Raw genomic sequence first — 123,828 nt, forward strand, 5'->3', positions numbered from 1 at the left:
GTGTAAGTTTGTTTACCTGTATATTGTATTTAATAGAGAAAGAGACAGGGAGAAGTGTCACTAGTGAAGTGTATTGTCTGCTGTTGATTCGGCCAGTGGCTATGGCTGGCTATCTCTATATAAAAAGTTCTGAATATAACCCTACGATCCTGCTTAATTTTTCCTTAAGTGATAGTTGCCTTGAATAAGTAAAGGGCGATTGTTACAGTGTGGCTTCCCCCCAGTAGGCTACCTTCACATTCAGTAGATCCTGTGACACACGGTGTGGTTTCCCCCAGTAGGCTACCTTCACATTCAGTAGATCCTGTGACACACAGTGTGGTTTCCCCCCAGTAGGCTACCTTCACATTCAGTAGATCCTGTGACACACAGTGTGGTTTCCCCCAGTAGGCTACCTTCACATTCAGTAGATCCTGTGACACACAGTGTGGTTTCCCCCAGTAGGCTACCTTCACATTCAGTAGATCCTGTGACACACAGTGTGGTTTCCCCCCAGTAGGCTACCTTCACATTCAGTAGATCCTGTGACACACAGTGTGGTTTCCCCCAGTAGGCTACCTTCACATTCAGTAGATCCTGTGACACACAGTGTGGTTTCCCCCAGTAGGCTACCTTCACATTCAGTAGATCCTGTGACACACAGTGTGGTTTCCCCCAGTAGGCTACCTTCACATTCAGTAGATCCTGTGACACACAGTGTGGTTTCCCCCCAGTAGGCTACCTTCACATTCAGTAGATCCTGTGACACACAGTGTGGTTTCCCCCAGTAGGCTACCTTCACATTCAGTAGATCCTGTGACACACAGTGTGGTTTCCCCCCAGTAGGCTACCTTCACATTCAGTAGATCCTGTGACACACAGTGTGGTTTCCCCCAGTAGGCTACCTTCACATTCAGTAGATCCTATGACACACAGTGTGGTTTCCCCCCAGTAGGCTACCTTCACATTCAGTAGATCCTGTGACACACAGTGTGGTTTCCCCCAGTAGGCTACCTTCACATTCAGTAGATCCTGTGACACACAGTGTGGTTTCCCCCAGTAGGCTACCTTCACATTCAGTAGATCCTGTGACACACAGTGTGGTTTCCCCCAGTAGGCTACCTTCACATTCAGTAGATCCTGTGACACACAGTGTGGTTTCCCCCAGTAGGCTACCTTCACATTCAGTAGATCCTGTGACACACAGTGTGGTTTCCCCCAGTAGGCTACCTTCACATTCAGTAGATCCTGTGACACACAGTGTGGTTTCCCCCCAGTAGGCTACCTTCACATTCAGTAGATCCTGTGACACACAGTGTGGTTTCCCCCAGTAGGCTACCTTCACATTCAGTAGATCCTGTGACACACAGTGTGGTTTCCCCCCAGTAGGCTACCTTCACATTCAGTAGATCCTGTGACACACAGTGTGGTTTCCCCCCAGTAGGCTACCTTCACATTCAGTAGATCCTATGACACAGTGTGGCTTCCCCCCAGTAGGCTACCTTCACATTCAGTAGATCCTGTGACACACAGTGTGGTTTCCCCCAGTAGGCTACCTTCACATTCAGTAGATCCTGTGACACACAGTGTGGTTTCCCCCCAGTAGGCTACCTTCACATTCAGTAGATCCTGTGACACACAGTGTGGTTTCCCCCCAGTAGGCTACCTTCACATTCAGTAGATCCTGTGACACACAGTGTGGTTTCCCCCCAGTAGGCTACCTTCACATTCAGTAGATCCTATGACACACAGTGTGGTTTCCCCCCAGTAGGCTACCTTCACATTCAGTAGATCCTGTGACACACAGTGTGGCTCCCCCCCAGTAGGCCTCCTTCACATTCAGTAGATCCTGTGACACACAGTGTGGCTCCCCCCCAGTAGGCTACCTTCACATTCAGTAGATCCTATGACAGTGTGGCTCCCCCCCAGTAGGCTACCTTCACATTCAGTAGTAGATCCTATGACCCACAGTGTGGTTTCCCCCCAGTAGGCTACCTTCACATTCAGTAGATCCTGTGACACACAGTGTGGCTTCCCCCCAGTAGGCTACCTTCACATTCAGTAGATCCTATGACACACAGTGTGGCTTCCCCCCCCCCAGTAGGCTACCTTCACATTCAGTAGATCCTGTGATTTATTTGTGGCCAGATGTAATTTCCTGGGGTTTATTAGGACTGTAGTAAATAATCGCCATAATATTTTGTAAACAGCTAAAATCCCTAAAACGAAAGAAAGCAGCAAATGGAAAAAAAATTAACACTCATCTTTTACTTTCTTTAATAACAACCTAAAACATGAACCGTGGTAGAAAAAAAAAACTAAAGTTATCCTTTAACTCAAGTCTTTGTTTATTTAATAAAGTATTGAATCATATCGAATATTGAATATTTAACCCATTTTGACCTGAGATCAGATTCTAAAAAATGTTCTTCTACATCCTGACAGTTTTCTGAAAAAAGCTGTGTTTCTATGTCGTCGATTTTTTTCAAAAATAGCAGACCTACAAGCTCGTAGCGCGCCACTTCTAAAGGGTTCTATGAGCTTGTAGATCTGCTGTTTTCCAATAGCTAAAGCATGCTAACACCAAAAGGGGTTACATGTCTCTCCAGGTCTCTCTATGTCAGGGGTTCTATGGGGTTCTATGGGGTTCTATGGGGTTCTAAAGGGTTCTATGGGGTTCTAAAGGGTTCTGTGTCTCTCCAGGTCTCTCTATGTCAGGCCGAAACGGGTCCGCCGCCTGTGATGCAGACTGCCGGATCTCTGAGGACTGTAACGGCCCCGACGTGGAGCTGATGGAGCTGGGGCCCCTGCTGGAGGAGGAGGGGGCCACCGGGGGGCGCCAGAGGGGAGGCAAGGGCCTCCACTCAGAGGTAATGATACAGGGGGGAGGAGGGGGTTAGTAGGGCACCGCCATGCTGTCTGACCAGGACGATGAAGATGATTAGTTTTATAATAATGGTGTTATTTGTTCCGTAGGGCGCGGCCATGCTGTCTGACCAGGACGATGAAGATGACGTGGAGGAGGTTCTGACCTTACCTCTTCAGGCTCACCACGCTATGGAGAAGATGGAGGAGTTCGTTCACAAAGTGAGTTCTCTGTATGGAGGAGTTTGTTCACTAAGTGAGTTCTCTGTATGGAGGAGTTTGTTCACAAAGTGAGTTCTCTTTATGGAGGAGTTTGTTCACAAAGTGAGTTCTCTTTATGGAGGAGTTTGTTCACTAAGTGAGTTCTCTTTATGGAGGAGTTTGAACACAAAGTGAGTTCTCTTTATGGAGGAGTTTGTTCACAAAGTGAGTTCTCTGTATGGAGGAGTTTGTTCACAAAGTGAGTTCTCTTTATGGAGGAGTTTGTTCACAAAGTGAGTTCTCTTTATGGAGGAGTTTGAACACAAAGTGAGTTCTCTTTATGGAGGAGTTTGTTCACAAAGTGAGTTCTCTTTATGGAGGAGTTTGTTCACAAAGTGAGTTCTCTTTATGGAGGAGTTTGTTCACTAAGTGAGTTCTCTTTATGGAGGAGTTTGAACACAAAGTGTTCTCTTTATGGAGGAGTTTGTTCACAAAGTGAGTTCTCTTTATGGAGGAGTTTGTTCACAAAGTGTTCTCTTTATGGAGGAGTTTGTTCACTAAGTGAGTTCTCTTTATGGAGGAGTTTGTTCACAAAGTGTTCTCTTTATGGAGGAGTTTGTTCACAAAGTGTTCTCTTTATGGAGGAGTTTGTTCACTAAGTGAGTTCTCTTTATGGAGGAGTTTGTTCACTAAGTGAGTTCTCTTTATGGAGGAGTTTGTTCACAATGTGAGTTCTCTTTATGGAGGAGTTTGTTCACTAAGTGAGTTCTCTTTATGGAGGAGTTTGTTCACAAAGTGAGTTCTCTTTATGGAGGAGTTTGTTCACTAAGTGAGTTCTCTTTATGGAGGAGTTTGTTCACTAAGTGAGTTCTCTTTATGGAGGAGTTTGTTCACAAAGTGAGTTCTCTTTATGGAGGAGTTTGTTCACTAAGTGAGTTCTCTTTATGGAGGAGTTTGTTCACAAAGTGAGTTCTCTTTATGGAGGAGTTTGTTCACTAAGTGAGTTCTCTTTATGGAGGAGTTTGTTCACTAAGTGAGTTCTCTTTATGGAGGAGTTTGTTCACTAAGTGAGTTCTCTTTATGGAGGAGTTTGTTCACAAAGTGAGTTCTCTTTATGGAGGAGTTTGTTCACAAAGTGAGTTCTCTTTATGGAGGAGTTTGTTCACAAAGTGAGTTATCTGTATGGAGGAGTTTGTTCACAAAGTGAGTTCTCTTTATGGAGGAGTTTGTTCACAAAGTGAGTTCTCTTTATGGAGGAGTTTGTTCACTAAGTGAGTTCTCTTTATGGAGGAGTTTGTTCACAAAGTGAGTTCTCTTTATGGAGGAGTTTGTTCACAATGTGAGTTCTCTTTATGGAGGAGTTTGTTCACTAAGTGAGTTCTCTTTATGGAGGAGTTTGTTCACAAAGTGAGTTCTCTTTATGGAGGAGTTTGTTCACTAAGTGAGTTCTCTTTATGGAGGAGTTTGTTCACTAAGTGAGTTCTCTTTATGGAGGAGTTTGTTCACTAAGTGAGTTCTCTTTATGGAGGAGTTTGTTCACAAAGTGAGTTCTCTTTATGGAGGAGTTTGTTCACTAAGTGAGTTCTCTTTATGGAGGAGTTTGTTCACAAAGTGAGTTCTCTTTATGGAGGAGTTTGTTCACTAAGTGAGTTCTCTTTATGGAGGAGTTTGTTCACTAAGTGAGTTCTCTTTATGGAGGAGTTTGTTCACTAAGTGAGTTCTCTTTATGGAGGAGTTTGTTCACAAAGTGAGTTCTCTTTATGGAGGAGTTTGTTCACAAAGTGAGTTATCTTTATGGAGGAGTTTGTTCACAAAGTGAGTTATCTGTATGGAGGAGTTTGTTCACAAAGTGAGTTCTCTTTATGGAGGAGTTTGTTCACAAAGTGAGTTCTCTTTATGGAGGAGTTTGTTCACTAAGTGAGTTCTCTTTATGGAGGAGTTTGTTCACAAAGTGAGTTCTCTTTATGGAGGAGTTTGTTCACAATGTGAGTTCTCTTTATGGAGGAGTTTGTTCACTAAGTGAGTTCTCTTTATGGAGGAGTTTGTTCACAAAGTGAGTTCTCTTTATGGAGGAGTTTGTTCACTAAGTGAGTTCTCTTTATGGAGGAGTTTGTTCACTAAGTGAGTTCTCTTTATGGAGGAGTTTGTTCACTAAGTGAGTTCTCTTTATGGAGGAGTTTGAACACAAAGTGTTCTCTTTATGGAGGAGTTTGTTCACAAAGTGAGTTCTCTTTATGGAGGAGTTTGTTCACAAAGTGTTCTCTTTATGGAGGAGTTTGTTCACTAAGTGAGTTCTCTTTATGGAGGAGTTTGTTCACAAAGTGTTCTCTTTATGGAGGAGTTTGTTCACAAAGTGTTCTCTTTATGGAGGAGTTTGTTCACTAAGTGAGTTCTCTTTATGGAGGAGTTTGTTCACTAAGTGAGTTCTCTTTATGGAGGAGTTTGTTCACAATGTGAGTTCTCTTTATGGAGGAGTTTGTTCACTAAGTGAGTTCTCTTTATGGAGGAGTTTGTTCACAAAGTGAGTTCTCTTAATGGAGGAGTTTGTTCACTAAGTGAGTTCTCTTTATGGAGGAGTTTGTTCACTAAGTGAGTTCTCTTTATGGAGGAGTTTGTTCACAAAGTGAGTTCTCTTTATGGAGGAGTTTGTTCACTAAGTGAGTTCTCTTTATGGAGGAGTTTGTTCACAAAGTGAGTTCTCTTTATGGAGGAGTTTGTTCACTAAGTGAGTTCTCTTTATGGAGGAGTTTGTTCACTAAGTGAGTTCTCTTTATGGAGGAGTTTGTTCACTAAGTGAGTTCTCTTTATGGAGGAGTTTGTTCACAAAGTGAGTTCTCTTTATGGAGGAGTTTGTTCACAAAGTGAGTTCTCTTTATGGAGGAGTTTGTTCACAAAGTGAGTTATCTGTATGGAGGAGTTTGTTCACAAAGTGAGTTCTCTTTGGAGGAGTTTGTTCACAAAGTGAGTTCTCTTTATGGAGGAGTTTGTTCACTAAGTGAGTTCTCTTTATGGAGGAGTTTGTTCACAAAGTGAGTTCTCTTTATGGAGGAGTTTGTTCACAATGTGAGTTCTCTTTATGGAGGAGTTTGTTCACTAAGTGAGTTCTCTTTATGGAGGAGTTTGTTCACAAAGTGAGTTCTCTTTATGGAGGAGTTTGTTCACTAAGTGAGTTCTCTTTATGGAGGAGTTTGTTCACTAAGTGAGTTCTCTTTATGGAGGAGTTTGTTCACTAAGTGAGTTCTCTTTATGGAGGAGTTTGTTCACAAAGTGAGTTCTCTTTATGGAGGAGTTTGTTCACAAAGTGAGTTCTCTTTATGGAGGAGTTTGTTCACAAAGTGAGTTATCTTTATGGAGGAGTTTGTTCACTAAGTGAGTTCTCTTTATGGAGGAGTTTGTTCACAAAGTGTTCTCTTTATGGAGGAGTTTGTTCACTAAGTGAGTTCTCTTTATGGAGGAGTTTGTTCACAAAGTGAGTTCTCTTTATGGAGGAGTTTGTTCACTAAGTGAGTTCTCTTTATGGAGGAGTTTGTTCACAATGTGAGTTCTCTTTATGGAGGAGTTTGTTCACTAAGTGAGTTCTCTTTATGGAGGAGTTTGTTCACAAAGTGAGTTCTCTTTATGGAGGAGTTTGTTCACAAAGTGAGTTCTCTTTATGGAGGAGTTTGTTCACAAAGTGAGTTCTCTTTATGGAGGAGTTTGTTCACAAAGTGAGTTCTCTTTATGGAGGAGTTTGTTCACAAAGTGAGTTCTCTTTATGGAGGAGTTTGTTCACAAAGTGAGTTCTCTTTATGGAGGAGTTTGTTCACTAAGTGAGTTCTCTTTATGGAGGAGTTTGTTCACTAAGTGAGTTCTCTGTATGGAGGAGTTTGTTCACAAAGTGAGTTCTCTTTATGGAGGAGTTTGTTCACAAAGTGAGTTCTCTTTATGGAGGAGTTTGTTCACAATGTGAGTTCTCTTTATGGAGGAGTTTGTTCACTAAGTGAGTTCTCTTTATGGAGGAGTTTGTTCACAAAGTGAGTTCTCTTTATGGAGGAGTTTGTTCACTAAGTGAGTTCTCTTTATGGAGGAGTTTGTTCACTAAGTGAGTTCTCTTTATGGAGGAGTTTGTTCACTAAGTGAGTTCTCTTTATGGAGGAGTTTGTTCACAAAGTGAGTTCTCTTTATGGAGGAGTTTGTTCACAAAGTGAGTTCTCTTTATGGAGGAGTTTGTTCACAAAGTGAGTTATCTTTATGGAGGAGTTTGTTCACTAAGTGAGTTCTCTTTATGGAGGAGTTTGTTCACAAAGTGTTCTCTTTATGGAGGAGTTTGTTCACTAAGTGAGTTCTCTTTATGGAGGAGTTTGTTCACAAAGTGAGTTCTCTTTATGGAGGAGTTTGTTCACTAAGTGAGTTCTCTTTATGGAGGAGTTTGTTCACAATGTGAGTTCTCTTTATGGAGGAGTTTGTTCACTAAGTGAGTTCTCTTTATGGAGGAGTTTGTTCACAAAGTGAGTTCTCTTTATGGAGGAGTTTGTTCACAAAGTGAGTTCTCTTTATGGAGGAGTTTGTTCACAAAGTGAGTTCTCTTTATGGAGGAGTTTGTTCACAAAGTGAGTTCTCTTTATGGAGGAGTTTGTTCACAAAGTGAGTTCTCTTTATGGAGGAGTTTGTTCACAAAGTGAGTTCTCTTTATGGAGGAGTTTGTTCACTAAGTGAGTTCTCTTTATGGAGGAGTTTGTTCACTAAGTGAGTTCTCTGTATGGAGGAGTTTGTTCACAAAGTGAGTTCTCTTTATGGAGGAGTTTGTTCACTAAGTGAGTTCTCTTTATGGAGGAGTTTGTTCACAAAGTGAGTTCTCTTTATGGAGGAGTTTGTTCACAAAGTGAGTTCTCTTTATGGAGGAGTTTGTTCACAAAGTGAGTTCTCTTTATGGAGGAGTTTGTTCACAAAGTGAGTTCTCTTTATGGAGGAGTTTGTTCACTAAGTGAGTTCTCTTTATGGAGGAGTTTGTTCACAAAGTGAGTTCTCTTTATGGAGGAGTTTGAACACAAAGTGAGTTCTCTTTATGGAGGAGTTTGTTCACTAAGTGAGTTCTCTTTATGGAGGAGTTTGTTCACAAAGTGAGTTCTCTTTATGGAGGAGTTTGTTCACTAAGTGAGTTCTCTTTATGGAGGAGTTTGTTCACTAAGTGAGTTCTCTGTATGGAGGAGTTTGTTCACAAAGTGAGTTCTCTTTATGGAGGAGTTTGTTCACAAAGTGAGTTCTCTTTATGGAGAAGATGGAGGAGTTTGAACTCGTCTTGTCTAACCCAGATTCTACAAAATGTTCTGCTAAATCCTGATAGTTTTCAGAAAAACAAGTTGTCCTCAAACTATTTCACGTCAAGGACCCTCAGAATTATATGTATTTGGCCGCCGGCCCCCAATCTGAACATATGTTGTTCCAGGGACCCCCAATCTGAACATATGTTGTTCCAGGGACCCCCATCTGAACATATGTTGTTCCAGGGACCCCCCCCATCTGAACATATGTTGTTCCAGGGACCCCCATCTGAACATATGTTGTCCCAGGGACCCCCATCTGAACATATGTTGTTCCAGGGACCCCCCATCTGAACATATGTTGTTCCAGGGACCCCCATCTGAACATATGTTGTTCCAGGGACCCCCCATCTGAACATATGTTGTTCCAGGGTCCCCCATCTGAACATATGTTGTTCCAGGGACCCCCCCCCCCCCCCAGAAGCAAAGATTTGAGTTTAAAACCGTAAAAACCGTAAAAACTCTGTAATAATATATATTCAAAGATTTGCGCCACATTTTCACGATTTTTCAAAAATACCAGATCTACGAGCTTGTAGGTCTGCTATTTTTCAACAGCTAAAGCATGACATAATGCTTAAAACACCAAAAAAGATTCTCGAGGAGGTACTTTTGGATTTTAGACGATAATACTTTACTTCAGTGTCTGAAGTTACCGATTCAAAACAAAGCTTTGTTTTCGCTGCGTCGAGTTTCAATGCATTATTTATGATTCTATTCATTTATTTATAATGGATTCATCCTGTTGTCCAGTTCTGAGTTCAAAGTGAATTACATTAACTCCTTTAGGACGGGAATCCATCTTTAGTGTTTAACCACTTTCACCCTTATTTTAAACTTTAGGTATTGGAAAATAGCAGATCTACCAGTTCACAGCGCGGCACCGAGTGCCGCGCTGTGAACTGGTAGATCTGCTATTTTTGAAAGATCGTGAAAATGTGGCGCAAATCATTGAATATATTTTATTTTAGAGCGGAAGTTTTTAACTCAAGTCTTTGCTTCTAGGAGTCCCTGGAACAACTTATTTTCAGATGGGGATCAATTACATAATTTTTGGGCTATGAAATAGTTTGAGAACCACTGATTTTAACCCTGTGAGAACCACTGACATAGAAACATGGGGTTTTAACCCTGTGAGAACCACTGACATAGAAACATATGGTTTTAACTCTGTGAGAACCACTGAAATAGAAACATGGGGTTTTTCTGAAAACTGTGGTGATTTAGAAGACATTTGTAGAATCTGTTCTCGGGTCTCAATGGGTTAACCCTAGACTAGAGTTGTTTCAAAGAAACTACGATACCAGGAAACGTCAACCAAAAAACTAATCTACATATTTAACATTCTTATCATGTACTACCGTAGACCTGTATCATTTACTACCGTAGAGTAGACCTGTATCAGGCCTGGAATCAGAATCTGGGTTTGTCTCATTTAAACATACCGTAGACCTGTATCAGGCCTGGAATCAGAATCTGGGTTTGTCTCATTTAAACATGTAGTAGTCATGTTGTAGTCTTATGAAAACTGGAGTAGGATGTGCACAGCCATTAGAAAGCCTACTTTCCTTAGTGGACGCACTCTGAGCCCCTCCCAGTGCCCATACCCGAAGGCGGGGTTGGCGAAAGCGCCTTTCTGTGTGGAGTTAGCATGTTCTCCCCGTGTCCCCTAGGGTAGGTACCCTCACATGTTCTCCCCGTGTCCCCTAGTGTAGGTACCCTCACATGTTCTCCCCGTGTCCCCTAGGGTAGATACCCTCACATGTTCTCCCCGTGTCCCCTAGGGTAGGTACCCTCACATGTTCTCCCCGTGTCCCCTAGGGTAGGTACCCTCACAAAAACATGCAGTAATCCTGGTCTCTAAACTGCCTCCCCCTGGCCAGCCGGGGCGCCTGATGGAGGGGAAAGGAACTGGTTGGAATAACGTGTTCCTTCCACGCGCTACGTCCAACCAGGGAAACTCCCCCCTGTCAGGTTGTAAAGGAGCAACTTGGACACTCAGGCATGAAGGAAGCATGAGTTAAGTCCGTTGCTCTCCCCAGGTTGGCGGAGGGTGTGTAGAGCCCAGGATCACAGTAGATGATTGACACAGGGGTGAAAAATGGGTTACAAAATCGTGGGATAAAAAATATATTAAAAAATAAAAATAAATAACGTATTGAATGGATGTTGTTTTGTTTGGTTCAGGTGCGTTCCAGTCCCCGAATGTGTTTAATAATGTTGTTTTGTTGGTTCAGATGTGGGAAGGCCGCTGGAGGGTCATAATGATGTTGTTTGGTTTGGTCCAGGTGTGGGAAGGCCGCTGGAGGGTCATCCCGTTCCACGTGCTCCCAGACTGGCTGAAGGACAACGACTATCTGCTCCACGGACACCGCCCCCCCATGCCCTCCTTCAGGGCCTGCTTCGGGAGCATCTTCAGGATCCACACAGAGACGGGCAACATCTGGACACATCTGTTAGGTGAGGAACATCTGGACACATCTGTTAGGGTGAGAGAAACATCTGGACACATCTGTTAGGTGAGGAACATCTGGACACATCTGTTAGGTGAGGAACATCTGGACACATCTGTTAGGTGAGGAACATCTGGACACATCTGTTAGGGTGAGAGAAACATCTGGACACATCTGTTAGGTGAGGAACATCTGGACACATCTGTTAGGTGAGGAACATCTGGACACATCTGTTAGGGTGAGAGAAACATCTGGACACATCTGTTAGGTGAGGAACATCTGGACACATCTGTTAGGTGAGGAACATCTGGACACATCTGTTAGGGTGAGAGGAACATCTGGACACATCTGTTAGGTGAGGAACATCTGGACACATCTGTTAGGGTGAGAGGAACATCTGGACACATCTGTTAGGGTGAGAGGAACATCTGGACACATCTGTTAGGTGAGGAACATCTGGACACATCTGTTAGGGTGAGAGGAACATCTGGACACATCTGTTAGGGTGAGAGGAACATCTGGACACATCTGTTAGGTTAGAGGAACATCTGGACACATCTGTTAGGTGAGGAACATCTGGACACATCTGTTAGGTGAGGAACATCTGGACACATCTGTTAGGGTGAGAGGAACATCTGGACACATCTGTTAGGGTGAGAGGAACATCTGGACACATCTGTTAGGTGAGGAACATCTGGACACATCTGTTAGGGTGAGAGGAACATCTGGACACATCTGTTAGGGTGAGAGGAACATCTGGACACATCTGTTAGGTTAGAGGAACATCTGGACACATCTGTTAGGTGAGGAACATCTGGACACATCTGTTAGGTGAGGAACATCTGGACACATCTGTTAGGGTGAGAGGAACATCTGGACACATCTGTTAGGGTGAGAGGAACATCTGGACACATCTGTTAGGGTGAGAGGAACATCTGGACACATCTGTTAGGGTGAGAGGAACATCTGGACACATCTGTTAGGTGAGGAACATCTGGACACATCTGTTAGGGTGAGAGGAACATCTGGACACATCTGTTAGGTTAGAGGAACATCTGGACACATCTGTTAGGTTAGAGGAACATCTGGAACGGAAGCTCTGATCATGAGTAAAATATAAATGCTTCCGTCGTACAGTCTGGAGCAACGGAAGCTCTGATCATGAGTAAAATATAAATGCTTCCGTCGTACAGTCTGGAGCAACGGAAGCTCTGATCACGAGTGAAATATAAATGCTTCCGTCGTACAGTCTGGAGCAACGGAAGCTCTGATCATGAGTAAAATATGACCATGTGTTTCATGTGTTTCTGACCGTGTGTTTCATGTGTTTCTGACCGTGTGTTTCATGTGTTTCTGACCGTGTGTTTCATGTGTTTCTGACCGTGTGTTTCATGTGTTTCTGACCGTGTGTTTCATGTGTTTCTGACCGTGTGTTTCATGTGTTTCTGACCGTGTGTTTCATGTGTTTCTGACCGTGTGTTTCATGTGTTTCTGACCGTGTGTTTCATGTGTTTCTGACCGTGTGTTTCATGTGTTTCTGACCGTGTGTTTCATGTGTTTCTGACCGTGTGTTTCATGTGTTTCTGACCGTGTGTTTCATGTGTTTCTGACCGTGTGTTTCATGTGTTTCTGACCGTGTGTTTCATGTGTTTCCAGGCCTCATTCTGTTCATCTGTCTGGGCACTCTGACCATGCTGCGGCCCAACGTCTACTTCATGGCCCCGCTCCAGGAGAAGGTTGTGTTCGGGATGTTCTTCCTGGGAGCCGTCCTCTGCCTCAGCTTCTCCTGGCTGTTCCACACCGTCTACTGCCATTCTGAGAAGGTCTCACGCACCTTCTCCAAGTAAGACTCCATGTTTGACCCATTCTGAGAAGGTCTCACTTCCATTAAATACAGCAATAAGCAATCCCCAGTTGGATATAGAAATACCAGTGGGCTCTTGTTTCAGATATCTGGGAATAGATATATACTCATCCATTGACAAAATCGTGTCAAAAAATTACAAGAGTCTTAAGAAGGTGATAACAGATGAATTACATCGTTGGTCTCTATTATTAATTTCCTTCTCAGCTAGGCTCTCTGTGATAAAAACCCATATACTTCCCAAAATTAACTTTTTTGTAAGTATGATTCATTTACCACCTCCCCCAGGATTCTGGGAGAAGCTGCAGGGCTTGGTATTTAAATTTATATGGCATGAGCAAAATCCGCGGATCAGTAACTCCACACTTCAAAACAGTAGGAAGGCAGGAGGATTATCGGTTCCTAATTTCGAAAGGTATTATTTCTCTTTTATGCTCAGACCGCTGTTAAGATGGTTCCACAATGATGTCGATGTACCATGGGTGAACATGGAGAAACACGTTATATCTCCATATAATTTTAGAGATATTCTCTTTTCCGGTCTCTCACACACCTTTTGTCGCACTAAATTTGGTCCAATTATAGCCCACTCGATCTATGCCTGGAAACATATCGCCAAAATTGGACAGTGGGATACAAAATGGCATCTAGATACCCCTATTTTAGAGAATAATTCCCTACAGTTGGGTGAGAGACCAAATCATATTTCCGAATTGGCAAAGACAAGGTGTCCACAAATTATCGGATATATATAACGAATATGGTCTCAGATCTTTCCAAGAGCTCAAAAATTTTTATAATCTCCCTGGTACATCTTTCTTTTTTTATTTACAGTTGCGTACTGCGATGCACACTTATGGAGTCCCCTGGAACCAACCATTACCAGTTCATCCTTTAACGAATGTCTTGAATGGTATACATGTTAAAAGTGGCTTTGTTTCCGGGGTTATATAATAAATTACAAGAAAAATTAAATGTTACTACAGGTATTATCGCTGCATGGAACATAGATCTAAAAGACTACAATATCAGAATAAATTGGCAGAACGTATGGAATAATATTCCTCTAACATCTCGTAATTATAACAATCAACTAACCCATTAGAAATTGATTTTAAGATTGTATTCTACACCCAGGAAACTCTGCCAAATTAAAATACTACAAAGTCCTCTATGCTCACTATGCCCACTAAAACCCATCGGAATATACATACACATGATGAGGGAATGCCCAGGAGCATTAGCCTTTTGGGCAAAGGTGGCATTATTTCTGTCCCAATATAGTCGAGACAAACATACCGTGTTTACCACACATTCTGTTGCTAAATGACGACTCATCTCTAAGCCTAACACTTCACAAGAAGAAAGAGTGCTATTTGCCGGTTTAACAGCTGCAAAAAAGATGCTGGTATTGAGATGGAAACCGCCCCATAACCTTAGCATCCACCGTTGGAAAATATCCTACTATGACGTCTTGAGTTTGGAGCACAGGGAGCAAGGTCAGATTCCATCCAAGCCCTACTCACAGCGGCACAGAAGGTTAAATCAGGACTCCGTTAGGTCTACCCTACTCACAGCGGCACAGAAGGTTAAATCAGGACTCCGTTAGGTCTACCCTACTCACAGCGGCACAGAAGGTTAAATCAGGACTCCGTTAGGTCTACCCTACTCACAGCGGCACAGAAGGTTAAATCAGGACTCCGTTAGGTCTACCCTACTCACAGCGGCACAGAAGGTTAAATCAGGACTCCGTTAGGTCTACCCTACTCACAGCGGCACAGAAGGTTAAATCAGGACTCCGTTAGGTCTACCCTACTCACAGCGGCACAGAAGGTTAAATCAGGACTCCGTCAGGTCTACCCTACTCACAGCGGCACAGAAGGTTAAATCAGGACTCCGTTAGGTCTACCCTACTCACAGCGGCACAGAAGGTTAAATCAGGACTCCGTTAGGTCTACCCTACTCACAGCGGCACAGAAGGTTAAATCAGGACTCCTTTAGGTCTACCCTACTCACAGCGGCACAGAAGGTTAAATCAGGACTCCGTTAGGTCTACCCTACTCACAGCGGCACAGAAGGTTAAATCAGGACTCCGTTAGGTCTACCCTACTCACAGCGGCACAGAAGGTTAAATCAGGACTCCGTTAGGTCTACCCTACTCACAGCGGCACAAAAGGTTAAATCAGGACTCCGTTAGGTCTACCCTACTCACAGCGGCACAGAAGGTTAAATCAGGACTCCGTTAGGTCTACCCTACTCACAGCGGCACAAAAGGTTAAATCAGGACTCCGTTAGGTCTACCCTACTCACAGCGACACAAAAGGTTAAATCAGGACTCCGTTAGGTCTACCCTACTCACAGCGGCACAAAAGGTTAAATCAGGACTCCGTTAGGTCTACCCTACTCACAGCGGCACAGAAGGTTAAATCAGGACTCCGTTAGGTCTACCCTACTCACAGCGGCACAGAAGGTTAAATCAGGACTCCGTTAGGTCTACCCTACTCACAGCGGCACAGAAGGTTAAATCAGGACTCCGTTAGGTCTACCCTACTCACAGCGGCACAGAAGGTTAAATCAGGACTCCGTTAGGTCTACCCTACTCACAGCGGCACAGAAGGTTAAATCAGGACTCCGTTAGGTCTACCCTACTCACAGCGGCACAGAAGGTTAAATCAGGACTCCGTCAGGTCTACCCTACTCACAGCGGCACAGAAGGTTAAATCAGGACTCCGTTAGGTCTACCCTACTCACAGCGGCACAGAAGGTTAAATCAGGACTCCGTTAGGTCTACCCTACTCACAGCGGCACAGAAGGTTAAATCAGGACTCCGTTAGGTCTACCCTACTCACAGCGGCACAGAAGGTTAAATCAGGACTCCGTTAGGTCTACCCTACTCACAGCGGCACAGAAGGTTAAATCAGGACTCCGTTAGGTCTACCCTACTCACAGCGGCACAGAAGGTTAAATCAGGACTCCGTTAGGTCTACCCTACTCACAGCGGCACAGAAGGTTAAATCAGGACTCAGTCAGGTCTACCCTACTCACAGCGGCACAGAAGGTTAAATCAGGACTCCGTTAGGTCTACCCTACTCACAGCGGCACAGAAGGTTAAATCAGGACTCCGTTAGGTCTACCCTACTCACAGCGGCACAGAAGGTTAAATCAGGACTCCGTCAGGTCTACCCTACTCACAGCGGCACAGAAGGTTAAATCAGGACTCCGTTAGGTCTACCCTACTCACAGCGGCACAGAAGGTTAAATCAGGACTCCGTTAGGTCTACCCTACTCACAGCGGCACAGAAGGTTAAATCAGGACTCCGTTAGGTCTACCCTACTCACAGCGGCACAGAAGGTTAAATCAGGACTCCGTCAGGTCTACCCTACTCACAGCGGCACAGAAGGTTAAATCAGGACTCCGTTAGGTCTACCCTACTCACAGCGGCACAGAAGGTTAAATCAGGACTCCGTTAGGTCTACCCTACTCACAGCGGCACAGAAGCTTAAATCAGGACTCCGTTAGGTCTACCCTACTCACAGCGGCACAGAAGGTTAAATCAGGACTCCGTTAGGTCTACCCTACTCACAGCGGCACAGAAGGTTAAATCAGGACTCCGTCAGGTCTACCCTACTCACAGCGGCACAGAAGGTTAAATCAGGACTCCGTTAGGTCTACCCTACTCACAGCGGCACAGAAGGTTAAATCAGGACTCCGTTAGGTCTACCCTACTCACAGCGGCACAGAAGGTTAAATCAGGACTCCGTCAGGTCTACCCTACTCACAGCGGCACAGAAGGTTAAATCAGGACTCTGTTAGGTCTACCCTACTCACAGCGGCACAGAAGGTTAAATCAGGACTCCGTTAGGTCTACCCTACTCACAGCGGCACAGAAGGTTAAATCAGGACTCCGTCAGGTCTACCCTACTCACAGCGGCACAGAAGGTTAAATCAGGACTCCGTCAGGTCTACCCTACTCACAGCGGCACAGAAGGTTAAATCAGGACTCTGTTAGGTCTACCCTACTCACAGCGGCACAGAAGGTTAAATCAGGACTCTGTTAGGTCTACCCTACTCACAGCGGCACAGAAGGTTAAATCAGGACTCTGTTAGGTCTACCCTACTCACAGCGGCACAGAAGGTCAAATCAGGACTCCGTTAGGTCTACCCTACTCACAGCGGCACAGAAGGTTAAATCAGGACTCCGTTAGGTCTACCCTACTCACAGCGGCACAGAAGGTTAAATCAGGACTCTGTTAGGTCTACCCTACTCACAGCGGCACAGAAGGTTAAATCAGGACTCTGTTAGGTCTACCCTACTCACAGCGGCACAGAAGGTCAAATCAGGACTCCGTTAGGTCTACCCTACTCACAGCGGCACAGAAGGTTAAATCAGGACTCTGTTAGGTCTACCCTACTCACAGCGGCACAGAAGGTTAAATCAGGACTCCGTTAGGTCTACCCTACTCACAGCGGCACAGAAGGTTAAATCAGGACTCCGTTAGGTCTACCCTACTCACAGCGGCACAGAAGGTTAAATCAGGACTCCGTTAGGTCTACCCTACTCACAGCGGCACAGAAGGTTAAATCAGGACTCCGTCAGGTCTACCCTACTCACAGCGGCACAGAAGGTTAAATCAGGACTCCGTTAGGTCTACCCTACTCACAGCAGCACAGAAGGTCAAATCAGGACTCCGTTAGGTCTACCCTACTCACAGCGGCACAGAAGGTTAAATCAGGACTCCGTTAGGTCTACCCTACTCACAGCGGCACAGAAGGTCAAATCAGGACTCCGTCAGGTCTACCCTACTCACAGCGGCACAGAAGGTTAAATCAGGACTCCGTCAGGTCTACTCTACTCACAGCGGCACAGAAGGTTAAATCAGGACTCCGTTAGGTCTACCCTACTCACAGCGGCACAAAAGGTTAAATCAGGACTCCGTCAGGTCTACCCTACTCACAGCGGCACAGAAGGTTAAATCAGGACTCCGTTAGGTCTACCCTACTCACAGCGGCACAAAAGGTTAAATCAGGACTCCGTCAGGTCTACCCTACTCACAGCGGCACAGAAGGTTAAATCAGGACTCCGTTAGGTCTACCCTACTCACAGCGGCACAGAAGGTTAAATCAGGACTCCGTCAGGTCTACCCTACTCACAGCGGCACAGAAGGTTAAATCAGGACTCCGTTAGGTCTACCCTACTCACAGCGGCACAGAAGGTTAAATCAGGACTCCGTCAGGTCTACCCTACTCACAGCGGCACAGAAGGTTAAATCAGGACTCCGTTAGGTCTACCCTACTCACAGCGGCACAGAAGGTTAAATCAGGACTCCGTTAGGTCTACCCTACTCACAGCGGCACAGAAGGTTAAATCAGGACTCCGTTAGGTCTACCCTACTCACAGCGGCACAGAAGGTTAAATCAGGACTCCGTTAGGTCTACCCTACTCACAGCGGCACAAAAGGTTAAATCAGGACTCCGTTAGGTGGAAATACTTGTACTCCTGTAAACAAAGTCTGACCAATTCTTGTCGGTCTGTTAAAACATCATTGCCACGTTTTATTTTGGTTTCCATCATAATTGTCTTGTTAGAAAAAAAGAAACATGTATTATTTCATACGTATGCACCATTGTTGTTTCCCTCTCCTGTAATGTCTGTGCTAACCCGGGGTTCTTTTAAAAAAAAAAGATAAAAAAAATGTTGGTCACAAAAAAGAAGAAGGTCTCACGCACCTTCTCCAAGTAAGACTCCATGTTTGACCCATTCTGAGAAAGTCTCTCCTCTCCTCTCCTCTCCTCTCCTCTCCTCTCCTCTCCTCTCCTCTCCTCTCCTCTCCTCTCCTCTCCAGTCTAAATGCATTGCTCTCCTCTCCTCTCCTCTCCTCTCCAGTCTAAATGCATTGCTCTCCTCTCCTCTCCAGGCTGGACTACTCTGGCATCGCCCTCCTGATCATGGGCTCGTTCGTCCCGTGGCTGTACTACTCGTTCTACTGCTCCCCTCAGCCCCGCCTCATCTACCTCACCATCGTGTGTGTTCTGGGCATCGCCGCCATCATCGTGGCTCAGTGGGACCGCTTCTCTACGCCCAGACACAGGCCTACTAGAGCAGGTAACCACCTAGCTGCACCACAGGGCCTATAGCTGCCCTATAGCTGCACCACAGGGCCTATAGCATGAGTAAAATATAAATGCTTCCGTCGTACAGTCTGGACTCTGGAGCAACGGAAGCTCTGATCACAAGTAAAAAATACCGTCATACAGTCTGGAGCAACGGAAGCTCTGATCATGAGTAAAATATAAATGCTTCCGTCGTACAGTCTGGAGCAACGGAAGCTCTGATCATGAGTAAAATATAAATGCTTCCGTCGTACAGTCTGGAGCAACGGAAGCTCTGATCACGAGTAAAATATAAATGCTTCCGTCGTACAGTCTGGAGCAACGGAAGCTCTGATCATGAGTAAAATATAAATGCTTCCGTCGTACAGTCTGGAGCAACGGAAGATCTGATCATGAGTAAAATATAAATGCTTCCGTCGTACAGTCTGGAGCAACGGAAGCTCTGATCACGAGTAAAATATAAATGCTTCCGTCGTACAGTCTGGAGCAACGGAAGCTCTGATCACGAGTAAAATATAAATGCTTCCGTCGTACAGTCTGGAGCAACGGAAGCTCTGATCATGAGTAAAATATAAATGCTTCCGTCGTACAGTCTGGAGCAACGGAAGATCTGATCATGAGTAAAATATAAATGCTTCCGTCGTACAGTCTGGAGCAACGGAAGCTCTGATCATGAGTAAAATATAAATGCTTCCGTCGTACAGTCTGGAGCAACGGAAGCTCTGATCATGAGTAAAATATAAATGCTTCCGTCATACAGTCTGGAGCAACGGAAGCTCTGATCATGAGTAAAATATAAATGCTTCCGTCGTACAGTCTGGAGCAACGGAAGCTCTGATCATGAGTAAAATATAAATGCTTCCGTCGTACAGTCTGGAGCAACGGAAGCTCTGATCACGAGTAAAATATAAATGCTTCCGTCGTACAGTCTGGAGCAACGGAAGCTCTGATCACGAGTAAAATATAAAGCGGAAGTGGAGCCTCCTCCCCACTTCTCTTTCGTCTTTACAGTCATGCAAATGTATCCTAATATAAATCGAAATCATCTAAGCATATATAGCTTGTTGCTTAGCAGAAATAGAAATAAAAATGTGTGAACGGAAATGACAAACAGTTTACTTGGATTTGGGGAGCTGTAGTTCCAGACTCTATATAGAATTCGGAGTTTGTGGAATAGTTGTCTAGCTACGCGAGACTAGTGCGTCTTTTAGACGGCGACCATCTCCAGATAAAACGTCAAAGTCCCGTTGCGTTCTCATTTTTCATTGACCCTTTACACGAGAACGCACACTTTATGAAAAGGCTATAATGTCGCTAGGTGGCGGTAACGGGCTGCCAAATAGACCAGTCACCCACATACAAGAAGAAGAACCCCTTCACGCAACCCAGAGCATGCAGGCAGAGCGCGCCACAGGATGGTTATATACAGTATTTTATAATATAACATTAATATATTAAAAAGGCTACATAAACGCTGCTGCCGCCTATCACAAGGCTTTTTATTTACATCATGGTTTTACGTTCACCATCGCTGATGAGCAGCGCTTTGTAGGCGAGCAGGGAGACTTGCATTAATGTAATAAACATTATGCGCTGTGAGCCAACGACGTGAGCCATGATGTCATAAGTTTTGCGGATTCACCGTTTTGCCCGTTTACACGGAGAGAAGGGATAAAACGGCGTTCTCAAAGATCTCCACTCTGGGAGGTGGTTTCACTTTGTTGCGTTTTCACCTCCTGAGAACACCGTTCTCGTCTAAATGGCAGCAGCAAACCATACTTTATTTTGCCGTTTTCTATGAACACCGTTCTGGTGTAAAGACCAGGGGGGCAGTCAGACAGATTTTTTGTGAAACCACTAAGGAAATGAAAGTTCATATAATGGCCTGTTGTGGCGCTGTCTGTCATTGGGCTGAAAAAAACCCCATAGCCCCATAGAAGTCCATGTATTTGGGCCCAACTTCACCTAGACTGTATTACCTTAATAAACATGGTCATGAATACTTTCTTCTTCCAGTCACTAGTTTAAAGTCTCATTTCTAATGTCATAATATTCTTTTTGGAAAATAATGGTCCCATTAATTAAAAAAAATTACCATAAAGTCGTGTATGTTCTGAGGGGCGTGGCTACCGTTACAGTCTATGATAGGGATTCCCCTCCCACTCGAGTCAAAATAAAAACCAACGGAGAAGAAGGGGGGGAAGTCCCGCCTCGTTGTCTGGGCCAGCCAATGGGCCAGCTGGGCCAAAACGGATCTAGAAAGATGGCGACTTCCATTGCAAGGACTGACAGGCTTCATTTTACGCTCATGTTAGACCCGGGGAACGCTTTGTCCATATTTTTTACAGTCTATGGTAAAGACCACCTGAAGGTGCTGAGGTAGTTTTTGCCCTGTGTTGTTTTCCTCTAGGCGTGTTCATGGGCCTGGGTCTCAGCGGCATCGTACCCACAATGCACTTCACCATCGAGGAGGGCTTCGTGAAGGCCACCACGGTGGGCCAGATGGGCTGGTTCTACCTGATGGGGGCCATGTACATCACCGGGGCCGGCCTGTACGCCGCACGCATCCCGGAGAGGTTCTTCCCTGGGAAGTGTGACATCTGGGTCAGTTCATTATTTAACCACCATCACCCCCTACTATCCCCTAGCATGCCCCTACTATCCCCTAGCATCCCCTAGCATGCCCCTACTATCCCCTAGCATCCCCTAGCATGCCCCTACTATCCCCTAGCATCCCCTAGCATGCCCCTACTATCCCCTAGCATCCCCTAGCATGCCCCTACTATCCCCTAGCACCCCCCTACTATCCCCTAGCATCCCCAAGCATGCCCCTACTATCCCCTAGCATCCCCTACTATTCAGCGCTCTATAGCAACACTTTCAGATCGCTAGCCCCTCAGATAGCACTCTATGTAGACTTAGATAGTATTTTACAGACAGACTTATAGCTCGTTACGTAGACGGCACTAGAATTGCATTTTATGTAGTCATAGCACTTTATAGTACACATGTATATTGTATAATATATAATATAGTATGTATAGTTGACATAGATACTCCACTGTTACGTTCTTAGTTTATACATGATTCATGATAACTATACTTTTTATATATGTGATGTATTCCCATGCTTTTGTTCTTGCTTAATGTAAGTCGCTCTGGATCAAGAGCGTCTGATAAATGCCTAGATTGTAAATCGGTTAATTACAATTCAGTGAATATATTTAGTGTAGCGCAAAAACAGCAGGGGGGGGTGCTGACACGATCAAAGTATGATATTTATTACCTAGTGTTTATTTACTGTAACTTCTACAGGAGTTAGTCGAGTTAGCACAGTTAGTTAGTCGTTTGTTAAATTACTTAAAGGGACACTTCATCCTTTTTGCAAAAAAATATATGTTAATGACGTTTAGAAGCATTAGAACACTTTCCTGGGGGTCTTTATGTGTGTAATATGTGGTTTTAGATATTTTAGATTGTAGCAGTGAGCCTGTTGTCTCTGATGTCATGGACACTGGGCTCACTACCTTCCTGGACTACATGTTGTCTCACTAAGACAGCTCTCCCCCCTATCCACAAGGAGGAGCAGTGTACCAAAGAATGATGGGAATTGTAGTCCAGGAAGATAGTGAGACCAGTGTTGATGACATCAGAGACACTGGGCTCACTTCTACAATCTAAAATATCTAAAACCACTTATTACACACATAAAAACCCCCAGGAAAGTGTTCTAAAGCTTCTAAACGTCATTAACATATATTCTTTTGCAAAAAGGATGAAGTGTCCCTTTAATTCTCAAGGAAATGTTTGGAATAACTCATTATGCACATGGTGTTCCATGAAGGAGCCTTCACTTCCATCCATCAGTAATGGAGATAAAACTAAACAAAAACAGCATTATTTAGTTTCATTCTTAGATGCTATCTGTAGGAAAGCACAGCCTAGTCTAGTGTGACGTTCCGGAGGATGATTGATGTCAGAAAGAATTCCCAGAGCTCACCGTCTGTCAAAATGTAAAGACACTGCGTGTCAGTGAGTGTTTTATCCACACGTGACAAACCTGAAGAACCAGAATAATCACAGCATACTGAGTCCTCCCTGTGGAATGCAGGGTGAGGGTGAGTCTCTTACCACCGCGGCTCAGTGACGTCATGTTGTAGTTTTAGTAAAAACAGAGAGGTGTGTTTGGGTGAGCGGTGAGTCTCTTACCACCGCGGCTCCACAGTGACGTCATGTTGTAGTTTTAGTAAAAACTACTAGGTGTAGTAGTACACACTACTAGGTGTGTTTGGGGTAGGGCTGACCCAAAAAAACGTTCAATCGATACGCACGGGAATCGATTTTTTAATTTTGAATCGAATAGTCATTAAAAAAAAGCGGACGCTTTTGGTCCGCGATACGGCCCCATTTGGTCCGCGAGCCACGCTTGCGCCTCGCAGCACCTCGCAACGCCTCCTCTTCCCCCCGTGTTAACAACAAGGAAGTCAACTGAACAAGTGCAGCTGCAGTCCCAGGAAAAATAAATAAAAAGTGGTTGCATTTTAAAATACCCTATTTGAATAAAGGTTGTAGGCTACACGAGAGTGTAAATGACCGCTGGGAAAATCCCTGATTGAGAGTGTAGGCAAGCGCACCACAGCTCAGTGGACATTAAATATAGGCTACCATGTTTGATAAGTCATATAAAAACATTACTTACACGAAAATGAAAATATAAACTTCACAGATTATAGATCACTTGGAATTATAACAATCTGTTGAGTATTGCCTGAATAATGCCACTAGTGAACTTTTATCGATGCGCCATTGCGCTGAGAACCTTGTGGAGCCTGGCGGTGTAGCCTACATTATACTTGTGAGGACCTGCTTGGATTCACATGGTGAGTGCGCTCAGTGCGCGCACCGAAAATTCAAAGATCTGCAATCTCATGCGCTGCGTTGTGCATATTGGCTGAGTATAATGGCACGAATGAAACTAGGCCTATAGATTTATTTTGGCGATGCGGAGAATTGATTTTGCCGTTGCCAGCGATATCTTTTTTATTTCTTGTCTGAAGACTGACCTGTTCCATCACTGTGAACTCCCATGCAGCAGAGCAGCTCCTACAGACCCAGACCAAAACACCTTTTCTCTTTGGCATTTAATTGCACCTGATCGTATTATTGTAATTATGTAGCCTATACTATTTGCCTGTGTTTTTTCTTTTAATTATGCTTTTTTTTGTGCGCCGATGGTGATGCTCCACTTGTTTCAGCCTGTAGGCCTACAGCACTTTGGTCAGCTTTTATTGTTTTAAATGTGCTATATAAATAAAGTTTGATTTAGGCCTATATTGGAGCAGGTGCTGGCAAATAACTAATTACTGTAATGCCATGCAGTGAAGTTGCGCAAATGTCAACTCAATTAGCAGAGCGGAGCTGCTCTCATGCACTCTGCACTGCAGTCTGCAGATCTCTTCTTAAAGTTTACTTATTATGGTTTACTTTCAACCATAAACCATAATATGATTGACAAACCTTGGATTATAATTCTTCATCGACCAACAGCGCATGCAGCATGACTATCAGGTAATTTAACTATGTGGGATTTCTCCTTCGGCATCGCATGTCGATAAAAAATGGGATTTCACTTGTGGCATTATTCAGGCAATACTCAGATTGTTATAATTCCAAGTGATCTATAATCTGTGAAGTTTATATATTTTTTCCCATACGCACACTCACAGTCACATTAACTTTATGATCAATCAAAGCAAGAGTTCATTCATGTTACCGTTCGTTTACAATTGACAGAGGAGTTTGGATTATATATATTTTTATTTGATGGAGAGGTAAAGCCTGTTTCAGGCGCTGTTTAATTGTTAAATAAAAGACCAATCCAATATGTGCTCCTCTCCTCTTCTGCAGCTATATCGCTGTTTTATTTTAAGCCAAATTCATTGTGAATTGGTGGTAGTGTTGTAGTTCATTAACACTGTGCTCTCTGGGTATCGTAGTTCCACTCCCACCAGATCTTCCATGTCCTGGTGGTAGTGTTGTAGTTCATTAACACTGTGCTCTCTGGGTATTGTAGTTCCACTCCCACCAGATCTTCCATGTCCTGGTGGTAGCGTTGTAGTTCATTAACACTGTGCTCTCTGGGTATTGTAGTTCCACTCCCACCAGATCTTCCATGTCCTGGTGGTAGCGTTGTAGTTCATTAACACTGTGCTCTCTGGGTATTGTAGTTCCACTCCCACCAGATCTTCCATGTCCTGGTGGTAGCGGCGGCCTTCATCCACTTCTACGGCGTCTCTAACCTTCAGGAGTTCCGCTACGGCCTGGAGGGAGGATGCACAGACGACACTCTGCTCTGAAAAGACTGTGAACTCCAACTCCCATCATCCTCCTGTCCTGTCCGGGGTCAGGGGTCAGGCTCCTGTCCTGACCCCTGACCTGTTCCTCCTGTCCTGTCTGATGATCCCCCCCCCCCAAAAAAAAAAAAACCACCCTGTTAAAAAAAAATTAAAAAAAATAGGAAGATAGAAAGAAAAGAAAATGCTGCTGGAATTCAGTATGTTCACTTGTTGCTCGCTCTCTCTCCTTCGCTCCCTCTCTCTCCCCCCTCTCTCTCTCTCCCTCTCCCCCCTCTCTCTCTCTCCCTCTCCCTCTCTTCTGTACTTCCTGATTTGCTCACGTTTAGATTTCTGGTGGTCAAGATAACAGATCTGCAAGCTCACAATGCGTCGCAATGTGACGCATTGTGAGCTTGTACATCGGCTATTTTGTCTTGTGCTCCATTCTCGCGTTGGCTTTCTTTTTTTTATAGCGAATGAAGTGTGGAGGGAAATCTCAACAAGCACTGCGATGATATTATTATTATTAGGTTTTTTTTGTATCACTATGTGGGTCTTGTTCTGAAGAACCAGAACATTAGCAGGTTTAAAACGCTGTAGCGTTTAAAAGTATTCCAAAGTGGCGACCGCAACAGACCCCCCCCCCCCCCCCCACCTTCCCCCATTGTAAAGAATCGGGACTCAATTTCCCAGAACCCTTTGCACGCCCGGAGCGACGGACCCTTTCTAGCGATCAAAACGCGTCTCATGTCCCATTCGGTCGGCCCGGTGGATTAAACGATGAAAACGTAACGACTGGCCAATCGCAGGGAACGTGTTCTACAATGAATTAACTCGTCCCTTATTACCCCCCCATAGTCCTTTAACTAACGGGACTTCATTAGTGCCACAAAAACAGAATTATTATAATATTACTTGATTATTTTCCATTTCTTTGCGGGTTGGAGTCAGACCAGATGTTCTTGGAATGTAGAGTTGAGCCCGAGTTCAAAGGATCCCCGACTAATAAGACAGATATGCCTTAAAACCGCTATAATTCAAATAAAAAACACCAATTTATGAAAGAAATAAAAAACATTGAAGGTGTTTCTATTTTGTTGTTAGTAATAGAGGGGCGAGTATAATGTTTTTATCACCCAGGGGGTCGTTGTAAGGCTCGTGTCGCACAGCGCTGATTGCACGCTCCCCGAAAAGAATCGCACACGGGCGTCACGGCGTGTTTTAACACGGACGGACGGACGGACGGACGGACGCGACGCCCACCCCCCCACAAAGATTGTGTCATAACCGGATCAAAATGTCCCGTGAAGACCCCGTAGTACCCAGTGGTACGAACGACTCTACAACCATGAGAATATAACACACACACACACACAGCCCTCTGAGCTGGGAACCCCTTTTGGTGTTTTAAACATTATTATAGTTATAATTTAGCTATTGGAAAAATAGCAGATGCTACGAGCTCAAATTTGGAAGATATTTTTTCAGAACAAACGTTTTTAACTCAAGTCTTCGCTTCTGGGGGGGGGGGGGGGGGGTCCCTGGAACAACATATTTTCAGATGGGGGTCTCGGGGGCCGTTTACAGATCATTTTTGGGGTCCTTGACATGAAATATTGAGTGATATAGGCCTAGAAACATATAGGTATTTCAGAAAACTGTCAGGATTTAGAAGACTAAATGGGTTAAATGGAAACCAGCCGTGTGAGCGTGTTGTGTTATCATGGTTGTATAACCGTAACCACTGTACTTTATGCTGTTAAATGTCAAAGTATTCAGTCTATCAACCAACCAACCAATCAATCAATCAATCAATCAAAGCCGCTATGACGGACAGTCCACTGCGCACAGAGAGACCCTTAAGTTAGTTTAACTTAAGAGGACGTCGTACTCAAAAGGGTCTCCATTTTCACCACGCTGTTTTTTTCCCCAGACTTCCCACGTTAGTTCTAGTCTAGAAGAAAGGACAGTGGTTCTCTACCCTGTCCTAAAGGGCAGTGGTTCTCTACCCTGTCCTAAAGGGCAGTGGTTCTCTACCCTGTCCTAAAGGGCAGTGGTTCTCTACCCTGTCCGTGGCGAGGCCCATGCACCCATTTTGGGCAGGAACCCCTTTTGGTGTTGGCATCATGTCATGCTTTAGCTATTGAAAAATATTATTTTTTCAGAAAACTGTCGGGATGCAGAAGACGTTTTTAGAATCTGATCTCGGGGTCAGAATGAAAACTGTCAGGATGCAGAAGACGTTTTTAGAATCTGATCTCGGGTCAGAATGAAAACTGTCAGGATGCAGAAGACATTTTTAGAATCTGATCTCAGGTCAGACTGGGTTAAGAGCAGACTGGAGAGAGAGCATCGACCCTCCGCGAAATTCACAGACAAAGAAAATATGACAAAAGTCAGACGTGGGCGGTTTTGGGTTTTGGGGGAATTCCTTTACGTCCCAAAACCAATACCTGGGTGTTGAACGTCTGGGTGAATCTGGCCCTATGTAACCAGATGCACCGTCGTGGTCCCCTTGTTGATATGTTGCTGTAAAGTAAGGGTCCATTTGGTTAAGGAATGCAGAAGGAATCCCTGGCTGTGTTTCTATATCCTTAAATGCTGTTAGGATCTGTTGAAGGATCTTATCTTGATCTTTGTTGACATAAAGACACGGAAAATTTAAATCCTTTTGCAAGGAAAATATTGTTTTAATTAAATAAATAAAAACCCAAGATGGAATCTTTAGAAAAACTTAACAAAAGAAGGAAAAAAAACAAAAAAAAAAACAAGTTATGGTGATATTTTGTCGGATGTGTGATTTTTTTTGTTTGTGGCTGTTTGAGCCGAACTGAATCATGAGGGTTTGGGAACTTTTTTTTTTTTTTTTTTTATAAAAAACTGCGTTTATTCTGTGTTTAAATTTCTACCGTATATTTCTAGAAGCTTCCGTTCTCTCCTTCGGTAGCATCCATCTCCCAAATAAATCATTTATTATAAATTATACCCAGTAGTAGCATAACAAACACTTAAGACCTGCAAATACACTTTGTTTTTTTTATTTTAAACCTATAACGACTTAGTTGAAATCAAATGCATCGAGTCAAATACATTCAACGGGTTGAGACAAAACGATGCTTTAAAAACCCACTTCAACGAGACGATATATTTACTGTAAGTTTACCCGACTGTACGACGGATGGGAACGATGAATAATTATCTGTGACGACGACACAAAAAGGTCCAAATCTGGGGATAAAAAGGCTCGACACAAAACATGTTACTTTTATTTTTATTTCGCTTGACATTCTTTATTCATGCTGTATTTCAAATGCTATGAGAGGTGTAGAGAAAAACTGAAAAAGATCAACGCACTGTAGTTTATTATAAATATTAAAAGAATCTTGGGTTTTAAGTGGGTGTACAGAAAACAGAATCCATGTGTGATAAATGATAATCCTTTAGTGTTCCTGTGCCTTATAGGCCGACGGAAAACAAGTTTTTACATGAAAAGGAAAAAAAAAAAACGACTTATACTACAGTTAAGGTTAAGTTAAGTGAGCTTCTCTAGGATTTACAGATATGTTGATTTTTATTTTTCTCTCGTGTGTTTTTGTTTTTTCTAGGACGGTGGTTCCCAAACGTTGTCATGTCAGGGGCCCCCGGGCCCGGGCCCCCAGTCAGGGGCCCCCAGTCAGGGGCCCCCAGATTGACACTTAATTGGCCCCGCATTTGAAAAACTATATGCCAAGGGGGACGTCCGTAAGAGAGGATATATATATGCCAGGCTCTAGAAGAGATTCTCAGCCCGTTTTATTTTCACGGACCCCCAGTTTGACATGCATTAGTTCTACGGACCCCCAGTTTGACATGCATTAGTTCTACGGACCCCCAGTTTGACATGCATTAGTCTACGGACCCCCAGTTTGACATGCATTAGTTCTACGGACCCCCAGTTTGACATGCATTAGTTCTACGGACCCCCAGTTTGACATGCATTAGTCTACGGACCCCCAGTTTGACATGCATTAGTCTACGGACCCCCAGTTTGACATGCATTAGTTCTACGGACCCCCAGGTTGACATGCATTAGTTCTACGGACCCCCAGGTTGACATGCATTAGTCTACGGACCCCCAGTTTGACATGCATTAGTCTACGGACCCCCAGTTTGACATGCATTAGTCTACGGACCCCCAGTTTAATGGCATTTCTATCTCTGGGACCCCCAATTATATATAGTAAATTCACTGTCAATTTAACTCAGAGTTACAGACCCATAAGGGTCCATTTGGTTCCATTTGTACACTCTCAGAGTTACAGACCCATAAGGGTCCATTTGGTTCCATGTGTTACACTCTCAGAGTTACAGACCCATAAGGGTCCATTTGGTTCCATTTGTACACTCAGAGTTACAGACCCATAAGGGTCCATTTGGTTCCATGTGTTACACTCTCAGAGTTACAGACCCGTAAGGGTCCATTTGGTTCCATGTGTTACACTCAGAGTTACAGACCCATAAGGGTCCATTTGGTTCCATTTGTACACTCTCAGAGTTACAGACCCATAAGGGTCCATTTGGTTCCATTTGTACACTCTCAGAGTTACAGACCCATAAGGGTCCATTTGGTTCCAAACGTGTCATTTAGCTGGGGACAACTCTTTGGGAACTACTGGTCTAGTATTTCAAGATAAACGTTGATTTCTTTCCATTGTATTCTATAATGCAGATAAATGTGTCTTTCTTTCCATTGTATTCTCTTCACCCTGGAACTCCCTCAGGGACCCCCTGGAACGGGACCCCCTGAACTCCCTCAGGGACCCCTGGGGCACTCCCTCAGGGACCCCTGGGGGCCTCCCTCAGGGACCCCTGGGGGCCTCCCTCAGGGACCCCTGGGGGCCTCCCTCAGGGACCCCTGGGGGCCCCCCTCAGGGACCCCTGGGGGCCCCCCATTGTATTCTCTTCCAATCCAATCCTTCATGAATCTAAAGGAACTCCACTGATGGGTTGTATCAACTGCTGTTTAATAAGAAACCCTTTTTTAGCTCAACTTCTCTGAGGTTCTTCTTTATTACAAAGACTAAAACCACAACCATGTGTATTATTATTATCTTCTTCTCCTCCTCCTCTTGACTTTGTGTAATTATTGTCCTGTGTAGAAAAAGTGATAAATCATACATTTCACTGAAATGTAAAACATAATAAATATTTATTAATGGTTAACTTGGAAAACGAGTGTGCGACGTTCATTTCTTTCCCCCAAAAAAAACATGCTAGTCCTTTTTGCTTCCAGCGGTTCCTGTGTTGGCTGTTACTGTACTGTACTGTACTGTACACACGATTTTGTAACCCATTTTTCACCCCTGTATCAATCATCTAATGTGATCCTGGGCTCTACACACCCTTCACCAACCTAGTCCCCATATATGGGGGACAAGGGGAGACCAACCTAGTCCCCATATATGGGGGACAAGGGGAGACCAACCTAGTCCCCATATATGGGGGACAAGGGGAGAGCAACGGACTTGAACTGATGCTTCCTTCATGCCTGAGTGTCCAAGTTGCTCCTTTACACCTGACAGGGGGGAGTTTCCCTGGTTGGACGTAGCGCGTGGAAAGTACATGTTATTCCAACCAGTTCCTTTCCCCTCCACCAGGCGCCCCAAAAAACACCTTTTTATTGAAAACACACCTGAGTGTCAGTGCTTTGTGTTGCAGTTTTTCACGTTGTCTTGGGGAAATAAACAACCTTGAGATATCAGTTGGAGCGTTTGTTATTCTGCTGGATAGGAGCGGTTATAATCCCCATGGACACACTTCTCAAACACTGCTCCTGCTTTGACTTCTAGCAGATGTTGGTTCTCTTGCTTCTTAGTTTACTAGCAAATTTCGTTGCTTAGTTTGTATTTATTAGTCTTTAGTGGTTGCGTTACTAGACCTTCCTGTTCTCCCTTTGATCTTCTTCGGTAGCGGGTTCTGGATTTATGAGCGTTGTATGTTTGTCCTGTTTTTATTGTCTTATATTTATTGTTACTGGCAGAGCTGTGTCACTTATTGTGCCTCTTGTCTTGTCTTGTCCAGTTCACACTGTGTAAAAGAGACTTCTCTTGTCCAGTTCACACTGTGTTAAAGAGACTTCTCTTGTCCAGTTCACACTGTGTAAAAGAGACTTCTCTTGTCCAGTTCACACTGTGTAAAAGAGACTTCTCTTGGCCAGTTCACACTGTGTAAAAGAGACTTCTCTTGGCCAGTTCACACTGTGTAAAAGAGACTTCTCTTGTCCAGTTCACACTGTGTAAAAGAGACTTCTCTTGTCCAGTTCACACTGTGTAAAAGAGACTTCTCTTGGCCAGTTCACACTGTGTAAAAGAGACTTCTCTTGTCCAGTTCACACTGTGTTAAAGAGACTTCTCTTGTCCAGTTCACACTGTGTAAAAGAGACTTCTCTTGTCCAGTTCACACTGTGTAAAGAGACTTCTCTTGGCCAGTTCACACTGTGTAAATAATGATATGATATGATATAGTACTTTATTGTCAGTTCACACTGAAATTTGTCTTGCGACACAGCAGCCAAGTATGCAGAACATATACAAAACACAAAGAACAAGACAATTTACATACATAAAGACATGAGCAATATCCACCGCTTAGATTACCCTGTGGCTACTACATCTCCTGATTAAGCCTCAAGGTCGACTGGTGGACAATTAAGGACCTCTTTAGTCTGACCTTGTTGTATGCTGGTAACACCATATCTCCTTCCTGAAGGTAGCAACCTATATTCTCCATACAACACATGCTTAGTATTAGAGGTGATATTCCTTGCTAACCTTAGGATGCTGTTATCATATGTGGATGTATAAAGTTTCTGAAGTTGTTGTCCAACAATCTTTGAACAAATGTTCAGTTGTTGCAGCAGTTGTGACTTTAGGGCTGCAGACAAACATCCATACCAGGTGGTACTACAGTACTGATTAATAACAGTAGTATACAGTACAGTACTGAAGAACACTCATAATAACAGAAGTGAAAAACAAAAGAAGAATCCGTCTACTAGCGCCGAAGGATCTTAGACGGCGAAGGAAGTAGATTCTTTGCTTTGTTTTCTTACACACTGAATCAATCTGATCTTTCCATGACAAAAGATGGTATATTACTACTCCCAGGGACCCCCATAAGAGAAGAAGAGTTGTACGGCTCTAGCAGAGATTCTGAAACATTTTCATTTCAATCACCCCTCAGTTGGACATGCATTAGTCTGTCGCCCGGACCCCCCATTTGATGGCATTTATATCTGTGAGACCCCAATTTATATTGTAGCGTCTATGTTAATTTAACTCTCTGACTGAGTTACAGACCCATTTAGCTGGGGACCCCCTGGAACTCCCTCACGGACCCCTGAGGGTCCCCGGACCCCACTTTGGGAACCCCTGTAGTAGTTTACACTTGGCGAAATGCAAGAGCAGACTGCAGAGGCATCATGTTGCGCCCTCTACTGGAAGAAGATGAGGATGCATGCACCACACACCTCTCCTCTGAATGCGGGTTAAGAAGAAGACTTTTTTTATTAATTCAGTCAGATAAAAAATAAAACAGAACATGACGTCATTAACGCAGAACGCTGAGCTCTGCACTAAAATAACAACCTATGTGATGTGATGTCATCATATTTTCATTTCGTCTCAGTTTTAGCGTTTTGCCTTCACTTAAAAATCGGCAAAAGTCGGAATTTGGATCATTCTGGAGGAATTCATTGTTGTATTTGTATCATTTGTGCTTTGATTATAACATTTTTCTAGCTGTACCAATAATGTATATGACTTAAATATGATGTATTTATTATTATAGCATATATATCATTTAATTTTCCCCACTAGGCAGGAGGAACTAGGAACCTCATATCGGTCGCGTGTTGTTTCAAGTCGAGCTCATATAGTGTGTGCAACAACTCCTCTCTGAAGCTTCCAATTGTTTTTGTCCAGAAAATCCTTTAAATCGTTAAATCAAGGTAATTGAATGAGTCTGTTTCGTTCAAATGTATCTTAACATTGTTTCTTATGGTGGATTATATTATTTATACGTTTAAAGGAATTGACTTCTACTCGGAATGTTGAAAAAGGACCAAAAAGCTCCATATCTGAATTTCTGCTAAAGAAACTGTTACCATGTTTACAGAATAGAACGGAATAGACAGACTGACGTCGTAACAATAATACTATATATATATATATATATATATATATATATATATATATATATATATATATTAGGCTAAACATGAACTTAGGTGACATGTCAGTCGGTATAAATAATTGTTGCGAATCCATGTCGGTTTCAGGAGCGTTCTGACTGTCAGTGTCATCATCTGATGCAACGAGACTGAAGATACAGCATTACTTAAGGTAAACTCATCTTCAGGACGGGTCCATTGGGTTCTGGTGCTTTAGATCTGGTTGGACAGACCAGGACGGGTCCATTGGGTTCTGGTGCTTTAGATATGGTTGGACAGAACAGGACGGGTCCGGGGTCCATTGGGTTCTGGTGCTTTAGATCTGGTTGGACAGACCAGGACGGGTCCATTGGGTTCTGGTGCTTTAGATCTGGTTGGACAGACCAGGACGGGTCCATTGGGTTCTGGTGCTTTAGATCTGGTTGGACAGACCAGGACGGGTCCATTGGGTTCTGGTGCTTTAGATCTGGTTGGACAGACCAGGACGGGTCCATTGGGTTCTGGTGCTTTAGATCTGGTTGGACAGACCAGGACGGGTCCATTTGGTTCTGGTTGGTAACATTGTATTTACAAGGCTGTGTTATTCAGTGTTGTTTTTGGCAGCAAATTTGTATTTTTTGTTTTAGTCATTTTTTAGTCACCTTGAATGTGTTCGTGTTAGACTCATTCATTGCGAATGAGTCCAGAGAAACCTTCAGGGGTAGATTATGATAATCTTGAAATTAAGTTATTGAAACCTTAGCCGCAATTTGCAACTCTAGATTGTTTTATAATGTGATGAGTCTAGAGTTGTAATGCCCTCCATTGACTCCCCACTCATCCAGTTTGGTTTGTGATCTGCTCGTCTTAAACGACGTTAAACTCACCAACATTGCAGCTGTAGTCCAAGCCTTAATTATCCTCTTTCAATCTGCCGAGCTTGTTCAAAAATCCACCGTAGAGATGTTATGAGCTACTTTCTGTCAAGACATCCTCTGCAAGTGCTGGAGTTTGGAAGCACTCGTCCTACGTCACTGAACGGCCCTGCGTTCCACCCGTTTCGAATTTGCACATAATGCAGGAGGCAGCAGCGCGACCCGTTAATAAAAACGAGTGCTTCCAACAACTTAGAAACATAATCACTTGCAGAGGATGTCTTGACAGAAAGTAGCTCATAACATCATGTCTACAGTGGATTTTTATGCAAAACAAGCTCGGCAGATTGAAAGAGGATAATTCAAGCTTGGACTACAGCTGCAATGTTGGTGAGTTTAACGTCGTTTAAGACAAGCAGATCACAAACCAAACTGGATGAGTGGGGAGTCAATGGAGGGCATTGCAACTCTAGATTCACCCCATTATAAAACAATCTAGAGTTGCAAATTGCGGCTACTGAAACCTGTGCCTTTTTGATTGATTGATTGAAATATGCATTAACAGTTTGCAGAATTACAGTACATTTCAAGCACAAACTCAATACAAAGACTGTTAACTGTGAGTGGACGACCCAATTAAGCATTACACTTGTTTACAACAGGGTCCACCATGTTCAATTCATCAAAACATTTAGAGACGTACAAATAGACACTTCTATATAGTTAAAGAACAGAACAGGAATTCATCATACAATTGCTGATTTGATTGCTGTGCCTATATCTTACATAATGAATTTGAGTTTAAACAAAGGCAATTATGTCCTGAGGAATGGAAAATATATGATTCCAACAGTAAAGAACCTTTCTCAGGTAAAAATAGCAGACCAATAAGTCTATTACCAGCCTCGAGTAAAATTATGGAGATAATAGTGTACGAACAGTAAAATGAACAATGATTTAGTGTGGTTACGTGTAAGTAAAATGAACAATGATCTAGTGTGGTTACGTGTAAAAAGTAGGTTGGATTATTTATTACTGTGTTTTGTGAAAAACATCATCACAACTAAAACCCCAGCAATAATCTATAATAATTTATCATTGTTCTCAGATCATTATTTTACTCGACAGTCATCAGAGGGTCGTTTTATGCTGCCTTCATGTTAAACAAAGAACAGTCCAGTGCAGAGCAATCAATGGTGGCATGGAACTTTATTTTTATTTAACCAGTAAAATCACATCGAGACTGCGTCTCTTTTACAGGTGGGAACTGGCCAAGAGGCAGAAATAAAAATAATATAATATAATAATAATACTCGGTAGGTCAAAGAACGACTGACATAGAAACATAAGCTTTTTCAGAAAACTGTCAGGATGTAGAAGAACATTTTTAGAATCTGATCTCAGGTCAGAATGAAAACTGTCAGGATGTAGAAGACATTTTTAGAATCTGATCTCAGGTCAGAATGAAAACTGTCAGGATGTAGAAGACATTTTTAGAATCTGATCTCAGGTCAGAATGAAAACTGTCAGGATGTAGAAGACATTTTTAGAATCTGATCTCAGGTCAGAATGAAAACTGTCCATGATATGTTTAAGACCCCAGGAAGAATATAGCTGTTGTGACTCACAGTAAGCTAATGGGGATCAAATAAATATCAAATCGAATAGTTTTAGTCAACTAAATCTACAGTTGATTTAGTTGAACGATGTGTTTTGACAGGCCTTGATGCTGTCGTGTTGGTTGCATGCTGAAAATAGATCTACAAGCTCACAACGTGTCACAAAAATCACACCCGTGTGAAGTGAGGGCCGCTCTTATCATCGTAGTTAAACTATTGCTAATTGCTAAATGGCACCAAAACTAAAGCTATGTTATTCACTCCACGAGCTATTTCAGCTCAAATGAGTATCTCCACTCTCGATGGAACTCCCATTGAGTGGGTGGAACGATACAAATACCTTGGCTTTTCCTTAATTTCTAATTTCATATTGATTCTTTGTGCAAAAAGCTTAAATTCACTTTGGGTTTCTTCTATAGATTGAAGGCTTGTTTTGCTTGTTCAGCTCGTAAAGAACTGCTCATTGGTCTCTTTCTGTCCCAATTGGATTATGGTGACACCATTTATAGGTTTGCCTGCTCCTCATCCTTGACCAAATTGGATCCCCTGTACCATGACGCTGCATTAAGATTCATAACAAATGCACCTTTCAGAACACATCACTGCACGTTGTATGCTGCAGTCGGTTGGTTCTCATTGGCAGCTCGCAGGCTTCAGCATTGGCATATTTTCATTTATAAAGCCATTCTGGGTGACCTGCCGTCTTATATTACATCCAAATTCGACCTGGTCCAAAACGGCCTAAACCTCAGGTCAAATGCTTGGCTGCGGTGTGTTGTACCAGCATTCAAATCTGAGGGGGGCAGAAATGTCTGGCCTTCTTTGGCCCTTGGTCGTGGAATGATCTACAGTCCAGACTAAAACTTGCTTTGAAAGTTCCCTTGAGAACTTTCAAAAGGATCATCTTTGATGTACAATCCAACACTTGCACATGTCTGGATATGTACTAGCCCATGTTAATGCCTATATATCTATTATATCGGCTAAAATCGTGGAGATACTGTATATTTGTGTACATGGTGTATTTTGCCCTGCTACTAAAAAGAAAAAAGTAGGACAGGTTGTATTTCTGTACTTTAAGGTGTATTATGGATGTTGTACTTGCTGGTTCAAAATGTAACATTGTTGATGTGGTATTGAAGTGTAATTTTTATTTCTGCCTCTTGGCCTTCAGTTCCCACTTGTAAAAGAGACGCAGTCTCAATGTGATTTTACTGGTTAAATAAAGGTTAAAAAAAAAAAAAAAAGTTAGTTACTTTATTGACACAAATCATTGGGTCCAAACAATAATTGAAAGCTCATGAATAAAAACTTTTAAAAAATACATTAAAATATACAAGACACCAGGGGTTCCCAAAGTGGGGTCCGGGGACCCCCCAGTGGTCCTTGAGGGAGTTCCAGGGGGTCCCCAGCTAAATTATAGTTTGGAACCAAATGGACCCTTATGGGTCTGTAACTCTGAGAGTGTACAAATGGAGATTTAGTGTGAAAATTAAATGCGTTGAGAATCACTGAGCCGTAGAAATCTTCTCTTATGAGGGTCCCTGCATGGCATGTCTTTTCAAATGGGGGTCCCTGCGGGGCTAATTAGTATCAATTTGGGTATCATGTGTACCGTAGTGTACTGTACTTACAGCATATATAAAAAAATGAATTTTCCGGTGTTTGTTTTAGACACCATGGAGCAGAAAGAGAGCGACGCCGCAGAGCGATCCCAGCTGGTGTCTGAGGACGGGAAGAACATCAAGTCTGTTCTGTGTCAGCGCTGTGGCTCCAAGGTGCTCTGTCCAGGGATGGGATCCTTCACAGAGAAGGAGGTATGTTGTTCTGTCTGTCTGTCCAGGGATGGGATCCTTCACAGAGAAGGAGGTATGTTGTTCTGTCTGTCTGTCCAGGGATGGGATCCTTCACAGAGAAGGAGTTATGTTGTTCTGTCTGTCTGTCCAGGGATGGGATCCTTCACAGAGAAGGAGGTATGTTGTTCTGTCTGTCTGTCCAGGGATGGGATCCTTCACAGAGAAGGAGGTATGTTGTTCTGTCCAGGGATGGGATCCTTCACAGAGAAGGAGGTATGTTGTTCTGTCCAGGGATGGGATCCTTCACAGATAAGGAGGTATGTTGTTCTGTCCAGGGATGGGATCCTTCACAGAGAAGGAGGTATGTTGTTCTGTCCAGGGATGGGATCCTTCACAGAGAAGGAGGTATGTTGTTCTGTCCAGGGATGGGATCCTTCACAGAGAAGGAGGTATGTTGTTCTGTCCAGGGATGGGATCCTTCACAGAGAAGGAGGTATATTGTTCTGTCCAGGGATGGGATCCTTCACAGAGAAGGAGGTATGTTGTTCTGTCCAGGGATGGGATCCTTCACACAGAAGGAGCTATGTTGTTCTGTCCAGGGATGGGATCCTTCACAGAGAAGGAGGTATGTTGTTATGTCTGTCTGTCCAGGGATGGGATCCTTCACAGAGAAGGAGGTATGTTGTTCTGTCTGTCCAGGGATGGGATCCTTCACAGAGAAGGAGGTATGTTGTTCTGTCTGTCTGTCCAGGGATGGGATCCTTCACAGAGAAGGAGGTATGTTGTTATGTCCAGAGCATAGACTGTAAAAAATATGGACAAAGCGTTCTCCGGGTCTAACATGAACGTAAAATGAAGCCTGTCAGTCCTTGTATTGTAAGTCGCCATCTTTCTAGATCCGTTTGGGCCCAGCTGAGCCCATTGGCTGGCCCAGACAACGAGGCGGGACTTCCCCCCTTCTTCTCCGTTGGTTTTTATTTTGACTCGAGTGGGTGGGGAATCCCGATCATAGACTGTAACGGTAGCCACGCCCCTAAGAACATACACGACTTTATGGTCATTTTTTTAATAAATGGGACCATAATTTTCCAAAAAGAATATTATGACATTAGAAATGAAACTTTAAACTAGTGACTGGAAGCAGAAAGTATTCATGACCATGTTTATTAAGGTAATACAGTCTAGGTGAAGTTGGGCCCAAATACATGGACTTCTATGGGGCTATGGGTTTTTCTGGGTCCAATGACAGCGCCACAACAGGCCATTATATGAACTTTCAGGAAATCCCGTTTTCCTCAGTGGCTTCACAAAATATCTGTCTGACTGCCCCCCCTGGTCCAGAGCCATCTAATAGAAGAGTTGCGACATTGAGGGGGCAGAAACTGAGCACGCGAGCGCTGTTCATGCAGCCTGGATGGATGGAGAGGGACGAGCTGTGAATGAAGATCGTAAAAATGCGGCACAAATCTTTGAATATATTCTTTCAGAGCGAACGTTTTAATGCGTTAAGCCAAGTTTGTTCTTTTGTCTACACAAAACACGTTGAATTGAAGGCATTGCAACAGTTTTTTGCATCATAACAGTGGCCATTATACAGTCTATAGTCAATAGCCTGGCCCACTACTGTTTTTCTTTTGCCTAATATATTTTGCCTCCTTGGGAACCCGAAAACTTTCCAGTTTTTTGTGACAGTTCCTGGTAAAAAAGACATCCTTTCAAATAGAGCGGCGCAGTCCCTCCCCCTTTCAGAACAACGAACGGCCCAGGAAATGAAAACGCATTGCATTTCCCCATAGGCAGTTCTTATTTAATTTATTTAAAGACCTTTTAAGCGTCGTACGAAGCCAACTCTTGTCGTGACAAATCATGACAACACACACAATATTTCGGGCCAAACAAAGAATTAGAAAGTAGGAAAAAAAACGGCAGGTTACAACACTTTCTTTGTTGTTTATCTTCTTTGTAATTATTTGTTTGGTCCAAAATATTGTGTGTGTTGTCATGATTTGTCACGACAAGAGTTGGGGGGGAGGTGTAATCTATTCAGCTCTATATGGACTCCATAAGCCTATAAATAATGAGGGAAATATTCGCTATTTATGAAAGAAATCAAATATTTAAGGTGTTTTTATTTTAGTTGTAGAGGGCAAGTATAATGTTTTAAGGCATATTTGCCAGGGATCCTTTTAACATGAAAATGTTTCAAAACCACTACTTTATACAAAGTACATTAATCAAATTGAAAAAAAAAAAGACATGACAAGAATGAAGGGAAACAACCTAACGTCCTAATGGGATAAAAAAAATAGACAGAATCAAAAATAATAATAATAAATATTTTACATGCTCCACTAAGTAGTAAAATGCAGTTGCATCTGTTTTTGTGTGAGCTGAGAACCTGATGTATTTTTTGTTTTGTTTTTGACTTGAGGCAGAAATATTGCCATGATATTGTGTAGTGTTAGTGACAGTGGTACACTGCAGTGTATCACTAATAATGTACTCTGTAGTGTACCAGTAATAATGATATTGTGTAGTGTAATAATACAGTATTAATACAGTGTAGTGTAATAATAATTTACAATTTAGGCATTTAGCAGACGCTCTTAATCCAGAGCGACTTACATTAAGCAAGAACACAAAAGCATGGGAATACATCACATAAAAGCATTTATCATGAAACATGCATAAGCTAAGAAAAAAAACAGTGGAATATCTATATAATGAAACTATACATCTATTGTCACGCCCTTTGATGAACTTGAAGAACGAACGAGGCAGTTGTTCTGTGTATTTACTGACGGCTTTATTGTAGCAAGCATCGCTTCCAAAGCCCACGTCAAAACTGACATAAAACACAAATAAATCATGATCAGAATGAGCAAACATGAAACAAAGCACATAATGTAATATAAAGAAATTACTCATGTACAAACAAGTATTTACCTCACTGACTGCACGTAATTCAAAGAGCATGAAGTAGTGAGAGGAACCCATGAACAGGTCATCATAACTCATAACTCATAACTTTGTACGCTTCATGTTCAACGTGACAAACTCCGTCTGCTCAGCATGGACGGAAGATGCAATAACTTGTTGCGATCCTGAGCTTATTCCAAAGTATAATATGGTCATGTTACCGGAAATGACACAATCAAACTTCCGGAAAACACACATTTTACCCAAATCATCAAATAAGTAAAATATCAAACAAAGTAATGACAAAAACATCATTATGGCAGTCACATCTATACTACTATGCTATAAATCTGTACTATGACTACATACAATGCAATTATAGTGCCGTCTACGTAACATGCTATGAGTCTGTATCAAATGCTATCTAAGTCTACATAAATGCTATCTAAGGGGGTGGGGTAAGTGCTACGGGCCATGATGGAGTCTGAAAAGGTGGGTTTTCAGACTACGGTGGAAGATTGGGAGTGATGCTGCAGTTCTGACTGCAATGGGAAGTGCATTCCACAGTTTTGGAGCCAGAAGGGAGAAGAGTTTGGGACGTGTGGAAAAATAATAATAATAATCATTGTTATTAGTATAGTGTACCAATAATAACCAGTAAGACGCGCAAACGCGGGAAGCGAACGCAGCTCGTACATATTTGGGTTTTTTCAAGATTTATTTTTAAGTTATTATTTTAAGTTATGTTTTTAACTCAGCCATAACCATATAAGGAGTCCCCAAAGCAGCTATACGTCCAAATATGGAGTGTGTTGCATCAATCACAAACAAATCACTCAAAGGGGGGACACACGGACAGACACACACACACACACAGACAGACAGACATGATCTGCTAGGTCTCATTGCGAATGCAGTGAGCACTTACTATGAGACCTAGCAGATCATGTCTGTGTGTGTGTGTGTGTGTGTGTGTGTGTGTGTGTCTGTCTGTCTGTGTGTCTGTCTGTCCCGCTTTTGTGCCCATATATGGAGCTGAGTGATTACGTCACTATGACTCAGCCATAACCATATAAGGAGTCCCCAAAGCAGCTATACGTCCAAAACCCAAATATGTACGAGCTGCGTTCGCTTCCCGCGTTTTGCGCGTCTTACTGGTTATTAGTGTAGTGTTTTGTACCAATAACAATAATGTCCTGTGCTTCTCTCCTCTCCTCTCCTCAGCTGTTCCTGTAGTAATAATAATAATGTCCTGTGCTCCTCTCCTCTCCTCAGCTGTTCCTAATAATAATAATAATACTGTCCTGTGCTCCTCTCCTCTCCTCAGCTGTTCCTGTTAATAATAATAATAATGTCCTGTGCTTCTCTCCTCTCCTCTCCTCAGCTGTTCCTAATAATAATAATAATAATGTCCTGTGCTCCTCTCCTCTCCTCAGCTGTTCCTGTAGTAATAATAATAATAATAATGTCCTGTGCTCCTCTCCTCTCCTCAGCTGTTCCTGTAGTAATAATAATAATAATGTCCTGTGCTCCTCTCCTCTCCTCAGCTGTTCCTGTAGTAATAATAATAATAATAATGTCCTGTGCTCCTCTCCTCTCCTCAGCTGTTCCTGTAGTAATAATAATAATAATGTCCTGTGCTCCTCTCCTCTCCTCAGCTGTTCCTGTAGTAATAATAATAATAATAATGTCCTGTGCTCCTCTCCTCTCCTCAGCTGTTCCTGTAGTAATAATAATAATAATGTCCTGTGCTCCTCTCCTCTCCTCTCCTCAGCTGTTCCTGTTAATAATAATAATAATGTCCTGTGCTTCTCTCCTCTCCTCAGCTGTTCCTAATAATAATAATAATAATGTCCTGTGCTCCTCTCCTCTCCTCAGCTGTTCCTGTAGTAATAATAATAATAATAATGTCCTGTGCTCCTCTCCTCTCCTCAGCTGTTCCTGTAGTAATAATAATAATAATGTCCTGTGCTCCTCTCCTCTCCTCAGCTGTTCCTGTAGTAATAATAATAATAATAATGTCCTGTGCTCCTCTCCTCTCCTCAGCTGTTCCTGTAGTAATAATAATAATAATGTCCTGTGCTCCTCTCCTCTCCTCAGCTGTTCCTGTAGTAATAATAATAATAATGTCCTGTGCTCCTCTCCTCTCCTCAGCTGTTCCTAATAATAATAATAATAATAATGTCCTGTGCTCCTCTCCTCTCCTCAGCTGTTCCTAATAATAATAATAATAATGTCCTGTGCTCCTCTCCTCTCCTCAGCTGTTCCTGTAGTAATAATAATAACAATGTCCTGTGCTCCTCTCTCCTCTCCTCAGCTGTTCCTGTAGTAATAATAATAATAATGTCCTGTGCTCCTCTCCTCTCCTCAGCTGTTCCTGTTAATAATAATACTGTCCTGTGCTCCTCTCCTCTCCTCAGCTGTTCCTGTTAATAATAATAATAATACTGTCCTGTGCTCCTCTCCTCTCCTCAGCTGTTCCTGTAGTAATAATAATAATAATACTGTCCTGTGCTCCTCTCCTCTCCTCAGCTGTTCCTGTAGTAATAATAATAATAATAATGTCCTGTGCTCCTCTCCTCAGCTGTTCCTGTAGTAATAATAATAATAATAATGTCCTGTGCTCCTCTCCTCTCCTCAGCTGTTCCTGTAGTAATAATAATAATAATACTGTCCTGTGCTCCTCTCCTCTCCTCAGCTGTTCCTGTAGTAATAATAATAATAATGTCCTGTGCTCCTCTCCTCTCCTCAGCTGTTCCTGTAGTAATAATAATAATAATAATGTCCTGTGCTCCTCTCCTCTCCTCAGCTGTTCCTGTAGTAATAATAATAATAATAATGTCCTGTGCTCCTCTCCTCTCCTCAGCTGTTCCTGTAGTAATAATAATAATAATGTCCTGTGCTCCTCTCTCCTCTCCTCAGCTGTTCCTAATAATAATAATAATAATACTGTCCTGTGCTCCTCTCTCCTCTCCTCAGCTGTTCCTGTAGTAATAATAATAATAATAATGTCCTGTGCTCCTCTCCTCTCCTCAGCTGTTCCTGTAGTAATAATAATAATAATAATGTCCTGTGCTCCTCTCCTCTCCTCAGCTGTTCCTGTAGTAATAATAATAATGTCCTGTGCTCCTCTCCTCTCCTTAGCTGTTCCTGTAGTAATAATAATAATACTGTCCTGTGCTTCTCTCTCCTCTCCTCAGCTGTTCCTGTTAATAATAATAATAATAATAATACTGTCCTGTGCTTCTCTCTCCTCTCCTCAGCTGTTCCTGTAGTAATAATAATAACAATAATGTCCTGTGCTCCTCTCCTCTCCTCAGCTGTTCCTGCCGTCGATGCGTAAGAAGACGTCGCTGGCGTCCGACGCCTCGTCGTCGGACGGCCCAGAGGGCGACACGCTGAGCCGCCACTGGCTGGTGGACGACATGTACGTGTTCGAGAACGTGGGCTTCACCCACGACGTGCTGCGCGGCGCCACGCGCGTCAAGTACCTGATCTGTGCGGACTGTGAGATCGGGCCCATCGGCTGGCACTGCCCGGACGACAAGAAGAGCTTCTATGTGGCCGTGGAGCGCGTCAGACACGCTTAATGAACCCCCATTCTGACCCCAGATCAGATTCAGTCCTTATGGACACACACTGCTGGGTCTGATTATAACCCATTCTGACCTGAGATCAGATTCAGTCCACATGGACACACACACTGCTGGGTCTGATTATAACCCATTCTGACCTGAGATCAGATTCAGTCTACTAGACACACACTACTGGGTCTGATTATAACCCATTCTGACCTGAGATCAGATTCAGTCCACTGGACACACACTACTGGGTCTGATTATAACCCATTCTGACCTGAGATCAGATTCTTAAAAAAAAAAGTGTCACAGTCGTTCTTCGATTTTTCAAAAACAGCAGACCTACAAGCTCGTAGCGCGCCACTCGGTGGCGCGCTATGAGCTTGTAGATCTGCTGTTTTTCAATAGCTAAAGCACGACATGACGCTAACACCACAATGGGTTCCCGTTCAGAATGGGTTAACGTCCTTCGTTGATCACGTTAATTACCTGCTCTTTATTATGTGTTTATGAATGATGTTTTTTTTCTTTCTAGTTTTCTTGTCCTCTCCAGTTTAAAGTCGTCATGCCAATTAGCCCTTCGCCAAGCCCCGCCCACTCCACCCTGCGATGGCGAGCTGTCCTTAGCCCTTCGCCAAGCCCCGCCCACTCCACCCTGCGATGGCGAGCTGTCCTTCTGTCGCCCACAAATTAAAACACAATCTGTGCCCAAGACGTCCACAGACGTCCTAGGAACTATAATAACAGACGTCCTAGGAACTATAATATGACGGGATTTCTCCATATAAGTAATATAAACAATGTAAGGCATTTTGTCTGTTTTGAAGGTAGAGCAACATTTTGGCATAAAATCATCTTAACGCATCATGCGGACGGACACGCTGTCCCTCTCAAGTCTCTCTCACTTCTGCTCTCTGCTGACCAGAGTGCCCCGAGTCTGACCCAGCTGTAGAGAGAGAGAGGTCAACCCTCAGCTGGGTCTGACCCAGCTGTAGAGAGAGAGAGAGGTCAACCCTCAGCTGGGTCTGACCCAGCTGTAGAGAGAGAGAGAGGTCAACCCTCAGCTGGGTCTGACCCAGCTGTAGAGAGAGAGAGGTCAACCCTCAGCTGGGTCTGACCCAGCTGTAGAGAGAGAGAGAGAGGTCAACCCTCAGCTGGGTCTGACCCAGCTGTAGAGAGAGAGAGAGGTCAACCCTCAGCTGGGTCTGACCCAGCTGTAGAGAGAGAGAGGTCAACCCTCAGCTGGGTCTGACCCAGCTGTAGAGAGAGAGAGAGAGGTCAACCCTCAGCTGGGTCTGACCCAGCTGTAGAGAGAGAGAGAGAGGTCAACCCTCAGCTGGGTCTGACCCACCTCCACGGGGGAGAAGTGATGCCCAACCCAGTGGTCACTAAGGGCCGATTCATACTCCTATTTTACCGCTTTTTCGGCGCTGTAGTGCCGAAATTATTTCGGCTCGTCAGAAATTTTCAGTAGCACCGAAGAGACGACTTTAGCACGGTCCCCGCCCCTCCGAACCTCAAATGACGTCACATTGTAGGCTCTACAGAGCCAAATGACATCACATTGTAGGCTCTACAGAGCCGAACCGACTTTTATTCGGCTCTAAAATAGGAGTATGAATCGGCCCTTAGAGTAGCACCGCGCGGGTGAACAACATGTACCGTCTGTCTTAACATTACTATTACTAACCCGACACTAGTCTCGCCTTACCAGACTGTTGCCTCTCGCGATTTCCAAAGGCTTCATCGTATGCGGTCTGTCTGGAGCAACGGAAGAGAGCTGTCATGAGTAATGCTTCGTCGTATGCGGTCTGTCTGGAGCAACGGAATAGCAGCAGCCCCCCGGCCGATCCCGGGACGTTACCGTGCAGAGTTCAAACCCCAGCGTCTCCGCGGTAGTGGAGGGCAGGAACTTACCTGCTGAAAACAAAAACAAAAACATTATTTCTCAGATCTTGGCGGACTGCTATTGGAGGTCCATTTTTTCTGGACCACTACGACAACGTCTACCCCCCCCCCGTTGTCTTCTCATAGACGTTGACACGTGTCTTAACACGAGGCCAAATCAAAACCAAATGGACCCTTGGGTCCGATTCATGCTCCTATTTTACCGCTGTTTCGGCGCTGTAGAGCCGAAATGATTTCGGCTCGTCAGAAATTTTCAGTAGGACCGAAGAGGTCATATTGTAGGCTCTACAGAGCCAAATTACGTCACATTGTAGGCTCTACAGAGCCGAACCCACTTTTATTCGGCTCTAAAATAGGAGTATGAATCGGCCCTTACATTAAGGTTCCATTTGTAGTTGTACACTTTCTGAGTTATGGTGGTTCCTTGAATGAAATGAAAGCAGACCTCAGACATGAAGTCCTGTCCATAGACCCGCTCTGATAATAACCAACGCTTCCAGAAACTGTTCCAAATGTCTAAATGACGGAGAGACCCGCCCGGCAGCACTGCTGAAGGTTAACTTATCTGTGCGAGTTATAAGTATCTTTGTTGAATTACTCATGACAAAGTTGTAAAAGTCAACAGTATGTATGTCCATAAAACAAGCAAGCAGCGCGTGCAGACAAACACACTGGTTAGACTTGCATAGTGTCGACCCCTTACCCCTGTGTGGGATCACTGGTTAGACTGGCATAGTGTCGACCCCTTCCTTACCCCTGTGTGGGATCGGTGGTTAGACTGGCATAGTGTCAACCCCCTTACCCCTGTGTGGGATCTGTGGTTAGACTGGCATAGTGTCAACCCCCTTACCCCTGTGTGGGATCGGTGGTTAGACTGGCATAGTGTCAACCCCTTACCCCTGTGTGGGATCTGTGGTTAGACTGGCATAGTGTCAACCCCTTCCTTACCCCTGTGTCGGATCGGTGGTTAGACTGGCATAGTGTCGACCCCTTACCCCTGTGTGGGATCACTGGTTAGACTGGCATAGTGTCGACCCCTTACCCCTGTGTGGGATCGGTGGTTAGACTGGCATAGTGTTGACCCCTTACCCCTGTGTGGGATCACTGGTTAGACTGGCATAGTGTCGACCCCTTACCCCTGTGTGGGATCACTGGTTAGACTGGCATAGTGTCGACCCCTTCCTTACCCCTGTGTGGGATCACTGGTTAGACTGGCATAGTGTCGACCCCTTACCCCTGTGTGGGATCGGTGGTTAGACTGGCATAGTGTCGACCCCTTACCCCTGTGGTTAGACTGGCATAGTGTCGACCCCTTACCCCTGTGGTTAGACTGGCATAGTGTCGACCCCTTACCCCTGTGGTTAGACTGGCATAGTGTCGACCCCTTACCCCTGTGGTTAGACTGGCATAGTGTCGACCCCTTACCCCTGTGTGGGATCACTGGTTAGACTGGCATAGTGTTGACCCCTTACCCCTGTGTGGGATCACTGGTTAGACTGGCATAGTGTTGACCCCTTACCCCTGTGTGGGATCACTGGTTAGACTGGCATAGTGTTGACCCCTTACCCCTGTGGTTAGACTGGCATAGTGTTGACCCCTTACCCCTGTGGTTAGACTGGCATATTCACCGATACGACAAATAAGGGCCGATCCGATACCGACACAGTACTTGTAACTCGCACAAATAAATTGCATTAAGCATTTAGTGCTGCCGGGCGGGTCTTTGCACAACCGCTCCGTCATTTAGATATATGCATGTGATGTACGTAACCTATTCCTGTTCTTGGGTGTTGGATGTGGTTCCGGTTCTCCTCAGCCCTACTATAAGTGTTACGTTTTCTGTATAACATTCTTACTGTAATTCTTTGGATTTTGGGGGGAATCTCTTTAAATAAATAAATGCCTTGTTGGGAATACTGACTGTTCCGCAAATATGTCTGGAAGGAGATTTCCATTCCTACTGAATTCTTAAACATGCAATGTTTGTTTTCACGTTTCATCAGATTGACTTTTCCGACAAACCAGAGATTGTGTTGCATTACGTCAGTGGTTTTCAACCAGCGGTCCGGGGACCACCAGTGGTCCTTTGAGAGGGTTCCAGGTGGTCCGGGGACCACCAGTGGTCCTTGTTTGAGAGGGTTCCAGGTGGTCCGGGGACCACCAGTGGTCCGTGAGGTGGTTCCAGGTGGTCCCCAGCTATAGATGATGGAGAGTTGGTAACCAAAAGGACATTTATTAGATATTTATCAAGAGTTAAACATCTGCATTACTTAAGTTCCGGAGAACGGCTTGAAAAGTATTGACTCAAACATTTCCCTTGCACTGCATCCTCTAGGTCAGGAGGTGCCCGCTCTTTTTTGACATGAGAGACAGACAGACACCGAGAGTGTTAAAAGATGGAAATGTTTCACTTTTGTCCTCTTTTGTTACACTCTTACTGGCATTATATTTGATATAATTTTCAATGCCATACTCTGTATATGTCGAGCAGCTACTGGACTACACACACACACACACACACACACACACACACACACACACACACACACACACACACACACACACACACACACACACACACACACACACACACACACACACACACACACACACACACACACACACACACACACACACACACACACACACACACACACACACACACACACACACACACACACACACACACACACACACACACACACACACACACACACACACACACACACACACACACACACACACACACACACACACACACACACACACACACACACACACACACACACACACACACACACACACACACACACACACACACACACACACACACACACACACACACACACACACACACACACACACACACACACACACACACACACACACACACACACACACACACACACACACACACACACACACACTCACACTCACACTCACACTCACACTCACACTCACACTCACACTCACACTCACACTCACACTCACACTCACACTCACACTCACACTCACACTCACACTCACACTCACACACACACACACACACACACACAACACACATTATGTTATGTTGTGGGCATGTCAGAGACTGTTGTTACGGGGCCTGGCCACGAGGGGGCACACGTACACCAGACTAGGACTAGGCAGTCGCAGTCACCAGGAGGCAACCACCTCCTGGTAGGAAGTGTTAATAATATTATATACTAGTTGGCACGGTGTGTTAGCGTGTATATGAAGCATACTCTAGGCCCTAGAGTATATATATGCTTCATATACACGCTAACTAGAGTCTAGGCCAGGGTATGAAGCAAGTCTGTATTTCCCACTTGAGAAATAAACAACCAGCATATTGATAATTGATACTGCAACCCTGTTATTCAGTATTCAAGAAGATACTAATAACTACAGCATAGAAAGCTCTCCTCTCCTTTTGTTCCCTCGGGTCATTTACAGCTTGTTTGAAGTGACCTGTGCTGCTGCTGATATAGCCGAGATTTAGCTATAGTTCTTTGCATGTTCTAGTGTGTTTGTATTTAGTACAACTTGTTGGTGTTGGGGACTAGATCTTTTTTTGGAATATCGTAACTTTTGTTTTCTTTAGGTTAATGGTCTCTCTCTCTCTCTCTCTCTCTCTCTCTGTCTCTGTCTCTGTCTCTCTCTGTCTCTGTCTCTGTCTCTGTCTCTCTCTCTCTCTCTCTCTCGCTCTGTCTCTCAATTCAATTCAAAGAAGCTTTATTGGCATGAGAAAACGAAAACATATATCCTATTTATATCCAAATAAATATTGGATATAAATGGGAATTAAATGAACTTAATGAAGGTGTAAACAGAGCTGTGTTATATTAGCACTTTGGGTAATACTATCTTGTGAAACTCTCTCTCTCTCTCTCTCTCTCTGTGGCGCTGACAGCCAATCAGCGAGCCTCATTCGGGCCATTTAAACAGCGAGTCCCGGCCAGCCGCGCAGGGATACCATGGGAGTGCGCTCGTTTGTCGCCACGGGAGGACGGTTGGTACTCATGGCCCGGGCGGAGTTAGTACATTTCTCCATAGTTCTTCGGTCACATTCACCCCACAGTGCGGTGTCAGGCTGGAAGGGGAATCCAACGCACCCTGACATGATGACCACACTACTATAGAATCCAACCTCTCTGGTGGACACACACACACACGCACACACACACACACACACGCACACACACGCACACACACACACGCACGCACGCACACACACACACACACACACACACACACACACACTCATAATAATTAAAATAATATTGTGTGACATTGTAATTTGCACATTTAGAAGAACACACAGACATTTTTAAAATACGTGGTAATGAATTGATTGATTGATTGAATACTTTATTAACAGTTTGCACTTTGCAGGTCTATTAACACAAGAAAGCACTACATGGCTTGTTTCCATTAGGCTCCTTCATTCAATTCATCTGATCTGAGTGGCAAGTGTAGCAGAGTGGCTCAGAGCCTCTGAGGGAGACGTGAGTTACAACTGAAGTTATTAATCTGGAGAGTTTGAGTGTACGGTATGATACCATTTTATAGCCTTACTGTAGATGCATTTTATGACGCTCTCTTGATTGTGTGTGTGTGTGTGTGTGTGTGTGTGTGTGTGTGTGTGTGTGTGTGTGTGTGTGTGTGTGTGTGTGTGTGTGTGTGTGTGTGTGACAGGGCTTTCTAGTTGACAAGTTGCCTAGTTTATTAGTCGACTAGTAAACTAAATAAAAGTTGTACATTTAAAAACGGTGTACATTGGTGACTTTAACTATAATCTATCTGGGGTAAAAACATTTTTTTTTAAATACCAACAAGGTCGACTAGTAGTTGCTCAGTGTGTGTGTGTGTGTGTGTGTGTGTGTGTGTGTAACACCCGGGATTCGAACTTGGGTCTCCCGTGTGAAAGTCCAACATCTTTAACCACCACTAGACCAAAGGGATGTTTACAGTCTTCTTTGGGTATGAGCCGGCCGGGGATCGAACCCCGACCTCCCAGTTTCAGGGCGGACACTCTATAACCACAACAAGGCCACTGAACTGGTTGATGAAGAGTCCAGGGAAGTGTTAGAGACCTTTGACCTTAGCCTAGGCCCCTAGAGGAAGCCTGTATATGACCACAGTCATTAAATACCAGCCACTCCTACATACCGTATCAATAGCTATAGGTTATATTGTAGGTGCAGACTATTTTCTTTTTATATTTAGCAGCCTCGGACATTATACCCACAGACTGGTTTAGAGGGTTTCACCAATGTAGCGCCCCTACATTGGTGTCCCTGTATGTGCATAAATAAATAAAGATGTGTGTGATGAATGTATATGGCTGCTAGTTTGGCCAATATCAGTCTTGTCTTGTTCTCTGGACTTCCTTCTAAAACACAAGCTTTGATTGTTACTTTTCCCTTTTTGCTTCCTTTATGATGAATTCCTGTTCTGTTCTTTAACTATATAGCGTGTCTATTTGTACGTCTCTAAATGTTTTGATGAATTGAACATGGTGGACCCTGTTGTAAACAAGTGCAATGCTTAATCGGGTCGTCCACTCACAGTTATAACAGTCTTTGTATTGAGTTTGTGCTTGAAATGTATACTGTAATTCTGAAAACTGTTAATAAATATTTCGACCAATCAATCAAAAACCCGCAATCCGCAACCACCAATAATTTACAATAAACTTTACAGACAGAGAAGCCCAAAGTCGCTTATAATAAACAGACATGGCAACACTGGTATAGACACCCATGCATGTGTGGAGTTATCTAACAATAATAATAATCATTCAATCAAATCAAGCTGAATTATTTGCTCATCTGTGAAGCTGTGTACGTGTTTTCTTGACTATTAAAAATCAAATCAATATTTTGGGGGGTTTTACTGCCCCCACCCCACCACCCCCCGTTGAATATTATCTTTTATTTTATTTATTTTGTATTTCTTGCATTATAAAAGTGTCTTATAAGGATGTTATGACTGTCTTATACATTATGTTATGATGTAAACAGTCCTGCAGGTGCTCATGTTTACATGTGAAATGTACCCATTCTGCTTTATAACTGTTTATAATAAATACTTCAATCAATCAGCCTACTCTACTTGGTACGGATTCAAAGGAGCTTTTTATTGACATGAGAAAACAAACATTTACATTGCCAAAGCAAGTGTCACAATACAATAAGAGAAACAGTTGCAAATGTGTAAAGTTTATACAGTTGGAGAGGCTACAGGCCGCATCTAGTAAACATAGCTATGTCACATTCCATCGTTCTAAACATGTTATAACAGGGTATAAAGATTTTTTTTTTTTTAAACAAAATAGCAGCAAAGAATTCCAGCAATCTATAATCTGGCAACACGTTTGTCTGGGCGGTGGGGCTAGTTTCTCAGGCGGACGCACACACCCAGTGTATAGTCCAGCAGCAGGACCAGATCACTCCCTCAGTCCCTGCTCGCTCCCTCCGCCGCTCAGTGAGACTCGGAGAGAGAGAGAGAGAGTTCTTCTTATCAACACAACAAGAGACATTTTGGACCCTATTTTGGACCTTAAAAACGGACCTAAAGGGATTATAAACGACACATTTTTCTTCCGGAATATAACTTGCTACGAATACAATGCAACCATGAGCCTCCACGGCCACCTCCTCGGCCTCCCCGCCGTGCCGGAGTTCCTCGCCCCGCCGGAGTGCCCGGTGTTCGAGCCCAGCCGGGAGGAGTTCCAAGACCCGTTCTCCTACATCAACAAGATCCGGGCTATCGCCGAGAGGCACGGCATCTGCAAGATACGGCCTCCGCCCGTGAGTCTCTAGAAACTAAACATAAACCTTTTCAAAACGACCTCGAAAGGGTCGTGGAGTTCGTGTTTGGCGAGTTTAAATGGCAGTTTGTGGTGTTGTTTGTTGTTGTTTTGGGTGGAGAGAGAGAGAGAGAGAGAGAGACGAAGCTAATTGAAGCTAAAGCGGCTTTTCCAACATGGCGGCCGGTTTGGATTGCAGTTGAAAAAAGCTCGAGCTCACAGGAAGAAAAAAACAAAAAGCAGATCTACAAACTAACAACCCGTCGCTATCGCGACGGGTTGTTAGTTTGTAGATCTGCTTTTCCCCCTCTCTTTTCTTTCTCAAGTTTATTTGCATTACAACCTTTTCTTTTTTCTTCCTCTAAATAAAACCCGAACAAGAAAACTTAATTCATTCCGATTCTAAAAAGTGCTTTAATAAAACTATTTAAAAAAAAAATATATATATACACACTTTATTATATATGTTAAATATCGTTTGAATACAATAAAGAAATGTTTAAAATTTGAAAAATAAGAGGCAGTAAAAACACGAGAATGAATTTCCAAAGATGTGAGAGTTTATCGAAGCTGTTTCTGCTCTGCTGTCATTTTAACATTTCAACTGAGAGACAAAAGTTTATATTTTATATAATTCCAAACACAGTGATTGTCAGGCCTGTTTATTAAACTGTTATTATGCTCTCACCAAAAACAGACGCTAAAGTTTTGTCGTGTTTTTGCTAAAGAAGGTTCAATGTTTTGGTTCTCTTATTAAAACGTTGCATAAAAATAAATAAATGGTTGCTTCCTGGATGAATTGAGCCACGGAAGGAAATTAAACATAAATAAATGCCATATAATAATCTTTATGCCAAATATTTTAGCCCCTAATTCCTTCGCCTCGCGCAGTTAAATCCATTTAACATAATACCTTTCCAAGAAGTAGAAGTCGTGTATGTGTGTGTGTGTGTGTGTGTGTGTGTGTTTTTATAACGTTAACTTGTGGTGGGACCAGCTAGGCCCAATGTTTCTAAGGCCGTTCTTTGGGTGTCAGTTATAACGTTAATCTTAGCGTCGTGGCCATCTGTTTGTTTATGGTAGAGATGGACACAGCATAATATATTAACGTTCATTGTTGGTTTTTGGTTTCTATCTTTATTGCCAAACGTTGCGTCTTAATGTAAGACTCTAGGATTTGTATTTTCTTGCATCGACGGTGGAGGATTATTTTGACCAGAGAGAGGGGTGACGTTATGGGTTTTTAGGCCTACTAGTGCTCTCCTCTCCTCTCCTCTCCTGTCCTGTGTGTTAGACCAGTCCTCCTCTCCTCTCCTGTCCTGTGTGTTAGACCAGTCCTCCTCTCCTCTCCTCTCCTGTCCTGTGTGTTAGACCAGTCCTCCTCTCCTGTCCTCTCCTCTCCTGTCCTGTGTGTTAGACCAGTCCTCCTCTCCTCTCCTCTCCTCTCCTCTCCTCTCCTCTCCTCTCCTCTCCTCTCCTGTCCTGTGTGTTAGACCAGTCCTCCTCTCCTCTCCTGTCCTGTGTGTTAGACCAGTCCTCCTCTCCTGTCCTCTCCTCTCCTGTCCTGTGTGTTAGACCAGTCCTCCTCTCCTCTCCTCTCCTCTCCTCTCCTCTCCTCTCCTGTCCTGTGTGTTAGACCAGTCCTCCTCTCCTCTCCTGTCCTGTCCTGTCCTGTGTGTTACAGACCTCTCCTCTCCTCTCCTCTCCTGTCCTGTGTGTTAGACCAGTCCTCCTCTCCTCTGCTCTCCTGCGTGTTAGACCAGTCCTCCTCTCCTCTCCTCTCCTGCGTGTTAGACCAGTCCTCCTCTCCTCTCCTCTCCTTTCCTGTGTGTTAGACCAGTCCTCCTCTCCTCTCCTCTCCTCTCCTCTCCTCTCCTCTCCTCTCCTCTCCTCTCCTCTCCTCTCTCCTCTCCTGCGTGTTAGACCAGTCCTCCTCTCCTCTCCTGTCCTGTGTGTTAGACCAGTCCTCCTCTCCTCTCCTCTCCTCTCCTCTCCTCTCCTCTCCTCTCCTCTCCTCTCCTGTGTGTTTTTTGGGACCGATACCGATCACCGATGGTTTTTCTCATGATCGGCCGATACCTATAGGTCCGATACAGATACTGATGAAATGTTGCAGATTTCCAAAATGATTATATGTCTCAAACGCACGTCAAATCTGTCCCTGTGTGTGTGTGTGTGCAACATGACTACGGTATATAATTCTATATATCTGAAAACATGCCTGTATGACTGTATTAACCCATTCTGGGTCTTATGTTATACTTTAGCTGTTGAAAACATAGTGAAAATGCGGCACGAATCTTTGAATATATTCTTTCAGAGCGAACGTTTTTAACCCATATCTTTGCTTCTGAGGGGTTCTGAGGGGTTCCGGGAATAACATATTTTCAGATGGAGGGGTCGGTGGCCGATTACAATTACATATCATTTTTGGGGTGCTTGACATGAAATATTGAGCACAAACTGTCAGGATTTAGAAGACTTTTTTTTTTTTTTTTTTCTCTCGACGTCAGGCCTAAATGGGTTAAGTTTGAGTTGTTGTATTGTCGGGTCACCCCTCACTTCACACACTATTATTAACGCATTTAGGCCTGGCGTCGAAAAAAAAAAAAAATGTATTTTTAAAATGTCATGTTTCTATATCAATGGTTCTCAATATTTCATGTCAAGCACCCCAAACATTATATGTAATTGGCCTCCGACCCCCATCAGAAAATATGTATTTCCAGGGACCCCCCCCCCCCCAGAAGCAAAGATTTGAGTTAAAAAAAAGTTCGCTCTTAAAGAATATATATTCAAATATTTGCACTGCATTTTCCCGATTTTTCCAATAGCTAAAATATAACATTATAGACAATGTTTAAAACACCAAAAGGGGTTAATACATTTATAGCTGTTCCTATAGCGTATAGACTCATAGCTTCATTCTACTGTAATTATAGGTTCCTATTAGCGTATAATGGACTCATAGCTTCATTCTACTGTAATTATAGGTTCCTTCTGATTCTTTCTCGATGTCTGATTCTACGTATTTGATGTAATTACCATGTGTTGTTGTTCTGGATGAAGAGCGTCTGCTAAATTGTCTGTTAATATGATATTGAATCACTTTGATCAGTTCTGTAAGACGTTACTTTAGCAGCTGTGTGTGATTCATTATCAGCGTGTCATGATGACCAGTCAGTGTGAGTTTGTGAAAATGACCAGACAGACAGACAGACAGGCAGACAGACAGACAGACAGACAGACAGACAGACAGACAGACAGGCAGACAGACAGACAGACAGACAGACAGACAGACAGACAGACAGACAGACAGACAGACGGACAGACAGACAGACAGAACATGTAACCCAGTGTTGTTTAACCCATTCTGACCGGGCACCCATTTTGGTGTTAGCATCATGTTATGCTTTACCTATTGAAAAATAGCAGATCTACAAGCTCATATCGCGCCACCGAGTGGCGCGATACGAGCTTGTAGGTCTGCTATTTTTGAAAAATTCGAAGAACGACTGACATTTTTAGAATCTGATCTCAGGTCAGAATGGGTTCATCAGACCAGTGTGTGTCCAGTGGAAACCTCGTATGAATCTGATCTCAGGTCAGAATGGGTTAGTCATTTAGTCGTCGTCTCTTGAATAGTTTTAATGTAGTTTTAGTCACATTTTAGTGCCCTTCCTACACACACACACACACACGTACTATATTGGCCCGGGACAGATGTGGCATTCTTTATGGTCTACTCTAGGAAGGAAACATTGGGGCGCCCGCTGGAGGTCAGGCCACATTGGGGCGCCCGCTGGAGGTCAGGCCACATTGGGGCGCCCGCTGGAGGTCAGGCCACATTGGGGCGCCCGCTGGAGGTCAGGCCACATTGGGGCGCCCGCTGGAGGTCAGGCCACATTGGGGCGCCCGCTGGAGGTCAGGCCACATTGGGGCGCCCGCTGGAGGTCAGGCCACATTGGGGCGCCCGCTGGAGGTCAGGCCACATTGGGGCGCCCGCTGGAGGTCAGGCCACATTGGGGCGCCCGCTGGAGGTCAGGCCACATAGAGGCTCTGGACTGACAGCACGTTGCGTGTTCGAGTCCCGTTCATGATGACCGTTGCTGCGTCTCTCTGTCTCTCTCTCTCTCTCTGTCTCTCTGTCTCTGTCTCTGTCTCTCTCTCTCTCTCTCTCTCTCTCTCTCTCCTGTCTGTCTTCACTTCAAACTATCAATAAAGACACAAAAGCAACAAGAAAAATGGAAATATTTTATTTATCTGGAGCAAAAAACAGTGATTTGAAAATGGACTACAATACAAGTCTGGTTGGTTTACGAAACTGTTCCTATAACTGTCAGGGTCTTCTTAACCCATTCTGACCTGAGATCAGATTCTGAAATGTCCTGTTTGAAAATGACAGTTTTCGATTTTTCAAAAATAGCAGACCTACAAGCTCGTAGCGCTACGAGTTTATAGCTATCTAGCTATATATCTGGTGTTGTGTTTATAGCTATCTAGCTATATATCTGGTGTTGTGTTTATAGCCTCCTCACTCAAATGTGCACTTTGCAGTTTGGCAACTCGAAAGCAAACTCCACATGCCCCAACATTTTATTTTCCTGCCATAGTGTCAACCCCTTACCCCCTGTGTGGGATCGCTGGTTAGACTGGCATAGTGTCGACTCCTTACCCCTGTGTGGGATCGCTGGTTAGACTGGCATAGTGTCGACCCCTTACCCCTGTGTGGGATCGCTGGTTAGACTGGCATAGTGTCGACCCCCTTACCCCTGTGTGGGATCGCTGGTTAGACTGGCATAGTGTCGACCCCTTACCCCTGTGTGGGATCACTGGTTAGACTGGCATAGTGTCGACCCCTTACCCCTGTGTGGGATCACTGGTTAGACTGGCATAGTGTCGACCCCTTACCCCTGTGTGGGATCACTGGTTAGACTGGCATAGTGTCGACCCCTTACCCCTGTGTGGGATCACTGGTTAGACTGGCATAGTGTCGACCCCTTACCCCTGTGTGGGATCGCTGGTTAGACTGGCATAGTGTCGACCCCTTACCCCTGTGTGGGATCGCTGGTTAGACTGGCATAGTGTCGACCCCTTACCCCTGTGTGGGATCGCTGGTTAGACTGGCATAGTGTCGACCCCTTACCCCTGTGTGGGATCACTGGTTAGACTGGCATAGTGTCGACCCCTTACCCCTGTGTGGGATCGCTGGTTAGACTGGCATAGTGTCGACCCCTTACCCCTGTGTGGGATCGCTGGTTAGACTGGCATAGTGTCGACCCCTTACCCCTGTGTGGGATCGCTGGTTAGACTGGCATAGTGTCGACCCCTTACCCCTGTGTGGGATCGCTGGTTAGACTGGCATAGTGTCGACCCCTTACCCCTGTGTGGGATCACTGGTTAGACTGGCATAGTGTCGACCCCTTACCCCTGTGTGGGATCACTGGTTAGACTGGCATAGTGTCGACCCCTTACCCCTGTGTGGGATCGCTGGTTAGACTGGCAAACGCCTGTAGCATTTCAAATGAAATACTACCGTCCTATTCCGTTTCTATAACGCTCTATTTGTGCATTTGTCTTATATGTAATGCCCCTATTGGTGTTTAAAGCATTATGTTATACTTTAGCCATTGAAAAATAGCAGATCTACAAGGGTGCCGCGCTATGAGCATGTAGGTCTGCTATTTTTGAAAATGTGGCGCTTTATTTGTAGAATCGTTCTCAGGTCTAAATAATATTATGTATTGTTAGTATATTCTCTAGGACAGATTAACGATATGGTTTTGTTGTTTGGTTGTTTCTCCTCACAGGAATGGCAGCCACCGTTCGCCTGCGATGTGGACAGACTGCAGTTCACACCACGCATCCAGAGACTCAACGAACTGGAGGTATTTAGGATTTATTATTATTAATAATTATTAATTATTACACGTATACAAAGGCTCAATGAGTTGGACATTTTGGGGTCCTTGCCATGAAAAGGTTTTTTTTAAATGTAAACAAAAAAGCCCACCACTCATCTGCTGAAGGATTTAGCCATTCATAAAAAAACCAAATACACTAATATATTAGTTAGAATGAACGGTAATTAAGAATATTTTGGGGGGGGGGGGCAACCCCTGAATAGAGTTTAGAATCATCTTCCAGAAACACAAGTTAAATGTCATGATTTCTTTCAGCTGGTCGGCCCGAAAACATTACGGTTTCAGTATTAGTTTAAATAGTTATAATACACACAGTGAAATAGTATTTTATCGCGTTTTTACTATGAATCTAATTCAGTGTTCAAGTCTGAGATTGGATCGGTTATGGATGCAATGAACTCTACTGATGAGAATAGGACTCTTAGTTCACACTGTAACTAAACATTTAAGTCCCGTTTTGCTCCAGTCTATATAAACTTTACAAATTACCACTTTGTTTTTTAACCCATTAATATTATGTAATACTTAGCTATTGAGAAATAGCAGATGTACAAGCTCATAGCGCGGCACATGAGTTTGTAGATCTGCTATTTTTCGTGAAAATGTGGCGCAAATCTTTGCATATATTCTTTCAGAATAATTTTTATTGAAGGAAGAACAGACAAAAAAAAGAACTCAACTAACAAGACAATACGGGAAAGAAAAAGAAAAGAAAAGGACAAAAAGTGAAAGAAAAAAGGCTGCATTTTTCATATTACAACAAACATTCATTGAGATCCTATTTGCAACATCGCTAGGCTGAGAGAAGAGATTCCACTTTTCCCACTTTTTATGGAATTTATCCTCTTGTAGTCTCAGTATGAATGTTAGTTTTTCCATAGAATACAGTTCCTCAATAATGTCCATCCATTGATCTTTCGTTGGTGGGCAGAGCGAAAGTTTTTAAGTCATATCTGTGCTTCGGGGGGGGGGGGGGGGGAGGGTCCCTGGAACAACATATTTTCAGACGGGGGTCGGCGGCCAATTACATTCTGAGGCTCTTTGACATGAAATATTGATACAGAAACAGGTTTTTAGAATTTAGAAGACTGTGCTGCTGCACCTGTCAGTGCAGTGCTGTGGACCCCATCGTCCAAGGGTGTGTGTGTGTGTGTGTGGTGGTGGGGGGTGGTATCTTAGCAACACTGAATGATCTGTCCCATTGGTCGTGTGCTCGTATCATGAGCCAATGGCTGCAGCTCTGAGCTTCCCAGACCCAGGTTCACATATCAGCTACACATGCCGTAAAGTGATCTGACAGCCACAGGTCTTCTCTGTTCTGAGCGGTGAGCGCTCTTCTCTTCTCGTGAAGAAAGCAGGACAGAGTTGTCAAATAAATCCCGCCGTCATTCATACTGTATTTATTCTCCGACCCGACATTAAAATACGGAACAACGTGCGTCCCGTATCAGTTCATTACGGGGCTCGTGACAGGCTGCAGACACTTGAGAGTTGGGACGACTAGCCGATAGCGCCGCTGCTCCTTCAGTTTAGTTGTTTACAAAATAAAGTTTATTTTTTTTATTATTGGGATTTGATCATTGATGCAAATTCTAAACATATGGATGCAGCTGCAGAAGTGGTGTTGCTTGAAGGAATGCATAGTTGCGTTCTCCTCAACTGCTGCGCAGCAACAACAAAAATATAAAAATAATGAAAAGGAAAAAAGTCGTTCGACACGTCGATTTTCGGGGTGCAGGTCTTTTTTCCGACAGCATATTGATCCGAAACCTCAATCCTAACCTAACCCTAACCGCGAGCACGGGAGCAGCGCATGTCGGACCATCGCTTTTTCGCATCGCAGCGAATGTCCCCCCGCTGCGGAGCGGACCGTTGCCCCGTCGGCTAGAATGCTGTCGGAAAATAGTCCGCCTCCCGCCTCGATTCGTCGATTGGCCAAATATGAGTCGTTTGGCATCCCTAGGTTAAACGCATGTGGTCTCATTCTGTCTGTCCGTCACAACGTCTCTTCGGCCACATCCTCCTCGTCGTCACATTTAGTTGGTTTTCCAAAAAGAAAAGGTTCTTTGATGGAGTGTTTTTTTTTTAACAGCCAGGGCGGCCACATCAAACGCAGGACATGGCATTACATTTATAATTGGTCTTATCTAGGAAGTCGATGACATTAAATCAAATGTCGTCAATGCAAAGGTCACCGAGGCGAAGGTCAGCGCTAAGTCAGCCCTCGCTGACGACTGTCTTTGACTTTCCTTCTGAAGCGCGTCATTAGATTAACCCATTTCTGACCTGAGATCAGATTCTAAAAGTGTCTTCTAAATCCTGACGGTTTTCTGAAAAAGCCTTTGTTTCTATACGTCAGTCGTTCTTCGACTTTTCAAAAAATAGCAGACCTACAAGCTCGTAGCGCGCCACTCGGTGGCGCGCTACGAGCTTGTAGATCTGCTATTTTTCAATAGCTAGAGCATAACATGATGCTGACACCAAAAGGGTTTCCTGTCCCAAAATAGGTTAAATAACAACCTTTATTCTCCTCCTTGTGTTTTTAGGCTCAGACTAGAGTTAAATGGGTTAAATAACAACCTTTATTCTCCTCCTTGTGTTTTAGGCTCAGACTAGAGTTAAATGGGTTAAATAACAACCTTTATTCTCCTCCTTGTGTTTTTAGGCTCAGACTAGAGTTAAATGGGTTAAATAACAACCTTTATTCTCCTCCTTGTGTTTTTAGGCTCAGACTAGAGTTAAATGGGTTAAATAACAACCTTTATTCTCCTCCTTGTGTTTTTAGGCTCAGACTAGAGTTAAATGGGTTAAATAACAACCTTTATTCTCCTCCTTGTGTTTTTAGGCTCAGACTAGAGTTAAATGGGTTAAATAACAACCTTTATTCTCCTCCTTGTGTTTTTAGGCTCAGACTAGAGTTAAACTCAACTTTCTGGATCAAATCGCCAAGTTCTGGGAGCTTCAAGGATGCACTCTGAAGATCCCCCACGTGGAGAGAAAGATCCTGGACCTGTACCAGCTCAACAAGGTACGTTAGACTGATCCTGGACCTGTACTAGAGACAGATCCTGGACCTGTACCAGCTCAACAAGGTACGTTAGACTGATCCTGGATCTGTACTAGAGACAGATCCTGGACCTGTACTAGAGACTGATCCTGGACCTGTAGATGTTTTAATAGTTCAAATGGCCGGTCGAAAGGCAACGAAAATAGAGCCTCTATGACTAAAACTAAAATCAAAATTTCGACGCTGATTTGAAAACATGCACAACGCCAACGACACTACACACTACACACTACACACTACAATACTGGAATATATTTCTGTTTCTTTATCACTACAATACTGGAATATATTTCTGTTTCTTTATCACTACAATACTGGAATATATTTCTGTTTCTTTATCACTACAATACTGGAATATATTTCTGTTTCTTTATCACTACAATACTGGAATATATTTCTGTTTCTTTATCACTACAATACTGGAATATATTTCTGTTTCTTTATCACTACAATACTGGAATATATTTCTGTTTCTTTATCACTACAATACTGGAATATATTTCTGTTTCTTTATCACTACAATACTGGAATATATTTCTGTTTCTTTGACACTACAATACTGGAATATATTTCTGTTTCTTTATCACTACAATACTGGAATATATTTCTGTTTCTTTGACACTACAATACTGGAATATATTTCTGTTTCTTTTTCACTACAATACTGGAATATATTTCTGTTTCTTTATCACTACAATACTGGAATATATTTCTGTTTCTTTATCACTACAATACTGGAATATATTTCTGTTTCTTTATCACTACAATACTGGAATATATTTCTGTTTCTTTATCACTACAATACTGGAATATATTTCTGTTTCTTTGACACTACAATACTGGAATATATTTCTGTTTCTTTGACACTACAATACTGGAATATATTTCTGTTTCTTTGACACTACAATACTGGAATATATTTCTGTTTCTTTGACACTACAATACTGGAATATATTTCTGTTTCTTTTTCACTACAATACTGGAATATATTTCTGTTTCTTTATCACTACAATACTGGAATATATTTCTGTTTCTTTATCACTACAATACTGGAATATATTTCTGTTTCTTTATCACTACAATACTGGAATATATTTCTGTTTCTTTATCACTACAATACTGGAATATATTTCTGTTTCTTTATCACTACAATACTGGAATATATTTCTGTTTCTTTATCACTACAATACTGGAATATATTTCTGTTTCTTTATCACTACAATACTGGAATATATTTCTGTTTCTTTATCACTACAATACTGGAATATATTTCTGTTTCTTTGACACTACAATACTGGAATATATTTCTGTTTCTTTATCACTACAATACTGGAATATATTTCTGTTTCTTTGACACTACAATACTGGAATATATTTCTGTTTCTTTTTCACTACAATACTGGAATATATTTCTGTTTCTTTATCACTACAATACTGGAATATATTTCTGTTTCTTTATCACTACAATACTGGAATATATTTCTGTTTCTTTATCACTACAATACTGGAATATATTTCTGTTTCTTTATCACTACAATACTGGAATATATTTCTGTTTCTTTGACACTACAATACTGGAATATATTTCTGTTTCTTTGACACTACAATACTGGAATATATTTCTGTTTCTTTGACACTACAATACTGGAATATATTTCTGTTTCTTTGACACTACAATACTGGAATATATTTCTGTTTCTTTTTCACTACAATACTGGAATATATTTCTGTTTCTTTATCACTACAATACTGGAATATATTTCTGTTTCTTTATCACTACAATACTGGAATATATTTCTGTTTCTTTATCACTACAATACTGGAATATATTTCTGTTTCTTTTTCACTACAATACTGGAATATATTTCTGTTTCTTTGACACTACAATACTGGAATATATTTCTGTTTCTTTATCACTACAATACTGGAATATATTTCTGTTTCTTTATCACTACAATACTGGAATATATTTCTGTTTCTTTATCACTACAATACTGGAATATATTTCTGTTTCTTTGACACTACAATACTGGAATATATTTCTGTTTCTTTATCACTACAATACTGGAATATATTTCTGTTTCTTTGACACTACAATACTGGAATATATTTCTGTTTCTTTATCACTACAATACTGGAATATATTTCTGTTTCTTTGACACTACAATACTGGAATATATTTCTGTTTCTTTATCACTACAATACTGGAATATATTTCTGTTTCTTTGACACTACAATACTGGAATATATTTCTGTTTCTTTTTCACTACAATACTGGAATATATTTCTGTTTCTTTGACACTACAATACTGGAATATATTTCTGTTTCTTTGACACTACAATACTGGAATATATTTCTGTTTCTTTGACACTACAATACTGGAATATATTTCTGTTTCTTTGACACTACAATACTGGAATATATTTCTGTTTCTTTGACACTACAATACTGGAATATATTTCTGTTTCTTTGACACTACAATACTGGAATATATTTCTGTTTCTTTTTCAATTTGTTGGACATTTGACACAAAACCTATGTTTTTTTTCTCCAGAAAACGAAATGAGCTAAACATTGAAAACATACACAATGCTATACTCTATTACTGTATTCTACTGGAATGTATCCTAGTGATGCATGATATAACCCATTCTGACCTGAGATCAGATTCATACGAGGTTTCCACTGGACACACACTGGTCTGATTAACCCATTCTGACCCGAGATCAGATTCTAAAAATGTCAGTCGTTCTTAGTTTTTTTCAAAAATAGCAGACCTACAAGCTCGTAGCGCGCCACTCGGTGGCACGCTATGGTTCCCATTCAGAATGGGATAATCGGGTCACGGTGGCACAGTTGGTAGTGCTGTCGCCTCACAGCTAGAAGGTCCTGGGTTCGATTCCCGCTCGGGGCACTGTGGGTGCTGGCGGCGTGTTTCCTCCTCCGCGTCATCAGTGCCCATACCCGAAGGCGGGGGTTGGCGAAAGGGCCTTTCTGTGTGGAGTTTGCATGTTCTCCCCGTGTCCCCTAGGGTAGGTACCCTCACAAAAACATGCAGTAATCCTGGTCTCTAAACTGCCTCCCCCTGGCCAGCCGGGGCGCCTGATGGAGGGGAAAGGAACTGGTTGGAATCACGTGTTCCTTCCACGCGCTACGACGTCCAACCAGGGAAACTCCCCCCTGTCAGGTGTAAAGGAGCAACTTGGACACTCAGGCATGAAGGGAGCATGAGTTCAAGTCCGTTGCTCTCCCCTTGGGGACTAGCTTGGGGACTAGGTTGGTCTCCCCTTGTCCCCCATATATGGGGACTAGGTTGGTCTCCCCTTGTCCCCCATATATGGGGACTAGGTTGGTCTCCCCTTGTCCCCCATATATGGGGACTAGGTTGGTCTCCCCTTGTCCCCCATATATGGGGACTAGGTTGCTCTCCCCTTGTCCCCCATATATGGGGACTAGGTTGGTCTCCCCTTGTCCCCCATATATGGGGACTAGGTTGGTCTCCCCTTGTCCCCCATATATGGGGACTAGGTTGCTCTCCCCTTGTCCCCCATATATGGGGACTAGGTTGGTGGAGGGTGTGTAGAGCCCAGGATCACATTAGATGATTGACACAGGGGTGAAAAATGGGTTACAAAATCGTGGGATAAAAAATATATAAAAAAAAAAAATAAGAATGGTCCATAACAATCGGTCTCAAAATAATCCAGGTTTATTTTCACAGATATTGACGATGCAATTACAAAGTGTGTCGTCAACGACTTGACTTTTGTTCTGTGCATTTCTAATGTTTTTGAAGGCGGTATCATAATAATCCGTATAATATCGGTCAGAATCTATGTATACATACCGATGTATTTAATATTCATGATGTATTTATTTATTGTTTCCAGTTGGTGGAGGATGAGGGAGGCTTTGAGATGGTGTGCAGAGACCGCCGCTGGAGTAAGATCTCTGTGAAGATGGGCTTCGCGTCGGGGAAGGCCATCGGCTCGCACCTGAGGGCTCACTACGAACGCATCCTGTACCCCTACAACCTGTTCAGGACCGGGGCTAATCTACCTGTAGGTTACAACAATTTACAATTTACAATTTAGGCATTTAGCAGACGCTCTTAATCCAGAGCGACTTACATTAAGCAAGAACAAAAAGCATGGGGAATACATCACATAAAAACATTTATCATGAAACATGCGTAAGCTAAGAAAGTAACAGTGGAATATCTATAATGAAACTATACATATAAGCTATACATCTATACTACTATGCTATACATATGTACTATGACGTGCTATGACAATAGCACATACAATGCACTTATGCTGTCTACATAACATGCTATAAGTCTGTATCAAATGCTATCTAAGTCTACAGAATTGCTATCTAAGGGGGTGGGGTAAGTGCTATGGGCCATGATGGAGTCTGAAAAGGTGGGTTTTCAGACTACGGCGGAAGATTGGGAGTGATGCTGCAGTTCTGACCACACTACACCACACTAAACCACACTACGAACCCCTGGAACAACATATTTCGAGGGGCGGCCAGATACATATCATTTTGGGGGTCTTTGACATGGAAAAAATGTGAGAACGTTGAGAGAAAAGTTAAAATTATAACTTGTGGTTGAGTTTGGAACAAAATGGACGCTTGAAATAAACATCGATACTTGTATGTGTTGTCATGGCTGACTTCACGACCTCACGAAGCAGACTGGGCCTTGTGAATTCTTCGTCGTGTGAATAAATCTTCCCACGAGTCGGAGGACAGAATCTCAGACCAGTTCTCTCTTGGCCTGATGACGACCGCAGCCTAATTCTAATGTGCTCCTCGTGGCTGCTTCCCTTGTTCTAGTGCCACAACAACAACAACAGAATGCATTGCTCTTGACATTCACCCAGATGCAACTCAGCCAAAAGGTGATTGTTATGCACCATGACAATTCAGGAGCACGCAAGCAAGGCCCCGTTGTTCACACTGAGAGAACATGTGGGAGCAGAGCGACTGAAGCCCATCGCACACCGTCTGCGACCGTCTGCGGCGCGGCGCGTTGCCGCGCGGCGCCGCCTGGAAAATAGAACTGTTCTATCGGCGCGCCGGGCGACGCGGCGCGGCGGACGGAGCCGGTGTGCGATGGGTTAATTGAAAATAATGGAGGCGGCCGTGTCCGCCGCGTGGCGCCGCGCGGCGGACGCAGCCGGTGTGTGGTGGGCTTGAGACAGGCTGAAGTCAAGGCCCCGTCGTTCACACTGTCTCCACGATGTGTTTCGTCCCACAGAAGGCGACCTTGACCAACGACAAGAAGGACAAGGTGTACAAGCCTCACGACCTCCCGCAGCGCCAGTCGGTGCAGCCGGTGGAAACCTGCAGCATCGCCCGGCGCTCCAAGAGGGTCCGCGCAGAGGTGGGTTCTGTTTGGAGGGACACAACGGTGTGTGTGTGTGTGTGTGTGTGTGTGTGTGTGTGTGTGTGTGTGTGTGTGTGTGTGTGTGTGTGTGTGTGTGTGTGTGTGTGTGTGTGTGTGTGTGTGTGTGTGAATGGGTGAATGTAATGCACAGCAATCTATGTAATGCACCTTGGATAAAGGCACTATATAAATGCACCATTTATGAAACATTCTATATGACATTTATCAATTCTTCACTGTCTCTCTCTCTGTCTCTCTGTCTGTCTCTCTGCCTGTCTGTCTGTCTGTCTCTCTGCCTGTCTGTCTGTCTCTCTGCCTGTCTGCCTGTCTCTCTGTCTGTCTGTCTCTCTGCCTGTCTGTCTCTCTGCCTGTCTGTCTGTCTCTCTGCCTGTCTGCCTGTCTCTCTGTCTGTCTGTCTCTCTGCCTGTCTGTCTCTCTGCCTGTCTGTCTGTCTCTCTGTCTCTCTGCCTGTCTCTCTGCCTGTCTGCCTGTCTCTCTGTCTGTCTGTCTCTCTGCCTGTCTGTCTCTCTGCCTGTCTGTCTGTCTGTCTGTCTCTCTGCCTGTCTGTCTGTCTCTCTGTCTCTCTGCCTGTCTCTGTCTCTCTGCCTGTCTGTCTCTCTGCCTGTCTGTCTGTCTGTCTCTCTGCCTGTCTGTCTGTCTCTCTGCCTGCCTGTCTGTCTCTCTGCCTGTCTGTCTCTCTGCCTGTCTGTCTGTCTCTCTGCCTGTCTGTCTCTCTGCCTGTCTGTCTGTCTCTCTGTCTCTCTGTCTGTCTGTCTGTCTCTCTGTCTGTCTCTCTGTCTGTCTGTCTGTCTCTCTGCCTGTCTGTCTGTCTCTCTGCCTGTCTGTCTGTCAGATGGGATCCGTTAAAACCGAGCCAGATGAGGAAGACTGCGAGAACCGTCCTAATCTCAGGAGGAGGATGGGAATCTATGTGGCCAAACCTGAGCCCGGTAAGAACTGTAGAGTGGTTCTGAATGTATTCAGGTCTTAGCCTGAGCCCGGTAAGAACTGTAGAGTGGTTCTGAATGTATTCAGGTCTTAGCCTGAGCCCGGTAAGAACTGTACAGTGGTTCTGAATGTATTCAGGTCTTAGCCTGAGCCCGGTAAGAACTGTACAGTGGTTCTGAATGTATTCAGGTCTTAGCCTGAGCCCGGTAAGAACTGTAGAGTGGTTCTGAATGTATTCAGGTCTTAGCCTGAGCCCGGTAAGAACTGTAGAGTGGTTCTGAATGTATTCAGGTCTTAGCCTGAGCCCGGTAAGAACTGTACAGTGGTTCTGAATGTATTCAGGTCTTAGCCTGAGCCCGGTAAGAACTGTACAGTGGTTCTGAATGTATTCAGGTCTTAGCCTGAGCCCGGTAAGAACTGTACAGTGGTTCTGAATGTATTCAGGTCTTAGCCTGAGCCCGGTAAGAACTGTAGAGTGGTTCTGAATGTATTCTGGTCTTAGCCTGAGCCCGGTAAGAACTGTACAGTGGTTCTGAATGTATTCTGGTCTTAGCCTGAGCCCGGTAAGAACTGTAGAGTGGTTCTGAATGTATTTAACCCATCTATGTGGCCAAGCCTGAGCCCGGTAAGAACTGTACAGTGGTTCTGAATGTATTCAGGTCTTAGCCTGAGCCCGGTAAGAACTGTACAGTGGTTCTGAATGTATTCAGGTCTTAGCCTGAGCCCGGTAAGAACTGTAGAGTGGTTCTGAATGTATTCAGGTCTTAGCCTGAGCCCGGTAAGAACTGTACAGTGGTTCTGAATGTATTCAGGTCTTAGCCTGAGCCCGGTAAGAACTGTAGAGTGGTTCTGAATGTATTCAGGTCTTAGCCTGAGCCCGGTAAGAACTGTAGAGTGGTTCTGAATGTATTCAGGTCTTAGCCTGAGCCCGGTAAGAACTGTAGAGTGGTTCTGAATGTATTCAGGTCTTAGCCTGAGCCCGGTAAGAACTGTAGAGTGGTTCTGAATGTATTCAGGTCTTAGCCTGAGCCCGGTAAGAACTGTAGAGTGGTTCTGAATGTATTCAGGTCTTAGCCTGAGCCCGGTAAGAACTGTAGAGTGGTTCTGAATGTATTCAGGTCTTAGCCTGAGTCCGGTAAGAACTGTACAGTGGTTCTGAATGTATTCAGGTCTTAGCCTGAGCCCGGTAAGAACTGTACAGTGGTTCTGAATGTATTCAGGTCTTAGCCTGAGCCCGGTAAGAACTGTACAGTGGTTCTGAATGTATTCAGGTCTTAGCCTGAGTCCGGTAAGAACTGTAGAGTGGTTCTGAATGTATTCAGGTCTTAGCCTGAGCCCGGTAAGAACTGTACAGTGGTTCTGAATGTATTCAGGTCTTAGCCTGAGCCCGGTAAGAACTGTACAGTGGTTCTGAATGTATTTAACCCATCTATGTGGCCAAGCCTGAGCCCGGTAAGAGAGAGTTGGTTCTGAATGTATTTAACCCCCTTTGGTGTTAGCATTATGTTATGCTACCGCGCTACGAGCTTGTAGGTCTGCTATTTTTGAAAAATCGATGAACGACTGACATATAGAAACATAGGCTTTTTCAGAAAACTGTCAGGATGTATAGAAGACATTTATAGAATCTGATCTCAGGTCAAAATGGGTTAATATTCTGAGCTCTGTGTGGACACCAGGGGGGCAGTCAGACAGATATTTTGTGAAGCCACTGAGGAAATCGGGATTTCCTGAAAGTTCATATAATGGCCTGTTGTGGCGCTGTCATTGGACCCAGAAAAACCCATATCCCCATAGAAGTCCATGTATTTGGGCCCAACTTCACCTAGACTGTATTACCTTAATAAACATGGTCATGAATACTTTCTGCTTCCAGTCACTAGTTTAAAGTTTCATTTCTAATTATGGTCCCATTTATTAAAAAAATGACCATAAAGTTGCGTATGTTCTGAGGGGCGTGGCTACCGTTACAGTCTATGATCGGGATTCCCCTCCCACTCGAGTCAAAATAAAAACCAACGGAGAAGAAGGGGGGAAGTCCCACCTCGTTGTCTGGGCCAGCCAATGGGCCAGCTGGGCCCAAATGGATCTAGAAAGATGGCGACTTCCATTGCAAGGACTGACAGGCTTCATTTTACGTTCATGTTAGACCCGGAGAACGCTTTGTCCATATTCTTTACAGTCTATGGTGGACACCTACACAATGTTGGATCATGGTCCGTGACCTCTGTGTGGACACGTCCTACACAATGTTGGATCATGGTCCGTGACCTCTGTGTGGACACGTCCTACACAATGTTGGATCATGGTCCGTGACCTCTGTGTGGACACGTCCTACACAATGTTGGATCATGGTCCGTGACCTCTGTGTGGACACGTCCTACACAATGTTGGATCATGGTCCGTGACCTCTGTGTGGACACGTCCTACACAATGTTGGATCATGGTCCGTGACCTCTGTGTGGACACGTCCTACACAATGTTGGATCATGGTCCGTGACCTCTGTGTGGACACGTCCTACACAATGTTGCATCATGGTCCGTGACCTCTGTGTGGACACGTCCTACACAATGTTGCATCATGGTCCGTGACCTCTGTGTGGACACGTCCTACACAATGTTGGATCATGGTCCGTGACCTCTGTGTGGACACGTCCTACACAATGTTGGATCATGGTCCGTGACCTCTGTGTGGACACGTCCTACACAATGTTGGATCATGGTCCGTGACCTCTGTGTGGACACGTCCTACACAATGTTGGATCATGGTCCGTGACCTCTGTGTGGACACGTCCTACACAATGTTGGATCATGGTCCGTGACCTCTGTGTGGACACGTCCTACACAATGTTGGATCATGGTCCGTGACCTCTGTGTGGACACGTCCTACACAATGTTGGATCATGGTCCGTGACCTCTGTGTGGACACGTCCTACACAATGTTGGATCATGGTCCGTGACCTCTGTGTGGACACGTCCTACACAATGTTGGATCATGGTCCGTGACCTCTGTGTGGACACGTCCTACACAATGTTGCATCATGGTCCGTGACCTCTGTGTGGACAGACACGTCCTACACAATGTTGGATCATGGTCCGTGACCTCTGTGTGGACACGTCCTACACAATGTTGGATCATGGTCCGTGACCTCTGTGTGGACACGTCCTACACAATGTTGGATCATGGTCCGTGACCTCTGTGTGGACACGTCCTACACAATGTTGCATCATGGTCCGTGACCTCTGTGTGGACAGACACGTCCTACACAATGTTGGATCATGGTCCGTGACCTCTGTGTGGACACGTCCTACACGATGGTCCGTAACCCTCTCTGTTCTCCTTTCAGTCATGGAGGTGAAACAGGAACCTCTGAGTGTAAAGATTGAAGATCCAGTCGACGACAAAGACTTGTTGCAGCCCAAGAAGAATGATACCGGAGTGAGTAAAAGGAAGGCTGTTCATTTAGTGTTTAACGGATGTGATGATGTCCCTCAGAATGTTTACTGTACATCAGAGCTCCAGTATAGATCTGTCGTTCTGTAGTTCTGTAGTTCTGTAGTTCTGTAGTTCTGTAGTTCTGCAGTTCTGCATGTCTAACATAATGTGTGTAATGTTTCGCCTTGATGCACTTCCTGCTCTGTGTCTCTCTTCAGTTATTCTCACGTTCCCAGACTGTTTGTTGCCTCTCGCAATGTTCACATGCTTCCATCGTACAGTCTGGAGCAACGGAAGCTCTGATCATGAGTAAAATATAAATGCTTCCGTCGTACAGTCTGGAGCAACGGAAGCTCCGATCATGAGTAAAATATAAATGCTTCCGTCATACAGTCTGGAGCAACGGAAGCTCTGATCATGAGTAAAATATAAATGCTTCCGTCGTACAGTCTTGAGCAACGGAAGCTCTGATCATGAGTAAAATATAAATGCTTCCGTCATACAGTCTGGAGCAACGGAAGCTCTGATCATGAGTAAAATATAAATGCTTCCGTCGTACAGTCTGGAGCAACGGAAGCTCTGATCATGAGTCAAATATAAATACTTCCGTCGTACAGTCTGGAGCAACGGAAGCTCTGATCATGAGTAAAATATAAATGCTTCCGTTGTACAGTCTGGAGCAACGGAAGCTCTGATCATGAGTAAAATATAAATGCTTCCGTCGTACAGTCTGGAGCAACGGAAGCTCTGATCACGAGTAAAATATAAATGCTTCCGTCATACAGTCTGGAGCAACGGAAGCTCTGATCATGAGTAAAATATAAATGCTTCCGTCGTACAGTCTGGAGCAACGGAAGCTCTGATCATGAGTAAAATATAAATGCTTCCATCATACAGTCTGGAGCAACGGAAGCTCTGATCATGAGTAAAATATAAATGCTTCCGTTGTACAGTCTGGAGCAACGGAAGCTCTGATCACGAGTCAAATATAAATGCTTCCGTCGTACAGTCTGGAGCAACGGAAGCTCCGATCATGAGTAAAATATAAATGCTTCCGTCATACAGTCTGGAGCAACGGAAGTTCTGATCATGAGTAAAATATAAATGCTTCCGTCATACAGTCTGGAGCAACGGAAGTTCTGATCATGAGTCAAATATAAATGCTTCAGTCATACAGTCTGGAGCAACGGAAGCTCTGATCATGAGTAAAATATAAATGCTTCCGTCGTACAGTCTGGAGCAAGGGAAGCTCTGATCATGAGTAAAATATAAATGCTTCCGTCGTACAGTCTGGAGCAACGGAAGTTCTGATCATGAGTAAAATATAAATGCTTCCGTCATACAGTCTGGAGCAACGGAAGTTCTGATCATGAGTCAAATATAAATGCTTCAGTCATACAGTCTGGAGCAACGGAAGCTCTGATCATGAGTAAAATATAAATGCTTCCGTCGTACAGTCTGGAGCAAGGGAAGCTCTGATCATGAGTAAAATATAAATGCTTCCGTCGTACAGTCTGGAGCAACGGAAGCTCTGATCATGAGTAAAATATAAATGCTTCCGTCGTACAGTCTGGAGCAACGGAAGCTCTGATCATGAGTAAAATATAAATGCTTCCGTCGTACAGTCTGGAGCAACGGAAGCTCTGATCATGAGTAAAATATAAATGCTTCCGTCGTACAGTCTGGAGCAACGTCTGGTGGACCAGTACATGTGTCTGATGTGTCGTCTCCTCTGATAGGTGGACCAGTACATGTGTCTGATGTGTGGGTGTGGCACGGCGGAGGACCGCCTCCTGCTGTGTGACGGCTGTGATGACAGCTACCACACCTTCTGTCTGATCCCGCCCCTCCACGACGTGCCCAAGGGAGACTGGCGCTGCCCCAAGTGCCTGGCGCAGGTGAGACCACCTTTTAGTTTGAGTCATGTCTGTTTTAGTCATGTTTTAGTCAAGGAGACTGGCGCTGGGGCACGGTGGCACAGTTGGTAGTGCTGTCGCCTCACAGCTAGACGGTCCTGGGTTCGATTCCCCGCTCGGGACGCCGTGGGCACTGGCGGCGTGTTTCCTCCTCAGCGTCATCAGTGCCCATACCCGAAGGCGGGGGTTGGCAAAAGGGCCTTTCTGTGTGGAGTTTGCATGTTCTCCCCGTGTCCCTTAGGGTAGGTACCCTCACAAAAAAACATGCAGTAATCCTGGTCTCTAAACTGCCTCCCCCTGGCCAGCCGGGGCGCCTGATGGAGGGGAAAGGAACTGGTTGGAATAACGTGTTCCTTCCACGCGCTACGTCCAACCAGGGAAACTCCCCCCTGTCAGGTTGTAAAGGAGCAACTTGGACACTCAGGCATGAAGGAAGCATGAGTTAAGTCCGTTGCTCTCCCCTTGTCCCCCATATATGGGGACTAGGTTGGTCTCCCCTTGTCCCCCATATATGGGGACTAGGTTGGTGGAGGGTGTGTAGAGCCCAGGATCACATTAGATGATTGACACAGGGGTGAAAAATGGGTTACAAAATCGTGGGATAAAAATTATTAAAAAAGAAAAAAGAAAGGAGACTGGCGCTGCCCCAAGTGTCTGGCGCAGGTGAGACGAGTTTTAGTTTGAGTCACAACGCGAGCTTGTAGATCTGCTATTTTCAGCATGCAACCAAGTGTAAAATGACTTGCAGTGGAGCTCTTGTCCACTATAGTCCCTTCCTGACATTTTAGTCCAGTTTTTATTTGCTGACGAAATTGTCAATACATTTAGTCTTAGTTTTAGTCGTCATAGCTTAGTGTTCATTTAGTTTTTATTTAGTTTTCGTCAGTGGAAAAAGGTACCGGTAGTCGACGAACATTTTTGGGGGGCGTACTTAGTTTAGACTAGTCATTGGTTAGACATGGGTTAAGGTTAGGTTTAGGTGTGCTGCCCCGTGGGAGGTTAGGTTTAGGGTGAGGGTTTGAGATAGGTTGTAGTTGTTAGTTGTAGGAGTAATGGCTGGTCTAACCAATGACTAGTCTAAACCAGGACTAATGACTGGTCTAACCAATGACTAGTCTAAACCAGGACTAATGACTGGTCTAACCAATGACTAGTCTAAACCAAAAACTGTCTAAACTAAGTACTGCACCCACATTTTTCATCTTAGTTTTAATCGACGAAAACAACACCTGCCCAGGTGAGACCTGCCCGCCCCCCCCCCCACCCTGTCAGTCAGTCAGTCAGTCTAGTCTTCCCCCTGAAGAGTTCATTTATTATTTACAACAACAGAAAAGGTGTCTTCTTTCCTCTCCTGTGAAGGACGGGGCTCTGGGGACCATCAACACTCCCCCTGGAGGCCGTGGCAATCAGCTGGAAGGAGAAAAATATGTTTTTCACATTTTCTTTTTTTTCTTTTTTCATCTCCAATTAACCAGCAACACTTGAACGACCTCCCCCCCACACACACACACACACACACACACACACACACACACACACACAGCGTACACACACACACACACACACACACCAGAAGTGTAGAGTAGGGAAGGAGCTCGTTATCTTTTTTTTGATAACGATCACTTTTAAACATGACATCATGGTCAATATATAACAGACTTGATAAGCCCAGAGCTTATCGATACCGGGTACTGGATAAGCCCAAAGCTTATCGATACCGGGTACTGGATAAGCCCAAAGCTTATCGATACCGGGTACTGGATAAGCCCAAAGCTTATTGATACCGGGTACTGGATAAGCCCAAAGCTTATGGATACCGGGTACTGGATAAGCCCAAAGCTTATCGATACCGGGTACTGGATAAGCCCAAAGCTTATTGATACCGGGTACTGGATAAGCCCAAAGCTTATTGATACCGGGTACTCAATAAGCCCAAAGCTTATCGATACCGGGTACTGGATAAGCCCAAAGCTTATCGATACCGGGTACTCAATAAGCCCAAAGCTTATCGATACCGGGTACTGGATAAGCCCAAAGCTTATTGATACCGGGTACTGGATAAGCCTAAAGCTTATCGATACCGGGTACTGGATAAGCCCAAAGCTTATCGATACCATGGACAACATGATGACTGTTTGTGTTTATTTTCTATCCACAGGAATGTGGCAAACCTGCCGTGGCGTTCGGCTTCGAGCAAGCCAGCAGGAAGTACAACATCCGAGCCTTCGGAGACATGGCCGATTCCTTCAAGTCGGATTATTTCAACATGCCAGTCCATGTGAGTACGGGGTTAATAGGAATCTTTTATATTAATATATATTTATGTTTCAACATGCCAGTCCATGTGAGTCTCCAGATGGTTCCTACAGAGTAATGTTTGTGTTGTTGTTCTCCAGATGGTTCCTACAGAGTAATGTTTGTGTTGTGGTTCTCCAGATGGTTCCTACAGAGTAATGTTTGTGTTGTGGTTCTCCAGATGGTTCCTACAGAGTAATGTTTGTGTTGTGGTTCTCCAGATGGTTCCTACAGAGTAATGTTCTGTATCTCTGTTCTCCAGATGGTTCCTACAGAGTAATGTTTGTGTTGTTGTTCTCCAGATGGTTCCTACAGAGTAATGTTTGTGTTGTGGTTCTCCAGATGGTTCCTACAGAGTAATGTTCTGTATCTCTGTTCTCCAGATGGTTCCTACAGAGTAATGTTTGTGTTGTGGTTCTCCAGATGGTTCCTACAGAGTAATGTTTGTGTTGTTGTTCTCCAGATGGTTCCTCCAGAGTAATGTTTGTGTTGTTGTTCTCCAGATGGTTCCTACAGAGTAATGTTTGTGTTGTTGTTCTCCAGATGGTTCCTACAGAGTAATGTTTGTGTTGTTGTTCTCCAGATGGTTCCTACAGAGCTGGTAGAGAAGGAGTTCTGGCGCCTGGTGGGCACCATCGAGGAGGACGTGACGGTGGAGTACGGGGCAGACATCGCCTCCAAGGACTTTGGAAGCGGGTTTCCTGTTACAAAAGACCAGGTCCAGATCAACCCTGATGACGAGGTACGCTGTCGTTTGTTTAGCTCGCCCCCCGGGCCATATGACCATCTCTGTGTGTTTGTGTGTACCCCATAGTGATGATTTGATTGGCTGTATGATGATAAGAGAGCCCCCCCGCTAGCCCCTCCTATATTCAGCTTTGAGGGTGCAATTACGTCATGCAGTATGTGCCTGAAATATGACGTAAATGTGTGGCAACACGGACATTAAATATTGACAATGACAGGAAGATGTATGTCATTATGTCGTCAAACTAATCGGCTAAGCAGTCGCGTACATTCAGTTGTTCATAATCAATACATTTATAAATATAATATTCCTTCCATTCATACATGAGTCGTCCTGGCTGGAATGGTATCCGTCTACTAAGCATTTCACGTCTGTAGGTCGCCATGGTTACCGTTTCAATCACTGCATCTCACACTGATCTTTGTTTAACAGCCTCACCCTGTGCTGCTGTTATTGTATAGTATTATTTACTTTAGTTTATCTTACTACTTTATTGCTACTCATGCTGCAATGTCTTACCTTCCTTTTGTTGTTGTTTAATATCGGTCTAAAACACAGCAACTAGTTTAACATCGGTCTAAAACACAGCAACTAGTTTAACATCGGTCTAAAACACAGCAACTAGTTTAACATGGTCTACTGTATATTAGATCAGTCGATGGGTGGACTAGTGTAGAAACACAGGGAAGGTTGTTGTATATTAGATCAGTCGATGGGTGGACTAGTGTAGAAACACAGGGAAGGTTGTTGTATATTAGATCAGTCGATGGGTGGACTAGTGTAGAAACACAGGGAAGGTTGTTGTATATTAGATCAGTCGATGGGTGGACTAGTGTAGAAACACAGGGAAGGTTGCTGTATATTAGATCAGTCGATGGGTGGACTAGTGTAGAAACACAGGGAAGGTTGTTGTATATTAGATCAGTCGATGGGTGGACTAGTGTAGAAACACAGGGAAGGTTGTTGTATATTAGATCAGTCGATGGGTGGACTAGTGTAGAAACACAGGGAAGGTTGTTGTATATAAGATCAGTCGATGGGTGGACTAGTGTAGAAACACAAGGAAGGTTGCCGTATATTAGATCAGTCGATGGGTGGACTAGTGTAGAAACACAGGGAAGGTTGACCGTATATTAGATCAGTCGATGGGTGGACTAGTGTAGAAACACAGGGAAGGTTGCCGTATATTAGATCAGCCGATGGGTGGACTAGTGTAGAAACACAGGGAAGGTTGCCGTATATTAGATCAGCCGATGGGTGGACTAGTGTAGAAACACAGGGAAGGTTGACCGTATATTAGATCAGTCGATGGGTGGACTAGTGTAGAAACACAGGGAAGGTTGACCGTATATTAGATCAGTCGATGGGTCTGTCTGAACCTCAACAACCTGTCTGTCTCTCTCTGAACCTCAACAACCTGTCTGTCTCTCTGAACCTCAACAACCTGTCTGTCTCTCTGAACCTCAACAACCTGTCTGTCTGCCCCCCACAGCGGTACCTGAACTCCGGGTGGAACCTGAACAACATGCCGGTTCTGGAAGCCTCGGTTCTGACCCACATCACGGCAGACATCTGTGGCATGAAGCTGCCCTGGCTCTACGTCGGGATGTGTTTCTCCTCCTTCTGCTGGCACATCGAGGACCACTGGAGCTACTCCATCAACTACCTGCACTGGTGAGGGTAGTCTCTCTCCCCCCCTCTCTCTCTCTCTCTCTCTCCCTCTCTCTCTCTCTCTCTCTCTCTGGAGTTACTCCATCAACTACCTGCACTGGTGAGGGTAGTCTCTCTCCCTCTCTCTCTCTCTCTCTCTCTCTCTCTGGAGTTACTCCATCAACTACCTGCACTGGTGAGGGTAGTCTCTCTCCCCCTCTCTCTCCCTCTCTCTCTCGCTCTCTCTGGAGTTACTCCATCAACTACCTGCACTGGTGAGGGTAGTCTCTCTCCCTCTCTCTCTCTCTCTCTCTCTCTCTCTCTCTCTCTCGCTCTCTCTGGAGTTACTCCATCAACTACCTGCACTGGTGAGGGTAGTCTCTCTCTCTCTCTCTCTCTCTCTCTCTCTGGAGCTACTCCATCAACTACCTGCACTGGTGAGGGTAGTCTCTCTCTCTCTCTCTCTCTCTCTCACTCTCACTCTCTCTCTCTCTCTCTCTCTCTCTCTCTCTCTCTCTCTCTCTCTCTCTCTCTCTCTCTTGGTGTTATAGCATCATGTTATGCTTTAGCTATTGAAAAATAGCAGATCTACAAGCTCGTAGCGCGCCACCGAGTGGCGCGCTACGAGCTCAGGTCAAAATGGGTTCATCAGACCAGTGTGTGTCCAGTGGAAACCTCGTATGAATCTGATCTCAGGTCAGAATGGGTTAAAGATTAAGGTGCTGTTTATCAAACTGGGTTGGGACCCATTTGTGGTATCAGGGACCCCCAGAAGAACAGAATTGTTCAAGGGAAAAGCCTCCAATCTTTTGCTTCTTAATTCAATGATATATTTCTGTCTTCCATTCCAAGGAAGAACAGCATTGATTCTATCGTTATGTCTGCAACAATCTATTAAAGATAATCAACTTTATATTAGCCCTATTTTTGTCTTTAGTAATTAAATGAAGATTTAGTGAACAGATTTAGTCAACATCTTATGCGTTAGCTATTGAAAAATAGCAGATCTACAAGCTCATAGCTCATAGCGCGAGTGGCGCGCTACTATCTTGTAGGTCTGCTATTTTTGAAAAATCGAAGAACGACTGACACATAGAAACGTAGCCTTTTCAGGAAACTGTCAGGATGTAGAAGACCATTTTGTAGAATCTGATCTCGGGTCAAAATGGGTTAATATTAACCAAGGCGTGTTGTACTTACCCTCCTGCCCACAGGGGGGAGCCCAAGACGTGGTACGGCGCCCCGAGCTACGCGGCCGAGCACCTGGAAGGCGTGATGAGGAAGCTGGCCCCGGAGCTGTTTGAGTCGCAGCCTGACCTCCTGCACCAGCTGGTCACCATCATGAACCCCAACACTCTGATGAACAACGGAGTCCCCGTGAGTACTGCCCTGAACACACCATCACACCCTGAACACACCATCACACCACCCTGAACACACCATCACACCACCCTGAACACACCATCACACCCTGAACACACCATCAACACCACCCTGAACACACCATCACACCCTGAACACACCATCAACACCACCCTGAACACACCATCACACCCTGAACACACCATCACCCTGAACACACCATCACACCACCCTGAACACACCATCATGAACCCCGAGTCCCTGTGAGTAACACCATGAACACACCATCACACCACCCTGAACACACCATCACACCCTGAACACACAAACTACAAACCACAGTCCACTTTTTAACAACTGTATCTCTCTCTCTCTCTCCCAGATCTTCCGTACCAACCAGTGTGCCGGTGAGTTCGTCATCACGTTCCCCAGAGCGTACCACAGCGGCTTCAACCAGGGCTTCAACTTCGCTGAGGCCGTCAACTTCTGCACCACGGACTGGGTAAGAAGGAGGAACTGTCCTATCCATTGGAAACGTGTTTAAAACCCATTTTGGGGCGGGAACCCCTTTTGGTTTTTTAGCATTATGCTATGCTTTAGCTATTGAAAAATAGCAGACCTACAAGCTCATAGCGCGCCACCGAGTGGCGCGCTATGAGCTTGTAGGTCTGCTGTTTTTGAAAAATCAAAGAACGACTGACATAGAAGACATAGCTTTTTGAGAAAACTGTCAGGATGTGGAAGACTCTTTTAGAATCTGATCTCAGGTCAGAAATGGGTTAACACAATAAACACTGTTGCAGCAAAGACTGTGTTTTTTCGTAAATGAACGTCCTACTTGATGCGGCGTCACACTAAAGAATCAGAAGTAGCAGATGTCTGTCTAACAGTGTAATGGTACCTGCCAACCAGCTGTAAAGCAGCATTACACTTTAAGAGTGACGGTACACACATTAACCAGTTAACAGTTTCTGAAAAGGTGGGTTTTCAGACTACGGCGGAAGATTGGGAGTGAGTCTGCAGTTCTGACTGCAATGGGAAGTTCATTCCATAGTTTAGATTGGGAGTGAGTCTGCAGTTCTGACTGCAATGGGAAGTTCATTCCATAGTTCAGATTGGGAGTGAGTCTGTAGTTCTGACTGCAATGGGAAGTTCATTCCATAGTTTAGATTGGGAGTGAGTCTGTAGTTCTGACTGCAATGGGAAGTTCATTCCATAGTTTAGATTGGGGGTGAGTCTGTAGTTTTGACTGCGATGGGAAGTTCATTCCATAGTTTAGATTGGGAGTGAGTCTGTAGTTCTGACTGCGATGGGAAGTTCATTCCATAGTTTAGATTGGGAGTGAGTCTGTAGTTCTGACTGCAATGGGAAGTTCATTCCATAGTTTAGATTGGGAGTGAGTCTGTAGTTCTGACTGCAGTGGGAAGTTCATTCCATAGTTTTGGAGCCAGAAGGGAGCAGAGTTTGGGACGTGTGGAGCGTTGTCCAGGGTGTTTTTAGTGAAGGTACTAGGCATGTGAATCTCGTCTCATCTCACCATTCGATACGCATCTCGATGCACGATGCGATACGATTCTCACTCTTCCCGATGCGATGCGATAACCATTTAGTTCAAATCAATGCGATACGATGCGATTCACCCCTCTACCGATACGATGCGATTCACCCCTCTACCGATACGATGCGATTTGATGGAGATTAGAAAGGATTTATATTAAAGCTCTATTAATTTCCCAAAACATGTAAAAATGCATTACATTTAAATTCAAAGCAATTTATTGTTTTACTGTAGGTTAGTATTATAGCTCTGCATCTCAAACAACCCAACTTATAGAATTATGTAAGTAAACAAAGGGTCTGCTCTCTGCTGGTTATTGTGGAATTGTTAGATTACTAATAATCATAGGCTATAGTATAATTATTATATCTCAAAGGTCAATTTGAGGTTTTGAGTATAGAGGGTTCAAGAGATTAAAATGTAATAGCCTATCGTTCATCAATTAATGTTACCAACATATAAATAGAAAAGAAACAAATAAACAAAACTAAAATTACAGGTCACACTTGTAGTGCTGTCAAACAAGTCTATGTCTATAGTTTAATCTGCAACACAGTTTTATAATATAATTTATAATATATAATATAATTATAAATGTATAGTGGGGGTCCCTGCTTGATCTCTCACTCTCAGCTAAGTGGTCCTTGGCTTGACCTGAAAAACATTGAAGACCCTGGCCTGCATGTATTATTAACGTTTTAAATACATAGCAGATGTACAAGCTCACAACGCGTCTCATCCACGCCCCGCTGTGAGCTTGTGGATCTGCAATTTTAGGCGTGCGACACCGTCTTGCTGCAGAATATAAATAAGGCTTCTATCCCAGAGAACAGCAGGGGAAAGCTGGACAGTGGAAAGTTGTGAAACGGTTGTAAACGACTTTAAACGCAAGCAGTACACCCAGCTGTGGCGTTGTTGTTGTTGTTGTACACGTGTGTGCAGACTGCAGAAGCTTTCTTTAATTACAAATTGATAATGGTCGCGACGCAGATTCGTGTCGGAGTGTGGATCATTACCAGCACGCAGCGCTACAGTGAAAAGTCAACTGATCGACGGACAGCTATTTTATGAAGCTAAAGTTGGTGCTTCTCTTGTTTAATGCGTGGGGCTCACTTCTGTTAGTCGCGGGTGCTCTTTATAGTCTGTTTGTTGTCTCAACGTGTCTACTCTGCACCGTCGTACGGTAGCGTCTGTTCACTGACAGCGTGTGCGTGTGCGCTGCGAGAGACCTTTTTTTTCCCTTCCTTTTCTGATGGTACATTCAATGCGCCTTGGAAACACAGGATAGGGTGAAATTTACCATGAAAAAAAAGGTGCAACCACGGATTTTACCGATGCAAGCACTCCGCGAACGATGCATCGAGATTTCACCCGTCGATTGTATCCGATACACAGTGAATGAACCGATGCACTCGCATCGCGCACGTCTGTATCGATGTATCGATTATTTTCCACATGCCTAGAAGGTACCCAGCTTCCCTGCGCAAAGTGTTCGTTATTAATAGAAATGAACGAGCTCCTTCCCTACTCTACGCCGTCAGAGGTGACTTGGATAGCGAGTCGTCCTATCCTAGCAGGCCTGTTATTTCACCGTTTAAGGCCACGTTGAGACTGCGGTGTAAATATTTCAGTGCGCGCCGCTGGCTAAATGCCGGAGCAGACGAAGGTCACCAGACTAAACAATTCTTTGATCTCGTTTTCCCACGCATTGAAACCGTGTTGCACAAACTGCTGCCTGGCACACAAAAAAAAAACCTTGAGGTAATTTCTGTTAAATGACCTCAAGGTCTCAGTGCCAGCAAGGCTTATTGTAGCTAAAAACCCATTTGAAACTTAGTTTATTTTTGGTCTGTTTTTGTTTTTACAGTATGAGCTCATTATTATTGTCATGTGACCTTGTGAAGGAACGCAGTGAACGCCACACAGAGACACTGTTTTCAGTGAACGCCACACAGAGACACTGTTTTCAGTGAACGCCACACAGAGACACTGTTTTCAGTGAACGCCACACAGAGACACTGTTTTCAGTGAACGCCACACAGAGACACTGTTTTCAGTGAACGCCACACAGAGACACTGTTTTCAGTGAACGCCACACAGAGACACTGTTTTCACGTCGAGGGTTAATCGGAACCATTTCTTTTTCAACGTGAAGAGAAACGACGTTGTTTATTTCACATCGTTTATTATTTAGAAACTACTGATATTGATATATATTAAGTGCAAACGCCAGAGACGAAGGTCCATATCCATGCTCAGCCCTCTCTCTCTCTCTCTCTCTCCTCAGGGCAGGGAGTGTGTCTCACTAACATCCTCTCTCTCTCTCCTCCAGATGCCTCAGGGCAGGGAGTGTGTCTCACTAACATCCTCTCTCTCTCCTCCAGATGCCCCAGGGCAGGGAGTGTGTCTCACTAACATCCTCTCTCTCTCTCTCCTCCAGATGCCTCAGGGCAGGGAGTGTGTCTCACTAACATCCTCTCTCTCTCTCTCCTCCAGATGCCTCAGGGCAGGGAGTGTGTCTCACTAACATCCTCTCTCCTCCAGATGCCTCAGGGCAGGGAGTGTGTCTCACTAACATCCTCTCTCTCCTCCAGATGCCTCAGGGCAGGGAGTGTGTCTCACTAACATCCTCTCTCTCCTCCAGATGCCCCAGGGCAGGGAGTGTGTCTCACTAACATCCTCTCTCTCCTCCAGATGCCTCAGGGCAGGGAGTGTGTCTCACTAACATCCTCTCTCTCCTCCAGATGCCCCAGGGCAGGGAGTGTGTCTCACAAACATCCTCTCTCTCCTCCAGATGCCCCAGGGCAGGGAGTGTGTCTCACTAACATCCTCTCTCTCTCCTCCAGATGCCTCAGGGCAGGGAGTGTGTCTCACAAACATCCTCTCTCTCCTCCAGATGCCCCAGGGCAGGGAGTGTGTCTCACTAACATCCTCTCTCTCTCCTCCAGATGCCCCAGGGCAGGGAGTGTGTGGCTCACTACCGTCAGCTGAGTCGTTACTGCGTGTTCTCCCATGACGAGATGGTGTGCAACATGGCTGCCAAGGCGGAGGGCATGGAGATGGAGCTGGCCCGGACGCTGAGCGGAGACATGGACGTCATGGTCCGCGAGGAGGAGACGCTGAGGGACAACGTGGACAAGATGGTGAGACCAGGGGGACAGACAGGGGGGCAGACAGACAGACAGACAGACAGATGATGTCTGTAGGGTCTATGACCACTACAATTCCCATAATTCTTTGGTGCACTGCTCCTCCTTGTGGATAGGGGGGAGAGCTGTCTTACTGAGACAACATGTAGTCCAGGAAGGAAGTGAGCCCAGTGTCCATGACATCAGAGACAGAAACAGGCTCACTGCTACAATCTAAAATATCTAAAAACCACATAATACACACATAAAGACCCCCAGGAAAGTGTTCTAAAGCTTCTAAACGTCATTAACATATTTTGTTTTTTGCAAAAAGGGTGAAGTGTCCCTTTAATTGTAAGAATGATGTGATTTCAGGAGCAACAGTTACAGTGTTCTGTCTGTAATGTTCTTTAAGGCTTTCCTTCATGACGTAAACCCCGTTCTGGAAACGTAGACGTGTAAATGAATGATCTATTCTGCGTGATTAAAGTTCTCAGTCGCCACGACTGATTCCACTCATTTAGAATCCATAGAAGCATGCAGCAGCGGGTCTTCTGTGAAGGCATGCTGCAGCGCACCGGAAATAACCGATCTACAAGCTCAGAGCGCGTCGCTTGTAGATCGGATATTTATTCAGTCATTAGTTATTTTTTTAGATGAAAGAGTATTTGAAGCGATAGAATTTAGAATCGTCTTCCAGAAACTTTCTTCTCAGAGATGTCATAAAAGCGTAGAGAGGTTTAAAGGAGAATTCCATACTAAAAGGCTTTCTTACCTTTCTTTGTAGTTGTTACGTCCCCATCAAAGAGGTCCAGGTGTTATTTTGTGCAAAAGCTCCTTATTGGCTATTTTCCCTACCATAAGCCCTAAATGAATTGCATTGCATTGAATGGGAATTGAATGGGGCTATGGGGTGTTGTGCTAATTCGCTTATTTCCATCGAAATAAGTAGTAAAGTGTGCCGCTTGGGTTATTATTTACATTATGAAGAGAGGATATATACAAAGAAATTATAATTTTGAGCGATGGAAATAAGCAAATTAGCACAACACCCCATAGCCCCATTCAATTCCCATTCAATGCAATTTATTTAGGGCTTATGGTAGGGAAATAGCCAATAAGGAGCTTTTGCACAAAATAACACCTGGACCTCTTTGGTGGGGACGTAACGACTACAAAGAAAGGTAAGAAAGCATTTTAGTATGGAATTCTCCTTTAATGCCTCAAATGTGTGATTTCTTCAGTGGAAAAGCAGCATCAATAGGTTTAATAATGTGACTGTACTGTCCCACAGGGAGTGGTGCGTTCTCAGAGGGTACTCCATGCCAAGAAAGAAAATATGTACAATTCTACTGCAGTCAATTGGTTGAAATGAACTCTCAGGCCGTGCTGAAACGGGCATAACGGCACACCTAGACGTTAACATTAGATTTGAGAACGGATTAATCAAAAATGCCAAACAAAAAAAAATGTGTTAAGAAACTTCTCTTTTCTCATTCTGAGGGCAATAATAATGAATAATTGGTGTTCCACAGGGCGTGGTCCAGTCCCAGAGGGTACGGTATGAGCTGTACTGTAACAGTATTATAATGTATCTCCCTCCCCCTCCCCCCACAGGGCGTGGTCCAGTCCCAGAGGGTACAGTATGAGCTGTACTGTAACAGTATTATAATGTATCCCCCCCCCTCCCTCCCCCTCCCCCCCCAGGGCGTGGTCCAGTCCCAGAGGGTACGGTATGAGCTGTACTGTAACAGTATTATAATGTATCTCCCTCCCCCTCCCCCCACAGGGCGTGGTCCAGTCCCAGAGGGTACAGTATGAGCTGTACTGTAACAGTATTATAATGTACCCCCTCCCTCCCCCTCCCCCCCCAGGGCGTGGTCCAGTCCCAGAGGGTACAGTATGAGCTCATGGCGGACGAGGAGAGGGTGTGCCATAAGTGTCGGACCACCTGCTACCTGTCTGGACTCACCTGTCCCTGTTCCCCCGACCGCGTGGTCTGTCTGCACTGCGTCTGGGACCTCTGCCCCTGCCCCCCCGACAACTACACCTTCTGGTGAGCACACACACACACACACACACACACACACACACACACACACACACACACTGGGGACCACCTGGAACCCCCTCAAGGACCACTGGTTGATGAAAACCACTGTTCTAAAAGATTTCTCTCTGTCTCCTCTCCAGTTTCAGGTGGTCTCTAGATGAACTAGTCTCTGTCTCCTCTCCAGTTTCAGGTGGTCTCTAGATGAACTAGTCTCTGTCTCCTCTCCAGTTTCAGGTGGTCTCCAGATGAACTAGTCTCTGTCTCCTCTCCAGTTTCAGGTGGTCTCTAGATGAACTAGTCTCTGTCTCCTCTCCAGTTTCAGGTGGTCTCTAGATGAACTAGTCTCTGTCTCCTCTCCAGTTTCAGGTGATCTGTAGATGAACTAGTCTCTGTCTCCTCTCCAGTTTCAGGTGGTCTGTAGATGAACTAGTCTCTGTCTCCTCTCCAGTTTCAGGTGGTCTCCAGATGAACTAGTCTCTGTCTCCTCTCCAGTTTCCGGTGGTCTCTAGATGAACTAGTCTCTGTCTCCTCTCCAGTTTCCGGTGGTCTCTAGATGAACTAGTCTCTGTCTCCTCTCCAGTTTCCGGTGGTCTCTAGATGAACTAGTCTCTGTCTCCTCTCCAGTTTCAGGTGGTCTCTAGAGGAACTAGTCTCTGTCTCCTCTCCAGTTTCAGGTGGTCTGTAGATGAACTCGTCTCTGTCTCCTCTCCAGTTTCAGGTGGTCTCTAGAGGAACTAGTCTCTGTCTCCTCTCCAGTTTCAGGTGGTCTGTAGATGAACTCGTCTCTGTCTCCTCTCCAGTTTCAGGTGGTCTCTAGATGAACTCCACAGCATGCTCTCAGCGGTGAAGCATCGCCACGAGTCGTACAGAGAGTGGCTGGACAACGCCCAGGACGTCCTGGGAAGCGACCGCAAGGCGGAGAAGAAGAGAAGTGAGTCCATCGTAGAAACGACACGATTGGTCCCTGACTGACCAACCAGCATACTGTCAGCCTTCCTGATTGGTCCCTGAGTGACCAACCAGCATACTGTCAGCCTTCCTGATTGGTCCCTGAGTGACCAACCAGCATACTGTCAGCCTTCCTGATTGGTCCCTGACTGACCAACCAGCATACTGTCAGCCTTCCTGATTGGTCCCTGACTGACCAACCAGCATACTGTCAGCCTTCCTGATTGGTCCCTGAGTGACCAACCAGCATACTGTCAGCCTTCCTGATTGGTCCCTGAGTGACCAACCAGCAGGCTCTTTCTGTCTCGGTCCGCCCTTTATGTTGAATTTGCTAAAACACATTTTTTTGGAAAAAAAAAAAAAAAATCCATCTTACAATTTCTCACTAATTATACATTTCATATTTTATTATTTATTTTGTCAACCCATCGAACTCTCACAGAAATCGATAATAATTATTGTCAACACGGATAATTCAAGTTAATAGAATATTGGAAGATACTCTTTTAACATAATTCTGAAACCTTCTGTTGCATTGCCTTCACTAAATCTAACCTGGCAGTGAATTCCACCTTACGGAGTAGCTCTGGACAACTTCTCATTAACCCATTCTGACCGGGAACCCATTTTGGTGTTATAGCATCATGTCATGCTTTAGCTATTGAAAAATAGCAGATCTACAAGCTCATAGCGCGCCACCGAGTGGCGCGCTACGAGCTTGTAGGTCTGCTATTTTTGAAAAATCGAAGAACGACTGACATTTTTTTAATCTGATCTCAGGTCAGAATGGGTTAATCAGACCAGTGTGTGTGTGTCCAGTGGAAACCTCGTATGAATCTGATCTCAGGTCAGTTAAAGCCCTTTTGGTGTTAGCATTATGTTGTGCTTTAGAGCTATTGAAAAATAGCAGATCTACAAGCTCGTAGCGCGCCACCGAGTGGCGTGCTACGAGCTTGTAGGTCTGCTATTTTTGAAAAATCGAGGAACGACTGACATAGAAACATAGCTTTTTCAGAAAACTGTCAGGAATGTAGAAGACATTTTTAGAACCTGATCTCAGGTCAAAATGGGTTAATCCTTGGGATGCTTCTCTGTGGTTCTCCCAGGTCTGGAGGATCTCCGCAGCCTGGTGGAGCAGGCAGAGGGCAAGGAGTTCCCCCGACCAGAGCTGTTGCAGCAGCTCCGCACCGTCACTACGGAGGCCGAGAAGTGTGCTGTGATGGCCCAGCAGCTCCTCAACGGGAAGAGACAGACCAGGTATTTACTAGTGATGCTGAGAAGACTAGAGACACACCAGGTATTTACTAGTGATGCTGAGAAGGACAGACAGACCAGGTAATTACTAGTGATGCTGAGTAGACTAGAGACACACCAGGTATTTACTAGTGATGCTGAGTAGACTAGAGACACACCAGGTATTTACTAGTGATGCTGAGGAGACTATTGTTGTTAGGTATCGCTACGGAGGAGGACAGACCCAGAGTCAGATGAACTAATAGATGTTTCTCCCGGTGCGTTAGGTATCGTTACGGAGGAGGACAGACCCAGAGTCAGATTAACTAATAGATGTTTCTCCTGTTGTGTTAGGTATCGTTACGGAGGAGGACAGACCCAGAGTCAGATGAACTAATAGATGTTTCTCCTGTTGTGTTAGGTATCGTTACGGAGGAGGACAGACCCAGAGTCAGATGAACTAATAGATGTTTCTCCTGTTGTGTTAGGTATCGTTACGGAGGAGGACAGACCCAGAGTCAGATGAACTAATAGATGTTTCTCCTGGTGCGTTAGGTATCGCTACGGAGGAGGACAGACCCAGAGTCAGATGAACTAATAGATGTTTCTCCTGGTGCGTTAGGTATCGCTACGGAGGAGGACAGACCCAGAGTCAGATTAACTAATAGATGTTTCTCCTGGTGTGTTAGGTATCGTTACGGAGGAGGACAGACCCAGAGTCAGATTAACTAATAGATGTTTCTCCTGGTGCGTTAGGTATCGCTACGGAGGAGGACAGACCCAGAGTCAGATTAACTAATAGATGTTTCTCCTGGTGTGTTAGGTATCGCTACGGAGGAGGACAGACCCAGAGTCAGATTAACTAATAGATGTTTCTCCTGGTGCGTTAGGTATCGTTACGGAGGAGGACAGACCCAGAGTCAGATGAACTAATAGATGTTTCTCCTGTTGCGTTAGGTATCGCTACGGAGGAGGACAGACCCAGAGTCAGATGAACTAATAGATGTTTCTCCTGGTGCGTTAGGTATCGTTACGGAGGAGGAAAGACCCAGAGTCAGAACCTGTTGACGGTGGAGGAGCTGCGGTCGTTTGTGGGACAACTGGACATCCTGCCGTGTAACATCCGCCAGGGACCGCTGCTAAGGGTCAGTCAAAGTCAAAGTCGTACGATTCGTCACACACGTTACCGAAGTGACATTTGACCCATCTCTCTTGGAGCGGTGAGCTGCAGCCGTGCCGCGCTCGGGAATCATTCGATTAGTTGATTTGTAGATTTGACCCACCCAATCCAGTCATTCCGGGTTACTCTACTCTACTGGGTAGCTGTTTTTATTTCCAACAACCACCCTAATAAAAAGCATCCTAATGTAAAGCACCCTAATAAAAAGCACCCTAATAAAAAGCACCCTAGTATAAAGCAAGCAAGCAAGCATCGTTGAAGCCTGTAACGATCTGGTTGGCAGTTTGTAGAAAAAAGAAGAAAGGATATCACCGAAACATAATTTTACATATTGTGATAATTATTTGGGAAGCGGCACCAACCAGTCTTCTGGGTGGGCCTTCCTTCCTTTCACATTTGCCTCACAAACACAAGACAGGGCCTTCGCAGTGGCTGCCCCTTGTCTTTAAACACAAGACAGGGCCTTCGCAGTGGCTGCCCCTTGTCTTTAAACACAAGACAGGGCCTTCGCAGTGGCTGCCCCTTGTCTTTAAACACAAGACAGGGCCTTCGCAGTGGCTGCCCCTTGTCTTTAAACACAAGACAGGGCCTTCGCAGTGGCTGCCCCTTGTCTTTAAACACAAGACAGGGCCTTCACAGTGGCTGCCCCTTGTCTTTAAAAACACAAGACAGGGCCTTCACAGTGGCTGCCCCTTGTCTTTAAAAACACAAGACAGGGCCTTCGCGGTGGCTGCCCCTTGTCTTTAAACACAAGACAGGGCCTTCACAGTGGCTGCCCCTTGTCTTTAAAAACACAAGACAGGGCCTTCACAGTGGCTGCCCCTTGTCTTTAAAAACACAAGACAGGGCCTTCACAGTGGCTGCCCCTTGTCTTTAAAAACACAAGACAGGGCCTTCACAGTGGCTGCCCCTTGTCTTTAAAAACACAAGACAGGGCCTTCGCGGTGGCTGCCCCTTGTCTTTAAACACAAGACAGGGCCTTCACAGTGGCTGCCCCTTGTCTTTAAAAACACAAGACAGGGCCTTCACAGTGGCTGCCCCTTGTCTTTAAAAACACAAGACAGGGCCTTCGCGGTGGCTGCCCCTTGTCTTTAAACACAAGACAGGGCCTTCACAGTGGCTGCCCCTTGTCTTTAAAAACACAAGACAGGGCCTTCACAGTGGCTGCCCCTTGTCTTTAAACACAAGACAGGGCCTTCACAGTGGCTGCCCCTTGTCTTTAAAAACACAAGACAGGGCCTTCGCAGTGGCTGGCCCTTGTCTTTGTAACTCACTCCCAACTCACATCAGAGCTGCCCCACACCTTCCAAATGTCCAAAAGCACACTCAAAACCCACCTTTTCAAACTGGCTTTTCCCTACATAACCCCCCCCACACACACACACACACACACACACACACACACACACCCTTCTTATTTGTCCCTCTTTTGATTTAGATTTCTAGTTTTTTAACCTTTTTAAATAGTTTTCTAATAAAATATGTCTGCACTTCTTCCTGCCCCCCAGGACCTCCTGACGCGCGTGGACGAGTTCCAGCGCCGCAGCGAGCTGCTCCTCTCCTCCTCAGAGGAGGAGGAGGAGGAGGAGGAGGAGGAGGAGACCCCCCCCAGCCCCACGGCACTGCAGAACCTCCGGGACCGGTCCCTGGGTCTGGACCCCAGCCCCGCCGCGCTGCAGAACCTCCTGGACCAGTCCCTGGGTCTGGACGTGGAGCTGCCTCAGCTGCCCCGGCTCCGAGAGCGCCTGGAGCAGGCCCGCTGGATGGAGGTAATGTTTACACCCATTCTGACCTGAGATCAGATTCTAAACAGGCCCGCTGGATGGAGGTATTGTTTGTTTACACCCATTCTGACCTGAGATCAGATTCTAAACAGGCCCGCTGGATGGAGGTATTGTTTGTTTACACCCATTCTGACCTGAGATCAGATTCTAAACAGGCCCGCTGGATGGAGGTATTGTTTGTTTACACCCATTCTGACCTGAGATCAGATTCTAAACAGGCCCGCTGGATGGAGGTATTGCATCCACCGGCCTGGACGAGAAACCCCTCTGGGTGTTTTAAGGATTGTGTTACACTCATAGACTGTAAAGAATATGGACAAAGCGTTCCGCGGGTCTAACATGAATGTAAAATGAAGCCTGTCAGTCCTTGAATTGTAAGTCGCCATCTTTCTAGATCCGTTTGGGCCCAGCTGGCCCATTGGCTGGCCCAGACAACGAGGCTGGACTCCCCCCCCCCCCCCCTTCTTCTCCGTTGGTTTTTATTTTGACTCGAGTGGGAGGGGAATCCCGATCATAGACTGTAACGGTAGCCACGCCCCTCAGAACATACGCGACTTTATGGTATTTCTTTTTAATAAATGGGATCATAATTTTCCAAAAAGAATATTATGACATGAGAAATGAGACTTTAAACTAGTGACTGGAAGCAGAAAGTATTCATGACCATGTTTATTAAGGTAATACAGTCTAGGTGAAGTTGGGCCCAAATACATGGACTTCTATGGGGCTATGGGTTTTTTCTGGGCCCAATGACAGCGCCACAACAGGCCATTATATGAACTTTCAGGAAATCCCGATTTCCTCAGTGGCTTCACAAAATATCTGTCTGACTGCCCCCCTGGTTAAATATCTGTCTGACTGCCCCCCCCCCCCTGGTTACACTTTAGCAGATCTACCACGCTACGAGCTTGTAGATCTGCTATTTTATCATCAACTCATACTCTTATTTTGCCTACCCGCCATTTTTGGGAAATTGTGAAAATGTGACACAAATCTTTCAATATATATTCTTTCAGAGCGAACGGGGGGGGGGGGGGGGGGGTCCCTGGAACAACATATTTTCAGATGGGGGTCATATTATTTACATATATTTTTGGGGGTCCTTGACATGAAAATGTTTGACATGGAAACATAGGGGTTTTCAGAAACATGGACCTGGGTTCGATTCCCGCTCGGGACGCCGTGGGCGCTGGCGGCGTGTTTCCTCCTCCGCGTCATCAGTGCCCATACCCGAAGGCGGGGGTTGGCTAAAGGGCCTTTCTGTGTGGAGTTTGCATGTTCTCCCCGTGTCCCCTAGGGTAGGTACCCTCACAAAAAACATGCAGTAATCCTGGTCTCTAAACTGCCTCCCCCTGGCCAGCCGGGGCGCCTGATGGAGGGGAAAGGAACTGGTTGGAATAACGTGTTCCTTCCACGCGCTACGTCCAACCAGGGAAACTCCCCCCTGTCAGGTGTAAAGGAGCAACTTGGACACTCAGGCATGAAGGAAGCATGAGTTCAAGTCCGTTGCTCTCCCCTTGTCCCCCATATATGGGGACTAGGTTGCTCTCCCCTTGTCCCCCATATATGGGGACTAGGTTGCTCTCTCCTTGTCCCCCATATATGGGGACTAGGTTGGTCTCCCCTTGTCCCCCATATATGGGGACTAGGTTGGTCTCCCCTTGTCCCCCATATATGGGGACTAGGTTGGTGGAGGGTGTGTAGAGCCCAGGATCACAGTAGATGATTGACACAGGGGTGAAAAATGGGTTACAAAATCGTGGGATAAAAAAATATATAGAAGGGGGACACATAGACAATATGATATTAGATATTAAAAGCCGTTTTAAAATGCATGTTATTTGCGCTTTAACTAAAGCATTGATTGATTGATTGATGTATTGATGTGTTGCTCCAGGCGGTGTCCCTGGCCAGCGGCCGGCCAGACTCCCTGTGTCTGGACTCCATGAGGAGGCTGATCGACCAGGGCGTGGGCCTGGCCCCGCACGGCTCCGTGGAGCGGGCCATGGCCCGGCTGCAGGAGCTGCTGACGGTGTCGGAGCAGTGGGAGGAGCGGGCGCTGGGACTCATGGAGGCCAGGTGAGCAGAGCCGACCCGTTCGGACCCCAGAGCACATTCTACAAAATGTTCAGTTTTCTGAAAAAGCTGTGTCAGTCGTTCTTCGATTTTTCTATGAGCTTGTATAGATCTGCTATTTTAGCAGATATAGCTAAAGCATAACGTAATGCTAACACCAAGGTTCATGTTTTAGTTTGTTATTAGAGAAACTAAAAGATGAGTGTTAATCTTTTTTCATTTGCTGCTTTCTTTCGTTTTAGGGATTTTAGCTGTTTTTGACAGGGGGGGCGGGGGCATTCGAGCATGGGGCTAAATATGTATTTTTTAACACAATTTTATGGTGATTTCTTTTTTTATGGTTTACTATAGTCCTAATAAACGCCAGGAAATTACATCTGGCCACAGAAGATCACAGGATCTACTGATTGTGAAGGTAGCCTACTGGGGGAAGGCTTATACTGTGTGTATAGGCTCAATATGTCAGTTTGTCACATTCAATAGATCCCGTGATCTTTTGTGGCCAGATGTAATTTCCTGGCGTTTATTAGGACTATAGTAAATAATAAAAAAAGAAATCACCATAAAATTGTGTTAAAAAATGAGTGTTCTGAAAGAAAAAATTAGTGTTCTGAAAGAAAAAGAACACTCATCTTTTAGTTTCTCTAATAACAACCTAAAACATGAACCTTGGTTGAAAAAAACTAAAGTTGTCCTTTAAAGTTCTGCCATTTCACTCATTGGGATTCCATAGAAGCATTCGGTGTATCTTCTGTGAACCGAAAATGGCAGATCTACAAGCTCACGACACGTCGCAGCGTGAAGTGTTGCGAGCTTGTAGATTGGCTTCTTTCGGACATTAGTTATTTTGACCCATTTTGACCTGAAAAAATGTCTTCTACATCCTGACAGTTTTCTGAAAACGCTATGTTTCTCTGTGCGTCAGTCGTTCTTCCATTTTTCTAAAAAAAGATCTGCTATTTTTCAATAGCTAAAGCATAACGTAATGCTAACACCAAAAGGGGTTCCCCGCCCAAAATGGGTTAAAGTTCTGCCATTTCACTCATTGGGATTCCATAGAAGCATTCGGTGTATCTTCTGTCAAAGCATGCTGCTGTGCACCGACAATTGCAGATCTACAAGCTCACAACACGTCGCAGCGTGAAGTGTTGCGGAGCTTGTAGATTGGCTTTTTTCGGACATTAGTTATTTTAAGATGAAAGAGTTTTTGAAGTGATCAAACTGGGCAAACAAAGAGAGTAGGGAGGTGCTGAGCACGGGAGACACACTCTATAACGGAAAGGAGAGGTCGCACAGCTCCTAGTCACGATGCCAACAAAACGTTTTATTTACCAACGTTTCGACAAACGAGTTGCCTTCTTCAGGGTATGAGTCGCTGCATAGAGCCTCTAGAAGACAAACATGTTGTCTTGTGTTCCTCAGACCCAGTCGCTCCATAGACTCTAGAAGACAAACATGTTGTCTTGTGTTCCTCAGACCCAGTCGCTCCATAGAGACTCTAGAAGACAAACATGTTGTCTTGTGTTCCTCAGACCCAGTCGCTCCATAGAGACTCTAGAAGACAAACATGTCGTCTTGTGTTCCTCAGACCCAGTCGCTCCATAGAGACTCTAGAAGACAAACATGTTGTCTTGTGTTCCTCAGACCCAGTCGCTCCATAGAGACTCTAGAAGACAAACATGTCGTCTTGTGTTCCTCAGACCCAGTCGCTCCATAGAGACTCTAGAAGACAAACATGTTGTCTTGTGTTCCTCAGACCCAGTCGCTCCATAGAGACTCTAGAAGACAAACATGTTGTCTTGTGTTCTCAGACCCAGTCGCTGCATAGAGACTCTAGAAGACAAACATGTTGTCTTGTGTTCCTCAGACCCAGTCGCTCCATAGAGACTCTAGAAGACAAACATGTCGTCTTGTGTTCCTCAGACCCAGTCGCTCCATAGAGACTCTAGAAGACAAACATGTCGTCTTGTGTTCTCAGACCCAGTCGCTCCATAGAGACTCTAGAAGCAGCGCTCCTGGAGGTGGAGAACATCCCTGCATATCTTCCCAACTGCCTGCAGCTGAAGGACGTGGTGCTGAAGGCTCAGGACTGGCTTCAGGAGGCCGAGGCGCTCCAGGTGAAGAACCAGAACTGGGTTTCATGTCGAGGTCCAGTTCTGAGTGGTGCAACCACTCCCCCTTTCAGAACGACCCAGGCCCAGGAAATGAAAAGCAATGCATTTTTCCCATAGCCGTTTCTGAAAGTATTTATTTAAAGACGGTTATACGCCGCGGACAAAGCCAACTGGGATCGTGACAAATCATGACAATGAACACAATGTTTTGGGGCCGATCAAATCATTAGAAAGAAGAAAATAAAGGCAGGAGACAACACTATTTGTTTTGTTTTTCTTCTTGTAAATTATTTGATCGGCCCCAAAATATTGTGTTCATTGTCATGATTTGTCATTTTATTTAACTACATTGCAAAAGAAGTAGCATTACTTTTGACAGTGCAGAAACATAATTGCCTTCCTTGATGAGCATCAACGACCATCATCACCTGGGCACAGACACACACAGCTCCCCTCTACAGTCACAGACACACACAGCTCCCCTCTACAGTCACAGACACACACAGCTCCCCTCTACAGTCACAGACACACACACTGGTGGCACAGTTGGTAGTGCTGTCGCCTCACAGCTAAAAGGTCCTGGGTTCGATTCCCGCTCGGGGCGCCGTGGGTGCTGGTGGCGTGTTTCCTCCTCCACGTCATCAGTGCCCATACCCGAAGGCGGGGTTGGGCCTTTCTGTGTGGAGTTTGCATGTTCTCCCCGTGTCCCCTAGGGTAGGTACCCTCACATGTTCTCCCCGTGTCCCCTAGGACAGTAATCCTGGTCTCTAAACTGCCTCCCCCCTCTGATGGAGGGGAAAGGAACTGGTTGGAATAACGTGTTCCTTCCACACGCTACGTCCAACCAGGGAAACTCCCCCCTGTCAGGTGTAAAGGAGCAACTTGGACACTCAGGCATGAAGGGAGCATGAGTTCAAGTCCGTTGCTCTCCCCAGGTTGGTGGAGGGTGTGTAGAGCCCAGGATCACATTAGATAGATGATTGACACAGGGGTGAAAAATGGGTTACAAAATTGTGGGATAAAAAATATATTAAAAAAAAAAGCAATGACAAATAAAGATCTATCTATCTACTACTGAAAGTGACTAGGTATCAGTTCTCTCCAAAAGCACTTGAACATGATGGAATATGACTAAAGCTCACATTTCACATCACACACTAGCCCCCCTAAAAAATATTTTATTTTATTTCAATGAATAGATTCATATCGTCGGGATTAATATCGATATATATGGTTATTACATGCCTACTTAACGGTGATTATACAATTTACGATTATGGTAATTGTTAACTTCCCTGATTTGTGTGTACATGTGTGTGTTAATGTACTGTTCTCCTATTGGCCAGTTGGGGGGGCGGTCGTATCCCGGTGTGTTAATGTACTGTTCTCCTATTGGCCAGTTGGGGGGCGGTCGTATCCCGGTGTGTTAATGTACTGTTCTCCTATTGGCCAGTTGGGGGGGCGGTCGTATTCCGGTGTGTTAATGTACTGTTCTCCTATTGGCCAGTTGGGGGGGGGCGGTCGTATCCCGGTGTGTTAATGTACTGTTCTCCTATTGGCCAGTTGGGCGGTCGTATCCCGGTGCTGGACAGCCTCTCGGAGCTGGTGGAGCGGGCCGAGAGCATCCCCGTCTGGCTGGACCCTCTGAGCCGGCTGGAGGCGCTGGTCACTGACGTCCAGGCCTGGAAGGAGAGCGCAGCCAAGACCTTCCTGGTGTCCAGCTCACCCTATTCTCTGTTAGAGGTGAGTGTCCAGCTCACCCTATTCTCTGTTAGAGGTGAGTGACCAGCTCACCCTATTCTCTGTTAGAGGTGAGTGACCAGCTCACCCTATTCTCTGTTAGAGGTAAGTGACCAGCTCACCCTATTCTCTGTTAGAGGTGAGTGACCAGCTCACCCTATTCTCTGTTAGAGGTGAGTGACCAGCTCACCCTATTCTCTGTTAGAGGTAAGTGACCAGCTCACCCTGTGACGTTCTGTCTGTCTGTCTGCAGGTTCTGTGTTCCAACGTGTGACGTTCTGTCTGTCTGTCTCTCTGCAGGTTCTGTGTCCAACGTGTGACGTCGGTTCCGGTCCACTGAAGGCCCGCTCCTCTAAACGTGAGAGAAAGGAAGCCATCCTGATGCAGAGCAACAAGAGGAGCTCCTCAACGCTGGACTCTCTGAGCGACGTAGAGAGAGCCCTGTCGGAGAGCAAGGACTCTGCCGCCGCGGTGAGTGGACTTCTGTTGTCTTTGTCTTAGTCTATTGTCTTAGTCTCTCTGTCGGAGAGCAAGGACTCTGCCGCCGCGGTGAGTGGACTTCTGTTGTCTTTGTCTTAGTCTATTGTCTTAGTCTCTCTGTCGGAGAGCAAGGACTCTGCCGCCGCGGTGAGTGGACTTCTGTTGTCTTTGTCTTAGTCTATTGTCTTAGTCTCTCTGTCGGAGAGCAAGGACTCTGCCGCCGCGGTGAGTGGACTTCTGTTGTCTTTGTCTTAGTCTATTGTCTTAGTCTCTCTGTCGGAGAGCAAGGACTCTGCCGCCGCGGTGAGTGGACTTCTGTTGTCTTTGTCTTAGTCTATTGTCCTAGTCTCTCTGTCGGAGAGCAAGGACTCTGCCGCCGCGGTGAGTGGACTTCTGTTGTCTTTGTCTTAGTCTATTGTCTTAGTCTCTCTGTCGGAGAGCAAGGACTCTGCCGCCGCGGTGAGTGGACTTCTGTTGTCTTTGTCTTAGTCTATTGTCCTAGTCTCTCTGTCGGAGAGCAAGGACTCTGCCGCCGCGGTGAGTGGACTTCTGTTGTCTTTGTCTCAGTCTATTGTCCTAGGGCGCTTTCACACCCAAAGTCCGCTTAGAAGGTCCGGATCAAGGATTGATTTTGGTCCGTTTTGGTGTTCACACTGGACTTTGTAAAGCGTACCAAATATGTAAACAAGTGACACGTGGACATGTTAAGCAAACCAAATAGTGAAAAAAAGAAAAGGTCATTTTACGATGGAGGGAAAAAGAACATGAGGGGAAATCACTGTCTACATTTTTTGGGGCAACCTTCAGTCACACAGAGAGAGAAGAGAACAGCAACAACTTGCTATTGCATTCATTCTTATTAATTATTTCATTAGCCAAATGAGAGCAACAGATGAACAGAGGAGCAGGTGTTTGAACAATAATGTGCTTGCTGCTGATGCATACAATTCACGGAGACGTATTACAGCCTACAACAAGCTAGTTATCCCCGATAAAAAGGACTTTTCTTCCATGTGTGCACCTTGACCCGATTAGATACAATTATGTTATTTCTGCATCAAATCATCGGGCATTTTCCATGTCATCTTATGGTTTAAACTAGAAGGTGGTCAGTTAGTAGGTTATTGAGCTTCAAGTCAGAACAGCTCCGCTGCAGCTAATTGAGTTGACCTAGTTTTACGTCTTTTGCTATAGTGATGTAATCAATGAATCATTTGGGACCACCTGTGTATTATAGCTTATTTAACATTGGCTTTTTCTCTATACGTGCGGCCGTGCGTGACATGGATGATTTTTAATATGTCTCTGTCTCTGCGTCTCTCCCATATAAATATATGGGTCTCTCCCCCTCATGTGTGCGCGCCCACACACACACACACACACACACACACACACACACACACACACACACACACACACACACACACACACACACACACACACAGAAAAAGGAGGGGACACGAGTTGAAAGAGAAACTCTCGCATGAAGACTTCATGCATCGCATGATGCTTTGTCATAACTTTGCGTGGCGGCGGCGCATGCTTAAAATAAACAGATCTACAAGCTTACATCGTGTACCATACCGTACATACCATTCCGTGTCGATAACTTGTACATCTGTTATTTTTGCGCATGTGTTGTGAACCTCGTACGCTGCCATTACATTTGCGCTGCGCCTCGACATATACATTATAAAATAAAACCAGACTGTCAGCCGTCATATCAATAGTGATCCCCGTAAAAAATACATGCTTTTATAACTAATTATTAATGCAGCCTCACGACTGCCGACGCCCGGCGGCTATTTTGGCTATCGTGCTGTATTTGGTCCTCTATAAAGTCCGAATGCGTTCACACCAGTAACGAACCGCACCGTGTGGTTCGTTTGGAAGCCAACCGAGTCCGGCCTTTTTTTAGCGGACCATGGTTAGTTTCTTTGATCCGCACCAGAGTTCGGATGCACGTTCACACCAACCGAACCAAAGGGGTAAGCGGACCATGGTTCGTTTTAAACCAACCAAACATGTCCGATGTCTCTGTCAGAGAAACGTTTACAAAATGTCCAAATTAATTCTTAAAAAATAGCCAATTTAATGTTTAGGTGCCCACTCTTCCTGCACCCTTTTGCAATGTGAAATGCCACTGAATCTGTAGGCCTAATCCTTTTTCATTTTGATTCTGTCTTGTCATATTATGGGCCATGTGAAAAATAATGAGGCCACATCTCTTTTCAACTTGTGACAGCTGATGCTTGTACTGTGAAGACAAAGGTTTCTGAACGTCTCATCCTCCATTTTTACGTGTGCTGAAAATAGCCGATCTACTAGCTCACAACGTGTTGCTGAGGTGACACGTCGTGAGCTTGCAGATCAGCAATTTCTTAGCACGCTGATGCAACAGGTCGTACGGCGAAACATAAGGCAGGCTTTCCCTTTGTTTTTAGCCGAGACGATGTACAGTCAGACACACATGGCTATTGGCTCCTCGATGCAAAATAAACCGTAGTGTACACTACCCGACTTTACGATAATAAGGGACAGTAGGTCAGGACACGGTATTGATATTAAAGCTTCATGTTCTGCAGACTGCATCAGCAGTCCCACTCGCCGATTTAGCTCTGGTCCATAGCCCTAATGCTAGGGTAGAATTAGCATCAGGGCTATGGACCAGAGCTACTCTCGCCGCTATGCCTGTCCATTCTCCAGGCGTGCTGCCGCCGTCTCCCACAGGGAACGACCCTCCACTATGTCGGAACTAAAACCTGTCCCCGTAAAAAGGCAACACGAGCGTCCCGACCGGCTCCAGCACCCGGGAAACATACAGAAGCACAGCGGCGTGTGCATCCACAACTTTTACAACGCCGAGTAGTTTTGCTCCACATCTGAAACGGAGAAGCCGAGTCATTTCCAGACGACAGACATTGTCTAGCCTTATTTTAGCAACTAAATCCTCGTTCCTATCGCTCCCCGTGGCAGACATGCCAACGCTGCTTTTCTCTCTTGCGCGGCAGAGGGAGGAGGAAGTAACTACGGTAGCCCGGCAGCCTGCAGGCGAGTGCGAGAGAGATTTACCGTAAATGCCCTAGCCCATTGATGCCTGAGGCCAAATCTGGGAACGCCTTCTAGGGCCTGACCTAAGGTTTCTGAAAACCTTCAAATTCTGATGTTTTTCTTTTTAAATAGTTATGTTGCTACATGTATAGCAATAGCTGATGAGACACAGAGAGCACGGCCGGCATCAAGGGTAGAACAACGTATACGTTACACCAGGCGTCAATGGGCTAGTTAAAGAGAAAAACTTTTTTTTTTTTTAATCGTCCAAATCCAAAAATCGCGATTTCGATTAAAATCCGATGAATCGTGCAGCCCTATTACTACCAGTATGTATCTTCTGCTGTGAGTTGATTTCCTCCACTAAAACTAAGATGGAAAAATTGCCGACTACCGTTTTTTCACTGACGAAACTAAATGGAAACGAAGCTACGATGACTAAAACTAATAAATGTACTGACAATTTCGTCAACAAATAAAAACTAGACTAAAATGTCAGGGAGGGACTATAGTGGACAAGAGATCCAGTATAAGTCATTTTACACTTGGTTTGAATGGTGAAAATAGCCGATCTACAGCGATGTTAACCCCTTCCTCTCCAGATGTTATAGCGATGTTAACCCCTTCCTCTCCAGATGTTATAGCGATGTTAACCCCTTCCTCTCCAGATGTTATAGCGATGTTAACCCCTTCCTCTCCAGATGTTATAGCGATGTTAACCCCTTCCTCTCCAGATGTTATAGCGATGTTAACCCCTTCCTCTCCAGATGTTATAGCGATGTTAACCCCTTCCTCTCCAGATGTTATAGCGATGTTAACCCCTTCCTCTCCAGATGTTATAACGATGTTGACCCCTTCCTCTCCAGATGGCCACGCTAGCCGAGGTGCGTCAGAAGGAGATGGACACCCTGCTGGCTCTGAGGGCGTCCAACCAGGCTAAGCTCCTCCCCCTGCCGTCGTCGGAGGGGGAGGAGCCTGAAGTGGGCGTGTGTGTGTGTCACCGGGCGCCGCAGGGCGCCATGGCTCAGTGCCAGCTCTGCCGAGAAGCCTTCCACAGCGGCTGCGTCGCCACGGGAACCTCCGACAACAACCACAGCACAAGGTTAGTGTCGTTAAAACACATTTAGTGCCGGAAGTGCATCAAAATAGGAGCTCTGGGGTGCCAGAGTTGTCTGAGCGCTTTTACTCTGAAAGCCATGAACCGGAAACACTTTCCTAAAAAAGTTGACTTGACAAATTGACCTAAACATCCCGATCGTTTTAATTTATACGATATATGATCCAAAAAGCGTTCATATTTTGCGGGAGAGACGGATGAGGAGCAGAAATGAAGCGCCAGCATATCGATCCATTCATCACCACGGAGAGCGCCCTGGATGAGGAGATACGAGTCATTCTTTCCGCCGCGCTAACATGGGAGTCAATGACAAGCTAATAGTTGCACAGAGCGTTAGCATACGGCAAGCGAAAAGGAAAAATTCGGAATATTCTTATCTCGCCCCGTGTCAGTCACTAGGACGTCCACAGACGTCAAAGGCTACGATCGTTTCTAATCCTTATGACGGTCTCACACGTCGTCTGAACTGAAACGGTTAACCCATTTAGGCCTGACGTTGAAATCTAAATCCTGACAGTTCTCTGAAATACCTCATGTTTCTGTATCGGTGGTGCTCAATATTTATTATAATAATACCTCATGTTTCTGTATCAGTGGTGCTCAATATTTCATGTCAAGGACCCCAAAAATGATCTATGAACAAACTAAAACTAACCGAATTAGAAAATAATTACTCGACATTAAACTATAATGCAGTGGTTCTCAAAGTGGGGTCCGGGGACCCCCAGGGGTCCTTGAGGGATTTCCAGAGGGTCCCCAGATAAATGATGGTTTGGAACCAAATTGACCCTTATGGGTCTGTGCTGTGCTCTAATGCAGTTCTATGGTTACCCTAGCAACCAGCCCTGTGCTGTGCTCTAATGCAGTTCTATGGTTACCCTAGCAACCAGCCCTGTGCTGTAATGCAGTGTATTCTATGGTTACCCTAGCAACCAGCCCTGTGCTGTAATGCAGTGTATTCTATGGTTACCCTAGCAACCAGCCCTGTGCTCTAATGAAGTGTATTCTATGGTTACCCTAGCAACCAGCCCTGTGTTCTAATGCAGTGTATTCTATGGTTACCCTAGCAACCAGCCCTGGCTGTGCCCGCTGTGTATTCTATGGTTACCCTAGCAACCAGCCCTGTGCTCTAATGAAGTGTATTCTATGGTTACCCTAGCAACCATCCCTGTGCTGTAATGAAGTGTATTCTATGGTTACCCTAGCAACCAGCCCTGGCTGTGCCCGCTGTGTCAGCGCTCGCGGAAGCCCCCTCTGGACAAGGTGCTCCCCCTGCTGGCCTCTCTGCAGCGCATCAGGGTCCGCCTCCCCGAGGGCGATGCCCTGCGCTTCCTGATCGAGCGGACGGTGCGCTGGCAGCACAGAGTCCAGCAGGGCACCACGCTGGACGCCATGTTGGAGCAGGTGGCCAGGACGGCCAAGCACGGGAAGGTACGTAACGTAGTTACTGTACTATTAGTACTTATTAATAAGGTACGTGACGTAGTTACTGTAATATTAGTACTTATTAATAAGGTACGTAACGTAGTTACTGTAATATTAGTACTTTTCCCAGAATGGCACATATTAGGGCATTAACCCATTCTGACCTGAGATCAGATTCTAAAAATCTCTTCTACGTCCTGACAGTCTTCTGAAAAAGCTGTGTTTCTATGTCAGTCGTTCTTCGATTTTTCAAAAATAGCAGACCTACAAGCTCGTAGCGCGCTATGAGCTATAGTTCCACACATTGGAACTATCCCATTGAGACAAAGCGGGTGCCTATGGGCTATAGTTCCACACATTGGAACTATCCCATTGAGATAGAATGAGCACTTCCTCATTCCATTGTTACGATGGGAGTCAACGCGAGTGTCGCCACTCTCTGACTAGATTAAGCTGAATGCCGCTCTGATTGGCCAAAATTAGCTCAGCTGTTTCAAGTCAAAGTTGCCAGTCCACAATGACTCACGGATGGACGTGTTGTGAGCTTGTAGATCTGCTATTTTTGATGCGCAAGACCGTTCTACGGAGCAGAATAGCATGTTACGTTGTTCACAATGTTTGGAGAGTGGAGACTGGAGCGGGGAGGAGGAGGAGGAGGAGGAATGAACCATGCGATGTTTTTCATACAACCCTAAATGTTCAACAACAAGTTACAACCACAGTTCCTTTGGTTTTTAGAAGGAGCTACAAGCTAGGAGGAGGTTATGATTACATACTAGGTTTGCTAGCTAGCAGGCTGCCAGGCTATGAAGATGATCAACTACTTAACTCCATCGAGACTGTTATAACTATGATCGTGCGGCATGGCGGTTTGTTTGTTTGTTGGATAAGCATGAAGAAACATGAAATCACGGCAAGAGCTACTGTAGTTTGACTGTCACCAAACTGGATAATATTGGGCAGAGTGAGGAGGAACTCCTGCTATACTTTACTGTACCGGACGACACGTCTCCAATCTAACTTGTTGAACAAACTACAGTAATAAACTCACCAATAGTAAAAGTATTTACACACTGTAGTTGTCCCCATTGAGCGTATGAGCCTATGAGGCATACTTATCGCATTATGCTTTTCCCAAAGAAAAACTGTCTTGAATGCTGCTAGTCTCCACCGCCCACACGAGTGAGGGTGACGGCAAAACCCACGTACAGTAGTCTTGGATATGAAAACAATCAGCCAGGACTGGATTAGCACTGAAGTTGGCGAACTACCAACAAAACAACCGAGCTCACAGCTGCATGCCTGCATGTCTGCTGTAGAAAAGAAAAAAGAAAAATCATAAAAATCATAAAAAATATTAGAAATAATATTAGCGAATAATCGGATGTCAATTAACCGTGTCGACTAGTGTTTTTCTAGTCGACTATTCCATTATTATGTTAATGCCCTAACACATATTACATATTACTTTTTTTGTTTTTTGTTTTGCTGGCTGCCGTTTGAAAACATTTAATTTTAAAGGTAGGGAGAGATTACCGCTTTATTATTTCATAGCCTTTTTTTTGGCTGATTGGTGATTCTTCTTAATATTGGATCTAATAACATTAATAACATTAATAACATTGCATTTAGTTCTGAAAGAAGCCGACTTAACGCATTTAGACGATTCTACAAATGTTCTCGAAGTCCTGACAGTTTTCTATGTCGGTGGTTCTATGTCAGTGGTTCTATGTCAGTGGTTCTATGTCAGTGGTTCTATGTCGGTGGTTCTATGTCGGTGGTTCTATGTCGGTGGTTCTATGTCGGTGGTTCTATGTCGGTGGTTCTATGTCAGTGGTTCTATGTCGGTGGTTCTATGTCGGTGGTTCTATGTCAGTGGTTCTATGTCAGTGGTTCTATGTCAGTGGTTCTATGTCAGTGGTTCTATGTCGGTGGTTCTCAAACATTTTCTGAAAATATGTAGTTCAACATCTTTTTGTTCCTGCAGGCGAGACATTGGTGGAAGAAGTCTTCTTCACATCCCACTCAGGAAATACATGGTTATTTCTACACCCAGCATCGCAACACCATTCCTCTACACGGTCAGTAACCCTAACCCTTCAAGAGCAACCATTACTAATACTAACACCTACACAGAGCAACCATTACTAATACTAACCCCTACACAGAGCAACCATTACTAATACTAACACCTACACAGAGCAACCATTACTAATACTAACACCTACACAGAGCATCCATTACTAATACTAACACCTACACAGAGCATCCATTACTAATACTAACACCTACACAGAGCAACCATTACTAATACTAACCCCTACACAGAGCATCCATTACTAATACTAACACCTACACAGAGCATCCATTACTAATACTAACACCTACACAGAGCATCCATTACTAATACTAACACCTACACAGAGCATCCATTACTAATACTAACACCTACACAGAGCAACCATTACTAATACTAACACCTACACAGAGCAACCATTACTAATACTAACACCTACACAGAGCATCCATTACTAATACTAACACCTACACAGAGCAACCATTACTAATACTAACCCCTACACAGAGCATCCATTACTAATACTAACCCCTACACAGAGCAACCATTACTAATACTAACCCCTACACAGAGCATCCATTACTAATACTAACACCTACACAGAGCAACCATTACTAATACTAACCCCTACACAGAGCAACCATTACTAATACTAACACCTACAGAGCATCCATTACTAATACTAACACCTACAGAGCATCCATTACTAATACTAACACCTACACAGAGCAACCATTACTAATACTAACACCTACAGAGCATCCATTACTAATACTAACCCCTACACAGAGCAACCATTACTAATACTAACACCTACACAGAGCAACCATTACTAATACTAACCCCTACACAGAGCAACCATTACTAATACTAACCCCTACACAGAGCAACCATTACTAATACTAACACCTACACAGAGCAACCATTACTAATACTAACCCCTACACAGAGCAACCATTACTAATACTAACCCCTACACAGAGCAACCATTACTAATACTAACACCTACACAGAGCAACCATTACTAATACTAACACCTACACAGAGCAACCATTACTAATACTAACCCCTACACAGAGCAACCATTACTAATACTAACACCTACACAGAGCATCCATTACTAATACTAACACCTACACAGAGCAACCATTACTAATACTAACACCTACACAGAGCAACCATTACTAATACTAACACCTACACAGAGCAACCATTACTAATACTAACACCTACACAGAGCAACCATTACTAATACTAACCCCTACACAGAGCAACCATTACTAATACTAACCCCTACACAGAGCAACCATTACTAATACTAACCCCTACACAGAGCATCCATTACTAATACTAACACCTACACAGAGCAACCATTACTAATACTAACACCTACACAGAGCAACCATTACTAATACTAACACCTACACAGAGCAACCATTACTAATACTAACACCTACACAGAGCAACCATTACTAATACTAACCCCTACACAGAGCAACCATTACTAATACTAACCCCTACACAGAGCAACCATTACTAATACTAACCCCTACACAGAGCATCCATTACTAATACTAACCCCTACACAGAGCAACCATTACTAATACTAACACCTGTCCTACAGAGCATCACAGCACCATTCCTCTACTGTGTAGAGGGACGGTTAGGTGTTAGGTATTAGACCAGGGGTGCCCACTCTTTTTTGACTGTAGAGCTACTTTCTTTCAAAATGACCAGCTGGGCAAGATCTACCCACCGAAAAACAATATTATGAGTGAAAATAGTTTAAATTATGTACCTGATCTAGGGCACGGTGCATGGCACAGTTGGTAGTGCTGTCGCCTCACAGCTAGAAGGTCCTGGGTTCGATTCCCGCTGGGGACACTGTGGGCACCGGCGGCGTGTTCCCTCCTCCGCGTCATCAGTGCCCATACCCGAGGCGGGGGTTGGCGAAAGGGCCTTTCTGTGTGGAGTTTGCATGTTCTCCCCGTGTCCCCTAGGGTAGGTACCCTCACAAAAACATGCTGTAATCCTGGTCTCTAAAACGACCTCCCCCTGGCCAGCCGGGGCGCCTGATGGAGGGGAGAGGAACTTGTCGGAATAACGTGTTCCTTCCACGCGCTACGTCCGGCCGGGGAAATTCCCCTCTGTCAGGTGACAAGAAGCAGCTTGGACTCCTCATGCATAGAAGGAGGCATGAGGTCAGTCCGCTGCCCCCCCAGGTTGGCAGAGGAAGTGTAGCGCCCAGGATTACATTAGATAATTGGCACTGGGTGAAAAGAAAACTGGGTTACAAAATTGTGGGATAAAAAATAAAATATATATGTACCTGATCTTGGGCTTTGGAATAGCGGAGCTGGCGTTACATATTAAGACAAATACACTTCTGAATGGGAAATTGAGGGGGAGAAATGGAATAGGTTATAGGTAGGATTTCTTTGGATTTAATTTGTAATGCTATACTACAGACGGCAACACTCTTGAAAACAAAATACTTGCATTGTGGGTTTGAGCTGACAGGCCTTTTTGATGTCAATCAATCAAGTCGCCTTAATTCAAGTGGCATATGTCAAAATATTATTTTTTATATTTGCTCCAGACTGTATGACGGAAGCATTTATATTTTACTCGTGATCAGAGCTTCCGTTGCTCCAGACTGTATGACGGGATCATTTATATTTTACTCATGATCAGAGCTTCCGTTGCTCCAGACTGTATGACGGAAGCATTTATATTTTACTCATGATCAGAGCTTCCGTTGCTCCAGACTGTATGACGGAAGCATTTATATTTTACTCGTGATCAGAGCTTCCGTTGCTCCAGACTGTACGACGGAAACATTTATATTTTACTCGTGATCAGAGGTTCCGTTGCTCCAGACTGTATGACTGAAGCATTTATATTTTACTCATGATCAGAGCTTCCGTTGCTCCAGACTGTATGACGGGAGCATTTATATTTTACTCTTGATCAGAGCTTCCGTTGCTCCAGACTGTACGACGGAAGCATTTATATTTTACTCGTGATCAGAGCTTCCGTTGCTCCAGACTGTACGACGGGAGCATTTATATTTTACTCGTGATCAGAGCTTCCGTTGCTCCAGACTGTACGACGGGAGCATTTGAACATTGCGAGAGGCAACGTGAGACACTGTGGTGTGTAGCTCTGTGTCATAGTGTGTAGTTTCCTGTTTCCTGTAGCTCTGTGTCATAGTGTCGTGTTTCCTGTAGTTCTGTGTCATAGTGTGGTGTTTCCTGTTTCCTGTAGTTCTGTGTCATAGTGTGGTGTTTCCTGTTTCCTGTAGTTCTGGGTCATAGTGTGGTGTTTCCTGTAGTTCTGGGTCATAGTGTGGTGTTTCCTGTTCCCTGTAGTTCTGGGTCCAGATCTGGAGGAGCTGATGGTGGAGGGCTTCCTGCTCCAGGTCACCCTCCCAGAGACGGAGCAGCTGTACCGGGCCGTGCTGCGCTGCCTGCTTCCCCCCCCTCCTCCCCCCAGGAGCCCCTCGGACCCCCACCCCCCCCACCACCACCACCACAGAGGGAGCCTCCACCCAACACAGGTAACACTCCTTTTCCCTATAGACTACAAGCTGTGAGCTTGTAGATCGGCTCTTTTCCGGGCCGATGGGACCGATGGGACCGGGCCGTGTATCAGTACAGCTTGGCGTGGCTCGTAGCTGAGATGTTATCGTGTGTGTGTGTGTGTGTGTGTGTGTGTGTGTTAACAGAACGGAGGTTCCTGTCACAAAAAGGAGGCGGTTCTGAACGGCCAGAAGGAGCACAAGAGGACCAAGCGGCGTAAGGACAGCTCCGACTCGTCTCGGGACCGAGACCGGGACCGGGACCGGGACCGGGCCAAGAAGTCCCGCAAGAAGAGGTCCAAGTCCACGCACAGGGAGAAGAGCCACCACCACCAGCACCACCAGCACCACCAGCACAGTGAGCTCGCCTCCATCACCTCCACCACGCCGGCCACCAAGAGGTCCAGCTCTCCTCCGCTCAGCCCTGACCGCCCGGCTCCTCCCCCAGAGTCGCCGGCTCCTCCCCCTGCGTCGGCTCCTCCCCCTGTGTCAGCTCCTCCCCCTGCGCCGGCGCCATCGGACTCAGACGAGGAGGACTACTCTCTGTGCGCCGCGCCGTGGTGCCGCGAGCCGGAAGGAGACGAGGTGATGCTCCATTTACTATCTGTGAGCTTGTAGATCTGCTATTTTATTTACTATCGCGCTGTGAGCTTGTAGATCTGCTATTTTATTTACTATCGCACTGTGAGCTTGTAGATCTGCTATTTTATTTACTATCGCGCTGTGAGCTTGTAGATCTGCTATTTTATTTACTATCGCGCTGTGAGCTTGTAGATCTGCTATTTTATTTACTATCGCGCTGTGAGCTTGTAGATCTGCTATTTTATTTACTATCGCGCTGTGAGCTTGTAGATCTGCTATTTTATTTACTATCGCGCTGTGAGCTTGTAGATCTGCTATTTTATTTACTATCGCGCTGTGAGCTTGTAGATCTGCTATTTTATTTACTATCGCGCTGTGAGCTTGTAGATCTGCTATTTTATTTACTATCGCGCTGTGAGCTTGTAGATCTGCTATTTTTTGGAAAAATCCTGAAAGTCTGGTGTGAATCTTTGAATATATATTCTTTCAGAGTGAACGTTTTAACTCAAATCTTTGCTTCTGGGGGAACTACATATTTTCCAATGGGGGTCCGCAGCCAAATACAGATAATTCTGGTCACAAATGGTCACACAGCCCCCTACAAGTAAATTGTTTTTTTTCTGTGGGCTCCTCAGGTGGACTGGGTCTATAGTAACAGTGTTTCTGTGGGTTTACTGGGTCTGTAGCAGTGTAGCAGGACTAACGCCCTTACATCGCGTTACGTTACATAACGAAACTACTATTTGCAATCATTTGTAACCTAACGCTTTACATTTCCCATTCCATAACGGCGCTATAGTTATTGTTCGAGCGTTACCCGCGTTATGGCGTTATGTCAACTTATGTGATCAGTGAAAAAAGTCTGGCCATGCAGCTCCGTGAGTCTATCATACAGGCGTCTCTGTGCTGCTGAAGTGAAGGGGGCAAATAAAGTTGTGAATCGATATAATTCAACTAAACTGCGGGAGAAACACAGATGTACAAGCCCAACGTGCTGTGCATTGCGACGGGTAGATAACTTGTAGATCTGCTACTTCCAGCGCAGGAAGGGCGCATGCTTATGACGCTCTTTAACTATGCATTCAGAAGCCAGTGACAGACTCACAACACAGAAGTTGACAGAACACACACGCACTGCAGCAGACGGAATACACTGGCAGATCCGACAAAACTTTGCACACATCTGTGCTTTGCCTTTCATCCACGCTTCCATAGCCTTTTAAATCTTATTTCCCATCCACGGGCACAAGCAACGTGATATCAGCAGCTTCCACCCGATCTGTGGTGGTGTTCTGTTGACGAGGGAAGCTACTAGCTAGCATGGGAGCTAACGTTAGTTTCACTATGTACTTTCCATCCGTTCCCCAACCCCTCACACTCGCTGCTGCGTTTACACGGGCAGACACAAAGACGAATGGGAATATCATTTGGAGCTTTAACAATGAATGATAGACTGCATCGTTGCGTCTGCCCGTGTTTAATGGTCAGGGTTTCACTGTCAAAACGATGCACTTCCCAAAACTCAGAGACATGCCACCACCTATAAATTCAAACCCACATCTGGAATATTGCTATCTCATTCCACTTTAATTTATTTTATTCCATAGTCTTAGTTTTTCTCTAATAAAGTTGGTTTTATTTGTTTTCTCATGTTCTCCTTGAAAAGTGTCTTTAAGTACTCAGAGAAGCTTTATATAAATAATATTATCACTATTATTATTACTACTTGTTTTATTGCCTATGCTTATGTAGAAAAAAAGCTCACTGCTCAGGTCAAATAGGCCTATTGATATGCGATTAAAATGTGATTAATTGAGATTAATTCATCACAAAGCCTCCAATTAATTAGATGTTTTTTTAATGAAGTCCCAAGTCTCCCAACCCTATTCTTTATAGATCTAGCTTAAAAACAAAGTTCCTATATTCGGTATTCGGTTTCGGCCGTTTTTTATATTATTATTTTTTAAAGTAAAGTAAAGTAGTTACTTTCATAATTTAATGTAAAGTAACAAATTACTTTTTTAGATGAGTAACGATAACTATAATTCCTTACTTTTTAAAAGTAACTTCCCCAACACTGGTCTGTAGTAACAGTGTTTCTGTGGGTGGACTGGGTCTGTAGTAACAGTGTTTCTGTGGGTGGACTGGGTCTGTAGTAACAGTGTTTCTGTGGGTGGACTGGGTCTGTAGTAACAGTGTTTCTGTGGGTTTACTGGGTCTGTAGTAACAGTGTTTCTGTGGGTGGACTGGGTCTGTACTAACAGTGTTTCTGTGGGTGGACTGGGTCTGTACTAACAGTGTTTCTGTGGGTTTACTAGGTCTGTAGTAACAGTGTTTCTGTGGGTTTACTGGGTCTGTAGTAACAGTGTTTCTGTGGGTGGACTGGGTCTGTAGTAACAGTGTTTCTGTGGGTTTACTGGGTCTGTAGTAACAGTGTTTCTGTGGGTTTACTGGGTCTGTAGTAACAGTGTTTCTGTGGGTTTACTAGGTCTGTAGTAACAGTGTTTCTGTGGGTTTACTGGGTCTGTAGTAACAGTGTTTCTGTGGGTTGACTGGGTCTGTACTAACAGTGTTTCTGTGGGTGGACTGGGTCTGTACTAACAGTGTTTCTGTGGGTTTACTTGGTCTGTAGTAACAGTGTTTCTGTGGGTTGTGTTCCAGGTGGACTGGGTCCAGTGCGACGGGAACTGCAACCAGTGGTTCCACCAGGTGTGTGTGGGTCTGTCTGCCGACCAGGCCAAGAGTGACGACTACATCTGCATCAGCTGCACACAACCAGACTACGACAGGGGAGACTGAAGAGTTCCACACAGCCAGGCTACCACAGGGGAGACTGAAGAGTTCCACACAGCCAGGCTACCACAGGGGAGACTGAAGAGTTCCACACAGCCAGACTACCACAGGGGAGGCTGAAGAGTTCCACACAGCCAGGCTACCACAGGGGAGGCTGAAGAGTTCCACACAGCCAGGCTACCACAGGGGAGGCTGAAGAGTTCCACACAGCCAGACTACCACAGGGGAGGCTGAAGAGTTCCACACAGCCAGGCTACCACAGGGGAGGCTGAAGAGTTCCACACAGCCAGACTACCACAGGGGAGGCTGAAGAGTTCCACACAGCCAGGCTACCACAGGGGAGGCTGAAGAGTTCCACACAGCCAGACTACCACAGGGGAGGCTGAAGAGTTCCACACAGCCAGGCTACCACAGGGGAGGCTGAAGAGTTCCACACAGCCAGACTACCACAGGGGAGGCTGAAGAGTTCCACACAGCCAGACTACCACAGGGGAGGCTGAAGAGTTCCACACAGCCAGACTACCACAGGGGAGGCTGAAGAGTTCCACACAGCCAGGCTACCACAGTGGAGGCTGAAGAGTTCCACACAGCCAGACTACCACAGGGGAGACTGACTAAAGAGTCCACCAGACTGACTGAAGAGCCCACCGGAACCAGAGCCATAGAGTAAGACAGAGTTCTAGCGCTGTCCGTGCAGCCTGGATGAGAGAGACGAGCTGGAGTTGGAAATACATCGTTTACAACGAGGGGCGGCGCAAATATCAACAATTTTAAAGTTGCACAGTGACAACTAAAGTCTCTGTAATGTTTATGTTGTACTATTACTGAAATAAACAATCTAAAATAAGGGCGATTTTGAGCTCATTAAAGCTGGGCTGTTGCCCTGAGTCCAGTGCATTCTGCCTACTTCCGGTCACTCTTCGGCCAATAGAAGTCTCTGTAGGAGAGCCTCCGTTGGACTGAAGCCAATAGAAGTCTCTGTAGGAGAGCCTCCATTGGACTGAAGCCAATAGAAGTCTATGTAGGAGAGCCTCCATTGGACTGACGCCAATAGAAGTCTCTGTAGGAGAGCCTCCATTGGACTGAAGCCAATAGAAGTCTATGTAGGAGAGCCTCCATTGGACTGAAGCCAATAGAAGTCTCTGTAGGAGAGCCTCCATTGGACTGACGCCAATAGAAGTCTCTGTAGGAGAGCCTCCATTGGACTGAAGCCAATAGAAGTCTATGTAGGAGAGCCTCCATTGGACTGAAGCCCTGTGAAGTGAACAGAGTTGTGGTAACTCTGTCTTGCTCTATGGCTCTGAGCCAGACTACGACAGGAGACTGACTGACTGACTGACTGGAGAGACCAAAACACACACAAACACACACGGAACTTTTCTGAAGGATCAGCAGCTCGGTGGTCGTGGTCGCTGGACTGTGGGGGCCACAGTCCTCCCTGTGGGGCCCCCAAGGTTAATTAAATAAGGTTAGGAAGCGAAGACCGCACGGGGGACTCCCTGGAAGGACAGAAACATGCAGCCAAGCCTCCTTGGTCTCAACTGCACATGTTTCTCTCCTTCCAGGGAGCAACATGGAGTCCACCGTACGGTCTTCACTTCTTAACCTTATTTAATTAACCTTGGGGGCCCTCCCTGTGTGGCCCCCCAGCCCTCCCTGTGTGGCCCCCCAGCCCTCCCTGTGTGGCCCCCCAGCCCTCCCTGTGGGCCCCCCAGCCCTCCCTGTGGGGCCCCCAGCCCTCCCTGTGGGCCCCCAGCCCTTCCTGTGGGCCCCCCAGCCCTCCCTGTGGGCCCCCCAGCCCTCCCTGTGGGCCCCCAGCCCTTCCTGTGGGCCCCCAGCCCTCCCTGTGGGCCCCCCAGCCCTCCCTGTGGGGCCCCCAGCCCTCCCTGTGGGCCCCCAGCCCTCCCTGTGGCCCCCCCAGCCCCTACGGTCACGGTCTCCTCCCTAAACCCTTCCTGCTTGCTCTCCTTAGTGACTTCGGTGCTACGTAAACCTTTTTCTCCTCCAGACTTTTTTCCAGAGTTACAACAAGATCTTATTTTTTTTCCTGACGCTGTTTTTTGTTCCACGGTGGCTGAGTGAGTTCTGTTCAGCCCACCAGAAGAGGGTTCTGTTCAGCCAGAGGGTCCAGAGGGTTCTGTTCAGCCAGAGGGTTCTGTTCAGCCAGACGGTCCAGAGGGTTCTGTTCAGCCAGCCAGACGGTCCAACTAATCCTTCCAACACTTGTTTTTTTTCCCCCTTGATGCAGATTGTACAAAAAATTATTACGGCAGATGTTTAAAAAAAAACAACATTGCAGGGATTTTTTCAACCAAAAAAACGACAAAAAAAAGTCAGTTTGACGACAACACAAGTTTTGGAACTTCCTCCTGTATTTTTTTTTTTTTTTTTTTTACATGTATCTGAACAATGTGAAGCTTCTATCTTTTCTCTTGTAGAGTTAATAATATTATTTATCTGAGCAATAACTGAACTTAATTAATTGGAGTTCGGTTTTCACCTGAAGCTTATATATTTGTGATTTAGGAGTTCTTTGATAGAATGCTTTCTTTCTCGAAGCAAAGTCTTCCCGTTTAAAACAGAAATTACATTAATTCATAATGCTGTTGAACAGTTTATACACCGGATAACTCTTCTGTGTTTCCTTTTGGACCTGGAGAGAAATGAAATATAGTTTAGTCATTTCACGAGTGTTTTGTTTTTTGTTTGTAGTGCTAACCGATATTAACTGGAAATATTATCCCATAATCCTGCTGTCTGTGGGTTTGATGATCTGCTCCCATTTATCCTCACCGTGTCCACAAATTGTTTTACTCGCGGCCAATTTGTTCTGGGTCGTCGTGAGTGAAATATCCATTTATTTTGTGTTTCCTGAATCTTAAAAATATTTTCTCTAGAAGAAGTCGTCCTCAACATGAGTTGAAAACAAATTCAAATACATTTTCTGAAAGAATTTCATGAGTAAAATAAAACAAAATTAATTATAATCAAAGAAATGTCCCTAAATTAGAAAACAAACTAATGCCTAAGAAGTAGAGAAAATGGCAGATCTTCAAGCTCGCAAAACACGGTTCGCGGACCGTATTCTGCGAGCTTGAAGATCTGCCATTTTCTCTTTTCCCTGACAAATGATTTTATCTTTTTGGGTTTTTCTGGAGCCGAAACGTTTTGTGAAACCACTTCTTTACTGGACATTATTTAAATTGTCTCGTTTGTGGGTTTTCTTTTATTTTTATTCTTTTTTTAAATTGTAAACCCTTTGTGTTCCTGGCTTTGAGTAAACAGTTATTCATGTTGGCAAACTATAAGAATGCACTGTCGGTGAACATTTAGAAATGTAAATTCTGTTTTTTAGGGATTTCCCCTTTTTGACTCTAGAATGAAATGTGTTGCGTTTAGAGCTAACACAGCTGTGTGATTAAACTGCCACGGGTATAAATATTCACCTTTTTCTGCTCCTTTTGGGTAAATAATATAATTCATATGTTGCGGTTTGCATTATAAAATAAAATAAAAACTGTTGTTCCCGATCTGACGTCGAAACGTAACCTCAAATTATTTATATTGACTTGAAAAATAATTTGGTTGACTGTAGCAGTTACTCGAAATGACTCTGAATCCAATGCTAAACGTTTGCCATTCACTGCTGTCATAAGTCTACTCAATATTGTTTTGTTTTAAGCAGGGCTTGAACCGGTGACACTGGGACCCCGAGCTTGGATCCGTACTTCCCCTTCCTAGAAGCTAGTTTTAACATTTCAGTGCTTTTTGAAAATATTCTGATACATTATCGCTTGCAGCAGGATTGCACATGAAGCCAAGTTAGTAATTGCATCCATTCCCTTCCCTTTTCTCTCCTTTTCTCTCCTTTCTTCTCTTTTTCTTCTCCCCCTCCTTCCCCCTCCATTTTCGATGCCTAGTCCAGATTAGACCACTGAGGACGTTGCCAGTAAGGGGACCCGTGTCTGTATTGACTATTTTGACCGTGACGTACCCGGAAGAGCCACTTCCGGATCTTACTCAAGGCAGCTCCACGTCGACAAGAAAATCGTGGCAAAAATCTCGCGGGCGTGGCCTCCCACCGGAAGGAAGTAACGTCCCCCTCAAATACGGAAGAGACGCGTGTAGGGGAGTTTGGTAAACAGGAGGAACATTGAACTTGAATCACAGGTCGACTCTTCGAGGGATGGCGGAGGACACAGGAGGCACGCCAAAAGGGAGGAAAAGTAAGGGACGACAGCGAAAGGCGACGGTGGACGAGGAGGGGTACAACCCAACTGAGCCAAAGTACGTCCCGCTTCCGAGTGAGGAAGGGTACAATCCGACTGAGCCACCGTACATCCCGGAGTATCCGATTGAGGAAGTGTACAACCCGACTGAGCCATCGTACTACAGTAGAGAGAGTGTCCATGGGGAGAGTGAAGGACAAGATGAGGAGGAGGGTATGGAGCCGGAGCCGGGTCGCAAAGCCCAAAAGGAGCGAGACTCGAGACGAGGGCTGGAAAATAAGAGGAGGAGGAATGACACTTCTAGCGCAGACAGGGAGGACAGCCACAGTCAAGAGGGGAGTTTTGTGGCTGGAATGAAAGCGGAGGGAGCTTCAAATGGGATTTTCAGAGATCCACACAGGGTAAAAGTTGGAAAGATAAGGGAAGTAAGGGTGACAAGCAGTGGACTGGTAGTAATTAAGTGCAGTACAAAGGAGCAGATGGAAGAAATTATGGGGATAACGGAATACGAGGGCGCCAGTGTTAAATGTTTCAGGTTAGGAGAAAAACCAAAGAAAAGGGGAGTGATTAGTGGGGTCCCCCTATCAATAGATAGTGAGGCATTCCTCCACAGTGACGGCGTGTGTGAAGCCAGGAGGATGAAACGGAGCAGAGAGGGGAGAAAGGAGGACAGCAATTCAATTTGTTTGTCCTTTGAAGGAGAGTTGCCGGAGAGAGTATATGTGGACTACATAATGCTACCGAGTGAGGCCGTTCGAGGAAGCTCCACGGCGATGCTTCTGTTGCCAGGAGTATGGGCATGTGGCCGCAGTGTGCAGGGGGAAAAGCAGATGCGGAAAGTGTGGAGGGATAAACTGTGAGGGAAAATGTGAACAACAGCATCAGGGTCAACCAAAGTGTGTCAACTGTGAAGGGAGCCATCATACAGGTGCAGTGCAGTGCCCTAAGAGAGTGAAGGAAGTGGCAGTGAGCAGGATACGGAGGAAAGAGAAGGGCATGACATACGCCGAGGCTGTCAAGAGACTGGAGGTAGAGGAACAAGCGGCAGAGCAAAAGGAACCAGTGGAGATGAGGAATGGACAAAAGGAGTTTCCTGGCTTTTATAGCTATGGTGGTGAACTGTGCCGTTGAAAAACAAAGCAAGTCCGAAAGGATTAAAATGGTGCTTGACGCAGCTAGGAGGTTTCTGAAGGTGGAAGACATCAGTGCTGAAGAGCTGGACAGTACCTTAAGAGAGGGGTTCGCACCAACTCAGCCAAATGTGGCTGAGTAACAGAAGAGAAATGACGGTAAAGGGATAATGTGGGTGGGCAATGTAAATATTTCTCACTGAGAAGAACACCAAAGGGGATCATATAATCCCTACCTGTGGAGGGCAGCAATGTGCCGGAAGGCATCCAGTCTGCCGGAAAATCACAAGAAGAAGAAGAAGAAGAGGAAGAGGTAGGGGAGTTTGGTCAGTGTTTGTTTGAGAAGTGCCTCGTAGCAGCAGCAGCAGCAGGTAAACAATGAAATGTTATTTAATACTTAACGTTGTTGTTGTTCAAACATCTGTTATCACTTATGATGTTACTTGTTGTGATGTTTATATATTATGTTCGTACTACTACTGTGTAAAACCGTGTTCCAGTAGCCGAATGCACAAACAAAACGAAACCAACTCGGTCCTCCACTGGGAGGAGAAACCATCGACTGTAACCATTCGGGTACTGGATCACAGTTTTACATAGTAGTAGTAACATATAAACACAACAAGTAACTTCATAAGGGACATTTTTGAGCCACGGACTACCACTAATGTTAATAAGGCACAGTCACTAACCGCTCTCCTACAGTAATACATGCAAAACATCAACATGGTACAAACAAAGGATTAAAAGCAATCTTCTACATTCTCTGTTTTTTTGGGAAATTAAGCAGATGCTTAACAATTAAACTATTGAGAGTGTAAAGATCTACTATTGGAGTCCATTTGGTTACCTAAATTAAATTGCTCTGTATTGTGACAGTAATCATTGTTATAGTGTGTGTTCAGTAATGGTGTTAAATAGCTCTATAGTGTGACAGTAATCATTGCTATAGTGTGTTCAGTAATGGTGTTAAATAGCTCTATAGTGTGACAGTAATCTTTGCTATAGAGTGTGTTCAGTAACAGTGTTAAATAGCTCTATAGTGTGACCGTTGCTAGTGCCAGTTGCTAGTGAGAGTTGCTAGTGCCAGTTGCTAGTGAGAGTTGCTAATGAGAGTTGCTAGTGAGAGTTGCTAGTGAGAGTTGCTAGTGCCAGTTGCTAGTGAGAGTTGCTAGTGAGAGTTGCTAATGAGAGTTGCTAGTGCCAGTTGCTAGAGAGAGTTGCTATTTTTTGAAAAAAATGTTATCCTCATTTTTCATCATTTTTTAACATGGGCTATAGCCCCTACCGTACGGCATACTATAGCATGCCGTTTTTCATCATTTTTGAGGATTTGAAGAAAATTCAAAATTTCATAAAAAACAGGGGTTATAGCCCATCGTTTTTTGAAATTTTGAAAAAAATGTTATCCTCATTTTTCATCATTTTTGAACATGGGCTATAGCCCGTACCGTACGGCATACTATAGCACGCCGTTTTTCATCATTTTTGAGGATTTGTAGAAAATTCAAAATTTCAAAAACATGGGTTATAGCCCATCGTTTTTTGAATTTTTGAAAAAAATGTTATCCTCATTTTTCATCATTTTTGAACATGGGCTATAGCCCCTACCGTACGGCATACTATAGCACGCCGTTTTTCATCATTTTTGAGGATTTGAAGAAAATTCAAAATTTCAAAAAACATGGGTTATAGCCCATCGTTTTTTGAATTTTTGAAAAAAATGTTATCCTCATTTTTCATCATTTTTGAACATGGGCTATAGCCCCTACCGTACGGCATACTATAGCACGCCGTTTTTCATCATTTTTGAGGATTTGAAGAAAATTCAAAATTTCAAAAAACATTGGTTATAGCCCATCGTTTTTTGAATTTTTGGAAAAAAAATGATCCTCATTTTTCATCATTTTTGAACATGGGCTATAGCCCCTACCGTACGGCATACTATAGCACGCCGTTTTTCATCATTTTTGAGGATTTGAAGAAAATTCAAAATTTCAAAAAACATGGGTTATAGCCCATCGTTTTTTGAAAATTTGAAAAAAATGTTATCCTCATTTTTCATCATTTTTGAACATGGGCTATAGCCCCTACCGTACGGCATACTATAGCACGCCGTTTTTCATCATTTTTGAGGATTTGAAGAAAATTCAAAATTTCAAAAAACATGGGTTATAGCCCATCGTTTTTTGAATTTTTGAAAAAAATGTTATCCTCATTTTTCATCATTTTCGAACATGGGCTATAGCCCGTACCGTACGGCATACTATAGCACGCCGTTTTTCAACATTTTTGAGGATTTGAAGAAAATTCAAAATTTCAAAAAACATGGGTTATAGCCCATCGTTTTTTGAATTTTTGAAAAAAGTTATCCTCATTTTTCATCATTTTTGAACATGGGCTATAGCCCCTACCGTACGGCATACTATAGGACGCCGTTTTTCATCATTTTTGAGGATTTGAAGAAAATTCAAATTTTCAAAAAACATGGGTTATAGCCCATCGTTTTTTGAATTTTTGAAAACATGGTTTGTTTTGTGTCATCTAACTTTATGCATTCGTGTAAGATAAAAATGCAAACTTACTCGTATAGGTCCCTGACCTTGTATGTTACTTCAGGTTGGTTCTGTTCTGGCAGACGTGCAGCGCTTGCGTGGGAACCTGCCGTGGGAACGACTGGATAGTTTCATGAGGTGGTTGTTACAGAATAGCTACTCTAGCTTGAGATTGGTTGTGAGAGTCATTATTCAATCTTCCCTCTTTGTTATTTTTCATGAAGTGATTCGTTAGTATGCCCAGTTTGCAGGTTGTATTATCTCGCTATGAGATTTGTTCCGATAACTTAACCTAACTGCGATATATGGTTGAATGGTAAATATTATGTAGAACTTCACTATAGAGTGCAGGGGGTGTCTTGATAGGCGTGCTCCTCACTAGAGTATAGTTGCGGCTAACTCTGAATGTTGTTCAAGTTAAGGAAACGTAAACCAAGTTAATTCTGGTGTACCCTGTATTTTATGCGTTTGGGAGGGTTGTGCCCAGAATGAAAATGTTGTTCAAACTGTGTTTGATTTTGGGGGTGGGGGTGTTACGGCCGCAGGCCTATATATGTCTTTGTCTGCGTGGTGCGCACAGTGCGCGCCACGTTGCCTAACCCAGCCCTGTAGGTCCGTCAGCACAGCCGTTGGTGGGGAGCATTGCCGCCGCTCCGCTGTTGGTCGCCCGCTCCGCATCTCGCTCCTCCAACCAGCTTCTACACCTGCGCCCACCTGACGGCATAAAGGCGTCCTGAAGCCTTCACTCCGGGCCGCTGTCCAAACAGTCACTCCAGAGTGGAGCCGGCTAGAGGCAGCGCGCCCTCCGTGCAGCAAGAGAATGCACGGAGTATCACAATACAACCCCCCGTATAGCAAGAGTTGCTGTGATGAGTTTATTGTGTCACTTCTATGTTCTGAGCACCTGTCCACGGAAGCCTGCTTTTTGTACAGTTTATTAGATTAGAGTAGAGTAGGCAATAGTAGGGCACTATTGTCACCTTAGTATGTCTAAAACTTAAGAGGTTAGTTTTAGTATGCTTTTGATTATTTCCCTTAGTTGCTCCGTGTGTCATTTATGTTTGTAAAAGAGAACGTAATTCATATTGAATACTTATATATATTGTTCCTATCATTTGTACGCCACTGAATAAGCAATAAAACAACTTTGACATTTTACCACCTTGCCTTCTTAACCGTCCTAGACTCGGTGAGTCGTAACATACCCAAATAGTTGAATACACAAAAGCTAAGGCACTGGTACTGGTACTTCTGGTTTACCGGAACGGGGTTCAACTCCCTGCAGTGGATGCACCTGGGACGTATCCTCAGTGATGTATCCCAAGGTCATCAGTGTTTCGGGTCTTCCAACATCATACCCCTCACTCAGGTGACCCAGCCGGGAGTGATCAAGTCCCGACTTACGTCCCAGTAGCTACCCTCGGTCAGTCCCATTAGGGAAAAACCAGGGCCACACAATCCGTTCCTCCTGAACTACTCTGCCAGGACTGGAAGGTACCATTCTGGCACATGGAAGGACTAGGCTCTGTGGGTTGACACCTGTCCGGGCCCCTCCTACGTTTCACCAGGTCCACTCCTGCTCTCACCAGGTCAGGCCCTGTGCGTTGCACCAGACTCCCAGCACCAGGCACTTTATTCGGGAATGGTGGATTCTCAAGCCGCAACGGTTCCGCAGGCTCCACCTTGCCCTTGGTGGTGCCGCAGGCTCCGCTTGAGGCTTGCATGGCCCTCCTAAAGGCCTCACCGTGGGTTTGTTGGGCTTCTTCCTCACGGAAGACACAGGCTGGGGCGCTAACCCATACTGCTCCTGTACATAGATTGTGCATTATACATTCACACACCGATGGTGGAGGAAACCATGCAAGGCTTGGATCGAAAATGTAAAAAAAGCTATACTATTGTGGAAGGGTTATCAGTGTAATGGTTCATTTGGTTCTATTTGTATGTTGTACACACTTAGGGCCGATTTATACTCATACTCATTTTACTGCTGTTTCGGCGCAGTAGTGCCGAAATGATTTCGGCTTGTCAGAAATTTTCAGTAGGACCGAAGAGACAAATGACGTCACATTGTAGGCTCTACAGCGCCGAACCGACTTTTATTCGGCTCTAAAATAGGAGTATGAATCGGCCCTTAGAGTTACAGATGGGTATAAAACTGTAAGGGTCCATTTGATTCTATTTGTACACACTCAAGTTACTGACCCACAAGAGTCCATTTGGTTCCTAACCATCAATAATAATCATTTTGCAATGGGACCCCCTAGGCTGAAACAACTTCAAGGACCCCAGGGGGTCCCCAGATCCTATAGGCTACTTTAAGTACCACTGCCCGGCCGAAGGAACCCTGGACACCTAAGCCACCACTGTCACAGAGCTCTCCAAGACCAACACTAACCTCCAGTCAAGTCCTTTAGTCAAGTCTAGTGTGTGATATACTGTATGTATATTGTAAGAGTAGCAAATGAAGTGGTTATTTTACCCCAGCATCCCTATTCTGGACATATAATAATAGACATTCTGTGAAAATAGGCCAACACGGGTCCAACATGGCAGATCTACAGTACAAGCTCACACCATGTGCATCTCTTTGCTACGTGTTGTAATTTATGAGCTTGTAGATTAGCTATTTGCGACAAAGAGGTTTGATATGCAAGAGACTGTTAACATGGCGTGTCTTTGCCAATTGTTCTGTTCACTTCTCTCACAGTCTCCGATGAGCAGCCTGGAGTCACGGGACGTGTGATGTCCAACTACCAGTGTCCTCTGGACAGCGAGGAGGAAGAGCCTGTGTGATCTTTCTACTTGCATTTGCTTTAGGGTTTCTAGGTGTAATAGCCTACCTTAGTAGGCCTAGAATTGGCTTGTTTAATCTGAATCCAACATAAAACATATATTTAAAGAATATATATTGTTTGTTCAATTTGAATTAATGAATGTATGCTTATAGATACATATCAATAACATTTTAAAACAATTATAAACAATATCAAACGTTAAACGTTAAGTCACAGGCATTCAATGCAGCCGGATAACGTCAGTCAGTCAATAATAAAATAAATAAATAAATAAAAATAGACTATAGCTTATAGTGTGTGTGTGTGTGTGTGTGCGTGTGTGTGTGTGTGTGTGTGTGTGTGTGTGTGTGTGTGTGTGTGTGCGCGCGCGCGCGCGTCTTTGCAGTAGGGGTTCTGTTCTGGGGGGGGGGGCATAGAGTATTAGGGGGGGGGTCTTGTAACCTGACGCTGCCAGATCCAAGAAGCTTGCTACACAAGTTTGTTTCACAGGTAACATGGTTATCCAATACCGCCCCCATCTGGCAGAATCAGGTTAGGACCGTTAGGTGTCTTGAGCTGCGGTGGGATCCATAATAACGCACGTGCATGTATTAAGTCATCAGGTCGTGCGCGCGGCGCGCCACCGCCACACACAGTCACTGAC

The 123,828-nt window shown here is 44.7% G+C and overlaps 3 protein-coding genes and 1 long non-coding RNA gene across 9 annotated transcripts in view; 3 read left to right on the forward strand and 1 right to left on the reverse strand.

The window, feature by feature from the left end:
- adipor1a (adiponectin receptor 1a) overlaps positions 1–25,238 on the forward strand; it is a 35,131-nt gene extending 9,893 nt beyond the window's left edge. For 3 of the 4 annotated variants that reach the window (XM_080792108.1, XM_080792107.1, XM_080792109.1), the window contains 7 exons: positions 2,683–2,849; positions 2,956–3,066; positions 10,634–10,805; positions 12,455–12,641; positions 18,579–18,766; positions 21,185–21,378; positions 25,002–25,238. In XM_080792108.1, coding sequence (XP_080648234.1) covers positions 2,691–2,849; positions 2,956–3,066; positions 10,634–10,805; positions 12,455–12,641; positions 18,579–18,766; positions 21,185–21,378; positions 25,002–25,130 — 1,140 coding nt within the window. In that variant the 5' untranslated portion in view covers positions 2,683–2,690 and the 3' untranslated portion in view covers positions 25,131–25,238. Of the gene's footprint in view, positions 1–2,682; positions 2,850–2,955; positions 3,067–10,633; positions 10,806–12,454; positions 12,642–18,578; positions 18,767–21,184; positions 21,379–24,770; positions 24,831–25,001 lie in introns of those variants that run through there. The other variant, XM_080792110.1, reaches the window with a different exon arrangement.
- Positions 25,239–29,212: 3,974 nt separating this feature from the next.
- LOC308335114 lies at positions 29,213–30,314 on the reverse strand. Its single transcript, XR_013965979.1, has 2 exons — positions 29,636–30,314; positions 29,213–29,588 (listed from the first exon to the last, which is right to left on the reverse strand). It is a non-coding gene; the product is annotated as an uncharacterized lncRNA (long non-coding RNA).
- Positions 30,315–33,029: 2,715 nt separating this feature from the next.
- rabif (RAB interacting factor) lies at positions 33,030–44,253 on the forward strand. 2 transcript variants are annotated; one of them, XM_080791933.1, is made up of 4 exons: positions 33,030–33,096; positions 33,427–33,490; positions 37,466–37,608; positions 43,827–44,253. In XM_080791933.1, the coding sequence occupies exons 3-4, from the start codon at positions 37,471–37,473 to the stop codon at positions 44,094–44,096; spliced, it is 408 nt and encodes a 135-aa protein (XP_080648059.1). In that variant the 5' UTR covers positions 33,030–33,096; positions 33,427–33,490; positions 37,466–37,470; the 3' UTR covers positions 44,097–44,253. The 2 variants fall into 2 exon arrangements, with proteins under 2 accessions (XP_080648059.1, XP_080648060.1); XM_080791934.1 differs by lacking the exon at positions 33,030–33,096 and having other exon boundaries at positions 33,445–33,484; positions 37,464–37,608.
- Positions 44,254–52,497: 8,244 nt separating this feature from the next.
- Positions 52,498–116,003, forward strand: kdm5ba (lysine demethylase 5Ba). Of its 2 annotated transcripts, none has more exons than XM_080792571.1 (29): positions 52,498–52,807; positions 58,617–58,694; positions 61,636–61,758; positions 65,689–65,859; positions 67,071–67,196; positions 68,053–68,149; positions 71,495–71,586; positions 73,323–73,481; positions 75,658–75,777; positions 76,378–76,536; positions 78,035–78,216; positions 79,407–79,569; positions 79,937–80,056; positions 84,061–84,255; positions 86,115–86,296; positions 87,094–87,224; positions 88,348–88,498; positions 89,499–89,619; positions 91,163–91,423; positions 93,336–93,517; positions 95,493–95,631; positions 97,192–97,371; positions 97,669–97,839; positions 101,766–102,001; positions 103,222–103,447; positions 105,429–105,522; positions 108,890–109,077; positions 109,246–109,683; positions 112,342–116,003. In XM_080792571.1, exons 1-29 carry the CDS (start codon positions 52,634–52,636, stop codon positions 112,477–112,479), a joined length of 4,797 nt encoding a protein of 1,598 aa, XP_080648697.1. In that variant the 5' UTR covers positions 52,498–52,633; the 3' UTR covers positions 112,480–116,003. The 2 variants fall into 2 exon arrangements, with proteins under 2 accessions (XP_080648697.1, XP_080648698.1); XM_080792572.1 differs by having other exon boundaries at positions 67,074–67,196.
- Positions 116,004–123,828: the final 7,825 nt, after the last annotated feature.

This window comes from Protomyctophum bolini, assembly GCF_963924005.1.
Source record: "Protomyctophum bolini genome assembly, chromosome: 20".
NCBI classification, from domain to species: Eukaryota; Metazoa; Chordata; class Actinopteri; order Myctophiformes; family Myctophidae; genus Protomyctophum; species Protomyctophum bolini.

Coding starts and splice junctions, on each gene's coding strand:
- rabif (XM_080791933.1), top strand. CDS start 37,471: ATGGAGCAGAAAGAGAGCGACGCCGCAGAGCGATCCCAGCTGGTGTCT. Junction 37,609..43,826: donor GATCCTTCACAGAGAAGGAG/GTATGTTGTTCT, acceptor TCCTCTCCTCAG/CTGTTCCTGCCGTCGATGCG.
- kdm5ba (XM_080792571.1), top strand. CDS start 52,634: ATGAGCCTCCACGGCCACCTCCTCGGCCTCCCCGCCGTGCCGGAGTTC. Junction 86,297..87,093: donor CCCGACAACTACACCTTCTG/GTGAGCACACAC, acceptor TCTCCTCTCCAG/TTTCAGGTGGTCTCTAGATG. Junction 109,684..112,341: donor GCGAGCCGGAAGGAGACGAG/GTGATGCTCCAT, acceptor GTTGTGTTCCAG/GTGGACTGGGTCCAGTGCGA.